This window comes from Podarcis raffonei, chromosome 18, assembly GCF_027172205.1.
Source record: "Podarcis raffonei isolate rPodRaf1 chromosome 18, rPodRaf1.pri, whole genome shotgun sequence".
NCBI lineage: Eukaryota > Metazoa > Chordata > Lepidosauria > Squamata > Lacertidae > Podarcis > Podarcis raffonei.
Genome location: NC_070619.1, coordinates 6,195,109 through 6,339,287, shown reverse-complemented (window position 1 = coordinate 6,339,287; position 144,179 = coordinate 6,195,109).

Below are 144,179 nucleotides of genomic sequence, written 5' to 3'. Positions count from 1 at the left end.
GGCGGTCTACAGCAGAAATCCTGCCTGCCAGGATACCTGATAATGGTCACTGGTTGCATTACCTGGGCAGCCTGGTCATTCTTTTGTGATGGTAAACACTTTAATTCCTGAATCCAGCCTCAATGTCAAGCCTGAGGTTGAAGTTTGAAGCAAACCCTAGGTGCTTGAACTCCAGCTGGCACCCCAAAAACGTCTGAAGACTCCCCCATCCGCCAGCTCTCGGGGTCCCCCGCCAAACCCACCAACCTACCCCAGCTGCCATAAAAATTAAGTTGCAGCGACAGCCTAAAACGTATCTTTTGTCATGTCGATTAATTTTCACATGTAAAGATGCATCTATAATTTATGTACATGCCTTCGGAATTTATTTCACGTTTTAATTAAATTTCCCCTCCTCGTGATAATATTTTGATCTCCGATCAGAAGGCATGTAATTGGAAGCTGCTACATAATCCAACAAAATTGGGAGGCAGTCGCCACAAAGTGGATTTTGCACAAGGACCCACAACTAAAGGGTTGAATGCAACTAAGCTCTAATCAGAGGAGGCACACTGGAGTAAATGGAGGCTGGTTAGGAATGTCCCCCCCCCCCATTTCAATGGGTCTACTCTGAGCAATTGCAGGAATCACAGCTCTTCGTGAACCAGGGCCCAAACAGAAACTGAGGCAGTTGTCACATGCCGGGTAAACGCCTTGTCTGTCTTGCCCAGCCCTGAAAAGTGGCAGAAAAGGTCTTTCCCAAGAGTTGGGACTAGTGAGAAAAAGGGGAAAAGAGAGAGAGAGAGATCTCTAAGTTCCAAAGACTGCCCTTTATCATTATTATTACCGTCTTTTTTGATCTATAAGACTCACTTTTTCCCTCCTAAAAAGTAAGGGGAAATGTGTGTGCGTCTTATGGAGCGAATGCAGGCTGCACAGCTATCCCAGAAGCCAGAACAGCAAGAGGGATTGCTGATTTCACTGCGCAGCGATCCCTCTTGCTGTTCTGGCTTCTGAGATTCAGAATATTTTTTTTCTTGTTTTCCTCCTCCAAAAACTAGGTGCGTCTTGTGGTCTGGGGCGTCTTATAGAGCGAAAAATACGGTATTATATACAGTTGTACCTTGGATCCTGAACACCTTGCGAGTCATACTTTTTGGCTCCCGAATGCCGCAAACCCAGAAGCGAGTGTTCCGGTTTGCGAACGTTCTTTGGAACCCAAATGTCTGACGCGGCTTCTGATTGGCTGCAGGAGCTTCCTGCAGCCAATCGGAAGCCGTGCCTTAGTGTCCGAACGTTTTGGAAGTTAAATCATAGAATCATAGAGTTGGAAGAGACCACAAGGGCCATCGAGTCCAACCCCCTGCCAAGCAGGAAACACCATCAGAGCACTCCTGACATATGGTTGTCAAGCCTCTGCTTAAAGACCTCCAAAGAAGGAGACTCCACCACACTCCTTGGCAGCAAATTCCACTGTCGAACAGCTCTTACTGTCAGGAAGTTCTTCCTAATGTTTAGGTGGAATCTTCTTTCTTGTAGTTTGGATCCATTGCTCCGTGTCCGCTTCTCTGGAGCAGCATGAACTTCTGGAATGGATTACGTTCAACTTCCAAGGTGCGACTGTATATTCATAGCAGTGATGAGAGGAAGATTGACCACAGGGAGGAACACAGAGAGAAGAAAAACCCTGGTGTATCTGCAGCAGCACAACCGGACGCCTCCATTTGCCCCAGCTGCAACAAAACATGTCTCTCCCATGTCGCCCTGCAACCGTCCAACAGTTTGACTTCACCCCCGAAGGCGCATTCCACCATTGTCTCCCAAGACAGATGGATGGCAATTTCAATGGGCCTACTGTTCTGTTTCCCCACTGGCCGCAAGAAAATGCAACACGCCTATTGAAGCAGTCGTAGCCGTGGCGAATGCAGCTCGGCTTTCTCACCTGGAGGGGTCTTGCAATTTAGGGTACAAAGGGATTTTATGGTCTTACATGTGTACTGCTTCTTACGAACAGGTCCGTCTGCTCTAAGCAACATTTCCTGCAGGACTGCCCCTCAGGGCTACACATTACGTGCAGAAGAGATGCATAATTGGTTTTAGGCATAGCTGTTTATTGTTATATATTTATGTATGTCCAACCCTTTCCCTCAAGGTGGCTTACAAATGAAATTAAGAACTGCTCAAGCATATAAATATCAACCATTAAAAACAAGTACGCATTGATAGAATTAAAAATATATACGTATCTAAACGCTATTAAAACCATACAGATGATTGCATTAAAAGCGGCACGGCAACTGCCCTTTTATTAAAAGCTGTCTGTTCCCAATAGCTTGTTGGAAAGCCTTCATTTGCCAGTGGAAAGACAAGGAGGGAGTCTGTTGTAAGAAAAAAACCTGCTCCTTTCCCCTTATGGGGTACCCAAGAGCCCATATAGAGTCCTTTTGTAGGTTCTCTATCGGTAGGAGAAAATAACAGAGGCCAACCAGAGAATATTGAGAAGCAAAGTAGCTAGTAAGATTGATCTTTACTAACTGTTGCAACAGGGTGCTCACAACCACACGCAGGAGGGAGGAGGGACCCCAAACAATGGCTTGCAAGCCCTTATATAGACATTTCGAAATTGCCCACCCTGGAGCCCAAGACCAGCCCCCAATACATCATACATACATCAGAGAAGGGGTGTCTACAACAGAATCCTGTCTGACACAAAACCTGTCGATGGGTTTGTTGTTGTTTAGTCGTGTCCGACTCTTCGTGACCCCCTGGACCAGAGCACGCCAGGCACTCCTGTCTTCCACTGCCTCCCGCAGTTTGGTCAAACTCGTGCTGGTAGCTTCGAGAACACTGTCCAACCATCTCGTCCTCTGTCGTCCCCTTCTCCTTGTGCCGTTAATGGGTTTACCTGGACAGCCTGGCTGTTCTTTTGTGATGATAACTACTTAATTCCTGAGTCCAGGTCACAGGCTCACCCTATTCATATCTTAAATGTGCCCTTAAGGCAGGATTTGTGAGCGAAGAGACAATGGGGAGGTTTTTCCTCATTTCCTCCCCCCTTGCAGAGAAACTTTTGAGGTCAGTTTGGGAGAGACAAAATAGTTTCAGGACTTTTTTCTGTTTCAGTCATGCGGTTTAGATATTCGTGTATGTGTTTGCTTGGTACATTTATTTTATATCTTAGACCTTATAATTCTCATAACTGTTAAGTTGTGGGCGAACATATCAGACGACACAGCGATTCTTCCAAAGCAGCTCTTTATATGTAAGCTGGAACTGAACTGAACTGAGGAGCTCAGTCAGCCTGCTTATATAGAGCTCCATTAGAACGCAACAGTAACCATTTTCTGTAACTAGCCAATCACTGAACGTCCCTTTCGATCCTTCTGTTGCATACAAACTATCCAATCACTGAACATCACTTTCAATCCTTCATTTGCATAACTATCTACAGTATCCCCCTGCTGGCCCAGGGTGAGAACTTCAGTACATAACAATAACAATCCCGTCTTTGGGGCTATAATTTCTTCTAAAAAAAATTGCCCCAGAAAATAATAACGAGGTGGCGCTGTGGTCTAAACCACTGAGCCTTGGGCTTGCTGGTCGGAAGGTCAGCGGAAGACCTTTCATTGCCTACAGACAGCCACCCGATCTTAAACAACTCATCACCCACAATAATACAACAACCAGACTTAACACGGACACTGGTACCAGAGCCTGCAATAAACCCAGATGCCAACTTTGCTGCCACATACACCCGGACAACACCATTACTGGATCAAATCTATGCTTCCAGGTGCCATAAGAAAGCTGCAGAGATAGTGCAGGACAGTGTGCACCCCGGAAATGATCTCTTTCAGCTTCTGCCTTCTGGGAGAAGGTACAGGGTTATAAAGACTAGGACTAGCTGCCTGAGAAACAGTTTCTATCCAAATGCAGTTTTGGTTTTAAACGCAGTGTAAGGTAGTCTCTATGGGAGTATATTGTATTCAATTATGGAGCATCAGAGTTTTTAGGGGGCTAACCAGGCTGGGATAGCTGGGATAGCAGACTTGTTGGTTTTTGAATGTCTGATGTAGATTTTTTTCAATTTCGTTGTTCTGTATGGGACAATGACAATAAAGATTATCGTATCGTATTGTACTAGCCCCAACAACATCAAACATACAATCTCAGGACTATTTAATTGCTCATCTTCTAACATTGAGACTTAGTTGGTCTCTAAGGTGCTACTGGAGGAATTTTTGCAGAACTTGATTTATCAGATGGATCCAGGTCTCCCCTCTCCCACATTATCGTCGGGGCCCATGTTGCTTGATAAAAGTATTAAAAAAGTTCTTTGGGGCGGGGAGAAGCTCCTGGTCAACCTTCCGTGGCTTAGTCCGGATTTTTGCGTGCGCGTTGGGAGGCAGACTGCACGGCGTCTTTTAAATTTGTCTTAAAAAGGACAAAGGTTCCTTGGAATTAGTGGATTAAAAAAAAGAAGTATATATATATCTATATATGTGTACATATATTCCTGGATGAAAAATAAAACCCTCACTTTAGCATGTAGATTATGTTCTCTTGCAGAAACCTTTTGGTGATTCTAGAACCTTTAAAAAACTGTATGATGTGTTTTTTTGGGGGGGGAGGAAGAAGAAAATCAAACTTATTTGCTATCGACATTCCCCCCCTTCCCCTGAAATCCCCGAAAGAGAAAAACGCCACAAAGCTGCTGTACCAATTTTTGTGTGTGCGTGTGTGTATGTTGAGATGATCCAATATAAATCATACGTTCATAAATCTACAAGGCAAACACATACATAAGCATATAAACCACGTGTCTGAAATAGTACAGGAGAGCCATTTTGACTCTCCCCAACTGACCTCAAATCTTTCTCTGCAGTGAGGAAGGAAATGGGAAAACCTCCCTATTGTCTCTTTACTCAAATCATGTCTTAAGGGCATATTTGTACATGAGTAGGGAGAGCCTGTGACCTGGACTCAGGAACTAAAGTATTAACCATCACAAAAGAATGGCCAGGCTATCCAGGTGGAGCAATCAGTGACCATTGTCAGGTACAGAAAGGTAGCCGTGTTGGTCTGCCATAGTCAAAACAAAAATTTTTTTTCCTTCCAGTAGCACCTTAAAGACCAACTAAGTTAGTTCTTGGTATGAGCTTTCGTGTGCATGCACACTTCTTCAGATACACTTGAAACAGAAGTTGCCAGATCCCTCTATAATACCCTCTGAGTAATACCCCTCCCCACCTTCTCACTATATAGAGGGATCTGGCAACTTCTGTTTCAGTGTATCTGAAGAAGTGTGCATGCACACGAAAGCTCATACCAAGAACTAACTTAGTTGGTCTTTAAGGTGCTACTGGAAGGAAAATTTTTTTTTGCATTGTCAGGTATTCTGACAAACAGGATTTCTGTGGTAGACCAATGTATTTCTGTTGGAGACTGCCTCCTTCTGTGATGTATGTATGATGTTTTGAGGGGTGGTCTTGACCTACAGGGTGGTCAGTTTCAAAAGTCTACATAAGGGCTTGCGCACCATTGTTTGGGGTCCCTCCTGTGTGTGGGGAGTGGGAGACCCTGTTGCACCAGTTTAATAAAGATCAGGCTTACTGGCCGCTTTGCTTCTCAATATTCTCTGGCTGGCCTCTTCTTATTTTCACCTTCCAATAGGGGACCTACTTAAGGACTCCACAGTGGTACCTCTGGATGTGAACGGGATCTGTTCCAGAGCCCCGTTCGCATCCTGAGTAGAATGCAACCTGCGACTGCGTGTCTGCATGTGCGCAGGTCATGATTCGCCGCTTCCGTGCATGCACGTGACGTCATTTTGAGCGTTTGCGCATGTGCGAGCAGCGAAACCCAGAAGTAACGTGTTCCGTTACTTTCGGGTCGCAGTGGAGCGTAACCTAAAAATGCTCAAACTGAAGCATATTTAACCCAAGGTGTGACTGCATACTATGTATACTGTATCTATGGTATTCCCAGTAGTGATGTACGGAAATGAGAGCTGGACCATAAAGAAGGCTGATCGCCGAAGAATGGATGCTTTTGAATTCTGGTGCTGGAGGAGACTCTTGAGAGTCCCATGGACTGCAAGAAGATCAAACATGTCCATTCTGAAGGAAATCAGCCCTGAGTGCTCACTGGAAGGACAGATCGTGAAGCTGAGACTCCAATACTTTGGCCACCTCATGAGAAGAGAAGACTCCCTGGAAAAGACCCTGATGCTGGGAAAGATGGAGGGCACAAGGAGAAGGGGGCGACAGAGGAAGAGATGGTTGGATAGTGTTCTGGAAGCTACCAGCATGAGTTTGACCAAACTGTGGGAGGCAGGGGGAGACAGGAGTGCCTGGCGTGCTCTGGTCCAGGGGGTCATGAAGAGTCGGACACGACTAAACGACAACAACAAATGACTGTATACGGGCTCTTGGATGCCTCATAAGGGAAAAGGAGCAGTATTTTCTTATAACAAACGTGGAAAAGAAGAAAAGATAGCTGCAGAAATGTAACAGCTCTCATTTCAGGATTTGCATTGTAGGCACAGGAGGGGAGCCAGAGGCTGCCTGCCCAGGACTGCCCCCCTTTCCTAATTGAAGCTGATGCATTTGGAGAAACAGGCCCTTGGGAAAGCGGATGATAGATGGGGCCCTGCGGAACGGGGGGAAACACTCCCCTTCCTGGGCTGCCCGCAAGGCAGAGAGATTTAGAGCGCGGCACGACCGGCAAGCTGATTTGGACGCCAAGAGTGGATTTTAACAGCCGGTCTTTGCATCTAATGGCGCACGACCTTTCACCCCCCTCGCCATAGGCCGGCCGGTGGCAGCGACAGTAACTTACAATCCCTGCACCGCAGCCAAATTGGCCCGAGATTTTTCTCTCTGCTTGAAGCACGCAGCTGCTTCCTCGGAGAGGCGATTATGCTCTGGCTGGCTCCCTTATCGGTTTGGAAGAAGCAGAGATTTTTATCGGGATACTGGCTGAATCCCAAAAGGGCTATATTATACACACAAATACTTATATATATATATATATATATATATTATCATCAGAGTGGTGGGGGGTGGAGAGGACGGAAAAGAAAGCTAAAAGGATAACTCTCTCAAAAGCGTGACATTTCTTTAAAAGGGAAGAAGGTAACATCAGTTCCGGGCACTTGGAGATTTCGCAAGAAAAGTAATGGGTTAGTATGGAATCCTTTAATGGCAAGTGGGTCATGTAAAGTCTGGGCTTTGCTGGGAGAGATTATCTAAGCATCAAAAAACACTTGCCTTTTAATGTGAGGAAGGCTGTTTAGAGATATTGGGTGTTTTAGAGGGGATTTCCTTGAGAGAACACCGAATGCCAATAAAGCAATCAGTACAAATCAGACCGGGGGGAGAAAAAGAAAAGAAAGAAAGAAAGAAAGAAAGAAAGGCAGGAAGGAAGGAAGGAAGGAAGGGCGATTACCGTATTTTTCGCTCTATAAGACGCACCAGACTACAAGATGCACCTAGTTTTTGAAGGAGGAAAACAAGAAAAAAATATTCTGAATCTCAGAAGCCAGAACTGCAAGAGGGATTGCTGCGCAGTGAAAGCAGCAATCCCTCTTGCTGTTCTGGCTTCTGGGATAGCTGCGCAGCCTGCATTCGCTCCATAAGACGCACACACATTTCCCCTTACTTTTTAGGAGGGAAAAAGTGAGTCTAATAGAGCAAAAAATACGGTAGATAGATTAGCAAGCCTCCTTGACATGGAAGGGGCAGGAAGAGGTGATGGACTAGCGAATGTTTCCTTAAAAAAATGCTCCCTTCTTTTCCTTAGCAATAGAAGAGTAAAATGGGGTGCAGGAAAAAGTGAGTTCTCAAGAGGTAAACTTTCCTCCGACTCCTAGGCAGTGGGGCTGTTTGGGGGTTTTCAGCCCTGGGCTGAACAGGTTCACGAAAAGCTGTGTTTTGACCCCATCCCCATTTTACAGAAGAGCTGTGTGCCTCTCGGCTACCTCCGTTAGCAGAGATCTTGGGGAAAGAATTGCACTGATTTTTTTTCAAAGTGGTGGGCAGTGGAGAAGTTTGCAAAGGGTTTCTCTCCCCTCCTCCCCACCCCAAAGTATATTTATTTACTTTTGTGGCGGCGGCAGCTGCTGCTACAGGAGGCAACAGCAGCGACTGCGAGGGCGGCAGAGATGGAAGAAGACGTCGCTCTCCATTTGGGTCTGAGTTTGGGGCACGCAGTGCTGTTTCTCATCTGCTGCAGTTCGGCTTCTGACAACCCCCCCCCCAAAAAAAAACTACACCATTCATCCCACTGTCCACTGCGGCAGAATTTTACGCAATTCATTATGTTACCATTACATTACTCCACACTGTTTATTTCAAGGCGATGCAGAAAAGAAGAGTGGAATAATCAAATACTTATCATTTGTGGACTGAAACCAGTAACAGCGCCACCAATTCTATGTGCTGAATTGCCTTGCGGGGGTGGGGAGAGAAGAATATCATAAGGAGGTTTGGGGGGGGGCTAAGCTCTATTTTACAGGAGCACTGTGAGCCTTGTGTCGCAATTAAAGTTCTACTACAAGGTAAAGGTAAAGGGACCCCTGACCATTAGGTCCAGTCGTGACCGACTCTGGGGTTGCGGCGCTCATCTCGCTTTATTGGCCGAGGGAGCCGGCGTACAGCTTCCGGGTCATGTGGCCAGCAGGACTAAGCCGCTTCTGGCGAACCAGAGCAGCGCACGTAAACGCTGTTTACCTTCCCGCAGGAGCGGTACCTATTTATCTACTTGCACTATGACGTGCTTTCGAACTGCTAGGTGGGCAGGAGCTGGGACTGAGCAACGGGATTCGAACTGCCGACCTTCTGATCGGCAAGTCCTAGGCTCTGTGGTTTAGCCCACAGTGCCACCCACGCCCCACTCTGCTACAAGAGTAACGGTCAAATCCAATCGTTGAGCAAGTTGGACAGTTGCATTCCTTGACACTTTGGTACAACGCCACTGAGTAGCTATTTCTAAAACACACACACCAACCCTCCCACCACCACAAATGGAATTTCATTTGCAAATCCCTCCTCAGACCCCTGAGCCAAGCAGCCAGTTTTATTGTACCCAATTTCTGCCTTTTGCGGGGTTACAGGTGAGAACGGAAGCTGACACTTTCAACACTCCTGCAACGCTTTACATTTCATTTGTGACTTGGTTTGAAAGGACCCAGATGCTTTCGTGCAAGCGCTCGATTGCTTTGCATCGCACTGCATCATGGATTCAGGAGTACAGTGTTTGCGTGCAACAGGTTGCACTGCCATATGGGTTTGGTAGTACAGGTGTCAGGGCTGCCCTAGGTCCCAGCTCACAAAGGACCAACGCTGCTTCGTTGTTAAGTATAAAAGTCTTTATTGAAGTTCAGTTTCACTTCCAGAGCCGCAGCGCGCAGCCCCACGTCTAAAGTGTCAGACCACTGATGCTCCGTCTGAGTCTCCTCCCCCCTGACACCAATTTAAGATCCTAGCCTTGCTCCACCTTCTCCGCTGCTCCTTCCTCCTCTGGGTCCGCCTGCCCGCCGGGGTTCCGCCCTTTCTAGCCTCTTCTCCCGCTGATTCCCCTGAGCCTTCTCCCTCCCTCCGGCGGGCTTTAGGAGCTGGTTCCCCATCCGGGTCTCCTGCTGTTCCGCGCGCCTGCACATTTGAACTTGGCGCGCGCGCCCAGCCAGCAGCTTTCCTCCTGACCGTTTCACTGCTGCTGCCACTGCTTCCCCCTTCGGGGGGGCTAGCTGCAACTGACCTCCCTGCCGTTCCCCCACTCTCCGATGGAGGCGTGGTCAGCCCTGACTCCCTCTCTGGAGGAGACGCTGGCCCTGACACATGTGACTCCTCCCCCCCACTATGCTCTGGTGGGGAAACTGGTCCCGATCCTCCACTGCTGCTTTGGGGTTCCCCTCTGGCTCCTTGTTTCTGGTGCGTCCCCCCTGGGACCCCCCTTGCCCTGACCATCGGCGCCCCCTTCTGGGAATCTTCTGATTCGCTGGAGAAGCTCATGGAATCTCTCGGGCCACTGTCATACTCCCCTACGCTGCCCTCAGATTCTTCCCCTTCGCTCTCCCAATCCTCTCTCCCCAGTGCTCCTGCTCCTGATTCCCTGACATCCATCCCCCCCTCGAAGCCCCCCCTTCCCCCCTCCCCCTCTTCGGGTGTGGGTTCCGGGTGCTCCAGTCCTGTGGGTGTGAGTGCGGGATACCATTCTTCCCCCCTGGTGTGTAGCCGGTCCACTGGATCCGGCCCAACCGCAACGGGCTCGTCGACGTCGATTTCCTCTGCTTCCATCTCTCTGCTGATGTGCTCGAATCCAGGATCCTCCCCCAACACGTCCATGTCCTCCCCTCCCCCGGGTACCTCTGGTGAGACTGCTTGCAAAGGTCCCCGCAGCAGCTCCCTGTGCCACCCCACCTCCGGTTGAGTGTCCCACCAATAGGAGCGGTCTGTGGCAAACCCCGAGAGAGACCCCTCCGAGGAGCTAGTGTCCGGCGTCATCTCTTCAGCTGATGAAAAACCCTGGAACGTACTGGCTGACAGTGTGGGTGTGAAGAGCCAGTCGTCGAAAAACTCTGCCGGCATAGGTCTGTGTGGGAAGAGTGCATGGAACTCGTCTTTAAGATAGTGCTCCTCCACGGCATAGCACGGTACCCACCTGTTGGCACTGGCTGGGGTACCTTCCCTGGCGAGGAGGTATTCCACCCCCTCTTCCCCCCACCTCGAGTCCAAAATCTCCGTGACCTCGTTGAGTGGCGTCGCCCTCCGTGACCCCTCCCTCTTCGGAGATTCACTAAGTGTGTCTGGCGCGTTCCCTGTCGCCTGAAACCTGTGGGGTTCCCTGTAGGGTGTGAGCACTGACCTATGAAAGACTGGGTGCATTCTGGAGCCCTCCGGGAGTGTCAACCGGAAGGCCACTGGATTGATTTGTGCCGCGACCTGGTAAGGTCCCAGCTGCTTGTGCTTGAGCTTCCTCTTAGCTAGCGTCCTGGCCGGCACTGCCTGGGCTGCTAACCAGACCCAGTCCCCCACCTGGATGTCCTCCCCGACCCTCCTGTGCTTGTCTGCCTGCATTTTGTAGGCGTGTTTCGCCAGTTCCAATTGCCTTCGGAGTTGCTCGTGGACCTCCTGTAACTCTGCTGCTAAGTGCTCTGCTCCCCTTGGCTCCCCCTCCCCCTTCGTCTCTAACCCCGGGAAAGTTCTGGGATGCCGCCCATTATTGGCGAAGAACGGTGTCACTCCCGTAGACCCGTGCTTCGTGTTGTTGTAGGCAAACTCGGCCAGCGGTAGGTAGTCCACCCAGGTCGAGGGTTGTTGATTGGCGTAGCATCGCAGGTACTGCTGCATGATGGCGTTGACCCTCTCCGCTTGTCCGTTGGTCTGCGGGTGTCGTGCCGACGCTAAGTTGATCTTGACGTTCAGGATGCCCAGCAGCTTCTGCCAGAAGCTCGAGACGAATTGGCGACCCCGGTCGGACAGGATGGACCGCGGCAAGCCGTGAGCTTTGAACACGTGGTCTATGAACAGCTTGGCGGTCTGTTCCGCTGTGGCCACCTTCGCGCACGGAATAAAGTGCGCCATCTTGGTGAACATGTCTACGACCACGAGCACCGCTGTTTTGCCTCGCGAGCTGGGCAGATCTGTGACAAAGTCCAGGGCCACTCTCTCCCACGGTTCGAGCGGCGTCTGTAGGGGTTCTAGTAGACCCGCCGGCTTCCTGTGTACTGGCTTGGCCCTTTGGCAGGTGTCACACCTGGAGACGTAATCCGCGACTTCTCCCCTCACCTTGGGCCACCAAAAGTCTCTGGTTACTAATTCCGCCGTTTTGTCCTTGCCGAAGTGCCCAGCGCTGGGCGCGTCGTGTAGCTGCTGCAAGACTTTCGCGCGGAGGTCGTCTCCGGGCACGTAGAGAGCCCCTTTGCGGATGAGCAGTCCGTCTCGTATCTGGAACTCGTCGTCCTTCGCTGTGCCTTTTCGCACCTCCTCCATCTTGGATTGTGCGAACGAATCCGTCTGCAGCGCTCGACGCACCGCGTCCAGGTCCACGGCAGCTGAAGCGCACGCCCACGCTTTCGGTGCGAAAATGTGCTTGGCCGCCACCGGCGCCGCTTCCTCGAGATACTGCGGCTTCCTGGATAGTGCATCCGCCATGACGTTGTTGTCTCCCGGGATGTATTCTATCCGGAAATCGAAATCCGCAAAGAACTCCGCCCAGCGGATGTGTCTCTGGTTCAGGAACCGCGCCGTGCGCCAGTACTCCAGGTTCTTATGGTCCGTGCGGACTTGCACTGTGTGTCTGGCTCCAACGAGGAAGTGCCGCCACGCCTTGAAAGCTGCATGAATGGCCAGCAACTCCCTGTCCCAGATGGTGTAGTTCTGTTCCGCCTTGCTGAGTTTCCTGGAGTAGAATGCGCACGGCCTCCATTCCCCTTGCGGATCTTGCTGCAACAGGACGGCCCCCACCGCTCTGTCTGAGGCGTCCGTCTCAACCCTCATTGGTCTGCTGGGGTTTACATGTAGCAGCTGTTCTTCGGACGCGAAGAGACGCTTGAGTCTCCGAAAGGACTGCTCCGCCTGGTCCGTCCAGGTGAACTTCTTCTTCTTGGAGCTGAGGGTGTCCGTGATGGCCGCCGTCTCCTTCGCGAACCCTTTGATGAACTTGCGATAAAAGTTGGCGAAGCCGACGAACCTCTGGACCTCCTTCCGATTGCGCGGGCTCTTCCAGTCCAACACCGCGCGGACCTTGGCGCTGTCCATGGCGAGTCCCTTGTCGGACAGCTTGTAGCCCAGAAAATCCACCTCCGTCATGTCGAACTGGCACTTCTCTAATTTGGCGTAAAGTCTGTGCTCCCGTAGCCTCTGCAGGACCTCCTTGACGTCCCTCTCGTGAGCCTCCTGCGATTCCGAGAAGATCAGGATGTCGTCCAGGAAGCAGACGCACTTCTTGTAGAGGAGTCCCGCTAACACGTGATGCATGAAAGCTTGGAAGGTATGGGAGCCATTTTGCAGACCAAAAGGCATTACGCGATATTCATAGGTGCCTAAAGGTGTAAACATGGCTGTCTTCCACTCATCGCCCTCCCGCATGCGTATAAGGTTGTACGCCCCTCGTAGATCCAACTTGGTGAAGATCCGTCCCTTCCTCACCGTCGCGAGCAGGTCGTCGATCTTGGGCATGGGGAATGCTGCGGGCTTTGTTTTGGAATTTATGGTCCTATAATCAACTATGAGTCTCCGTTGGGGCGTGTCCTTCTTCTTCACGAAAAACATGGGACTGCCCCCCACTGCTTTAGATTCTTGGATGAACCCCCGCTGCAAGTTGTGATCTATGAACTCCCTGAGTTCCTGCAGTTCATCTTCAGACATGGAATACAGTTTCCCAGTCGGCAGCGTCGCTCCCGGCAGGAGGTCAATCTTGCAGTCGTAAGGCCTGTGGGGAGGCAGCTTATCCGCTTCCCTCTCGCAGAAGACCTCCAAAAACTCCTTGTACTTGTTGGGTACCGCTTGCACCATGCCTAGGTGTAGCTGCGGTTCATCCTCGTGCCCCTCCTCCTCCCGGCGGGTCTGGATGCAGTGTTCTGCGCAGTAGGAGGAGCAGAAGGTCAACTGCCGCTGGTACCATGCCAATGCCGGGCTGTGCCTATCCAGCCAACTCATACCCAACACTATGGCCGTGTCCGACAGGTGGGTGACGTTGAAGCTGATGACTTCGCGGTGGTTTCCAATTTGCATCACCATCGGTGGTGTTTGCTGTACCACCTCTCCTCCCAGTAGCTTCCTGCCATCGACCGTGACGACGTTTAGGGGCATCGTGGCTGGCATGAGTGCTATGCGATGTTGCTTGATAAAGTCCACTCCAATAAAGTCTGCGTTGCTCCCAGAGTCAATGGTTATTGGTACTTGCATGGTGTGCCCATTGGGCAACTGGAGCGATGCGGTGAGTTGCACCACTGGTTTGGGTGGGAGGGGGTCTGTGGGCTGTAAAATCTCTGGGGACTGCTTCACTGACTTGCCTGGTTGGGCCCCAGTGGCTCTGTTTCCAACCAGGCTTCTTCTTCCCCCTGCAGCTGTTTCGGCTGCTCACCTGTTCCCTTTACTGTTGCTGAGGCTGCAGTGTGCTTCTGGAGCCTCTGGGGACACTCTTTGGCCATGTGCTGTGCACTGTCGCAGATGTAACACTTCCTGGTCCCTCTAGGAGCCTTCCCCTTGACTGCTCCCGGTGTTTGGGCTCTGCTGGCAGTCTGAGCCCTGACACCACCAATCTCCATCGGCTCTTCTCCCCTTCCCAAAGGAGGCATGGACAGCGCCCGCCCCGCCTCTCTGGGAAAGAAAGGGGTTGTCCTGGCTGGGGTGCTTGCCTTACGTCCTTCCTCCCTGCTCCAAGGGCGTCCTTCCAGGCGCACACCAATTGCCAACGCTCTTTGGGCAACTTCTTGGGTACTTTGGGGTCGTTCCCCTCTTGCCAGCTCATCTTTCACCTCTCCACTTAGCCCCTCCCAGAACAGGTCTCTGACAGCAATAGAGTCCTTCTCCCAGCCCAGCACGTTCAGTAAGGCAAAAAAGCGCGAGTGATATTGCCTCACCGTCGCTTTCCCTTGCTGTAGTCCATGCATTTCCCTCCGAGCAATATCTACATCTACCGTAGATTTAAAGCAAGCGTCCATAGCTTTGATAAATGCATCGGAATCTTTGAGGGCGGGGTCTTTTTCGCGCCACAAATTCCGCAGCCACGCTTTTGCTTCCCCATGCAAATGAGTGATTATGAAGCCCACCTTCTCTTCCTCATCTCTAAAGTCTTTCCGAAGCAAATTGAGCGCGTAAACCACGTCAGCTCTGAAGTTAGGGTATTGCTGCAGGTTCCCATCAAAGTGGGCTACTAGGCTGCCCCCCCTCTTCCCGAGGCCAACTCCCTCCGGTTTGGGTCCTGGCAGCCCCTCTTTGCCCCAACGGTCCCACCTGGCCTGCAGATCCCGGCAGAGCGCTACTGCCTCTTCTTCTCTTTTCCTGGATGCAGCTACTTCTGCGTAAAGCGTCGTGACTGCTTCTTGCAGTTCTTTCACCTGGCTCTCTGTAGTCATCTTTGCCTATCTTCGTGAGCTCGCAAAACACCAAGTCTTGCCCCTCGCTGCACCAACTCACGCTGCGAGGTTTTTATCTGAGACGGAGCATACTGTCAGGGCTGCCCTAGGTCCCAGCTCACAAAGGACCAACGCTGCTTCGTTGTTAAGTATAAAAGTCTTTATTGAAGTTCAGTTTCACTTCCAGAGCCGCAGCGCGCAGCCCCACGTCTAAAGTGTCAGACCACTGATGCTCCGTCTGAGTCTCCTCCCCCCTGACACCAATTTAAGATCCTAGCCTTGCTCCACCTTCTCCGCTGCTCCTTCCTCCTCTGGGTCCGCCTGCCCGCCGGGGTTCCGCCCTTTCTAGCCTCTTCTCCCGCTGATTCCCCTGAGCCTTCTCCCTCCCTCCGGCGGGCTTTAGGAGCTGGTTCCCCATCCGGGTCTCCTGCTGTTCCGCGCGCCTGCACATTTGAACTTGGCGCGCGCGCCCAGCCAGCAGCTTTCCTCCTGACCGTTTCACTGCTGCTGCCACTGCTTCCCCCTTCGGGGGGGCTAGCTGCAACTGACCTCCCTTCCGTTCCCCCACTCTCCGATGGAGGCGTGGTCAGCCCTGACTCCCTCTCTGGAGGAGACGCTGGCCCTGACACATGTGACTCCTCCCCCCAACTATGCTCTGGTGGGGAAACTGGTCCCGATCCTCCACTGCTGCTTTGGGGTTCCCCTCTGGCTCCTTGTTTCTGGTGCGTCCCCCCTGGGACCCCCCTTGCCCTGACCATCGGCGCCCCCTTCTGGGAATCTTCTGATTCGCTGGAGAAGCTCATGGAATCTCTCGGGCCACTGTCATACTCCCCTACGCTGCCCTCAGATTCTTCCCCTTCGCTCTCCCAATCCTCTCTCCCCAGTGCTCCTGCTCCTGATTCCCTGACAGGTAGTACAGGGTATACGTAGGAAGGGTCCTGTTTCAGGGCAACTGGTTAGGTGGCAGCAGCAATGAGCGATATCTTACACCTGCTGGAAGGGGGCAGGAGGGAACCACGTTCCCTGGTTGTAGCATTTTCTCCCATCAAAAATGGCAATTGGGTATAATTTGAGCTTAGCTCAGTGACTTCTCACGCTCTACAAGGAATGTAGCATCAGTGTGTTGGCTCGGAAATTATCTCCCCTCATCTGAGAAGCTGGAGAGAGGGATCTCCAGTTTCTGTCCGAAGTTAAAGGTAAAGGTACCCCTGGCCATTAGGTCCAGTCGTGGCCGACTCTGGGGTTGCGGCGCTCATCTCGCTTTATTGGCCGAGGGAGCCGGCGTACAGCTTCCGGGTCATGTGGCCAGCAGGACTAAGCCGCTTCTGGCGAACCAGAGCAGCGCACAGAAATGCCGTTTACCTTCCCGCCGGAGTGGTACCTATTTATCTACTTGCACTTTGACATGCTTTCGAACTGCTAGGTTGGCAGGAGCAGGAACCGAGCAACGGGAGCTCACCCCGTCACGGGGATTTGAACCGCCGACCTTCTGATCGGCAAGCCCTAGGCTCTGTGGTTTAACCCACAGCACCACCCGTGTCCGCTTTAAACCAGGAAGACGGCAGGAACTGAACCCCAGGATCTCCCACATGCCAGTTAGAATCATGGATTTAGAAGGGACCTTTATAAGAGCATCTGGTTGAACCGCTGCTCAACGCAGGATCTACAAGGCAGGATGCTATTTTAGCCTGCCTGCCTGCCTACCAGATGCTCCTACGGCCTCTGGTTTCACCTCCAGGAAAGGAGAGCTGAACACAAGAAACGCAGAAACCTCTCTGTTGCAGGTTCTCGTTTTTCCAATCAGTTAAATTCAGTTCTCCCTATTTCCGCAGCAATTTCCTTTTTTAAAAAACAAAACAAAACCCTAATGAATATTTGTCAGCGTTTTGGTGTGAATTCCTAACACACACATAACCTATAATACTTTTTTGCAATCTCCCACTGCCTCGAATATAATGCCTTTTGGTTGGTTATTCCCATTAATATATGCTGCTTGCGGACTTTGGAAATTCAAGGCACCAAATCACATGACGGCATTGTGATGCCTGGCGATTGACAGCTGCTGTAGTCTTTCTGTCCTAAGGGCGTGAGCAAGGGACAGGGTAGTTCACGTCCTCACTGAATTACACCAGACTCAAAAGCACCTCAAAGTACAAGTAGATAAATAGGTACCACTCCGGCGGGAAGGTAAACGCCGTTTCCGTGCGCTGCTCTGGTTCGCCAGAAGCGGCTTAGTCCTGCTGGCCACATGACCCGGAAGTTGTACGCCGGCTCCCTTGGCCAACAAAGCAAGATGAGCGCCGCAACCCCAGAGTCAGTCGCGACTGGACCTAATGGTCAGGGGTCCCTTTACCTTTACCTTTGACCATCTATTGTCTACTGTGACTGGTAGTAGATGGCTGTGTTTCGGTTCATGAATTGGTTTGGAAAGGGCAAACTGTAATGCAGGGGTCAGCAAACTTTTTCAGCAGGGGGCTGGTCCACTGTCCCTCAGACCTTGTGGGGGGCCGGACTATATTTTTTGGGGGGAAGTGAACGAATTTCTATGCCCCACAAATAACCCAGAGATGCATTTTTAAATAAAAGCACCCGTTCTATTCATGTAAAAACACCAGGCAGCCCCCACAAATAACCCAGAGATGCATTTGAAATAAAAGGACACATTCTACTCATGTAAAAACACGCTTATTCCCGGACCATCCAGAGAAGGCGATTGGGTCGGATCCAGCCCCCGGGCCTTAGTTTGCCTACCCATGCTGTAACGCAACCCACAGAGCCACTGCCATTTGCTGCTGTCGTTGATTGACCATAGATGCCTATGGAAGAATAGCTCAGCTGGCTAGAGCCGGGTGGTGACAATTTCAAGGCTGCAGGTTCGATCCCCATATGAGACAGCTGCATATTCCTGCATTGTACGGGGTTGGGCTAGATGATCGTCCCTTCCAACTCTACAGTTCTATGGTTCTGTGGAAATAATCTACCAGCGAGCTATGCTCCTCGCCCTCAAAATAAAAGCAAGGATCCAGTCCTCATGAAGAAAGGGCTGGATGATGATGATTTAGGCCTTTTTTTCCCAGCTGGAACAAACTGGCACTCAGTTCCAGCACCTGAAGCAGCGTCTCCACTCCCATCGTCCAGCCTGGATACTGAGGTCCAGCTTTGAGGGCCTTCTGGCAGTTCCCTCCCTGTGAGAAGTGAGGTTACAAGGAACCAGGCAGAAGGCCTTCTCCGTAGTGGCACCCACCCTGTGGAACACCCTCCCAACAGATGTAAAGGATATAAACAACTATCTGACTTTTAGAAGACATCTGAAGGCAGCACTGTGTTGGGAAGTTTTTAATGTCTGATGTTTTATTGTGCTTTTAATATTCTGTTGGGAACCGCCCAGAGTGGCTGGGGAAACCTAGCCAGATGGGCGGGATATTATTATTATTATTATTATTATTATTATTATTATTATTATTATTCTCCTCAGGCGGACGCCATTGCCATTATAAGAGAATAAGTTCGTGGTGAGTTCCGACACCTCTTTTTCTACAAAAACAGCACTGATTACATGCTTCACCGAAAGGTCTCAGGGCGGTTCGACAAGATAAAAACACAAGATAATAGCACAAATAAATTGTCGAGACAGAAGCAACCAAACAGTAACCCCCGCAAACACAATAAAAAGGCTGCAGAATGTTAACCAGCCCAAGGCCTGGTTGAAGAAGAACGTTTTCGTCTGGCACCTAAAGAGCGACATAAAAGGTAAAGGTAAAGGGACCCCTGACCATTAGGTCCAGTCGTGGCCGACTCTGGGGTTGCGGTGCTCATCTCGCTTTACTGGCTGAGGGAGCCGGCATACAGCTTCTGCGTCATGTGGCCAGCATGACTAAGCCGCTTCTGGCGAACCAGAGCAGCGCACGGAAACGCCGTTTACCTTCCTGCCGGAGCGGGACCTATTTATCTACTTGCACTTTGACGTGCTTTCGAACTGCTAGGTTGGCAGGAGCAGGGACCGAGCAACGGGAGCTCACCCCGTTGCGGGGATTTGAACCACCGACCTTCTGATTGGCAAGTCCTAGGCTCTGTGGCTTAACCCATAGCACCACCCGCTGCTGACAGGCCGGCCTTAATGCCAAGACTATATTTGGGGGGGTGGGAGACCTTGGAGCCAGAAAGAACAGCGGCCGTAATCTCTGCGCCCTCTGCACTTGTGGCGAGAGACCGGGCGGCCCACGCGAGACGTGATTCATGCTGCCTGCGGGGAGCTCCAAGTGCAAGGCGAGGAGAAGGTGGGAGGTGGGAGAAGGGAGGAGGACTGGGTTCCTATTAACAGCAGCTGTAAGTGGATCTTGAAATTGAATCTACACGTCCCTGGCTCCCGGGGGGGTGTCAACACAGCAGGAAGCCAAGCTCGGGAGACATCGATCCAGCTGCAAAGTGGCGGAGGCAGCCGCCTTCTGCAACAACAGTGGCGGTTCATGTTCACCCTTTCTCCCCGCAGGGAGCTCGCTGCACACGGTGGGGGGGGGGCCATTTGCCGCAAGGTGGCCAGGCCGTGTGCGTGTCCATTCGGCCCAGCGTCCTGTTGCTGTGCCCGGCCACAGGCAGGGCTTGAAGGCAGCCTCCTTCCCATGCCCCGTGGCACTGTGTAATCTCAGGTAGACTGCCCTAGCTCGGGGAGGTTCGATTTTGATGAGCTAATTGACCTACAAAGCTATGGCTTTCCCCAGTAGTGATGTATGGAAGTGAGAGCTGGACCATAAAGAAGGCTGATCGCCGAAGAATGGATGCTTTTGAATTCTGGTGCTGGAGGAGACTCTTGAGAGTCCCATGGACTGCAAGAAGATCAAACCTCTCCATTCGGAAGGAAATCAGCCCTGAGGGCTCACTGGAAGGACAGATCCTGAAGCTGAGGCTCCAAGACTTTGGCCACCTCATGAGAAGAGAAGACTCCCTGGAAAAGACCCTGATGTTGGGAAAGATGGAGGGCACAAGGAGAAGGGGACGACAGAGGACGAGATGGTTGGATAGTGTTTTCGAGGTTACCAGCATGAGTTTGACCAAACTGCGGGAGGCAGAGGAAGACAGGAGGGCCTGGCGTGCTCTGGTCCAGGGGGTCACGAAGAGGCGGACACGACTAAACGACTAAATAACAACAACAACAATAGACCTACATAAGAAGGATGCTGTTGGATGGCATGAGGGTTCTAGTATTCAGAGGCCTTCAATATTAGAGAAAGCTGTTTATCATCATGATCATCGACAACAACAACATATTTATACCCCGCCCATCTGGTTGGGTTTCCCCAGCCACTCTCGGCGGCTCCAAACAGAATATTAAAAACACGATAAAACATCAAACACTAAAAACTTCCCCAAACGGGGCTGCCTTCAGATGTCTTCTAAAAGTCAGATAGTTGTTTCTTCCCTTGACATCTGGCGGGAGGGCGTTCCACAGGGCAGGCGCCACCACTGAGAAGGCCCTCTGCCTGGTTCCCTGTAACCTCACTTCATTAACCTTACTTCACGCCAGTGCAAGTAGATAAATAGGTACTGCTGCGACAGGAAGGTAAACGGCATTTCTGTGCGTTCTGTTTTCTGTCACGGTGTTCCGTTGCGCCAGAAGCGGTTTAGTCCTGCTGGCCACAGGACCCGGAAAGCTGTCTGTGGACAAACGCCAGCTCCCTCGGCCTGAAAGCAAGATGAGCGCCGCAAGCCCAGAGTCGCCTTGGACTGGACTTAACCGTCCGGGGTCCTTTAAGTTATTGGTTCAGAAAGGATGCATTAGGTAGGTTTGCCTTTAAATTCACACCAAATTGACATTCCCCCCCTTCCGCACCACCAAGGTAACCCCAAACAAGCCCCTTCAAATTGTAAGATGGTGAGGGGGTCCGATCCCCACCTGGGTGGCCTCCGCAGTGGAAGACTGTCGTACGTCTGCGACACCCAAGGAGAGTCTGGCAGCCCTCCATATCCGCAGGGCAATTTGCATATTAAATACACACCAATCTGCATATTAAGTGCCCATTTGCATAGAGGAAGTCATCTTGGATTGGCACCAAAAATAAACATACACACAGAAAAGGCAACTCTGGAATGCGTAAAGTTCTAACAAATAAATAAAGGGGTCGTATTGCGAGAGACATCAAGATGGCAAGAGACAAGGGGAGCGTTTTGCATTTTCTGCTGAGTGCCGCACAGGGTTACAAGCAGTTTCTGGGCTTTTTGGCAAACTGTCTTGGCTGCCCAGGCCAGACCTGCTCTAGCCATTAGGTCACACAGCCTCAGATATGAACACCCCACAGGATATGCCCATAATTACAGCTGATTTCTGCTGTCCAAATCCATTGAAACTGGTCTGGTCCCTCGACTCTTCTCAGTGTATTGATACCAATTGGATCAGCATTTAAGGTAAGCTTTGCAAGACCTGACTTGCCAAACTTGCCACTAGCTTTGCAAAACCCAACCTGCTCCATCATCTTCATGCATCGAATTGGGGATGGAGGATCAATGCAATTCAATACTCATTTAAGGCCAAATGTACCAAATCTTCGCTTTCTGAAACAACATGAGAACCCAAACACAGCTAGCCTTTGAAGTTAAGACTTAAAGAAAAATTGCAATGTGATACGCCTACCAGTGTTCACAAAAATTCATATATTCGGGAAAGTGCATGCAAAAATGAAGACGCTAGTGAAGATAAAAAAAATGCATTTTGTAGGAGAAATTGCTTGCAATAATAATGTGTGCATTGGTTAGAGCTGACTATAGAAGAAGTGTGTTCACCAGGGGGAAATTCACACTAAAATGCTGGTGAATTTTCACGAGGATTTTATTTATTTTTTAAAAAATCCCAGATTGCTGCAAAATGTGGAGAACTGAATCTGAGACTGGAAAAACGAGAAACAGGCAGATCACACACCAAATAGAAAACTTCGGGCTTGAAAACCGCTTTGGTTCAGCCAAGTGAAACGTGCTTCTTAAGAGATTGTTTTCTTTGCTAGTCAGCTAAACAAAGACAAAAGGGACACGGGTGGTGCTGTGGGATAAACCACAGAGCCTAGGACTTGCTGATCAGAAGGTCGGCGGTTCAAATCCCCAAGACGGGGTGAGCTCCCATTGTTCGGTCCCTGCTCCTGCCAACCTAGCAGTTCAAAAGCACGTCAAAGTGCAAGTAGATAAATAGGTACCACTCTGGCGGGAAGATAAACGGCGTTTCCATGTGCTGCTGTGGTTCACCAGAAGCAGCTTAGTCATGCTGGCCACATGACCCGGAAGCTGTACGCCGGCTCCCTCGGCCAATAAAGCGAGATGAGCGCCGCAACCCCAGAGTCAGCCATGACTGGACCTAATGGTCAGGGGTCCCTTTACCTTAACCTAAACAAAGACAGGCCTGAGAAAGAGACAAATCCAATATGTCACAACTATTTTTGAAGGCACATAGGGATTGTGTGCATAGGGAGTCCCTATTTCCCTGTCTTCTCCTGCCCATTTCCAAAATCCATAGACACTGGAGGAGTGTCACGAACGGCTTGAGGCTACAATCAGATGGCACTTTGCTCTATCTTCCTGACGTTTCCTTTCCTGTCAATTCTTGCATTCGGTGTGATCTTTCAGACAATGCAAAAGGCACTTCTGGGAATCTAGTGTTAATTGTTTCAGCAGAGGGAGCAATCAGTTAACTCAGAAAATCAGGGGAGCTTTGCGTTGAAATTTTCATGATTGCACCATTGCCCCTCGCGGGATGAAATTTGCACTGGCATCCTGGCGTACAGTTAAAACTGAGCAATGCATGGCAGCATATTCACCCCAAAGCCATGGCCCATCCGTGAAAGAGGTGGATCTCAATAGTTAACCACACAAAGATCAGCTTTATTGGGCTAATAATAATAATAATAATAAATTTATACCCCGCCCATCTGGCTGGGTTTCCCGAGCCACTCTGGGCGGCTCCCAACAGAATATTAAAAACATCAGACATTTAAAACTTCCCTAAACAGGGCTGCCTTCTGAGGTCTTCTAAAAGTCAGATAGTTGTTTATTTCCTTGACATCTGGTGGGAGGGCGTTCCACAGGGCGGGCAGGCGCCACCACCAAGAAGGCCCTCTGCCTGGTTCCCTGTAACCTCACTTCTCGCAGGGAGGGAACCGCCAGAAGGCCCTCAGAGCTGGACCTCAGTGTCTGAGCAGAATGATGGGGATGGAGACGCTCCTTCAGGTTTACTGGGCCGCTGAGAACTTGAAAGGTCAGCACCCACACTTTGAATCGTGCTCGGAAACGTACTTTGTCAATTTTGGTTTCTCTCATATATCTGAAGGGTTGTTCCATGGTAGCTTGTTCTCCTCTGTAGGACCCAAACCAACGGATTCAAGTGGCACAAAAGGAGAATCTGACTAAACATGCAGAAAAAAACTTTCTGAAAGTAAGGTAGAAAGGTAAAGGACCTTTCTGTTTGACAGTGGAATGATCACCCAAAAATGATCAAGCGTTTGGAAACCAAGCCTCATGAGGAGCGCTTGAAGGAGCTGGGTATGTTTAGACTTGAAAAGAGGAGATACGAGTGCCATCTTCAAATATCTCAAGGGCTGCCACATGGAAGATGGAGCAAGCTTGTTTTCTCCTGCTTTGGTGGGTAGGACTCGAACCCAAGTCCTCAAGTTAGAAGAAAGGAGATTACGACTCAACATCAGGAAGAACCCTGAGATGGTAAGAGCTGTTTGAGCAGTGGCGGGCTCTCCCTTCCTTGGAGATTTTTAAGCAGAGATTGGATGGCCATCTGTCATGGATGCTTGAATTCAGATTCCTGCATTGTAGGGGGTTGGGCTAGATGACCCCTGGGTCCCTTCCAACTCTACAATTCTACGATTGTGGAGCCAAGCGCAGTGGCTGGCGGCTCCTCTGCCTTGTCCCCCCCATCTTCTGTTCAAGTTGGCGGCTGTGCTTGAGAGAAGAAGAAGAGGAGGAGGAGGAGGAGGAGTTTGGATTTGATATCCCGCTTTATCACTACCCGAAGGAGTCTCAAAGAGGCTCACAATCTCCTTTCCCTTCCTCCCCCACAACAAACACTCTGTGAGGTGAGTGGGGCTGAGAGACTTCTTTTTAATTTTTTTCATTTCAAAATTATAACAAGACATATTATCCAAAAACATATCATCCTTGTCCCCCCCATTTTTCCTCCTCCCCCTCCCCCACAAAACCCACCCACCCCCCGACTTCCCTCAGTTCCAGTCTTTGGTTTCTCTAAGAATGCTGTTTTCTGCATGTTACACAGTTGTATAGATCCTCAAACTATTTAGCTGATTTTTATCAGTAAAAAGTTTGCGAATGTTTATTCAAAACCTGCCAAGGAGTCCAGTTCACTTTCTTGCGTCTTCAGATACTTTGTAAAGGGTTCCCATTCATCCTTAAAGTCACAGTTATCCTTGTCCCGTAGCTTATACAGTGGTACCTCGCAAGACGAAAAACTCGCAAGACGAAAGAGTTTTTCGTTTTTTGAGTCGCTTCGCAAGACGAATTTCCCTATGGGCTTGCTCCGCAAGACGAAAATGTCTTGCAAGTTTGTTTCCTTTTTCTTAAAACCGTTAATACCCAGGGTGCATTGCTTGAAGAGGTGCTTCGCAAGATGAAAAATTCGCAAGACGAAAAAACTCGCAGAATGAATTAATTCCGTCTTGCGAGGCACCACTGTATGTCAGTTTTGCCAGTTCTGCATAGTCCATCAATTTTTCTGGGGCTGAGAGACTTCAGAGAAGTGTGACTGGCCCAAGGTCACCCAGCAGCTGCATGTGGAGGAGCGGGGAAGCGAACCCAGTTCACCAGATTACGAGTCTATCGCTCTTAACCACTACACCACACTGGCTCTCAGAGAGAGTAAATCAGATAGAATTGGGCATAGAGGAATGTTCGGGATCACCGCCAACACCCACAGAAGGAGGAATTCAGGATATTGCACTGGGAGATTTAAGCCTGCAGCAGCCTTGCTCTTCTATTCATCTCAGCTTGAATTGCTTCAAGGTGTGGACAGTATCGCTGACCTGCCATCTCCATCACTGTATCACCTGTGCTTCAAGTGAGCATGTCTCTGGGGCAGGGGGGGTCTGTATACCTTTGGCAGGTGTAAATAATTCATCCGGCCGAGGTGGCAAGTTTCATCCAGGTTGAGCGGGGCTCTTCAAATTAGATTCCCCAAGGCAGGCCTTGTGAATTATTCAGCCGGGTGGCTCAGTCGCGCTCCCACCCCCCGCATTGTGCGCGACGTCTCTCTGGATGCAGCCAGCTCCGCGGTGGCTAATTAATTTTAATTACCGTCTTTCACTGTTTGGAAATTGGGCACGTTTGCAAAAGGGAGGAAACGGAAAGCAGGCGGAAAATGGGGAGGGGGGGGTTGAGAAAAATCCAGCTAGTTGGAAGGGAGGGGGAGGGACCTTTGCAACACGCCATTTTAAAAGGAGATTAAAATGCTCGTTAAAAGAGAACGTAATTAACGGGCCACAGGTAGGGGATGGACAGAGCTGTCTATTTCCTGTTTTTCCAATCTTAAATTCGGTCGTCCGGATTTCCGGGGTGATTGGTGGGTTTTGTTTGTTTTAAGAACTTCTTGAAACTTTTTGGCGCGAATTGTATGCAGTTTCCCGTAACATAATGCATGTTTGTATGTTCTCAGATATATGTGTTTTGTGTGTGTGTGTTTTCAGAGAACTGCCTTGCGAATTCAGAGAGGTGCGAATTTTGAACGACCGGCTGAGTATGAGCCAGTGTATTGTTTCAGAAAGCGTACACTCATCTTTAAATGCAAACTATACCAACCTTGGGACGCAGGTGGCGCTGTGAGCCTAGGACTTGCCAATCATAACGTCGGCGGTTTGAATCCCCGCGACGGGGTGAGCTCCAGTTGCTCGGTCCCAGCTCCTGCCAACCTAGCAGTTTGAAAGCACGTCAAAGTGCAAGTAGATAAATAGCGGGAAGCATTTCCATGCGCTGCTCTGGTTCGCCAGAAGCAGCTTAGTCATGCTGGCCACATGTCCCAGAAGCCGTACACTGGCCCCTGGACAGTTAAGACCAGTCAAAGGCAACTATGGGGTTGCAGCGTTCATCTTGCTTTTAGGCTGAGGGAGCCGGTGTTCGTCGACAGACAGCTTTCCAGGTCATGTAGCCAGCAGGACTAAACCGCTTCTGGTGCAACAGGACACTGTGACAGAAGCCAAAGCACATGGAAACGCCATTTACCTTCCCCCTGCAGTGGTGCCTATTTATCTACTTGCGCCGGTGTGCTTTTGAACTGCTGGGTTGGCAGGAGCTGGGACAGAGCAACAGGAGCTCCCTCCATCGCGGGGATTCAAACTGCTGACCTTCCGATCGGCAAGCCCAAGTGGCTCAGTGCTTTGGTCCGCAGTGCCACTCGCATCCCTGATAACAGCACCCTATCTACACAGAAGGAATCCTACTGAATTCAACGGGATTACATCCAGATAATCCTAAAGAGCAGTTAAAGGTAAAGGGACCCCTGACCATTAGGTCCAGTCGTGACCGACTCTGGGGTTGCGGCGCTCATCTCGCTTTATTGGCCAAGGGAGCCGGCGTACAGCTTCCGGGTCATGTGGCCAGCAGGACTAAGCCGCTTCTGGCGAACCAGAGCAGCGCATGGAAACGCCGTTTACCTTCCCGCTGGAGCTGTACCTATTTATTTACTTGCACTTTGACGTGCTTTCGAACTGCTAGGTTGGCAGGAGCAGGGACCGAGCAACGGGAGCTCACCCCGTCGCGGGGATTCGAACCCCCAACCTTCTGATCAGCAAGTCCTAGGCTCAGTGGTTTAACCCACAGCGCCACCTGTGGCAAAGAGCAGTTAGGACTGTAATATTCTTCTTCTTTCTTTTTAAGTACTCTTAGATGGCGGGAAGGGAAAGAGGAGAAATGGCAGCCAAACGAGCCTCGCTGCCAAGTGCCGTATTATTTTTGGCACTTTTTGAAAAACGTTGAAAAGCGTGCGATTCCCCCCTTTCTTTTTTGCACATTCCAAGCGCTGGGGGATGGCATTTCCGTGTCATGTTTGCCGAGCCTCTGCCACTGCCTCTTCACAGCGACCTTGGCTGAGTCACTTCCTCCAGGCCGGCTTGCCAAGTTTCCGCCCGCGCAGGAATCTCGGGCAGGGAGGTGTATTAGCGAGTCATTTCCTCGGGCTGCCGGTTCCACTTGGCGGAGGGTTGATTACCGACGGCTCTCCCCCCGCCTCCCCCCCGCTTTCAGCCTGGATTCCTCCTGACCCACAAACCTGACCCGCCGCTGAAATAGCTGGCAGGTGTTCCCAGGTGTGAAAGAGCTGTGTGCATTTAAGGCAGAGGCGGCGGGAATCTTACAGGAAGGAACTCCTCTGATTGTTGTTACCAGAAGCAAAACAGCACAGGAGTTGCCAAACAGTATTTCCAAGAGAGGAGAAGGGAGGCTGGTAGGGACTGAGCTGGGCTGTGTTTCACTTCCTTTCAAAAGCCCACAGGTGAAATTGGGCTGCCCTTTGTTGGCAAAAGATGCTGTTAGTGTGGTGCAGTGGTTAAGAGCAGTGGACTCGTAATCTGGTGAACCGGGTTCGCTTCCCTGCTCCTCCACATGCGGCTGCTGGGTGACCTTGGGCTAGTCACACTTCTCTGACGTCTCTCAGCCCCACTCACCTCACAGTGTGTTTGTTGTGGGGGAGGAAGGGAAAGGAGAATGTTAGCCGCTTTGAGACTCCTTTGGGTAGTGATAAAGCGGGATATCAAATCCAACTCCAAACTCTTTGGTCCCATCTGTTTGCTTTTCTGCCCTCGCAAAGTGTTAACGTTTGTGTTTACTAATCTGGGATCCAGTATGGCATTGTAGCAGTGGCGTAGCGTGGGGGTGCAGGGGGGGCCGGCCGCACTGGGCGCAACATCTGGGGGGGCGCTCGCACTCGCAGCTCTCTGCCCCTACTAAAATCCACGGGTTAGGGGGCGCAAATTACTTGCCTTGCCCCGGGTGCTGACAACCCACGCTACGCCACTGCATTGTAGCACCATGTGACCGATCCGATTTGCCTCTGTGGTGCTGCCAGGAAGCCAAGTCAGAGCGAGGGCAAAGATTCCTACCTTCGCTCTGAATGGGAGGATATTTTCACCTTGGTTTTGCGCCCTCCATTGTCCAAGAGCACGTACCTGTGTGTCTGTTTCACCACACACCTTGAGCTCTCCTGCATTACTGCATTAGTTTCACCACACACCTTTACAGGGGTCAGCAAACCTTTTCAGCAGGGGGGCGGTCCACTGTCCCTCAGACCTTGTGGGGGGCCGGACTATATTTTGAAAGGGAAAAAAATGAACGAATTCCTATGCCCCACAAATAACCCAGAGATGCATTTTAAATAAAAGGACACATTCTACTCATGTAAAAACATGCTGATTCCCAGACCATCCGCGGGCCGGATTGAGAAGGCGATTGGGTCGGATCCGGGCCTTCATTTGCCTACCTATGCCTTACGCATTAGTGCAATGAATATTCATGCCTTGATTGTTTTGTGCAACCGGCGAGGATGAGAAGAAGAAGAAAATGTCTCGGGAAGCCGGATTTTGAAGCCAGTACCAGATTTTATTTTACTCTTTTTTTTTGGTACCTTTTTTGTGTTCCTCTTACAGAAAAGAGACATTGCAGATAGCGTGGGAGAAAGCTGGTGCTGCTATCTTCCAATTCATATTGGTGCACCCTTAACCCTCAGCCTACAAGAAAAGCATTCTCGAAGCACACGGACGTCAACTGGAAATTTTAGAGTGGGGACCTCAGTAGAGCCTGTTTGTGCATCTCGCACCTGCCTTGCATTTAACCTTGGCATCAATAGATGGTCTGAGGCACTCTGCTCTGAATCTCTCTGTCTCTTATTAATGGCAACAATAAATACGTTCCCAGAGCCTGCCGCCAAATATTTGACAGGTTATTTTCAAATCAACACGCGATTCCTGACTGCCGCGGCTCCTGGCTTTGTGCAAGCTCCCCTCGCCCCCATCCTCTTCCTCTCTCTGCCATCCAAAGTGCATGTTAGATGCGCAGCAGCTGTATATCTCTGCTTAACAAAAACAGCAGCCTCCACACCAGGGGTTTCCAGCGGGAATAGAGGGGCTTGCTAAACCCTTTCCCCATTCAGCCATGCTTCTGTTCAAAACCATTACCCCCACCCCAGCTTTTCTTGACCTTGAAGAAGAAGAAGAGGAGTTTGGATTTGATATCCCGCTTTATCACTACCCGAAGGAGTCTCAAAGCGGCTAACATTCTCCTTTCCCTTCCTCCCCCACAACAAACACTCTGTGAGGTGAGTGGGGCTGAGAGATTTCAGAGTCTATCACTCTTAACCTCTACACCACACTGGCTCCCTTGGCGGGTGGGGGGCGGGAATCTCTCCACTACACTACATACCGCCTCTCCCGGTCTGCCCCACGGAGAGCCTCAAGGTCCATAAATAGCAACACCCTAGTGGTCCCGGGCCCTAAGGAAGTCATATTAGCCTCAACCAGAGCCAGGGCCTTCTCAACACTGGCTCCGGGCCGGTGGAACGCTCTGCCTCATGAGACCAGGGCCCTGCAGGATCTGATTTGTTTCCGCAGGGCCTGTAAGACAGAGTTGTTCTGCGTGGCCTTTGGCTTGGAGCCAGTTTGATTCCCTCCCTCCCTCTCTTTCTTTTTCCTTTTTCCTTTCTCCTCCTGTGATGCGGCTGCATTTTAATATTTTAATGTTGTATTTTAATCTTGTTTTTATGTTGTATTCATTCAACTTGTTTTTATTATTGCTTGTTAGCCGCCCTGAGCCCGGCCTAGGCTGGGGAGGGTGGGGTATAAATAAAAATTATTATTATTACAACATGAGATAAAAATGCATGCTTCCTCTTATCACATTCTACTGAGCCAGGGGTCGGCAATGTGCGGCCCATGGGCCTGATCCGGCTCACAAACACCGTTTTACCGCCCGTGAACCACCCCCAAACCAAACTGCTTGCTCAGCAAGTCCCCCACACGCTGCGCTAAAATAGCACGGCACAGGGACCTTGCCGAGCGGCGCCAGAAATCGCGTCTGTGCATGTGCAGATACCGGAAATCACTTCTGCGCATGCCCAGATGTCAAAAACCACTTCTGCGCAGGTGCAATGTCTGGGCATGCACAGACGCAATTTCCGGCGTCGTGCTGTGCTGGTCCGGGTCCATGGATGATCTCTGCAGTAGTGATCTGCCCATAGCCGGTGAGCCTTGCCGACCCCTGTACGGTGGTACCTCAGGTTACAGACACTTCAGGTTACAGACTTCGCTAACCCAGAAATAGTACCTTAGGTTAAGAACTTTGCTCCAGAATGAGAACAGAAATCACGCAGCGGTGGCACGGCGGCAGCGGGAGGCCCCATTAGCTAAAGTGGTGCTTCAGGTTAAGAACAGTTTCAGATTAAGAACGGACCTCCAGAACGAATTACGTTATTAACCCGAAGTACCACTGTACTGGGACGCGGGTGGTGCTGTGGGTTAAACCACTGAGCCTAGGGCTTGCTGATCAGAAGGTCGGCGGTTCGAATCCCCGCGACGGGGTGAACTCTCGTTGCTCCCAGCTCCTGCCAACCTAGCAGTTCGAAAGCACGTCAAAATGCAAGTAGATAAATAGGCGGAAAGGTAAATGGCATTTCTGTGCGCTGCTCTGGTTCGCCAGAAGCGGCTTAGTCCTGCTGGCCACATGACCCGGAAGCTGTTACGGCGGCTCGCTCGGCCAATAAAGCGACATGAGCGCCGCAACTCCAGAGTCAGTCACGACTGGACCTAATGGGCAGGGGTCCCTTTACCTTTACTTTACCACTGTACTGAGCCATCCACAACCTGAAACCATTTGGCTGCAATGCATACGCCCGAACACCAGGGGTGCCAGTGATTCCCCCACAAAATTGGAAACGGTAGCCAAAATTGCTTCCGTTTGCAGTTTGTCTGTGGTCAGGAACGGAAACCAGTCAAGCTCAATACGACTGGCATCCATTCACATTGCTGCTGCTGTTTTTAAGTCCGCAAATGACATGTAATGAATGACAGGAGGTCTTAAGAAGAAGAAAGAATACATTTTGATGTTTCCTTCGCATTGCAACAAATGCAAACAGTTACCCAAGTTACTTACATTCAACGGCAGACAAGCAACAGAACTGCGGCAGAAGGGAAACAGCGCTGTTTGCGATGTCAGGAGGTAAATCGCTGGTTCCTTACGTCCCTGTCTGCCACTGAGGAATGGATCCCAACGTTTCACCTGGAAAGCTCTGCTCTGAAATTCCAAATCTAGATCACGCCAAAGAGGCAACTCTTGACGTTTTCAAAACTCCCTAGGAACGAGAAGCTGTTTTCTTTCTAAAACATATACAACCCCTGTTCCAGTTCAGGCCTCCTCAAAGCTACACCCTCCTGGAGCGATCTCTGCGGTATGAGGAGGAGATTTGGATGGGGCTGCCAAGGGCCCACACATGGGGGCGGGAGCGCCAGACCCAGAGATCCTTTAAGACTCAGCTGTGTGATCCAGCGAGAGATTTAAAGGCCACCCGAGGACTGAGGGAAGAGTCCAGAGGACTGCAGGGAGAGAACACTTTCATTGCCAGGAAAGAAAAACTGGCCAGAAGGGGGGAAATGTGGAACAATTTATTCCAGGTCCACGTGGGAGTATTCTTGCGCTGCAAAGGAACCTGAAGCTTCCAGCATTTGTCAGAAATTAGTGTCAAGATTTTGCCCTCATCTGCTTGAGGAGAGGGAGGGCTTCGAATTACAAGCCGGGCCGGGACGCGTTGTAAATCCTTCCTCTAAAAAGACACACGCCGACACAGCAAAGTCTGCGACTTTAGATTGAACAAGGCAATGAACTGGGGCAGAAGCGGTTTGGGGTGCTTGGCTTTTTTTGGGGGAGAACATCTCAAAAATGGATAGGTGGGGGAGCTTCCGTGTCAGGCTCACCCCATGGTCCAAGATGGACCATCTAGGGGTGGGTAAGGGCTCCATTGTTTTAGCCTTTTTGCCAATCTGACGTTCACTTCTGCACCTCAGTTTGTGATTATTATTTTCAATTTAAGAAACAGAGAGCCAGTGCAATGGCTGGAATATTGGACTAGGACACGGGAGACCAGAGTTCAAATCCCCACTTGGCCATAAAGATCACCAGGAGGGGAAGGACCTTGGGCCAGTCACTGTCCCTCAGCAAGGGTACGAGGGTCCTAAGCCCCATAGGGCTTTAAAGGTCAAAATCAGCACCTTAAACCTGACCCTGTACTCCACCGGGAGCCAGTGCAGCTGGTAACGCACTGGATGAATGTGATCCCACGGTAAGGAGCCTCGCCGCGGCATTCTGCACCCGCTGGAGTTTCTAGGTCAGCTTCAAGGGAAGCCCCGCATAGAGAGAGTTACAATAATCAAGCCTGGAGGTGACTGTTGTGTGGACAGTCGCACTTCTTCACACACACTGCTTCCAGTTCAACCACAGAACTCCCTGCCACAGAATGGCTTCGAAAGAGCATCAGACAAATTAACAAAGGACCAGGTTACCAGCGTTACCAGTCATGCTCTGCCTCAAACTGCTGGAGGCTGTGAAACAGCTCCTGAAGGTCCCTTACCTTTCCCGCCCCGACCTGGCCACAGTGATCCATGCGATGGTCACCTCCAGCCTTGACTACTGTAATTCGCTCTACGCGGGGCTGCCCTTGAAGCTGTCCCAGAAACTCCAGCGGGTGCAGAATGCTGCAGCGAGGCTCCTCACGGGGTCCCTGCCAAGGAAGCATATTCACCCAGTGCTTTACCAGTTGCACTGGCTCCCGGTGGAGTATCGGGTCAGGTTTAAGGTGCTGGTCTTGACCTTTAAAGCCCTTTGTGGCTTAGGGCCCTTGTACTTACAGGACCGCCTCTCCTGGTCTGTCCCCCGCAGAGGACCTTACGGTCCATGAATAATCATAGTTTAGAGGTCCCAGGCACTAAGGAAGTTAGATTATCCTCCACCAGGGCCTTCTCAGTGATGGCTCCAACCTGGTGGAATGCTCTGTCCCAGGAGACCAGGGCCCTGCAGGATTTAACTTCCTTCCGCAGGGCCTGTAAGACAGAACTATTCTGCCCGGCTTTCAATTTGAACCAGGCCTGATCTTTTATTCCCCTTCCTTCCTTCCCTTCCACTCCCCTTTTTATGAAGATTACCCGCTCTGGGATCCCACAGCTAATTCTCCCCTGGTCTCCTCGCTGGCCCAAATAGGACTAATTTAGCCAGCTAGCCCCGGTGATCATCTAATGTTTATTGCATAGATTCCCCCCCCCCCGAAAGTGATTTTTGATTTTATTGTTATTTACGCTTTATACCGTATTTCATGCTGGTTTTTTGTAGCATCAATTAAGTGTTTTAAATTTGTTGTTAGCCGCCCTGAGCCCGGTTTCCTGAACCGGGAAGGGTGGGATATAAATAAAAATGATTATTATTTATTATGAAGCCCACCTGCTGGGCATCACAAGTGTGTGGGGGGGTTGAGTGTTCTCGCACTCAGGTCCTGCTGGCACAGGCATCCGATTGGCTGCTGCAGGAACAGGATTGCTAGGCGAGATGAACCACTGGCCCGATCCACCAGGCTCATCTTACATTCTTGGCTCCTGACGCGAAACCATTGTTGCAATGATTGAATCCACCTCGGCAGGAACCCGCGAGTCTCGCCGTTTCAGCAGGCGAGTCGCACCCTCCGCGAATTGATAATAAATATCTCCCTGCCAGAGGAAATTCCAGGCCAGCATTCCAGCAGGGGCGGACCGCTTTGCTGCTCAGTTTCTCAGTGCTTGCCTCCCTTTCTTCCCCCCCGGGAGAGTCCAGCGGAGGAGGAATCTCCTCCTACATCCTGGATAGCTCACAGCAGTTCCCACGAAGGGTCGCCGATCTCCCGGAAAGGTCTCTGCGAGCCCTGAAATCCTTGGCTCACCCCAGTCTCCCAGCGCAGCTACAAGCCGCCTCGCAAGGTCAAGGAGTGAGAAGCAGCCTGTTTTCTTGGCTGCAACAATAGTTACCCTGTAAACAAGAGGCTAAGAGCGCAAGGTTCCTTTCGCTCTCTCCCATGATGGAGAATGTGCAAAGCAATGCATGACTCATACCTCAGGCTCGCTGTGCCTCTGGCAAGTTGCCTTCTCACCTCCCTGCTCTGGGATTCAGCTAGATGTGCCAAACTGAGCGAGGGAAAAAAGAAAAGAAAGACGTCGACGAGACATGGAAGCTACCTTTGCAGAAACGGCCATTGTTTCGCTCAAACAAGCCAGCAGAGCTGCTCCAAATGGCCTTGGGCTGCTGAAGAGGCCGGCTGCATGAATGTTCGCGCTACATAAAATCTGCACCAGAAATTCGGCAGCAAAAGAGATATGAACTGTAATAGCGGAATATTAGCCTTGGGCTTCACCAATAGCACAAACTCATATATGATATCACAGGACAGTGGATCTTATAGCATAGTAGTAGCTGCTACCTTAAGGGACGCGGGTGGCACTGTGGGTTAAACCACTGAGCCTAGGGCTTGCCGATCAGAAGGTCGGCGGTTCGAATCCCCGCAACAGGGTGAGCTCCCGTTGCTCGGTCCCTGCTCCTGCCAACCTAGCAGTTCGAAAGCACGTCAAAATGCAAGTAGATAAATAGGTACCGCTCTGGCGGAAAGGTAAATGGCATTTCTGTGCGCTGCTCTGGTTCGCCAGAAGCGGCTTAGTACTGCTGGCCACATGACCCGGAAGCTGTACGCCGGCTCCCTCGGCCAGTAAAGCGAGATGAGCGCCGCAACCCCAGAGTCGGTCACGACTGGACCTAATGGTCAGGCGTCCCTTTACCTTTACCTTTAGCTGCTACCTTTGGTGTGATCCACTGGGTCTTCTACTTTTTTCATTGAACTTTACGAGCTATTTCTGTTGAAATCTACTATTTAATACAACGAATAGTACAGTGGTACCTCGGGTTACAGACGCTTCGGGTTACAGACGCTTCAGGTTGCAGACGCTTCAGGTTACAGACGCTTCATGCTACAGACTCCACTAGCCCAGAAATAGTACCTCGGGTTAAGAACTTTGCTTCAGGATGAGAACAGAAATCGCGCACCGGCAGCGGGAGGCCCCATTAACTAAAGTGGTACCTGAAAGGACAGATCGTGAAGCTGAGGCTCCAATACTTGGGCCACCTCATGAGAAGAGAAGACTCCCTGGAAAAGACCCTGATGTTGGGAACGATGGAGGGCACAAGGAGAAGGGGACGACAGAGGACGAGATGGTGGGACAGTGTTATCGAAGATACCAGCATGAGTTTGACCGAACTGCGGGAGGCAGTGGAAGACAGGAGGGCCTGGCGTGCTCTGGTCCAGGGGGTCACGAAGAGTCGGACATGACTAAACGACTAAACAGCATCTCAAATCCGTTTGTTTTCTTGTCTAAGGAGTTCCAGCTGCCTAGGAAAAACACACACAGAGAGACCACGAACAACAACCTACATGCAAATCCGAAAAAGAAGCCCGAAGATGAAAAGCGAAGGTGCCAAGTAACCAAGGAGACCGCTTTAAGCTTCCAGGTCTCAGTGAGGCCTCGCCCGGCAGCTGAAGCGCAAAGCAAAGCCAAACCCCCCCTCAAGTGTCTTTTGCCCCTTGGCGATTAATTCTGGCAGCATAAATTCAGTTTATTCGGCGGAGGCTGTTTCCTCCGTCAGGCTGCCTCACAGATACACAGGCACACTTGGCTACTTGCCCCTATCGGGAAAACTGTAGCCAATTCTTGCAAAGCAAGACACACACACACAAATATATATATCTGCATCTAACAGCACTTTGCACAAGCTTCCTCCAGATCCTTTTTTTAGGATTTGGCTCATAGCTAAAATAATATATATGTTACAGCGCTTGACAAAAAAAACAAAAAAAAACAGAGACTCTATTTATGTGGCAAAACAGTCCCAGTTTCCGCCTTCATCAGCTGCTCTGGGGAAAATGCAAGGATTCGGCTGTCGAGGTGGCGATGATGGAGCGTTCAGGAAAGACTGCTCAGAAGGACTCTGTTTGCTGGAGGGAAAGGCCACCTTTAAAGCACTCTTAGGGTGCTTTACATTCTTGGGCTCCATGATCACTGCAGATGGTGACAGCAGCCACGAAATTAAAAGACGCCTGCTTCTTGGGAGAAAAGCAATGACAAACCTAGACAGCATCTTAAAAAGCAGAGACATCACCTTGCCAACAAAGGTCTGTATAGTTAAAGCTATGGTTTTCCCAGTAGTGATGTATGGAAGTGAGAGCTGGACCATAAAGAAGGCTGATCGCCGAAGAATGGATGCTTTTGACTTATGGTGCTGGAGGAGACTCTTGAGAGTCCCATGGACTGCAAGAAGATCCAACCTCTCCATTCTGAAGGAAATCAGCCCTGAGTGCTCACTGGAAGGACAGATCCTGAAGCTGAGGCTCCAAGACTTTGGCCACCTCATGAGAAGAGAAGACTCCCTGGAAAAGACCCTGATGTTGGGAAAGATGGAGGGCACAAGGAGAAGGGGACGACAGAGGACGAGATGGTGGGACAGTGTTCTCGAAGCTACCAGCATGAGTCTGACCAAACTGCGGGAGGCAGTGGAAGACAGGAGTGCCTGGCGTGCTCTGGTCCAGGGGGTCACGAAGAGGCAGACACGACTAAACGACTAAACAACAACAACAAAAGGGTGCTTTCATCAGCTGCGGAGGGTACCGGTTTGTTAAAGGCACCGGGAATTATAGTTCAGGTCGGCACCCTTGGCAAACTACAGTTCCCAAGGTTCGTTGGAGGAAGCCATGGCATGAATATGACCCTCCGTGATGTTGATATGAGCCTCCAAGTTGAGGTTGCATGATGAATAATTTCCCCCTCTTTGCTAATGTTGGCATCTCTGCTGCAGTTATTGCTACGCCTGCTATTTAGAATATACTGGACCCCGTTACGTTTGTTTATAAAAGGGCTATCTAAGGTATCTAACAGGTGGGGGTGTAATAGGGATATTGCTTCTCTAAAAGAGATTTTTTTTTCATTGTGTTATATTGAAAGATTTTGGGCAGAAGGGAACTGAAACCATCCACGGAATTGTATGGAACAACCTTACATTTACAGAGCAAAATATCCTCTTGAATTATATACCCAGCAAGTGGAACCTTGCAAAAGGTCAATGTGAGTGGACTTTCCATGCCCTGACCACGGCAAAAAGACTGATCCTGATGAATTGGAAAAATAATGTGGCTCTCTTCTATGATCGGATTGAAGACTTACACAAACCCGCGACATACGAACAACGTGCATATAAACACAGAGTTGCCACGGCCAAATTCTCCACCCCCATCGCTCTGCCCAGACCTTGAGCTCCAGCTCCGAGGGCCTTCTGGGGGTTCCCTCACTACAAGAAGTGAGGTTACAGGGAACCAGGCAGAGGGCCTTCTCGGTGGTGGCACCCGCCCTGTGGAACGCCCTCCCATCAAGATGTCAAGGAAATAAACAACTATCTGACTTTTAGAAGACATCTGAAGGCAGCCCTGTTTAGGGAAGCTTTAACTAATTATTGTATTTTAATATTTTGTTGGAAGCCGCCCAGAGTGGCTGGGGAAACCCAGCCAGATGCGCGGGGAATGTATGAATGTAAAGGTAAAGGGACCCCTGACCATTAGGTCCAGTCGTGGCCGACTCTGGGGTTGCGTCGCTGATCTCGCTTTATTGGCCGAGGGAGCCGGCATACAGTTTCTGGGTCATGTGGCCAGCATGACTAAGCCGCTTCTGGCGAACCAGAGCAGCGCACGGAAACGCCATTTACCTTCCCGCCGGAGCGGTACCTATTTATCTACTTGAACTTTGACATGCTTTCGAACTGCAAGGTTGGCAGGAGCAGGGACCGAGCAACGGGAGCTCACCCCGTCGCGGGGATTCAAACCGCCGACCTTCTGATCGGCAAGCCCTAGGCTCTGTGGTTTAACCCACAGCGCCACCCGCATCCCTGTATGTATAAATTTATTATTATTATTTATTATTATTATTATTATTAATATCGGTAGGATGCTGGAGTAGATGAGCCATTGGCCTTATCCTGCAGGCTCTCCTTATGGAATAACAAACACCTTCCACCTGGCACAGAAGAACCCATTGCAAGATTTTGCGCAGCGGTCATCCACTGTTGCAGTCTACTAGCAACAGTGTTTTGCACCAGCTGCAGCTTCTGGAGCAGGTACCAGAGCGGATTCCATATTTTATGCATCTGATTTAACTCCTTGTTGGGATTCAATGCACACACACCCGCAGCCTCCAAGGGCGACTGGTTGCAAGGGAGAAGAATGGAGACCCCCGGAGGGAGGAAATTGGGACACTGACAAGGAAAGGCAGCTCAGGGCAGCTGCTGAGGCTCCAGAGAACTCTCAATTATAGCTCACATCAAGGCCAGGCGCAGAGGAGCTGCCTCATCCATCACTTAAAGGAGGCAGCGCTTGAAATATTAAAATGCCAGGAGGTTTGTGTTTCTCTCACCGTGGCCTCTTTGCCAGGGGGTGGGTGGGTGTCAAGACTGAGAGAGCCACGAAACGGACTGGGGCACACAAAAGGATTGCTGTGGAAGCAACCACTCCTCTTGCCCCCGTGCCACCCACACCGCAGGAAACCACGCATTTGGTTTTTGTACAACACAAGGCTGCTTTATACAGAGAGGGCAGCTTATGAGCGGATCTGGGTACTCGCTTGACTGCGCACAACTGCACATCGCAGCAACGGGAGGGTTTGACTCCAACCCAAAAAACCTCACCCAAACCAAATCTGGTTTCTAGACCTCACAGGTGGCGCTCTGGTCTAAACCACTGAGCCTCTTGGGCTTGCCGACCAGAAGGTTGGTGGTTCGCATCCCCGCGACAGGGTGAGCTCCTGTTGCTCCATCCCAGCTCCTGCCAACCTAGCAGTTCGAAAGCATACCAGTGCAAGTAGATAAATAGGTACCGCTCCGGCGGGAAGGTAAACGGTGTTTCCATGCAATCTGGGACTCATCACAGTCCTCTGTGTGCCAGAAGCAGTTTAGTCCTGCTGGCCACATGACTCAGAAAGCTGTCTGCGGACAAAGGCCGGAGTTCGTAAACCAAATCCTTCTTAAATCGGACTGTTCTTAAACCAAAGTACAGTGGTACCACGGGTTACAGACTCTTCAGGTTACAGACTCCACTAACCCAGAAATACAGTGGTACCTCAGGTTACGTACTTAATTCATTCCGAAGGTCCGTTCTTAACCTGAAACTGTTCTTAACCTGAAGCACCACTTTAGCTAATGGGGCCTCCCGCTGCCGCCGCGCCGCCAGAGCACAATTTCTGTTCTCATCCTGAAGCAAAGTTCTTAACCTGAAGCACTATTTCTGGGTTAGTGGAGTCTGTAACCTGAAGCATATGTAACCCGAAGCGTATGTAACCTGAAACATATGTAACCCAAGGTACCACTGTAGTACCTCGGGTTAAGAACTTTGCTTCAGGATTTCTGTGTGTGGCGGCAGCGGCGGCGGCAGGAGACCCCATTAGCTAAAGTGCTGCTTCAGGTTAAGAACAGTTTCAGGTTAAGAAAGGACCTCCAGAACGAATTAAGTTCTTAACCCGAGGTACCACTGTACTTGGCTGGAAAAGTGCATTGCAATGTCTGGGGGAGTGTGAGGCTGAAAGGATTCCTGTGTCCTCATATTGTTGAGGAATGTGCAAATTAGATAGATTCGCCTTTAAATGCAAACAGGATCTAATTTCTTACCCGTCCCGACTTCAAAGTGCACAAGCGCTGCCTGTTTTAAATACTGGAAGCTGGCTAATAGGTTTCAACCTTCCCTCCCCACATCTCAGGAAACCCACGCCAAATAACTATGCAAATTAATTTCATTTCAGGGTCTTGCCTTACTGGGAGAATAATTTTTGAATATCCCTTAGCGCACAGTCTTTTCTAGGGTCCACGAAATTCTGCATAGCTGCATAGCTGACATTGAAATCCAGCAGCCTCTTAACCAGACTGGAGGAGCTTATTTTTAAAAACGATTTATATGCCACTTAACTACCATCAGCAGCGCACAAGAGGTGCGTCACAGTAAAGGTAAAGGGAGCCCTGACCATTAGGTCCAGTCGTGGCCGACTCTGGGGTTGCGGCACTCATCTCGCTTTACTGGCCGAGGGAGCCGGCATACAGCTTCTGGGTCATGTGGCCAGCATGACTAAGCCGCTTCTGGCGAACCAGAGCAGCGCACGGAAACGCCGCTTACCTTCCCGCTGGAGCGGTACCTATTTATCTACTTGCACTTTGACGTGCTTTCGAACTGCTAGGTTGGCAGGAGCAGGGACTGAGCAACGGGAGCTCACCCCGTCGCGGGGATTCGAACCGCCGACCTTCTGATCGGGAAGTCCTAGGCTCTGTGGTTTAACCCACAGCGCCACCCACGTCCCTTAGGTAAAGGATGGTTAAAACAATGAAACCAGGTAAAGGTAAAGGATGGTTAAAACAATAAAACCAGATTTCAATTAAAATATCTGCTGGAATATTAAGATACCTGCTCCAGGTGTTAACTGAGGCTAGGATTTCAATAGCCCAGCCACAACAACAAAACCTTTAAAAATCTACATTTGTGGTCTGAGAACTTGTGGATTTTGGCTATTGTGTGTGTGTGTGGGGGGGGGAAATAAACACGTAAGTTGTGCGTCTATCAGTGCCGGATTGACATATAAGCTAAACAAACTATAGCTTAGGGCCCCTCTCTCTTACAGCCCCAAAAAAATTTAAAGGAAAAAAACCCTGGATGTACATTTCCAAAATATAAGATAAAAAACAAATAAAATAAAACCTACATACAGCAACAGTGTTTTGTGCTTTGTAGGCTAAGTAATGTAAGTAATGGGCCCTGCCTGCTAGTCTGCTCCCTAAAATATCACTGGTTTGCTCATTTCTATATATATAGGTGTCCCCATGCAGAACGTAGACACCTATATATATAGAAATGAGCAAACCAGTGATATTTTAGGGAGCAGACTAGCAGGTGGGGCTTGCCGATCAGAAGGTTGGTGGTTCGAATGCCCGCGACGGGGTGAGCTCCTGTTGCTCGGTCCCTGCTCCTGCCAACCTAGCAGTTCGAAAGCACGTCAAAGTGCAAGTAGATAAATAGGTACCACTCCGGCGGGAAGGTAAACGGCATTTCTGTGCGCTGCTCTGGTTCGCCAGAAGTGGCTTAGTCATGCTGGCCACACGACCCGGAAGCTGTCTACGGACAAACACTGCTCCCTTGGCCTATAGAGCAAGATGAGCGCCGCAACCCCAGAGTCGGCCACGACTGGACCTAATGGTCAGGGGTCCCTTTACCTTTTACCTTTACATTCTGCATGGACTTTCAACATCTTTCAACAATTACTTTGATATAATACATAATTTGTTATGTGCAAATGGCTTTAGATCCCTATTAGGTCCATAAATTACCATATAGCATATATTCAACACACAAAAAACAGCGACAATTTGTTATTGACAAAGGACAGCTGGACATATAAAGGGCCCCATTACCTTCAATATCTTAGGGCCTCATCAAACCTAAATCTGACCCTGGTCTCTAGGGGGAAAGAGGATCTAGAAGGCTTGTATGTCATTGGGTGAAATTTTATTTCGTATGCTTCGGACTTTAGATGCCCAACATTCTCAAGCCATGCCAGGTCAGGAAATAAGAATGTCACAATTTATTTATTCTATAAAAGTACATATACCGCTCGCTTATGTAGTTTTTTTTTTAAATGACCTCAAAACGGTTTACGAGAAAGAGAAAACAATAAAATGATCGCAACCATGATTCGAAACAAGCTAAAACCAGAATAGAACAGACTGAAACAAAACAAAACTTAGACAAACTTTGTAAGCAACTGGGTTGCAAGCTCCAGGAAGCAGAAAACAACCCCTGCTTACTCACCTATGGTGAGTTGATAACCGTCTCCAGGTGAACAGGAAGCAACGTGTTTGCAAATTTGGAGGAGTTTCCCCCCCTTTCTTTTCCGTTCCTTTACTCTCAGACCGCTAAACGCTATACGCTAGTGGGCTGCGAATGGGCAGCCTTTACGTGGCATGATCACTTATTTGACTTCAGCGCCTCACTTCCAGGTAGGCAGAGCTCCCAAAATCCCTTCCAAAGGATCCTACATATTTGGCAGCGGACCCGGCTTCTGATTTAATTAAACAGGCCGTAAGCTGTGTCAAAACGCTCAGAAGGACATTCGCCGCAGGCTTTCTTTCCTCGTAGCTGTAAAAAGGAGACCGGGACGTATCGCAAAGCATACCCCTCGAGGCACAAGCCCTAAGCTGATTAAAAACCAGCCACACGTGAAATAATAATAATAAAAAACTTAATGAACTCCCCAGCTAAGTGATTATTTTTTAAAAGGAAAAAGGAGACCATCGGAGTCAAGGACATTCCTTATCACCCTTGATATACCTGCTCACCTTCGGTGCATTTTTACGGCAGCTAAATGGTGGGAACCCACACTTGATGGCAACAACCAGGGCTTGGGTCTCTGCCAATGACTCACTCGTTGGCCTTTGTCAAGCTCCTCATCTCTCATTTTACCCTGACAGGGCTAAGGTATGGAAAGCTTCAGAGAACCTGATCGCCTCTAAACACAACAGCATCTTGAGCAACATCACCTTGCCAACAAAGGTCCGTATAGTCAAAGCTATGGTTTTCCCAGTAGTGATGTATGGAAGTGAGAGCTGGACCATAAAGAAGGCTGATCGCCAAAGAATGGATGCTTTTGAATTCTGGTGCTGGAGAGCTCTTGAGAGCCCCATGGACTGCAAGAAGATCAAACCTCTCCATCCTGAAGGAAATCAGCCCTGAGTGCTCACTGGAAGGACAGATCCTGAAGCTGAGACTCCAATACTTTGGCCACCTCATGAGAAGAGAAGACTCCCTGGAAAAGACCCTGATGTTGGGAAAGATGGAGGGCACAAGGAGAAGGGGACGCCAGAGGATGAGATGGTGGGACAGTGTTACAGAAGCGACCAGCATGAGTTTGACCAAACTGCGGGAGGCAGTGGAAGACAGGAGTGCCTGGTGTGCTCTGGTCCATGAGGTCACAAAGAGTCGGACACGACTAAACGACTAAACAACAACATCTTGAGCAAACCGCATATTCAAAACCGTCTCCATTTTGCTGAAATATCATTAAGACAAGTTCAAAGGCTTCGAGACGATTGGCTCTCATCTCCTGCCCTGAGTTTTTTGCTCTTCCATATTGAGTTGCAACCCAACCGAGTAGACCCATTCAGTTCCACTGCCACAACTTTTAGGGTGACAGTCTTGCTTCCTTGTAAGCTCTTGCGGGGGAAAGAGATCTCTCTTACTTTAAGGCTGCCATATTTTGAAGAGCAAAAAAGAGAGCGCTATGACGACTCTCATTTTAAATACCCCTACTATACCGTGGTACCTTGGTTCTCAAACACCTTGGTACTCAAATGCCTTGGTTCTCAAATGCCAAAAAAACAAAGAAGTATGTGTTCCGGATTTCAAATGTTTTTCGGAAGCCGAACGTCCAATTGTTGGCTATTGTTTCTGGGGCGCCTGCACCAATCAGAAGCTGTGCCTTAGTTTTTGAACATTTTAGAAGTCAAATGGACTTCTGGAACTGATTAAGTTTGGCGCTTTTGTTTTTGCTATTCATTTTGCGTTTTTGTTTTTGAGGCTTTTTCAGTTCATTTGTATTTGGGACTGTGTGGAACCCAGTTCAGCTACTGATGGATTGATTGTGTGACTGCGGAAATGGATAAAAGCCCCCCATCCAAACAATGACTATCATCAGGGCAGATAAGAAAAAATAATAATTTTAATTTTAATTTTTAACATCTACAATACAGTCTTATTTATTTTATTGTACAGTACATTATTGCTTACATTTGATGGATCAATGGTCTTGTTGGATAGTAGAATCCATGTTAAAACTGCTGTTTCAGGGGTTGTTTTTAAAAGTCTGGAACGGATGAAGCCGTTTTGCATTACTTTCTATGGGAAAACACACCTTGGTTTTGGAATGCTTTGGTTTTGGAACGGACTTCCGGAACGGATTAAGTTTGAGAACCAATGTACCACTGTATGCAGGCAATAGAAGCTGTGATGTATTGCTGAGGGGGGCAGGAGAACAGAAGAGGAACGCAAGTCTTCAGCCCCCAGTTATGTCTAGGTCTCACCCAGAAAGTATAGCCAGAGACATTTTGGCAAATTTAAGAAATCCACCCAGAAAGAAATTCTACCCCTGAAAAAGAGGACATGTCCTGGAAAAAGAGGACACATGGCAACCACATGTAACATCAACCCAAAACAGTTTGTGTCCCACAGTTCTGGTTAATCTGACCTGGATCCCAACAGCAGAGAGGACAGTCAGGTGGAAGTTCTTTAAACCAGGAGCTCAGCAGAAGACGAGTGCCCAGAAAAAGAAACACAGGCGATTAAAAATCCCTCACTGAGTGCCAGCTCATCCTGGAGCGCTGATGACAGCCGTAAGGTACTTCCTAGCACCTCAAATTGGCCGCCTTTTGCAAATCCACATCCGGTGCCCTCCCACAGAGCATCTTGGAGCAGCAACAGCAGCACGCGCCTGCGATCTTCTCAGATTAAGAGGAACAGGGCCAGGCGTTATCCTGGAAAAGGGCCAGGGCATGAATCAGAGCAAAGTATGTGCACCAGACAAGTTCTGTGCCAGCTCTGTTGCCAGACCTGCTATATGAGCCTCTTCATGGGACGTGGAACAAAAGGGCAGAGACAAATGCATAGAAAGTCATTTTGGACTCACAGCTTTCTATGGAGGCACAGGTCAAATCCGTGTCCAGGGCAGCTGTTTACCAGCTCCATCTGGTACGCAGGATGAGACCCTATCTGTCTATGGACTGCCTCGCCAGAGTGGTGCATGCTCTGGTTATCTCCCGCTTGGACTACTGCAATATGCTCTACGTGGGGCTACCTTTGAAGGTGACCCGGAAACTACAACTAATCCAGAACGCGGCAGCTAGACTGGTGATTGGGAGCGGTCGCCGAGACCACATAACACCGGTCTTGAAAGACCCACATTGGCTCCCAGTACGTTTCCGAGCACAATTCAAAGTGTTGGTGCTGACCTTCAAAGCCCTAAACGGCCTCGGTCCAGTATATCTGAAGGAGCGTCTCCTCCCCCATCGTTCTGCGAGAGGCCACGTTACAGGGAACCAGGCAGAGGGCTTCTCGGTAGTGGCGCCCTCCCTGTGGAACGCCCTCCCACCAGATGTCAAAGAGAACAATTACCAGACTTTTAGAAGACATCTGAAGGCAGCCCTGTTTAGCGAAGCTTTTAATGTTTGATGTATTACATTATTTTAATATTTTTTGGGAAGCCACCCAGAGTGGCTGGAGAAGCCCAGCCAGATGGGCGGGGTATAAATAATAAATTATTTTTATTAAAGTGTTGTCTTATTCTGCCTTGGTTGCTCCAGACCTGGAGTCCTGAGTCCAGTTCTGGGCACCACGATTTAAGAAGGATGTCGACAAGCTGGAACGTGAGCAAAGTGCCACAACAGTTGCGAGAATATTACTAGTGAAGAATTGGAAGAAACAAGATTTACCAACTATCGAAAAATGGCAGATGAAGATGATGGACTATATGGAACTTGCCGAACTGACCGGGAGACTCCGAGACCAGAGAGAAGAGACATTGGAAGAAGATTGGAAAAAGTTCAAAGAATATGGGGGGGGGGATGGGGGGGATTTCAATATTTAAATCTTAGAAAAGCTTTGGAAGTTTGGAAAAGCTTTTAGCCCTGGGCCCTGCCCACCTGGCCCTCGGAATCCTGCATAGAATGGATTACGTCCCTCCAGCTCAGAAAAGGTCCCCCGGCTCTGGCCAAACGGATCAGGATTGAGATGTTTATACTCCAGCGGCAGCCGGTTTCGCAACCATAATGCGCACATTTGCAGGGATGATTTATCCCCGACAAATAAAAGGCAGCGTAAACATTTTATCAGCTCGTTATGGCAATAATAACAGCAAAGAACCCCAAAATGCCCATTAACACAATGCGGGACGCACAAGTCAGAGTTCCTGGCTGTAGAGCTGGAGATTGAAGTGAATGTAAATGAAAAGTGGACTGAACACACTTAATATTCGCACTTTTCTCTCAATATAGACCCAAAGGTGGTATCTATAGTATTCCCAGGCCACCTAGACAGCATCTTAAAAAGCAGAGACATCACCTTGCCAACAAAGGTCTGTATAATTAAAGCTATAGTTTTCCCAGTAGTGATGTATGGAAGTGAGAGCTGGACCATAAAGAAGGCTGATCGCCAAGGAATGGATGCTTTTGAATTCTGGTGCTGGAGGAGACTCTTGAGAGTCCCATGGACTGCAAGAAGATCAGACCTCTCCATTCTGAAGGAAATCAGCCCTGAGTGCTCACTGGAAGGACAGATCCTGAAGCTGAGGCTCCTAGACTTTGGCCACCTCATGAGAAGAGAAGACTCCCTGGAAAAGACCCTGCTGTTGGGAAAGATGGAGGGCGCAAGGAGAAGGGGACGACAGAGGATGAGATGGTGGGACAGTGTTCTCGAAGCTACCAGCATGAGTTTGACCAAACTGCGGGAGGCAGTGGAAGACAGGAGTGCCTGGCGTGCTCTGGTCCAGGGGGTCACGAAGAGGCGGACACGACTAAACAACAAAGACCCTTTGCACAGCAGACTCCGCAAACAGATGCTGAGCAAGGTATTGGACCTATGACCCACAGCTCCAAGAGAATGCCAAATCAGGTTCCTCCTAGCGGATAGGGACAAGGGTGTACTGCCCCAGTGGCTTTCTTTTTAATCTCCATCTTACCTGAAAGAGTTTTTAATGAATCATCTCACTGGGGAACAGACAGGGTGAAGCAGAGCAATCGAGCACCTTGTGGTCCTCCATCAGCCTCACTCCTGTCCCTTTTAAATTTATCCTCGTGTTCTGAAATGTTTTAACTTGCAATGCTAATAATAATAATAATAATAATAATAATAATAATAATAATAATTTATTATTTATACCCCGGCCATCTGGCTATGTTTCCCCAGCCACTCTGGGCAGCTTCCAACCGAATATTAAAATACAATAACCTATTAAACATTAAAAGCTTCTCTAAACAGGGCTGCCTTCAGATGTCTTCTAAAAGTCTGGTAGCTGTTGTTCTCTTTGACATCTAGTGGGAGGGCGTTCCACAGGGCGGGCGCCACCACCGAGAAGGCCCTCTGCCTGGTGAGGGAACCGCCAGAAGGCCATCGGCACTGGACCTCAGTAAGGCCAGTTTGTAAAAAAGAATGGGGAAAATTTGTAATATATTTAGGAGACCATTGTAAACAGATGGAAACACTAACAGGATTTTAATCTCACTTCTAAGGTAACGAAGACAATGGAGGATTAAGATGGATTTTTTTAAAAAAATGTGGATAACAGATTGATACGCAGTTGTAAATGTTGACATTAGGACCCATGCAGGGGATAGCAGGAAGTCGTGAGATTGAGTAACTTTAAAGGTAAAGGGTAAAGGGTCCAGTCGTGTCTGACTCTGGGGTTACTGCGCTCATCTCGCTTTATTAGCCAAGGGAGCAGGCGTACAGCTTCCGGGTCATGTGGCCAGCATGACTAAGCCGCTTCTGGCGAACCAGAGCAGCACACGGAAACGCCGTTTACCTTCCCGCCGGAGTGGTACCTATTTATCTACTTGCACTTTGACGTGCTTTCGAACTGCTAGGTTGGCAGGAGCAGGGACCGAGCAACGGGAGCTCACCCCGTCGCGGGGATTCGAACCACCGACCTTCTGATCGGCAAGCCCTAGGCTCTGTGGTTTAACCCACAGCGCCACCCCAGTACCTTCCACCATTACTCTAACAAAAATCAGGACGTGTATCTTTTCTTTCTTTCTTTTTTAAGTTGGTTCCTTTTTTGTGTGTAAAATAGTTTTTATTTGGTTTAATAAATATATAAAGTTATAACAAAATCAATTGCAAATTAATATAAAGAGATTACTCAATCTCACGACTTCCCGCTATCCCCTGCATGAGTCAACATTTACAACTGTGTATCAATCCGTTATCCACATATTTTTTTAAAAAATCCATCTTAATCCTCCATTGAGCTCACCCCATTGCGGGGATTCGAACCGCTGACCTTCTGATCGGCAAGTCCTAGGCTCTGTAGTTTAACCCACAGCGCCACCCGTGTCCCAGGGGTCCCTTTACCTTTATGTTGGAGGGTAAGCTATCCACTCCTAACCCAAATATGGTCCATGTATCAAAACATGTGAGGGTGCTTCAGTTTGGAGGAAGGCACTCTGTACATGCTTGAATGTACTCAGAGTCGATTCCCATGCTCTGCTGACAATCTGTAGCATCGGGAACATGGGCCAGGTACCCACACAACGGACTCATCGTCTCCAGAGACCCCCGTCTCCTTCGCAGCCATGCGCCACATCAAAAGCGCAAGATCTCTGACGCCGCACGCACTTCAAAGCCTCCGGACTTGGCTTTCGCACCGCAAGCTGTCAGATCACGTTGCATTAATGAGCTGGGGAAGTTCACAACCAGCATCGCAGAGAAACCACAAACCCCGTCCAATTTCTTCCTCTTTTTTTTTTTACAGTAACTGTGAACACACCACAGAGGCGCCAGAGCTTGCGCACAAAAGGGGAAGCAAAGAGGGTGGCTCTGAGACAATCGACTGTAAGGGCTGAGTCCGAGCCAGAATCGGAGCCCGTTCCGAATGTACCTGTGCCAAAGAGCGACTCTGGGCATGCCCAAAGCGCTCGTCTGTCGTGCTGGCAAGCAGCTACAGGCAAGCTCTCGCTCCCCTTATGTCTGGGATTCGCAGGCACGCATCCAATAAGATGAATTATAGAGAGACAACCTATTTTAAAATTTTATTTAGAACTTTTTACAGGTAGGAGAAAGGGAGGAAGAGGCTTGAAAAAGACTTCACGCTATGATAAACTGGGCAAAGGACTTAGGGCACAATATACAAATGGCAGATTGGGAGAGGTCAGCAAACCTTTTCAGCAGGGGGCCGGTCCACTGTCCCTCAGACCTTGTGGGGGGCTGGTCGATATTTTGTTGGGGGGTGGGAATGTACAAACTCCTAGCTTAGATAGGCTAGTTTTAGCCTTTTAGTTTAAGTAATCCAGGATGCTATGGTATTCCCTGTAGTGATGTATGGAAGTGAGAGCTGGACCATAAAGAAGGCTGATCGCCGAAGAATGGATGCTTTTGAATACTGGTGCTGGAGGAGACTCTTGAGAGTCCCATGGACTGCAAGAAGATCAAACCGATCCATTCTTAGGGAAATCAGCCCTGAGTGCTCACTGGAAAGACAGATCCTGAAGCTGACGCTCCAGTACTTGGATAGTGTTCTCGAAGCTACCAGCATGAGTTTGACCAAACTGCGGGAGGCAGTGGAAGACAGGAGTGCCTGGCGTGCTCTGGTCCAGGGGGTCACAAAGAGGCAGCCATGACTAAACGACTGTACAACAACACTTTGGCCTTGCTTCAGATTTTGGTGGTCACCTGTTTTGGAAGAGAGGCCGGGTAGGATTTTTTTCCCATTTGGCAAATTGGCAGTGGCCATCACCTGCCCCTCCATGAATAAGGGTATTCCAGTCAAGGAATTTGGGGGCCCTGAGTACCAGGAGTATAAATGTTAGTTATATTAATCTTGTTGTTTCTTATGCTGTGGTTGTTTGTTTGATTCTTCTATTTGTTTGCTTGATTGTATTGTTGCTTAGTTGTTTGTTCGTCTGTTTTCTCATATATGTATTTATTTTAAATCAATAAAGATCTATTTTTAAAAAAGGAATCAGGGGGTCCTGGATCTCATCCAAAGTCCGGTTGAGGGGCTAGGGCCATGCCAGGACCACAGGAACCCTGGGCTGAGCTTCGATTGATCTTCATTGATGTTGCTCCCTCGTTTGGTGTTTACCCTTTCAGACTACCAGCCAGAGAGGCAGGAGTCAGTTATAGTCTGTTGCCAATGTCTAAGCCAATACCACTCACCTTGGTGTAATCAATAAAGTTGTGGCCTAAATTTTGCCCTGAACGTCCGACGGGGTTTCCGTGGGTTCCGATTGGCTGCAGGAGCTTCCTGCAGCCAATCAGAAGCCATGCTTTGGCTTCCGAAGTTGGACGGTGTTATGTACTGAGTTGAATAGGATCCAAACTGCAGCAGTCTGATTGGTCCTAGAACAATAGGATCCAAAAGGCAGCAGTCTGATTGGTCCTAGAACAATAGGATTCAGAATGCAGTAGTCTGATTGGTCCTAGAACAATGCAGCAGTATGATTGGTTGGCAGGAACCACCCAATCATGCTCCAGATAAAAGTGAATCCACAACCTGATTGGCTTACAGTAGAATTCCGGAATTAGCCAATCATGTGCAGCCCATTGTGTAAATAATGTATATATAGCAGATACTTTGAGGGGACATTCATTCATTCCTCCTCACCACTATGAGCTGAATAAAGAGCATGAAATCACTTTGCGACTCTGAGTATATTTCAAACGGACTTCCGGAACAGATTCTGTTCAACTTCCGAGATATGACCGTATATAGTTTTAATTCTATCAATGTTTAATTGTATTTTTTAATGATTGTTCCCCTACCCTACGTTTTCAGCGGTTCTTCTTATTATCTCTAAGCTGCCTTGCGTCCCTGTCTGGGAGAAAGGGGTATAAATAAATATATAATAAACAAATAAATATGGTTAAGGCAATGACACATCTCTTCAGCACATAATGCATTGCCCTGAGGTCATGGCCACCAAAGTGACGTCCTGCAGAAAATGGCCTTGTCTCTTCTCCCTCAGAGCAAAACAACCAGTTAATATGAACCAGTTTTTAATTCTATCAATGTCTATTTAAAAATAAATAAATGATTTTCCCCCTGTGCTTTTAGTAGTTTTTATTTTTATCCATAAGCTGCCCCGAGTCCCTTCAGGGGAAAAGGCGGGGTATAAATTGGCATATACTAAGTAAAGGTAAAGGGACCCTGACCATTAGGTCCCGTCATGACCGACTCTGGGGTTGTGGCGCTCATCTCGCTTTATTGGCCGAGGGAGCCGGCGTACAGCTTCCGGGTCATGTGGCCAGCAGAACTAAGCCAATTCTGGCGAACCAGAGCAGCGCACGGAAACGCCGTTTACCTTCCCGCCGGAGCAGTACCTATTTATCTACTTGCACTTGGACGTGCTTTCAAACTGCTAGGTTGGCAGGAGCAGGGACCGAGCAACGGGAGCTCACCTGGTCACGGGGATTCGAACTGCTGACCTAAATTGGCATAAACTGGGTCAGGTTTAATGTGCTGGTTTCGACCTTTAAAGCCCTACGCGGCCTAGGACCTACGTACCTACAAGAACGCCTCTCCTGGTATGCCCCGCGGAGGACGTTAAGGTCCACAAATGACAACACCTTGGAGGTCCCAAGTCGCAAGGTGGTTAGATTCGTCTCAACTAGGGCCAGGGCCTTTTCAGTACTGGCCCCGACCTGGTGGAACGCTCTGTCCCAAGAGACTAGGGCCCTGTGGGTCTTGACATCTTTCTGCAGGGCCTGCAAGACAGAGCTGTGCCGCCTGGCTTTTGGTTTGGACTCTGTCTGACCCTTATGTTTCCCTCCCTTTACAGTTTTGATCCATGGGCTACTTTTAAAACAAGGCTGCATTTTAAATTGCATTTTAACCTGTATTAAAATAATAATAATAATAATTTCCCTATTGTGTTTTTATTGTAATTTTACTGGTGTTAGCCGCCCTGAGCCCAGCTCTGGCTGGGGAGGGCGGGGTATAAATAATTTATTATTATTATTATTATTATTATTATTATTATTATTATTATTATTATTATTCAAATGCTCATGAACTTTAAAACTGATGTGCAAATGGGGGAGAACTGTACTCAGTTTTTTGTTTCTTTGTTTTTAAAGGGGGGGGCGCAAAGGTGCTGCCACTCACCATGAAGTTGTTATAGTAAGTGCCACTCTTTTAACAATTTTTTTTGGGGGGAGGTGTCGGTATTGCACACCTTTTGTTGTTGTTGTTTAGTCGTTTAGTCGTGTCCGACTCTTCGTGACTAAGCCGCTTCTGGCGAACCAGAGCAGCGCACGGAAACACCGTTTACCTTCCCGCTGGAGCGGTACCTATTTATCTACTTGTACTTCGACGTGCTTTCGAACTGCTAGGTTGGCAGGAGCAGAGACCAAGCAACGGGAGCTCACCCCGTCGTGGGGATTCGAACCGCCGACCTTCTGATCAGGAAGTCCTAGGCTCTGTGGTTTAACCCACAGCGCCACCCACGTCCCTTAGGTAAAGGATGGTTAAAACAATAAAACCAGGTAAAGGACACCTCCTGCACTTTGGTCAGACTCATGCTGGTAGCTTCGAGAACACTGTCCCACCATCTCGTCCTCTGTCGCCCCCTTCTCCTTGTGCCCTCCATCTTTCCCAACATCAGGGTCTTTTCCAGGGAGTCTTCTCTTCTCATGAGGTGGCCAAAGTCTTGGAGCCTCAGCTTCAGGATCTGTCCTTCCAGTGAGCACTCAGGGCTGATTTCCTTCAGAATGGAGAGGTTTGATCTTCTTGCAGTCCATGGGACTCTCAAGAGTCTCCTCCAGCACCAGAATTCAAAAGCATCAATTCTTCGGTGATCAGCCTTCTTTATGGTCCAGCTCTCACTTCCATACATCACTACTGGGAAAACCATAGCTTTTACTATACGGACCTTTGTTGGCAAGGTGATATCTCTGCTTTTTAAGATGCTGTCTAGGTTTGTCATTGCTTTTCTCCCAAAAATTTGCACACCCTTAAAATATTTGCACACCCTTAAGCACCCCCAGAAAAAAAGCACAGTCTTTGCTCAAAATTGGGGGGGACGACAAGAAACCAGAGAAACAAACACTGTCAGGTATGCACATCTGAAGGATATAAACCCCACCAGTGCCTCTCTGGGAAGAGGAGGGGGGCGACACCAGAGGTTGAAAAATTGCAACCCACACTCCTTGGGAGACGGAGACTTTGATCATCGGCTGCCAGTGGCAGGGATGGGGGAAGAGGAAACGAGGCAATCTCCATGGCAACCGGAGGATTCTGAGGTTGAGAGGATGGAGGATGTGGGGACGGTCCTCTCTGGGCAGGCTGACAAAGAAGGGGAGAGAGATGGTTTTGCCTACACACACACACACACACACACACACACACAGGCCCGCAAGTCTCCCCAATCGCCTCCTTAACCGTTTTTAATTTACTGCCGCTTTATCTCGACATCCCGAAGAGGAGGAATGATGAATGGGGCTGATAAAGGGTGGGGGTAGGGAGCTATTTTCCCACGGGGAAGGGAGAAGAAAAAACAGCTCTGCAATGGTTGCTATCGTCTCCTGCAAAAGGGGCTCCCCCAAGCATTCAGTTCCCCCTATCCTATACCCGCCCCCGCAAATAATAATAATAATCTTAAGGACCATTGGGAGACCAATAAACATTCCCAACCTTCCTCATCATCTTTCCTCAAGAGCATGGGTAGGCAACCGAAGGCCTGGGGGCCGGATCCGGCCCAATCGCCTTCTAAATCCGGCCCGCAGACGGTCCAGGAATCAGCATGTTTTTAGGAATCACAAGGAAAGAAATAAGAAGAAAAGACTATAAGTTATTCCAGTATGCAGTTGCGGCAGCAAGAATTTTACTAGCCCAGAAGTGGAAACAGGAAGAAACACCGACAATCCAAGATTGGAGAATGAAATTAACAGACTATGCGGAACTGGATAAATTGACTGGGAAAATAAGATATACCAAAAACCAAAAGTTCATCGAAAATTGGGGAAAGTTTGTAGATTATCTGAAAAATATATGTGATTTACAAACAACGCTAGTGGGGTTTCAAGAAGCACTGTGAAAGGTTAAGATGTATTGTTTGGGAAAATGTATATTGAAAGGGGAGAAAGTCAAAAGGCAATGCAACAAAGGAAATGCGTTTTCTTTAGGGGTAAATATGGATGATTACCAGAAAAATCGAAGGAAGTCTCAAAAGTATAACTTGTTAAAATTTGGTTAAAAATGTACAATTTTGGTTGAAAATTAATAAAAAGTATATACCAAAAAAAAGGAATCAGCATGTTTTTACATGAGTAGAATGTGTGCGTTTATTTGTGGGGCACAGGAATTTGTTCATTTCCCCCCAAAAAATATAGTCCGGCCCCCCCACAAGGTCGGAGGGACAATGGACCGGCCCCCTGGTGAAAAAGTTTGCTGACCCCTGCTCAAGAGCATCCCCCCGCCCACTTGGTGCCCGCAAGATGTTGCAAGACTACAAGTCCCATGATCCTTGACGACCATGCTGCCAGGGGTGGATGAGAGCTGGTGAGTAGCAACATCAATAGACGCCAGAGAATGCCAACAAACACAGAAAACAAAGCAGAAAGGGGATAGGATCAGTGTTTGAAGAATCATAGAATCATAGAGTTGGAAGAGACCACAAGGGCCATCGAGTCCAACCCCCTGCCAAGCAGGAAACACCATCAGAGCACTCCTGACATATGGTTGTCAAGCCTCTGCTTAAAGACCTCCAAAGTAGGAGACTCCACCACACTCCTTGGCAGCAAATTCCACTGTCAAACAGCTCTTACTGTCAGGAAGTTCTTCCTAATGTTTAGGTGGAATCTTCTTTCCTGCAGTTTGGATCCATTGCTCCGTGTCCGCTTCTCTGGAGCAGCAGAAAACAACCTTTCTCCCTCCTCTATGTGACATCCTTTTATATATTTGAACATGGCTATCATATCACCCCTTAACCTCATCTTCTCCAGGCTAAACATGCCCAGCTCCCTTAGCCGTTCCTCATAAGGCATCGTTTCCAGGCCTTTGACCATTTTGGTTGCCCTCCTCTGAACACGTTCCAGTTTGTCAGTGTCCTTCTTGAACTGTGGCGCCCAGAACTGGACACAGTACTCCAGGTGAGGTCTGACCAGAGCAGAATACAGTGGCACTATTACTTCCCTTGATCTAGATGCTATACTCCTATTGATGCAGCCCAGAATTTCATTGGCTTTTTTAGCTGCCGCGTCACACTGTTGGCTCATGTCAAGTTTGTGGTCAACCAAGACATCTGAAGGTAGCCCTGTTTAGGGAAGTTTTTAATGACTGCTGTTTTAATGTATTTTTAATCTTTTGTTGGAGGCCACCCAAAGTGGCTGGGGAAACCCAGCCAGATGGGCGGGATAAAAATAAATTATTATTATTATTATTATTATTATTATTATTATTATTATTATTATTTAGTTCACATCATAGAATCGTAGAGGGACCCAAAGGTCATTTAGTCCAACCCAGGAATCACAGCTAAAGAATCCCTGCCAGGTGACCATCAGACCTCTGCTTTAAAAGCTCCAATGAAAGAGTCTCTATCTGATTAACGACTTTCTAAACATTGTGGGTGGCGCTGTGGGTTAAACCACAGAACCTAGGGTCAGTGGTTCGAATCCCCGCGACTGGGTGAGCTCCCGTTGCTCAGTCCCTGCTCCTGCCAACCTAGCAGTTTGAAACACAACTTCAGGCAATACCAATGAGACGGAAACATGGAAGGTGCCTAAAGAAGCCAGGGTGGCTATCTAAAGAACTTTTAACTGAGTTAAGATTTAAAAAGGGTGTGTACAAAAAAGGGAAAAGGGGGGAAACCACCAAAGAGGAATTCAAACAAATAGCCAGCACGTGTAGACACAAAGTCAGAAAAGCTAAAGCACAGAATGAACTCAGGCTTGCTAGAGAGGTTAAAAGCAACAAAAAAGGCTTTTATGGGTATGTTCGTAGCAAAAGGAAGAACAAAGAAACAGTGGGGTCACTCAGAGGAGAAGATGGTGAAATGCAAACAGGGGACACAGAAAGGGCTGAACTCCTCAATGCCTTCTTTGCCTCAGTCTTCTCCGATAAAGAAAACAATGCCCGACCTGAAGAATTTGGAGCAAAGGATTCAGCAGAGGAAACACAGCCCAGAATAACTAAGGAGATAGTACAAGAATACTTGGCTAGTCTAGATGTATTCAAGTCTCCAGGGCCAGATGAACTGCATCCAAGAGTATTAAGAGAACTGGCAGATGTGATTTCAGAACCACTGGCAGTCATCTTTGAGAATTCCTGGAGAACAGGCGAAGTCCCGGCAGACTGGAGGAGGGCAAATGTTGTCCCTATTTTCAAAAAGGGGAAAAGAGAGGACCCAAATAATTACCGCCCAGTCAGTCTGACATCAATACCAGGGAAGATTCTGGAGCAGATCATTAAGCAAACAGTCTGTCAGCACCTAGAAAGGAATGCTGTGATCACCAATAGTCAGCATGGATTTCTGAAAAATAAGTCATGTCAGACTAACCTGATCTCGTTTTTTGACAGAATTACAAGCCTGGTAGATGAAGGGAACGCAGTGGATGTAGCCTACCTTGATTTCAGCAAGGCATTTGACAAGGTGCCCCATGATATTCTTGTAAAGAAGCTGGTAAAATGCGGTCTTGACTATGCTACCACTCAGTGGATTTGTAACTGGCTGACTGACCGAACCCAAAGGGTGCTCATCAATGGTTCCTCTTCATCCTGGAGAAGAGTGACTAGTGGGGTGCCACAGGGTTCTGTCTTGGGCCCGGTCTTATTCAACATCTTTATCAACGACTTGGATGATGGACTCAAGGGCATCCTGATCAAATTTGCAGATGACACCAAACTGGGAGGGGTGGCTAACACCCCAGAGGACAGGATCACACTTCAAAATGACCTTGACAGATTAGAGAACTGGGCCAAAACAAACAAGATGAATTTTAACATGGAGAAATGTAAAGTATTGCACTTGGGCAAAAAAAATGAGAGGCACAAATACAAGATGGGTGACACCTGGCTTGAGAGCAGTACATGTGAAAAGGATCTAGGAGTCTTGGTTGACCACAAACTAGACATGAGCCAACAGTGTGACGCGGCAGCTAAAAAAGCCAATGCAATTCTGGGCTGCATCAATAGGAGTATAGCATCTAGATCAAGGGAAGTAATAGTGCCACTGTATTCTGCTCTGGTCAGACCTCACCTGGAGTACTGTGTCCAGTTCTGGGCACCACAGTTCAAGAAGGACACTGACAAACTGGAACATGTCCAGAGGAGGGCAACCAAAATGGTCAAAGGCCTGGAAACGATGCCTTATGAGGAACGGCTAAGGGAGCTGGGCATGTTTAGCCTGGAGAAGAGGAGGTTAAGGGGTGATATGATAGCCATGTTCAAATATATAAAAGGATGTCACATAGAGGAGGGAGAAAGGTTGTTTTCTGCTGCTCCAGAGAAGCGGACACGGAGCAATGGATCCAAACTACAAGAAAGAAGATTCCACCTAAACATTAGGAAGAACTTCCTGACAGTAAGAGCTGTTTGACAGTGGAATTTGCTGCCAAGGAGTGTGGTGGAGTCTCCTACTTTGGAGGTCTTTAAGCAGAGGCTTGACAACCATATGTCAGGAGTGCTCTGATGGTGTTTCCTGCTTGGCAGGGGGTTGGACTCGATGGCCCTTGTGGTCTCTTCCAACTCTATGATTCTATGATTCTATGAAAGCAAGTGCAAGTAGCTAAATAGGTACCACTGCAGCAGGAAGGTAAACGGCGTTTCCGTGCACTGCTCCAGTTTTGCCAGAAGCGGCTTAGTCATGCTGACCACATGACCTGGAAGCTGTACGCCAGATCCCTTGGCCTGTTAAACGAGATGAGCACCGCAACCCCAGAGTCGTCTGCGACTGGACCCAACGATCAGGGGTCCCTTTACCTTTACCTTAAACATTGCTTATATGTTTCCCTTACAATTGAAATCAATGCAAGATATGTTAAATGCAGTTAGCAAGATAAATGATAATAATAAAAAGTAAAGGACTTCTGGACGGTTAAGTCCAGTCAAAGGCGACTGTGGGGTTGTGGTGCTCATCTCCCTTTAAGGCTGAGGAAGCCAGCGTTTGTCCACAGACAGCTTCTGGGTCATGTGGCCAGCAGGACTAAGCCACTTCTGGTGCAACAGGACATCGTGACAGAAACCAGAGCGCACCGAAACACAGTTTACCTTCCCGCCACAGTGGTACCTATTTATCTACTTGCGCTGGCATGCTTTTGAACTGCTAAGTTGGCAGGAGCTGGGACAGAGCAACAGGAGCGCACCCCGTCGCGGGGATTCGAACCGCCGACCTTTCGATCAGCAAGCCCAAGGGGCTCAGTGGTTTAGACCACAGTGCCACCAGCGTTCCTCTGAAGATGAATAATGACGCAACAGAAACAACTGCAGTGGAAAGGAAGCAGCTCTGGTGTTGATGACGGCAGATCAGGACAGAAATGGCTGCTTTTATTCATCCCATGTCATCAGTTGTCCCCAGAGCTGCTTGCAATGGGATACTTCCAGTCTTTCCCCCCACTGATGTGAAAACACCACTTTAATTTCCACCCACAAATTTTTGTGCCCCAACCAAGTTTTGCACGCTTGTTGGGGCTGTTCTTCTGAGCTTGTGGAGGGGAGCTTTTCCCCCTCCACAAATACACACCTCAGCCCTTCTGACAATGAGCACAGTTCAGCACTGTGCCATCAATGTGATCCAATGTGATCCCTCCAGATCTCTCCATTCAGCTACATTGAGGTTTTATTTTTTCCTCTGCCTGTTTGGTTCTAAGTGACTTTGGGTTGCCCTGGGCAAGATAAAATGACTGACAAATTTAGTAAATAATACTAATAATATTGGCGCTGTGAGTTAAACCACAGAGCCTAGGACTTGCCAATCAGAAGGTCGGCGGTTCGAATCCCCGCGACAGGGTAAGCTCCCGTTGCTCGGTCCCTGCTCCTGCCAACCTAGCAATTTGAAAGCAGCTCAAAGTGCAAGTAGATAAATAGGTACCGCTCTGGCGGGAGGGTAAATGGCATTTCCATGCGCTGCTCTGGTTCGCCAGAAGCGGCTTAGTCATGCTGGCCACATGACCCGGAAGCTGTACGCCGGCTCCCTCGGCCAATAAAGCGAGATGAGCGCCGCAACCCCAGAGTCGGTCACGACTGGACCTAATGGTCAGGGGTCCCTTTACCTTTACCTAAGTGACTTTGGCCAAAACAAAAAAATTTTTTCCTTCCAGTAGCACCTTAAAGACCAACTAAGTTAGTTCTTGGTATGAGCTTTCGTGTGCATGCACACTTCTTCAGATACACTTCAAGAAAGAAGTGTGCATGCACACGAAAGCTCATACCAAGAACTAACTTAGTTGGTCTTTAAGGTGCTACTGGAAGGAAAAAAATTTTTTGTTTTGACTATGGCAGACCAACACGGCTACCTTTCTGTAAGTGACTTTGGGTTGCCCTGGGCAAGATAAAATGACTGACAAATTTAGTAAATAATACTATTACTAATAATAGATTAATCTCTACATACCAGCTCTGGGTTCAGTGACAGTGTAGACCACTGTCCTATCTCTCTCTCTCTCTCTCTCTCTCTCTCTCTCTCTCTCTCTCTCTCTCTCTCTCTCAACCTCCAGATATGATCCCACAGACAATCCAGCGAATTGGCCTCCACTCAAATCTGAACACATTTTCTAGACTTCTCTTCATGCGCACTTTACGCGACTAGAAATCTAATCATTCCATTGTTTGTTTTTCTATCTTTGTTCAATTAATATAAACACATTTAGCAAACTTATGCGTGCAGATGTTTATACTTTAGGGGGTTTTGTTTATGAATTCCGAGTTACCTCCAATTATTGGATAACTAATCCTGCCTTCTTCACGCCATGTAACTGAATTATTTTGTGGCTGGTGATTTATAGAACTGTGGTGTTACCCTCCAGCTGTGGGCTTCTTTTCTGGAAAGAGATGTGGGGCGTTATCATCCACACACACCCTTTGCCCCAGAACCGGGACTCACGAAAACTTAAAACCATCACAGAAAAAATGCAAAAAGCTAAATAGTATAAAATATAATAGTTACATTATTAACCGCAAACACTAGAGGCTGTATCCAATCTTAGTCTACTCAAGAGTCAACTCACTGAAATGTCTGAGCATGCCTAACTTGGGCCCATTCATTTCAATGGTCCTACCTGAGTAGAGGGACGTGGGTGACGCTGTGGGTTAAACCACAGAGCCTAGGGCTTGCCGATGAGAAGGTCGGCGGTTCAAATCCCCGTGACTGGGTGAGCTCCCGTTGCTCGGTCCCTGCTCCTGCCAACCTAGCAGTTCAAAAGCACGTCAAAGTGCAAGTAGATAAATAGGTACCGCTCCAGCGGGAAGGTAAACGGTGTTTCCGTGCGCTGCTCTGGTTCGCCAGAAGCGGCTTAGTCATGCTGGCCACATGACCCGGAAGCCGTACGCCGGCTCCCTCGACCAGTAAAGCCAGATGAGCGCCCCAACCCCAGAGTTGTCTGCGACTGGACCTAATGGTCAGTGGTGTAGTGGTTAAGAGCGGTGGACTCGTAATCTGGTGAACTGGGTTCGCGTCTCCACTCCTCCACCTGCAGCTGCTGGGTGACCTTGGGCCAGTCACACTTCTCTGAAGTCTCTCAGCTCCACTCACCTCACAGAGTGTTTGTTGTGAGGGAGGAAGGGAAAGGAGAATGTTAGCCGCTTTGAGACTCCTGAAGGGGAGTGATAAAGCAGGACATCAAATCCAAACTCTTCTTCTTCTTCTACCTTTACCTGAGTAGAACTTAGACACAACCCTAGACTTCAGTAGCAGTAATGCTGTCTGGATAGGATAGGGGGGCAAAATTCAGGGCCCCACACAGTGGAATGATTGGCAGGGGTCCCCAGATGCTGCTGGCTGCATACTACCACCTAACGGGCCCCAATCTCTTGAGGTCAGAGGGACCTAAGACGACATCATTTCCCAGTTTGCCCAGGAGCCGCCCGAGCCATTTTGCTGCCCGAGGCAAAGGACACGACAGTGCATTTGCCATTCTGTGCACAAAATATGACTGGGCTCGTAGGTGAATCTTACTTCAGTGCTGGTGATACTGCAGAGCCCCCACTGTACCCTAGGGCAGCAAGCAAGCTTACATGCTACAGGGCAGATCAGGTGGCACGCATATCCTAGCCACTTCCCGCCCCTCAGAATTTGCTGCCCGAGGCAGCTGCCTTATTATGCCTCATGAAAGGGCCGGTCCCGATTCCGCCTTGCATTCCTCGTACGCAGAACTGTTTCTGTTCCACTGCAGTTCGGCTTCTGCCAACAACTACAATATTCGTCTCACTGTCTGCTTTGGCAAAAAACCACATAACTTAAATCATTTACACCGTTAATTACACAAATGGCATAATTAAGCTGTCGTTACATTATTCCATCTCATAATTTTAATGCAAAGGAAATAATGCAAATGAGGTGAGGCGTTTTGTTTTTTCCCTTCTTCCCAGAAATGCAATCAATTATGTATTGTTTGGGGACTTCAAGCAACAACAATGAATATCTATCATATTTACTGAATTGGTTTGCGTTCCAGACTTGGGCTCAATAAATGAACACCAGCAATTCCTGTTACTCTTTTCTTCAGAGTTCTTTTACAGTACCTAAAACTACCTAAATAGCATCATATCTGGACCAGACGGAAAGGAAACCAAGCAGAGAGGCCCATTCTCAGAAAGAAGACAACCTGGGGAGCCAGTCAAGGATGCACTTCCAGAAACAATGCAATTATTGCAACCAACTGAATTCTGGTGCTGGAGGAGACTCTTGAGAGTCCCATGGACTGCCAGAAGATCAAACCTCTCCATGCTGAAGGAAATCAGCCCTGAGTGCTCACTGGAAGGACAGATTGTGAAGCTGAGGCTCCAGTACTTTGGCCACCTCATGAGAAGACTCCCTGGAGAAGACCCTGATGTTGGGAAAGATGGAGGGCACAAGGAGAAGGGGGCGACAGAGGACGAGATGGTTGGATAGTGTTTTCGAGGTTACCAGCATGAGTTTGACCAAACTGCGGGAGGCAGTGGAAGACAGGAGTGCCTGGCGTTCTCTGGTCCAGGGGGTCACAAAGAGTCGGACATGACTAAACGACTAAACAACAAAGTGCACAGAAACCGAGCCAAGGGTGATGCATGAGAGGGATCCTGCCCTGCTGGGAGCCAAAGGGGCACCCCATAACCCAATTCTGCCCCTCCTTCCCTCTCAGGCCACAGGTCACCTGCATCTGTGAGCTCTGTGGGTGGGTGGAATTATAACCAAAGCTTATATATACACGCACATATAAAGGTAAAGATACTCCTGACCGTTAGGTCCAGTCGCAGATGACTCTTGGGTTGCGGCGCTCATTTCGCTCTATAGGCTAAGGGAGCCAGCATACAGCTTCCAGGTCATGTGGCCAGCAAGACTAAGTCACTTCTGGTGAACCAGAGCAGCTCACGGAAATGCCATTTACCTTCCCGCTGGAGTGGTACCTATTTATCTACCTGCACTTTGACGTACTTTCGAACTGCTAGATTGGCAGGCGCAGGGACCGAGCAACGGGAGCTCACCCCGTCGCGGGGATTCGAACCGCTGACCTTCTGATCGGCAAGCCCTAGGCTCTGTGGTTTAGACTGCAGCACCACCCACATCCTTCAAATACACATTGTTGTCGTTTAGTCGTGTCCGACTCTTCGTGACCTCATGGACCAGAGCATGCCAGGCACTCATATGCCTGTTGTCTTTGTCCATGGAGTTTTCTTGGCAGGGATACTGGAGTGGCTTGCCAGTTCCTGCTTCAGGTGGATCACGTTTGGTCAAAACTCTGACTGGTATATATATTTTGCCGACAGCCTGGCAGTTGCCAAGGCAGTTCATGACAATAGCAGATTAGAAATAAAAGCAGTACTGTATATATAAAAAAAGATCAACTCCCATCACAATAAACGCCAAAAATCAAACCAGTAGTTTCTCCAGCCACTCTGGGTGGCTCCAAACAGAATATTAAAAATACGATAAAACATCCAACATTAAAAACTTCCCTAAACAGGGCTGCCTTCAGGTGTATTCTAAAAGTCAGATAGTTGTTTATTTCCTTGACATCTGGTGGGAAGGCATTCCACAGGGCGAGCGCCACCACCGAGAAGACCCTCTGCCTGGTTCCCTGTAACCTCACGTCTCGCAGGGAGGGAACTGCCAGAAGGCCCTCGGAGCTGGACCTAGTGAACGATGTGGGTGGAGACGCTCCTTCAGGTATACTGGACTGAGGGCATTTAGGGCTTTAAAGGTCAACACCAACACTTTGAATTGTGCTCGGAAACGTCCTGGGAGCCAATGTAGGTCTTTCAGGACCGGTGTTATATGGTCTCGGCAGCCGCTCCCAGTCACCAGTCTAGCTGCCGCATTCTGGATTAGTTGTAGTTTCTGGGTCACCTTCAAAGGTAGCCCCACGTAAAGCGCATTGCAGTAGTCCAAGTGGGAGATAACCAGAGCATGCACCACTCTGGCGAGACAGTCCGCAGGCAGGTAGGGTCTCAGCCTGTGTACCAGATGGAGCTGGTAGAAACCTGCCCTGGACACAGAATGGACCTGCGCCTCCATGGACAGCTGTGAGTCCAAAATGACTCCTAGGCTGCACACCTGGTCCTCCAGGGGCACAGTTATCCCATTCAGGACCAGGGATTCCTCCATACCCGCTTGCTCCCTGTCCTCCAAAAAAGTACTACTGTCTTGTCAGAATTCAACCTCAATCTGGGGTTGAAACAACAGCAAGGCGGACTCTAGGCAAACACTCTTAGAGGGCAAGTCCCATGAATGGGGTGCCACTGCTGAAAAGGCCCTCTCCCCAGTCACCACCCTTCTCTCCCCCCCCCCAGATATTACTAGAGCTTAGAGAGTTCATTTTAAAAAGGAGCGAATGTCAGTTCACATTCATCTCTTTGCTAAATGATCTAGTTCACTGGGTCTTCAACTGGTGGGTGAGTGCCGCCAGTGAGTTGAAATCTGATCCAAGATGGATCACAGCAGCAGCACGACCACCAAGAAAAATATAGGGAGAAAGGTTAAGAAATGGTTCCCCCGATCAACCTTTGGGTTGAAAGTGGGTCTTGGCTCTGAAAAAGTTGAAGATATACGTCCCATTCCTGTTCAAGTTCATCTGAATTATCCTCAGCCAATTTTTCCTTGGCATTCGGAACGTTCCAAGCTGCTAAGCTGATAAAAATACACTTCAGAAGACGAAGAAAACATCAAAACGCACACAGCGGAACGCGAGCGGCTTAATTTATTTCCCCCAACCATTATGATCTTTAAGGTTCAAGGCCCAAGGAGTCTAGCAGGTCAGAAACAACACGTAAGAAAATGAAGATGAATGAGGAATCGTTTGACAATCTGCCCTAAAACCAACTTAATAAACATTTGGTTCGTGTGGCAACCATGGGGAATACTTTCAAGTGTGGTTCAGAGATTTTAGGAGTAACTCAGCAAACGTCATGGAACTGAACTAGTTCATTGGGCAAAGTCTCAGCTGCCCGTTTCAGTTTCTGGTTTTTTTGAAACTTGAGTTCCATTCTCCCCATTTGCACATCGGTTCCTGAATTTATTTTTTAAAAGGCGCTCGTGAAAATTCACCAGGCTTTTAATTATTAATTATTATTATTAGTAGTATTATTTATACCCCGCCCTCCCCAGCCAAGGCCGGGCTCAGGGTGGCTAACAAGCAAGAATAAAACAAGTTGAATGAATACATTAAACTCGCTGCTGCATTCTGCACCCGCTGGAGTTTCTGGGTCAGCTTCAAGGGCAGCCCCGTGTAGAGCGAATTACAGTAGTCAAGCCTGGAGGTGACCGTCGCATGGATCACTGTGGCCAGGTCGGGGTGGGAAAGTTCAGGGACCAACTGCTTGATGCGGTGAAGGTGGAAAAAGGTCACCTTGGCTGTTGCTGTAACTTGCGGCTCCATGGAAAGGGAGGCGTCAAGGATTACACCCAAACTCTTAATGGAAGGCAATGGCACTAATTGGGCCCTCGCAAGAGAAGGGAGTTTTAGCGCACATTTCTCATGCATATATTTTTGTGCACCATTTTGCATAACCTACCACGTTTTTGCATATTGACTTCCTCCAAATATAGCATGGGGTTTTTTATGTTATTTGTATGCACACTTTACCTACCGGACTGGTTTTTTTCATCATAGAATCATAAAATCATAGAGTTGGAAGAGACCACAAGGGCCATCGAGTCCAACCCTCTGCCAAGCAGGAAACACTATCAGAGCACTCCTGACATATGGTTGTCAAGCCTCTGCTTAAAGACCTCCAAAGAAGGAGACTCCACCACACTCCTTGGCAGCAAATTCCACTGTCGAACAGCTCTTACTGTCAGGAAGTTCTTCCTCATGTTTAGGTGGAATCTTCTTTCTTGCAGTTTGGATCCATTGCTCCGTGTCCGCTTCTCTGGAGCAACAGAAAACAACCTTTCTCCCTCCTCTATGTGACATCCTTTTATATATTTGAACATGGCTATCATATCACCCCTTAACCTCCTCTTCTCCAGGCTAAACATGCCCAGCTCCCTTAGCCGTTCCTCATAAGGCATCGTTTCCAGGCCTTTGACCATTTTGGTTGCCCTCCTCTGGACACGTTCCAGTTTGTCAGTGTCCTTCTTGAACTGTGGCGCCCAGAACTGGACACAGTACTCCAGGTGAGGTCTGACCAGAGCAGAATACAGTGGCACTATTACTTCCCTTGATCTAGATGCTATACTCCTATTGATGCAGCCCAGAATTGCATTGGCTTTTTTAGCTGCCGCTAAAATCATCAGGTGCATCAGAACCATTATGGAAAAGTGACAGGAAGCCGCCCACAGCGCTGAAGGGACCCCTCCATTTGGAGAGAGAAGGGAAGGATAACATGTTTGTTGCCTCCCCTGCTTTCAAGAAGCGGTGCTTTTTCCAGGGAGAAAAAAAGCCCATGGAAGTTTGCCACAGCTGTATATCATTTTTTGAAAAAGGCATTTGTGCCCTGCACCGAACTGCATCTCCCATACCCATATGGGTGGTTATTTTAAAGCTAATCTTCCAGTGATTTGGCACTCCAAAATGTGCAAGTCACATCCCTTGATTGTCTACAGCTGCGGCCTGGCCCACACATGTAAGCGAAGGGAAATGATGTGGCAGAGCGGACGGGCAGATGAAATTCTAACCTGGTCGAAAATGCCTTTGGAGCAGGATGTTAGCTCCAGTGGGGGGAGAAGGCTGGGATGCAGGCTTTCTTCTCTGCACTGTGAAAATGTGTCAAGCAGGACGGTGCACGAGAACGGACTCCCTGAAAAGGGTCAGTTGACCACATGGATGTTGAGCTAAAAACTGGGAAGAGGGTTCCTGAAACTAGGGACATAGCAGAGTTAGAGGTGCACAGAGACTCAGAATGTGCTGGGCCAGGAGCGGCAGATTCACTGCTCCTAATTTAAAAAGGTAAAGGGACCCCTGACCATTAGGTCCAGTCGTGGATGACTCTGGGGTTGCGGCACTCATCTCGCTTTATTGGCCGAGGGAGGCAGAGTACAGCTTCCGGGTCATGTGGCCAGCAGGACTAAGCCGCTTCTGGCGAACCAGAGCAGCGCACGGAAACACCGTTTACCTTCCCGCTGGAGTGGTACCTATTTATCTACTTGCACCAAGGAATATCAGCCCAAGCATCCTCTGCAGATGCCTCCTGGATGATTCTGTGATATCACACATTCATTGCCAGCAGTGTTTTCTGCACTTGCAATTGCCTGTGATGACAACTTTCTGTTTCAGTTTGAGAATGGCAACCAAAACATTTCGCAAAGAGAAAGTGTGAAACAGGTTAGGCTCCTCTTTAAGAGGAGTTTGTATTTGATATCCCGCTTTATCACTACCCGAAGGAGTCTCAAAGCGGCTAACATTCTCCTTTCCCTTCCTCCCCCACAACAAACAGCCTGGAGAAGAGGAGGTTAAGGGGTGATATGATAGCCATGTTCAAATATATAAAAGGATGTCACATAGAGGAGGGAGAAAGGTTGTTTTCTGCTGCTCCAGAGAAGCGGACATGGAGCAATGGATCCAAACTACAAGAAAGAAGATTCCACCTAAACATTAGGAAGAACTTCCTGACAGTAAGAGCTGTTCGACAGTGGAATTTGCTGCCAAGGAGTGTGGTGGAGTCTCCTTCTTTGGAGGTCTTTAAGCAGAGGCTTGACAACCATATGTCAGGAGTGCTCTGATGGTGTTTCCTGCTTGGCAGGGGGTTGGACTCGATGGCCCTTGTGGTCTCTTCCAACTCTATGATTCTATGATTCTATGAAACACTCTGTGAGGTGAGTGGGGCTGAGAGACTTCAGAGAAGTGTGACTGGCCCAAGGTCACCCAGCAGCTGCATGTGGAGGAGTGGAATCGAGAACCCGGTTCACCAGACTACGAGTCTTAACCACTACACCACACTGGCTCTCTTTAAATAGGCATGGAATCATGACTCCGAAGACATTTTGCTTTCTCTCGGAGTGTCGGCGCTGCAACAGAGTCCACACTCCCTCCCACCTTGAACCTGAGGAACGAATGTGCTCTCCCTGATACCATCGCATGGCTGCCAGCTTCCCCTCTCTCGAAAAGGATGCCAGACTCGCTAAAGGCTTTGGGTTTGTTCATTTTGCTTCATTTATCCAAATTTATCTGATGCAGGCTTTCGGTGCATGGAGGGCCGCCGTGTGCAGAGCAAATAAAAATATTTTGCTGAAGCGAAAAATGAGGAAGCACATAGGGGGTGGGCGGGGGGGGGGAGAAAGATATTAGCGTTATTCTATAAGCATACGGAGGGCTATTCCAATGGCAGAGCCGAATCTCTTGCCGCAGCTCACCTCAGGGGTCAGGAAACCTACCAGCCGTGAAACGGGACTGGAGGGGGTGCAATAAAAAGGTTGCCAAGTTTAATAGCTGGGCAGTGAAAATACGCCGAGAGAGTTACAGCCTTGACCCTCAACTCAACTACCACCCTAATTGCTACCAGCCTGGCAAGCTGGCAGGAAAAGGAGATGCCCATGTCTTGGGAAAGCTGACATCAGCTGGAAATGCACACAGGAACTTATTTCTGTGCCCATTTTGCCCATATTCATTCAGGGATGTGGGTGGTGCTGTGGTCTAAACCACTGAGCCTCTTGGGCCTGCTGATCAGAAGGTCAGAGGTTTGAATCCCCGCGGCGGGGTGAGCTCCCGTTGCTCCGCCCCAGCTCCTGCCAACCTAGCAGTTCGAAAGCACGCCAGTGCAAGTAGATAAATAGGTACCACTGCGGCGGGAAAGTAAACGGCGTTTCCGGGTGCACTGGCTTCCGTCACGGTGTCCCGTTGCGCCAGAAGTGGTTTAGTCCTGCTGGCCACATGTGTCCAGAGGAGGGCAACCAAAATGGTCAAAGGCCTGGAAACGATGCCTTATGAGGAACGGCTAAGGGAGCTGGGCATGTTTAGCCTGGAGAAGAGGAGGTTAAGGGGTGATATGATAGCCATGTTCAAATATATAAAAGGATGTCACATAGAGGAGGGAGAAAGGTTGTTTTCTGCTGCTCCAGAGAAGCGGACACGGAGCAATGGATCCAAACTGCAGGAAAGAAGATTCCACCTAAACATTAGGAAGAACTTCCTGACAGTAAGAGCTGTTCGACAGTGGAATTTGCTGCCAAGGAGTGTGGTGGAGTCTCCTTCTTTGGAGGTCTTTAAGCAGAGGCTTGACAACCATATGTCAGGAGTGCTCTGATGGTGTTTCCTGCTTGGCAGGGGGTTGGACTCGATGGCCCTTGTGGTCTCTTCCAACTCTATGATTCTATGATTCTATGATTCTATGACCTGGAAAGCTGTCTGTGGACAAACGCCGGCTCCGTTGGCCTGAAAGCGAGATGAGCGCCACAACCCCATAGTCGCCTTGGACTGGACTTAACCATCCAGGGGTCCTTTGCCTTACCTTTTACCCAGAACTGGACATAATGGGTTGTGTCCAAGGTAAGCCATGCTCAGAGCAGACACGTTGAGTTTAAAGGACATGACTTACTTGAGCCTGTTAATTTCAATGGTCCCACTTTGAGTAGAAGCTGGGACTTTAGATGCAGCCTGGCCAGCCCTGTTAGGGCCACATAGCCAGCTTATTGAGGACAATATCACCTCCTTAAGGGGTCCTTTACCTTTACTTTTTTAACCTACATATTCATTCATAAGAACAAAAGACGACTAGGGACTAAGGAGAGGAGAACTGGTGGAGACTGCCTCTCCAGCCTGACTGTTTAGAATTACAACAGGGGTTGGAGGGAGGTCCCAGAATGAGTAAAGGTAAAGGGACCCCCGACCATTAGGTCCAGTCATGGACGACTCTGGGGTTGCTGCGCTCATCTCGCTTTGTTGGCCGAGGGAGCCGGCGTACAGCTTCCGGGTCATTTAGCCAGCATGACTAAGCCGCTTCTGGCGAGCCAGAGCAGCGCACGGAAATGCCGTTTACCTTCCCGCCAGAGTGGCACCTATTTATCTACTTGCACTTTGACGTGCTTCCGAACTGCTAAGTTGGCAGGAGCAGGGGCCGAGCAACAGGAGCTCACCCTGTCACAGGGATTCGAACCGCCGTCCTTCTGATCGGCAAGTCCTAGGCTCTGTGGTTTAACCCACAGCGCCACCCGCGTCCCTCCAGTAGACCCACTTAAATTAATGGGCCCAGATTGGCCCTATCTATTAACATCAATGGGGATACTCTGAGTAGGACTAGCATTGGATCTGAGCCCAGGTCTGTTTGCATTGCTATTTGCAAGGATTAACCTTACCAAGCGTCCTTCTGTGCCAGAAGCCCTGCTGGAAATCCGTCTACTCTTAGATTTTATTTATCTAAAAGCATTTATAAGCCAATTAATATTTCAAAAATCTCCACGCAGTGCACAGCCTAAAAACAACAACCACCTCCAAACAATTGCGTCGTTAGAACAAAACCACAAGCTAAAAAACAAGCAGCAAGAATACTTTCAAGTGCATAAAACAAATTCAGACTTAAATCACGTAAAAAGGGGTCCAGTCTTATGGGCCCGAGGGGAAGAAAGGATGTCTTTGCAAGACATCTGAAATCATGGCTTTGCACTTGGCAGGTGGAAGGGCATTCCATAGAACAGGAGCAATATTCTCCATATTCTGCAGGGTGTCATGCCACAAGTAGAATTTCCCCAGGTAGAATAATAGAGACAGAATTATAGCTGGAAGTTTAGGTTCATCTAGTCCACCCCTTGCAATGCAGGAATCTTTCAGCCAACGCAGGACTTGAACCCACGACCTTGAGATGAACAGTCTCAAGCTCTACTGACTAAAGATCTATGTCAGGGACCAGCAAACTTTTTCAGCAGGGGGCCAGTCCACTGTCCCTCAAACCTTGCGGAGGGGCAGACTTTTTTTGGGGGGGGGTGATGCAAGAACCCCACGAGCCCCAGTGGCTGCTTATCTGTGTTTTGCGAACGGCAGAGACTGGCCACCACCTCACATCATGGGACTGACTGGGATGGGCCCAGGATCTCTAACAATGCCTGTTGCTTGCCTTGATACTGTCACGGTCTGGTTTACGGGCGGTCAAAGTCCTGGCAGAGGACGTCGGGACCGGGGGTAAGACAGTGGGGTGGGAGTAGGAACGAGAGTCCGGAAGCCAGGAGTCACGAAGTCAGGGGTCCGAGGATCAAGAAGCAAGGAGTCACGAAGTCAGGGGTCTGAGGGTCAGGAGGGAAGGAGTCACGAAGTCAGGGGTCCGAGGATCAAGAAGCAAGGAGTCACGAAATCAGGGGTCTGAGGATCAAGAAGCAAGGAGTCACGAAGTCAGGGGTCCGAGGGTCAAGAAGCAAGGAGTCACGAAGTCAGGGGTCCGAGGGTCAAGAAGCAAGGAGTCACGAAGTCAGGGGTCCGAGGGTCAAGAAGCAAGGAGTCACGAAATCAGGGGTCTGAGGATCAAGAAGCAAGGAGTCACGAAGTCAGGGGTCCGAGGGTCAAGAAGCAAGGAGTCACAAAGTCAGGGGTCTGAGGATCAAGAAGCAAGGAGTCACGAAGTCAGGGGTCCGAGGGTCAAGAAGCAAGGAGTCACGAAGTCAGGGGTTCGAGGATCAAGAAGCAAGGAGTCACGAAGTCAGGGGTCCGAGGGTCAGGAGGCAAGGAGTCACGAAGTCAGGGGTCCGAGGGTCAAGAAGCGAGGAGTCAAGAAGCCAAACGCATCAAATCAGGGAACTTGTTGCTGTGTCAAAGAGCCGAAGGGAAATGCTGACCTTATATCCCTTCCTGGCTCTTGCCACCAGGTGCTATGAGTTACCAATCAGCCTCACCTGTGCATCCGTGCCTTGCCTCTTCAGAACAAACTTAGGAAGGCCCCAGTCCTGCAAAGTCCTACAGGTCACAGGGCCTGGCTCCTGCACCTGACACCCTTCCTCCTATAGGCAGGTCAGGGAGAAGCCAGGAGGAGGGAGGAGGCGCCGGCGCCGCCGTGTGAAGGAGAGGGAGGGAGATGCAAAGAATGTGCTCGCTGGCGATCCACGCGGCGATTCCCGGACCATCCGTGGGCCGGATCCAGAAGGCAATTGGGCCTGATCCGGCCCTCAGGCCTTAGTTTGCCGACCCATGATCTATGTGATCTTACAGGTCAACACAGGGGCAGGCAGTCTTCCAAGTAACCTGGTCCCAAGTTTTTCAGCGCTTTTCAAAGGCAGCCGTAGGCAGAACTCGTTACAGTGAATTACTACCTCTAGCCTTTATTGTGATAAGTTAAAACAGTAAAATCACAAAATCCTATAAAGTCATCCAAATACATAAATAATCCAAACACACGCACAATATACCGTATTTTTCGCCCTATAGGACGCACCGGCCCATAGGACGCACCTAGATTTTTTTTTGGGGGGGGAAATAAAGGAAAAAAATATTATTCCCCCCACCCACCCAGGTGCGGGGCTGGGGCGGGGGAAGCCCGAGCTTCCCCCGACCCCAGCCCCCAGAACAGGAGCCAGAGCGATGCCGAAGCTGAGTGCATCTTCGGCATTGCTCTGGGAGCTTGCGCAACCTTCGGGAGCTCAGCGCGAAGCTCTGGGGGGGTTGCGCGGAGCCCGGGAGCGCAGGCAGCTCTGCGCAACCTTTGGGAGCCCAGCACAGCTTCACGCTGGGCTCCCTAAGGCTGCGCCGAGCTTTCTGAAGCCTGGAGAGGGAGAGGGGTCGGTGCGCACCAACCCCTATTGCTCACCAGGCTTCAGCAAAAGCCTGTATTCGCCCCATAGGACGCACACACATTTCCCCTTCATTTTTGGAGGGGAAAAAGTGCGTCCTATAGGGCGAAAAATACGGTATAAAAGTCCAGATAGCCACCAATGAATAAATCAGGCAATTTTAGATTTAGCTTTAAAGATCTCAGCTAAGTACCCTGAAATCTTGGTAGTTTTGGGAGCAGGAGGCAACAAAGACAGGTGTTTATATTGTTGGAAATGACAGCAATGTGTAAGAATTATCAAGCAGAACAGTATTTACCACAAGTAAACTAGTCCCAAGCTGTTAAGGGCTGAATATACTAACAGTAGCACCTTGAACTTGTTCCGGTAGCAAATATGCAACCCGTGTTAAAGATGTAAGTTTAATCTGCATAAAAAGCAACGTTTGCATGCACTGTATTTTAAATGCTATGCAGAGAGGATTGTGTTAGGCAGCAGGTTCTTCTGTAGCAAAAGTGGGAAGGAAAGACTGGATGTTTCTATTTGAGTGTTCGGGTTAATTGATTACTCATCGCCATAAACCCAAGCAGAGATCTCTCACCGCAGGAAAATGAAACTTGAGAAGTCAGCGCCTAAGTCAGGAGATGGAGCCAGAAGCTTCAGGAGATGTTCAGCTCCAGGATGATGAACAAGCAAGTTACATAGGACCAGAGAGTTTATTGAAATGAATTAGGGACTAAAAATAAGACTGGGCCGGATTGCTTGCAGTTTATGAGCAATGTGTTGCTTTGTATCTTTGTTAACGTTTTGTTTGTAACTATTTTAAGGCTGTTTCCAGCGTTGAAGCTCAGTTTTGCGGTGAACAGCAAATTCATTTCTACCCGATACTGGTTCCAGAACAGGGACTCTGTTTGCAGCAAGTCTCTCAAACTACCTGGACCTTGAGATCATCTTCTGAGGTCCTCCTTTGTGTGCCTCCTCCTTGAGAGGTCCGGAGGGTGGCAACATGAAAATGGAAGAGGAGCCACCACCTGCGACACGGACGTGCGATGCCACACGCCTGCAGGTAAGAAAAAAGGTAAAGGACCCCTGGACGGTTGAGTCCAGTCAAAGGTGACTCTGGGTTTGCTGTGCTCATCTCACTTTCAGGCCAAGAGAGCTGGTGTTTGTCCGCATGCAGCTTTCCGGGTCATGTGGCCAGCAGGACTAAACTGCTTCTGGCGCAACGGGACACCGTGACGAAAACCAGAGCACAAGGAAATGCTAATTACCTTCCCGCCACAGTGGTACCTATTTATCTTCTTGCGCTGGTGTGCTTTCGAACTGCAGGAACTGGGACAGAGCGACGGGAGCTCACTCCGTCGCAGGGATTCGAACCACCGACCTTCTGATCGGCAAGTCCAAGAGGCTCAGGGGTTTAGACCACAGCACCGCCCACATCCCACATCACTATGTGCAGGCGTGTGTGTTTGACGTTGCACGTCTGTGTTGCAGCAGCGGGCACCCACAACCCTGAGGGCAAGATGGCACTGCTGTGAATCCTCATAGCAAAGGTCACGACCCAAACCCTCTCTTTCAGACCCTACAAGGGTCCCTCTTTTCCAGGGACAGTCCCAGATTCACAGAAGCCGTCCCAGTTTCTGAACTGATCCCAGGATGTCCTGCTTTTCCTTAAAGGTAAAGGGACCCCTGACCATTAGGTCCAGTCATGGCCGACTCTGGGGTTGCGGCGCTCATCTCGCTTTACTGGCCGAGGGAGCCGGCGTACAGCTTCCGGGTCATGTGGCCAGCAGGACTAAGCCGCTTCTGGCGAACCAGAGCAGCGCACGGAAGCGCCGTTTACCTTCCCGCCAGAGTGGTGCCTATTTATCTACTTGCATTTTGATGTGCTTTCGAACTGCTAGGTTGGCAGGAACAGGGACCGAGCAACGGGAGCTCACCCCGTCATGGGGATTCGAACCGCCGACCTTCTGATCGGCAAGCCCTAGGCTCTGTGGTTTAACCCACAGCACCACCCACTTTTCCTTAGGATATCCCTATTTCCATTGCAGAAATGTTGGAGTTATGCAATCCATGAACCAAGGAACCAAGTAACTCTATAACCTTTAGAAGACATCTGAAGACAGCCCTCTATAGAGAAGTTTTTAAATATTTAATGTTTTATTATGTTCCTGTAGATGTTGGAAGCCTCCAGGGAGGCTGGGGCAACCTAGTCAGAAGGGCTGGGTATTATTATTATTATTATTATTATTATTATTATTATTATTATTATTATTATTATTAAGGACCAGTCTGTTTAGTTGGCCTTGGTGAAGTTTTGACATGTTCATCCCCAAAAAGTTTTTTTATTTGAGTTTCTACTGAAGTGAGGCTGCATTTTAATGTTGTATTTTAATCTTGTTTTTAAGTTCTATTTTAATCGATTATTTTTATACCTGGTGTTAGCTGCCCTGAGCCCGGTCTTGGCTTGGGAGGGCGGGGTATAAATAAAAATTATTATTATTATTATTATTATTATTATTATTATTATTATTCACTATAAGTCACTATTTTCATCAGAGAAATCTTGGCTCCCCACTTTCGCTGGAGAGAGGCTCCCATCCATCCCTTGGTGGCGATATTCATTTCCTCTCCTCCGCAAGTGCATGTCCTCGACCGAATCGAAACGTTAGTTCTTTGGGCTCTTGATATAGTCGGAAAATGCAATTATCTGATAATATGCTTTCATGGCTCCAAATATACTCGCACAATGGCAGTTCGAGAGAGAGGAAGCAGGGCCTGCATCGCCGTGTTTATTATATACAAAGGCGAGAGCAGAAACAGGGCTCCGTCTCCGACCAAACCCTAGTCCAAACTGGATCAGGCTGCTGGGAGGACTAACATTCTCCATTCTTTGACTCAGGGCCGGCCCACCTATTAGGCTCACCTATTAGGCTTCCCCCTGAAGCGGTACCTATTTATCTACTTGCGCTGGTGTGCTTTCGAACTGCTAAGTTGGCAGGAGCTGGGACACAGCTGCTCAAGCTGCAGAGAAGAGCCACTTCCACCATACCAGTCCTGAACAGAAGTTCCCTCTGTTGTTGCCACTCTTTTCTGGGCTGCTATTTTATACCCCCCACTTCCTTCAATGTGCCATGCAGGGTGTCACTACGTAGGGCGTCGCTGCGTATGATGCATGCGCCGTACGTAGTGACGCCGCACATAGCAGTTTGCCACTGGCGCCGCTCAAGCACTGTGCGGAGAGGCGATCAAGTACAACATTCCTTGTAATGCTAGAGAAGACATGCAAGGGAATGTTTGGTCCAGCCAGTCGAAACTTCCTGTTCCTCCTGCTGGAGCATCCTTCCTTTTGCATGTGATAGAAGGTGGGTGTGACCTTACCTGTCCAGGTAATAACAGGACGATTCAAGCAGTGCCCCCCTCTCTTTTTGACTTCCTTCATCGTTTGACCAGCTTTTAGCTAGGACTGCTCTGCTAGCTCTCAGCTAGCAGAAGCACTGGGATTATTCCCCCATATGGGCTAGATCCACATATACGTACAGTGGTACCTCAGGTTAAGAACTTAATTCATTCCGGAGGTCTGATCTTAACCTGAAACTGTTCTTAACCTGAAGCACCACTTCAGCTAATGGAGCCTCCTGCTGCCGCTGTGCCGCCAAAGCACGATTTCTGTTCTCATCCTGAAGCAAAGTTCTTAACCCGAGGTACTATTTCTGGGTTAGCAGAGTCTGTAACCTGAAGCGTATGTAACCTGAAGCATATGTAACTTGAGGTACTACTGTATCTGCAACTAAGTCTGCCTTCAGGAATCCAACTGTGAACTGATGTGAGTAAACTTATTTTACTGACTTTGAATAAGATTATGGCGTCTTTATTCTTTTTAAGAGGGATTCAAGGGAACGTCCCAGGAACGTACAATTCAATCTGAGACAGATTGAATTGTATAATAGTGAGAGGCTCACACGAGCCTGCAACCAGCTATCTGCTGTGCGTGAAAAGGGGAATGTAAACTCTGCTAAGTAAAGGAACTTGCTGGCGCAAGTTGGGAAGGATATTAATAAAAAATATGTCCTCTCCTGCCACCATGAACATTCCCAAAACATCAGCCTAAGAGCTACCTCGTCCAGACCACATTTTACATCAAGTTGGATTGGGATACACTCATCCAGATTTTGTATTTTATGTGCTTAAGTCCACACTTCCACTTGTTTCGTTCCTGGAAAGCACATCCCTGAGTGGTTTGTTGTTGTTGTTTTGCTTGAAACACACTTTCTAGGCATGGATCCGAGCAGTTTCCTCCACGGCTCACTCCTTTCCTAGGGAAAACTCACTCTTTAGTTCTAATTCAGAGCAAACATCGATCTGGAGAAAACCTGAATTGCTGTTTGCTCCTGTTGAGCACAAAAGAGCAGTTTTCCCCAATGGGGAAGAACAGGCTGGGAGGAAATGTAGATAAGCCCCAGGACCGGCAGCTTGAAGAACACCAGCCACCCAGTTTTCATGCACATCACAGATGCTTGAGGAAAGATATGGGTGCGGCCCTTACAAAAACACAAAGCCCCATCCCACCCCAGTTTTAGCCATCACAAATGTTAATTGGGGGGAAGTATGATTGATTCTCCCCCACACTGAAAAATATACCGTATTTTTCGCTCTATAAGACACACAGACCACAAGACGCACCTAGTTTTCAGAGAAGGAAAACAAGAAAAAAAATATTCTGAATCTCAGAAGCCAGAACAGCAAGAGGGATCGCTGCGCAGTGAAAGCAGCAATCCCTCTTGCTGTTCTGGCTTCTGGGATAGCTGCGCAGCCTGCATTCGCTCCATAAGACGCACACACATTTCCCCTTACTTTTTAGGAGGGAAAAAGTGAGTCTAATAGAGCAAAAATATGGTAAATACTGGACATCGAGATATAAAACGAAGGAATGCAAAGCTGGGGACCAGACTGTTCACATTCAGAGATTGGAGGGACAGGGGAAGCAATTTTGTGCTGTTAAAGTCTAAAGGTGAACCTACCTAATTCGCACTTCCAGAAAATTGAAAACTGAAATGCAAACGTCCCTGGATACCTGCACTTCTCTGAATTTTACAGCGCAGTTCTCTGACCAAGGAATAGGTGAAAAACACATATAACCGGGTAAAGCGTGCGTCAAAATGCACACATTAATGGGGAGAGAAATATACAGAAATGCATTCTGTCATGGAAAATATAAATGTTAGGGAAATATGCTTTGCAAAGAAAAGAAAAAGAGTGCATTAGACAAAAGTGCATGCAAACATGGCCATATTTGGAGAAATCCGTGGTGCTGATGAATTTTCACGAGGGCTCTTTCTCCGCAAAATTGCAAATGAAGGCTGTGCACCAGATTTGGCCAAATAATCTCTTCTCTTCTTCCAGCCTCTTGCAAATGGATGTGAATGAGTGCAGAACTGAACTTAAGTTTGAGACAATGAGAATCTGAAGTTGCGGATTCGACCCTCTCCATCAGAGAGAAGGGGAAGAGAGAGAATTCAAGAGGGAGCATAAAACCAGCAGCTTCCTCCTTCTAGCGTGCCCTGTGGTTCAAGCTGCATTGCTCTCCGAGTTAAGCCGCTCTTCCTAATTTTGGCTGTGAGGGGTGTGCAGAGCAGGTTGCCAACTCTCAAGCTTTTAGCCTGCTCCTACTCCTCTGGCCTGCAGGAAAGGAGTCAGAATCAAAGGGGGGGTCTGTTTTCCGCTTACTGTGGGAACTTCTGCAATCTATCGGGCTGCACACCAAGTCATAGAATCATAGAAGTGTCAAGTTGAAAGGGTATCCCAAGTGTCATCTAGACCAACCCCTTGCAGGTAAAAGGTAAAGGACCCCCGGACGGTTAAGTCCAGTCAAAGGCAACTGTGGGGTTGTGGAGCTCATCTCGCTTTCAGGCCGAGGGAGCCGGCGTTTGGAACACTGTGACGGAAACCAGAGCGCATGGAAACACCGTTTACCTTCCTGCCACAACAGTATCTGTTTATCAAGAAAGAGGCACAAATACAAGATGGGTGACACCTGGCTTGAGAGCAGTACATGTGAAAAGGATCTAGGAGTCTTGGTTGACCACAAACTTGACATGAGCCAACAGTGTGATGCGGCAGCTAAAAAAGCCAATGCAATTCTGGGCTGCATCAATAGGAGTATAGCATCTAGATCAAGGGAAGTAATAGTGCCACTGTATTCTGCTCTGGTCAGACCTCACCTGGAGTACTGTGTCCAGTTCTGGGCACCACAGTTCAAGAAGGACACTGACAAACTGGAACGTGTCCAGAGGAGGGCAACCAAAATGGTCAAAGGCCTGGAAACGATGCCTTATGAGGAACGGCTAAGGGAGCTGGGCATGTTTAGCCTGGAGAAGAGGAGGCTAAGGGGTGATATGATAGCCATGTTCAAATATATAAAAGGATATAATATAGAGGAGGGAGAAAGGTTGTTTTCTGCTGCTCCAGAGAAGCGGACACGGAGCAATGGATCCAAACTGCAGGAAAGAAGATTCCACCTAAACATTAGGAAGAACTTCCTGACAGTAAGAGCTGTTTGACAGTGGAATTTGCTGCCAAGGAGTGTGGTGGAGTCTCCTTCTTTGGAGGTCTTTAAGCAGAGGCTTGACAACCATATGTCAGGAGTGCTCTGATGGTGTTTCCTGCTTGGCAGGGGGTTGGACTCGATGGCCCTTGTGGTCTCTTCCAACTCTATGATTCTATGATTCTATCTACTTGCCCTGGTGTGCTTTCGAACTGCTAGGTTGTCAGGAGCTGGGACAGAGCGACGGGAGCTCACGGCCACTTGAGGTCAATGCCTCACCATGCCTCACGGGCAGGCCAGCCCTGCCCTGAAGAAAGTGGAAAGCTCTGTAGGGCTGCCACTCATGGCTTTCCTGTAATGGCCGAGAAGCAGAGGTAGATGGAGTTGTGGAACACACTCTCCATGTGCCCCTGTTTCCCAGGGACAGTCCTGGATTTACAGAAGCCGTCCTGGTTTCTGATTTGATCCTGGAATGTCCCCCTTTTCCTTAAAGGTAAAGGTACCCCTGGCATTTAAGTCCAGTCGCAGACGACTCTGAGGTTTCAGCGCTCATCTTTCTTTACAGGCTGAGGGAGCCGGCGTTTGTCCGCAGACAGTTTTTCTGGGTCATGTGGCCAGCTGGACTAAGCCACTTCTGGTGAACCAGAGCAGCGCACGGAAACGCCGTTTACCTTCCCGCCGGAGTGGTACCTATTTATCTACTTGCACTTTGAGGTGCTTTCGAACTGCTAGGTTGGCAGGAGCAGGGACCGAGCAACGGGAGCTCACCCCGTCATTGTGGGGATTTGAACCGCCAGCCTTCTGATCGGCAAACCCAAGAGGCTCAGGGGTTTAGACCACAGCGCCACCCGCATCCCAAGCCCTTGCAGTGCAAGCATCACAGCTAAAGAATTCCCAACCGGTGGCCAGCCAAACTTTGCTTTAAAACTTCCAGTGAAGGAAATCATTTGACACAAATGTGCCCTGCCGCTTGCTCACCTTACAGCCTCAGGATCCAAGCAAACTTGGGGGCAGGGCTCCCTAGTTAAAAAGACAGCAGGTGTAAGTTGCGAGAGTTGCCATCTTAGTGCCTTCTTTTGTTTTAGTTTTCATGCCGAGACGTGTGCGCTAGCTCAGAGTTTTAAGCTCAAGAACAATGTGGTGTGTGTGTGTGTGTACACACACACACGCCCACTCATGTGCCCTTGTGTACACGCACATCAACGTGCGTGCACAACACAAAGGATTGCGCCCAACTTTTTTCAAACTCAGGGCTGATATTAATCATCATCATCACCATCGTTAATTTATATCCTGCCTTTTCCCCAGATCAAAAGGCGGCATACAGGTGAAAATGGAAAAGCACCAATGTTACAACCTTTAGAAGACATCTGGAGACAAGGCTGTATAGGGAAGCTATTAAATGTTTACTATTTTATTATGTTTTTATATATGTTAGAAGCCACCTAGATTGGCTGGGGCAACCCAGTCAGATGGGTGGAGAATAAATAAAATTATTATTATTATTATTATTATTATTATTATTATTATTATTATTGAATAGGGCATCCCTGTTTTCATCGGAGACATATTAGAGGGAATGGTGCACTTTCCATTGTACCACCTGTGGTAAATGTGTGGGGGCAGCCCAGATTCCATCTATATCCTGACTTTCCTCCCCCAAGGAGGCCATAGTTCAGGCACAGGCAAACTCAGCCCTCCAGATGTTTTGGGACTACAACTCCCATCATCCCTGACCACTGTTAGCTAAGGATGATGGGAGATGTAGTCCCAAAACATCTGGAGGGCTGAGTTTGCCTATGCCTGCCATAGTTCTTTCCGCTTTTCCATTTTTTTAGCCTCCCAGCAACCCTAGGAGTTTGCTATTTGGCTGGTGAGCTTTGTGGCGCATTTGTTTCTGGGTCTCTTTAGTCCTAGAGCAGGCTTCCTCAACCTTGGCCCTCCAGATGTTTTGAGACTACAATTCCCATCATCCCTGACCATTGGCCCTGCTAGCTAGGGATCATGGGAGTTGTAGGCCAAAAACATCTGGAGGGCCAAGGTTGTCCTATAGTGACATTATAGACACTCCAACCACCCTGGTGTTTGCTGGGCATCTTGATTTTCAGCTCAGCATCTTTGACACGGCACAGCTCCTTTACCAGGGATACTCTAAAAGGTAAAGGTAAAGGGACTCCTGACCATTAGGTCCAGTCATGACCGACTCTGGGGTTGCGGTGCTCATCTCGCTTTATTGGCCAGGGGAGCCGGCATACAGCTTCTGGGTCATGTGGCCAGCAGGACTAAGCCGCTTCTGGTGAACCAGAGCAGTGCACCGAAACACCATTTACCTTCCCGCCGGAGCGGTACCTATTTATCTACTTTCACTGGCGTGCTTTCGAACTGCTAGGTTGGCAGGAGCAGGGAGCGAGCAACGGGAGCTCACCCCGTCGCGGGGATTCGAACCGCCGACCTTCGGATCGGCAAGTCCTAGGCTCTGTGGTTTAACCCATAGCGCCACCTGCATCCCTTAAGGCAGGGGTGTCAAACTCAAATTCATCGGGGGCCGCATCAGCAGTTTGGTCACCCTCAAAGGGCCGGTTGTATCTGTAGGACTATGTGTCCACTCTTTATTATCATAAATTATTGTCACTGCATTCAATTATTACTGTTTTTTGTAATAATGTAAGTAATAACTAGCTCTGAAAGCAGAAACATAGTCAGAATAATGGCAAGTAGATATTCAAATGTACACGGCTGGCTATTGCGGATTCCCACAGGTTCCTCTCCTTCTCCCTGGGAGCTAAACTCCAGAAACAATAAGTGAACTAGGCAAGAATTTGCTTCCTCTTCTTGCCCTCCCCCCACCCCCAAACCAGTCGCCTCAAGATCTCTCCTCTTCACTCTGCCTAACAGTAGGTTCGGCCCCAAACGCATCCTCGCCAGGCCCCTTTTCGCTCTTGTTTTTGTTGCAAGGCTTCTGCACCTCGGGGCTTCCGAGGGAAGAAGCAGACACACAGCCTGCCCTTCTTCCTGCCTGCTGCGGAACAGCTCGGCCTCTCGGACCAAAGCAGGAACACGGAAGCCGCCTAAGCCGTGAGCAGCACCGGACCAAAGCAGGAACACGGAAGCCGCCTAAGCCGCGAGCAGCACCTGCTGCAACCCCTGGCAGGCGCTCCGAAGCCAATGCGCCGGCTGCTGCTGCTGCTGCCCGCCGTTTCCTTGGAGGGAGATGGAGCGCGCGCCCAGCGACCCCTCTCCTCCTCTTCCTCCTTGCCGCCTGCCAGCTGGGCTGGCGGCTGGGAGGGAGCGGGGGAGGGGCCATGGCGGGTGTGGGGAGGGGGCAGGGCTGCCTGCTGCCACATGCCCCAGTCCCGGGAGGGAGAGGGAAAAAGAAGGTGCTGCTCCGGTGGAGGGATACAGCGTGCCGTATAAAAAGCGCGCCGCGCAGCCTCACACCTACAGCATTTTTGGCGAAGCCTAACCGGAGCCCGGCTTCTTCTCACCCTGCCGCTCCCGTGCATTTGCTAGCTTCGGCGGCTGCGCCGGGGACTCGGTCAGGCCCGCGTCCCGGAGCTCGGCTGGCGAGCTTGTGTGGCTGATCTTCGCGTTGGAGGGGGGTGGGCGGGCTGCAGCTGGATCGCCGACCCTCTTTGGGCGCAGCTGGCCCGGATCGGTGGTCTCTCTCGCCTGCCTTCCCCCACCCAATTCACGGCTGCCTGCGCTGCGGGGTCTGCTCGGATGTCCTAAGAGGGGGGTGGGGTGGCGAGGGAGCCCTGACTTGTGCTTTCGCTCCCGACCCTTGATCCTTCTTGCCCAACCCAAATCTTCACCCTCCAACTCAGCCACCCACGCGCACTCTTCCCAGCTCCGGGGTTCTCGCTTCCTCTCCGCAGCAAAAGGAAGGGAGGGGAATAAAAACCCGGGGCTGCGGCCGGTTCCTGTCTTTCAGAGAAGCCGCTTGCCTGGAACTAGAATATAAGTAGATATTCAAATGTACATGGGCCACATGATGAGGTCTGGCGGGCCGGATTCGGCCCGCGGGCCTTGTGTTTGACACCCGTGCCTTAAGGGATACTCTGCTCTTCAGTAATTCAAATCTGGGGCGTTCCGTAAGACCATTAAGTCAGAGTCTAAAATCTAAGGGCAGAAGAAAAGCCCATTTAGATTGTGCCAAAGGCCCATCTAGACCAGCATTCTGTTCTTGTTGTTGTTTAGTCGTTTAGTCGTGTCCGACTCTTCGTGACCCCCTGGACTAGAGCACGCCAGGCACTCCTGTCTTCCACTGCCTCCCGCAGTTTGGTCAAACTCATGCTGGTAACCTCGAAAACACTATCCAACCATCTCGTCCTCTGTCGCCCCCTTCTCCTTGTGCCCTCCATCTTTCCCAACATCAGGGTCTTCTCCAGGGAGTCTTCTCTTCTCATGAGGTGGCCAAAGTACTGGAGCCTCAGCTTCACAATCTGTCCTTCCAGTGAGCACTCAGGGCTGATTTCCTTCAGAATGGAGAGGTTTGATCTTCTTGCAGTCCATGGGACTCTCTGTTCTTACAGGGGCCTAACAGATGTGCCAACAGCAGCTCTCGCCTCCTCTGGTTTCCAGAGACCGGTATATAGAAACACGACTGCCTTCAACACTGGAGGCAGAACATAGCCATTTCCTCCATGAATATTTCTCAGCATCTTCAAGACTGTATGAAGAGCCCTTCTGGGTCAGGTCAATGGCCCGTCTAGTTCAACCAGGACGCAGGTGGCGCTGTGGTCTAAACCACTAAGCCTCTTGGCCTTGCCGATCAGAAGGTTGGTGGTTCGAATCCCCGTGACGGGGTGAGCTCCCGTTGCTCTGTCCCAGCTCCTGCCAACCTAGCAGTTCAAAAGCACACCAGCGCAAGTAGATAAATAGGTACCTCTGCAGCGGGAAGGTAAATGGCATTTCCATGCGCTCTGGTTTCTGTCACGGTGTCCCATTGCTAGTCCTGCTGGCCACATAACACGGAAAGCTGTCTGCGGACAAACGGCGGCTCCCTCAGCCTGAAAGTGAGATGAGCGCCGCAACCCCATAGTCGCCTTTGACTGAACTCAACTATCCAGGGGTCCTTTAAGTAAAGGTAAAGAGACCCCTGACCATTTGGTCCAGTCGTGGCCGACTCTGGGGTTGCGGCACTCATCTTGCTTTATTGGCCAAGGGAGCTGGCGTACAGCTTCCAGGTCATGTGGCCAACATGACTAAGCTTTCGAACTGCTAGGTTGGCAGGAGCAGGGACCGAGCAATGGGAGCTCACGCCGTCGCGGGGATTCGAACCAACAACCTTCTGATCGGCAAGTCCTAGGCTCTGTGGTTTAACCCACAGCGCCACCTGCTTCCCTAGTGGTCCATTACCTTTTACCTTTACCAAGCTCAACTAGATGTCTGATAACACACCCTTCAACATTCCTCAGATGAAAACAGGGGCGTTTCTCACTCCCCGCTCCAACTGACCCTCCTCGATTACCCATTGTTTGTGTGTTTGCAGAACGTTTCCTATCAGAAGATGCCACCACCATGGCACTAATGGGACACAGCACACAAGCCCTCCACCGCCCCGAGAAAACCCCTTAATGCCAATTTTATTTTGTTCTCTGGTGGTGGCAGCCTCTTTTCCTCCTTGCCTGCTCTCCAACGGCTGCTAGGAGCTGCCCAAGGGAGAAGACCAGCTATGGAGAAGACATAGAGAGGCAACAAGATGCTGCCTTGCAGCCACCACTGTTCAGGACAAACATCCCCTTCCTCTTCCCCAAGCTCGGCAGGAGGGAAATATAGTGGTACCTCGGGTTACATACGCTTCAGGTTACATACGCTTCAGGTTACAGACTCCGCTAACCCAGAAATAGTACCTTGGGTTAAGAACTTTGCTTCAGGATGAGAACAGAAATCATGTGGCAGCAGCGGGAGGCCCCATTAGCTAACGTGGTGCTTCAGGTTAAGAACAGGTTAAGAACAGGTTAAGAACAGACCTCCAGAACGAATTAAGTTCTTAACCCGAGGTACCACTGTAGGGACATTCTGTGATCGAATCAGAAACGTATATGCCTTTCGTAATTCCGGGACTATCCCTAGAAAATCAGGGTGCTTGTAATAAAAAGTCCTCAAGTAGGACCAAACAGGAGATGTGCAAGGCATGTGATCTAACCACTGAGCTATAGCCCCCTTCCATACCTAAACACAGGATGCCTGTGCTGGCGAGGTCCAGTCCTCCACGGGCGAAGCGGGGTCCACAGCGAGAAGCCGGGCAAGGACAGAAACTCTGGGGGAACAGGACTGGATACTGGCCGAAACAGCTCTTTGACGAGCTCCCGCAACCTGGGACCGGGCTGACTGGCCTTTATCTTCTCTGAGGCCAGGGGCGGCCCCGGCCCCCAGGAGACCCGCCTCTCCTGGCCTTAAGGCGAGCACTCCTCCTGGGAGAAACCAGTTCCCTTCGCCTCTCTGCCCTGAGCCTCTGCAGTTCAGGAGAGGCTGAAGGGTTACTGGGCCCAGGGGGAGACTCACCTGTAGGCACTGAGTCCTCAACCACCTCCGGAGCCAGAGTGGATTCACCTGGTGCCTGCTCCTGAGGATCCGGCACAGGTGCAGGCGCTTCAGAATCAAGGCCCTGCCCCAGTTCAGCCGGCCCTGGAGGCGGGGACTCCTGTGCAGGCTGGGGTTCCTCCAGTTCAGCCTCTGAATCGGATTCCCAGGCCATCACAATGCCGCATTGTAGCAATTCAGCCCATTAGTCCCTCTAGCTCAATATGGCTGGCTTGTTCCACAGTTCCCAGTTCTTTCTCCAAGGAGGTCAAGGTAGTTTAATAATAATAATAATAATAATAATAATAATAATAATAATAATAATAATAATAATTTGTTTATACCCCGCCCATCTGGCTGGGTTTCCCCAGCCACACTGGGCGGCTCCCAACTGAATATTAAAAACAATACAGCATCAGACATTTAAAACTTCCCTAAACAGTTTTCTTTCAATAAAATACAGTAGTTGTTTATTGCTTTGACATCTGCTGGGAGGGCGTTCCACAGGGTGGGTGCCACCACCGAGAAGGCCCTCTGCCTGGTTCCCTGTAACCTCACTTCTTGCAGTGGAGGAACCGCCAGAAGGCTAGACCTCAGTATCCAGGCTGGATGGTTACGGGGTCCTCCAGGTCCTCGTTTAATCCACACAACAACCCTGTGAGGTAGCTAAGCCTACAAACCCAAGGACATCCAGGGAGCTTCATGCCCAAGTCGGGATTTGAACTCAGGTCTCCCAGGTCCCAGTCTGACACTCTGACACAACACCACACTGTCTGCAGCCCCACTGACTTGTAGGACTTCTCCAGGGCTTCAGGCAAGTGAGCTTATCAGCCTGACCAGGAAATGCCCGGTTTCCTGTTGCCTCTTTTCCAACTAAATATACTCAACACTTTCATTCTTTCCTTAAAGTCTCCAGGCCATTCAGCATCTTTGACACTCTCGGGACACGTTCTTAAACGTGCAGTGTATAGTATGGTTAAAGGAAAATAAAGCTGTGGGTTAAACCACAGAGCCTAGGACTTGCCGATCAGAAGGTCGGCGGTTCGAATCCCCACGACGGGGTGAGCTCCCGTTGCTCGGTCCCTGCTCCTGCCAACCTAGCAGTTCAAAAGCACGTCAAAGTGCAAGTAGATAAATAGGTACCACTCCGGCGGGAAGGTAAACGGCGTTTCCGTGCGCTGCTCTGGTTCGCCAGAAGCGGCTTAGTCCTGCTGGCCACATGACCCGGAAGCTGTACGCCGGCTCCCTCAGCCAATAAAGCGAGATGAGCGCAGCAACCCCAAAGTCAGTCACGACTGGACCTAATGGTCAGGGGTCCCTTTACCTTTTATTCCCCCTTTGCATTCTGAACGCTATGCCTCTGCTGACATAGCCTAGAATCGCCTTCATCTTTTTGCCTGCAGCATCACGCTGCTGTCTTGTATTTGTTCTAAAACGCGAGATCCTTTTCTGCAGGGATCGCTGCAAAGTTGGGTGTCTGCCATCCTATGTATGCCCAGCTGATTCTTCCTACTTTTGTGCAGGAATTCACCTCCCTCTTTGCCCAATTTTCATTCAGTTGCTTTTGACTCAGTTCCCCATCCTGTCAAGGTTATCTTGAGTCCACACTCCGGGCAGGAAATAGTTTTTGAAAGTGAAAACAAAGCACAAACTCAAGCCTACACGTCAAAGACTGGGGTTCTAACCCGACTGCTGCTTCCTGGCTGTGGCTGTTTCCTATGAACAAGGATTTTTCCATCTCCACCAAGCTAAGCAGTTGGCTCCTTACCTCTCTCGCCCTGACCTAGCCACTGTGATCCACGCGACGGTCACCTCCAGACTGGATTATTGTAACTCTCTCTACATGGGGCTGCCCTTGAGACTGACCCAGAAACTCCAGCGGGTGCAGAATCTGCGGCGAGACTCCTTATGGGGTCCTTGCTGCGAGATCACATTCACCCGGTGCTATACCAGCTGCACTGGCTCCCGGTGGAGTACAGGATCAGGTTTAAGGTGCTGGTTTTAACCTTTAAAGCCCTATGCGGCCTAGGACCCTCGTACCTACGGGACCGCCTCTCCTGGTATGCCCCACAAAAACATCCTGAAGGTCCCATTCCACAGAGAGGTTAGGCTGGCCTCAACTAGAGCCAGGGCTTTTTCGGCTGTGGCCCCAATCTGGTGGAACGCTCTGTCCCAAGAGACTAGGGCCCTGCAGGACTTGACATCTTTCCGCAGGGCCTGCAAGACAGAGCGGTTCCACCAGGCCTTTGGCCAGGGCACAACCTGACTCCCTCCTTTGGCAATCTTCACAGAACTCTCGGCCAATGGTTGCCATCAATTTGATTTGAATTAATTTAATAATGAAATGATTTTAGAATGTTGTACTATTTTATTACGTTATTAATATGTTGTACTATTTTATGTACGGGACGCGGGTGGCGCTGTGGGTAAAAGCCTCAGCGCCTAGGGCTTGCCGATCAAAAGGTCGGCAGTTCGAATCCCCGCGGCGGGGTGCGCTCCGGCTGCTCGGTCCCAGCGCCTGCCAACCTAGCAGTTTGAAAGCACCCCTGGGTGCAAGTGGATAAATAGGGACCGCTTACTAGTGGGAAGGTAAACGACATTTCCATGTGCAGCTCTGGCTCGCCAGAGCAGCGATGTCACGCTGGCCACGTGACCCGGAAGTGTCTCCGGACAGCGCTGGCCCCCGGCCTCTTGAGTGAGATGGGCGCACAACCCCAGAGTCTGTCAAGACTGGCCCGTATGGGCAGGGGTACCTTTACCTTACCTTACTATTTTATTGTGGTTAGCTGCCCTGAGTCCGGCTTCGGCTGGGGAGGGCGGGATATAAATAAAAATTATTATTATTATTATTATTATTATTATTGACAACAATGTGGAGAGGTCTCTAAGAAAATATAAACGGTACAGTTTACCCGACAGCCGCAAGAATCTGCCTCCTCATTCTGCTGCATCTCTATAAACCAGATCTAAGCTCATAAAAGCGAGGTATGTTAAATGCAGCCTTCCTGAGTGCCTGCCCATATCTGAAGAATGTCCTTATCTCTTGAAACTCGAGTAACCAGAAATTCCAAAAAAGGTTGGAAGAAAAAGAAAGCCTGTTAGCAGCCAGAATAAGCCGGCGGAAGAGAAGCTTTATATATTTTAGAAGATATTTCTTGATTTCATGTTTATTATTTTTTTTAAAAAAAGGAAGACTATGGTTATTCAGTCCAGAGAGGATTTGGGGTTCAGCTCCCCACACCCCGTGCTCAGAGCCAGGCTGTTAATGAAAAGACGGAACAAATAACGGTCTTTGCAGTCCCAATTTCTGCAACGGAGACTCACAGAGAAATGGATGGAGCTATCTCAGCCCAAGGTCGAAAGGTGAACTGGTGGCAGAGAGCCCAGGACTCATAACTAAGCAAAAGGGTCTCCGGCAATTTCTGCAATAAGTGCCTTAATGATTAAAGATAACCTTTGTTTTTTTCCCAAGCTGACACAGCTGTGACTTGGCGATATCTGGTTTTCATAACTCTCCCCGTCTCCCAGGCAAGAGTTGGCAGAAATCAGGTTCCCAGGAAAGGAAAGGGGTGCGGCGGCAGGATCTGTGGGCTCTGGGCAGGTGCCAAGGCTTGATGGACGCAGGAGGGGCGTGAAACACACGCAGAGGGGCCCCCCAGGCAACCAGAAGGGCCCAATCGAAAGCTTCACTGGTGGTGTCCCTGGATCAATGTTAATGAGGATGAGTTTGCTACCAAACGAGGGAGGAGCTGCAGATGGCATGAACTCTTCCCTGGCAAAGGGGGGGGTGAGAAGCACTCTGCACATGCTCAGAGGCACCTACCACCCCCACTACCCACATTTCAGAGACTTCCACCAACCCAACTCCATCTACCTGCCCCAGATCCAAAATATTCAGGCTCATGGTAGGGCAGAGATGAAGCAACAATGAAAGGCCGTGTTTTATGGGTGCGGGCGAAAGATCGGTTCGGTGATAGCAAACAGAGATTTACACACGTTGAAGAGAATTACCCAGTGGCAAAAACCCAACTGAGAAAGAGGCAGAAGACTCTTGTCCATATTCAAATGGACTCTTTATTTATTCCGCGTTCACCCGCCCCCCGGGCATGCACAAAGTGTTTCCCTGCACCACCCGAGCACCTATGAACATGAAAGAATCAGGGATTAACAGGAGCCAAGCAACGGTCCTTAGCATCTCGCCGCCGGAGGAGGAGTGAAGTGAACAGCTAGCAGGTGGGGCAGCCTCTGAGCATACACAGAGTGGCATCCCTGCACCAGAGGAAGCCCAAAAAGATACCTTTTGGGGACGGGCAACACAGAGAGAGAAGAGATTCTAGCCAAGGATGGGGAAGCTCATTGACTCTCCCCCAAGTACAAGAGCCATCAGTTTACACCAGCAGGTCACACAGTGAGGACTAGTTGCATGCCATGTGTGTTGGGCAGGCCCAAGACATTTTGGCATCCAAAGCAGAGCACAAAATGATGCCCCACTCCCCGCCAGGAAGAAGGGGTGAGTGAAGATCTACGTCAGGAACAAGGGAGGGAGGATAAAGACATCTGCTGCCAGAGGCCCTTGGCAGCACCCCGTCTTGTAATCCCCAAGTAAGGGACCCCTGACCATTAGGTCCAGTCATGGCCGACTCTGGGGTTGCGGCGCTCATCTCGCTTTATTGGCCGAGGGAGCCGGTGTACAGCTTCCGGGTCATGTGGCCAGCAGGACTAAGCCGCTTCTGGCGAACCAGAGCAGCGCACCGAAACGCCGTTTACCTTCCCGCCAGAGCGGTACCTACTTATCTGCTTGCACTGGCGTGCTTTTGAACTGCTAGGTTGGCAGGAGCAGGGACTGAGCAACGGGAGCTCACCCCGTCATCGCGGGGATTCGAAGCGCCGACCTTCTGATCGGCAAGCCCTAGGCTCTGTGCTTTAACCCACAGCGCCACCCACGTCCCCAAGTACAGGGTGTTTCATCCCACCCTAGCTTTTCTCCCATAGACGTGAGTGCCGGCAAGGGTGCCCCTGAACATGCGCAGAGCGCATCCTCTCTGTTTCACCGCCGAGTGGCTACAGCCAGAAGGTACATATAGGGGGCGGGGCTCCAAGTCCAGGGCTAGACCCTTCCTAGACCTCAGCTGCCACAGAGGGCAGGGAAACCTCAGACGGGTCCATCGCACAAACGTTTCCACCTGACCTGTAAAGGGAGCCAGGCCACAAAGGTGCGGTGTGTGTGAGAGAGAGAGAGACAGGTGACTACTAGCAGTTTCCCCCCTCCCGCACCATACAAATTGACTTCTTTATAAATCCCCCCCCAAAAAAATCCCATTTGTTGATAAATTGGCCTGCTAAAAATTCCACCAAAGACTTCTTATTTAAAAAAGGATAGCTTTAAATATATGCCCTTCTCTCTCGGGTTCCACATCCCTAAGCATAATATCAGTTCACAAAGCTATCTGTGTTTTCTCTCGTTCTTCCCTCCAGCTGCTAAAATTCCAAAGTACATAGGTGTGAGTGGGAGGGGGGGCAAGGGAAATATGCAATTCTGCCCCCCCTCCCAGCTGCTCCGCTGCCACCCAGTATTTCTGCATCTTCCTATCATGTCTTGGAAAGGACTGACTCCTTTTGTGCAAGCGAACCTAATCCCAGTAGGATTGTTCGGGGGGGTATTGGTGCGGGGGGGGGGAGAGGACACCCTAGCCATAATCTGTGCCTTGGAGCGGTGGGCCCCCACCCCAAAGAAACCCGCAGATTGAGACAATAGAAGATGCCCACCCCAATCGTTCTCAGCCGGTTTAGTATTCTGGATCGGATTCCGTTCCATCAGCTTCAAAGCACTCAGGGAGGGTGGATTTCAAAGTCTAGTGCCCTTAGGGGAAAAAAAGAGACCCCCCCTCAAAAGGAGCGGGGGGAGAAGCTCCCCCGGCTCCTCTACCCCCAATTGTGTAGCTGGCAGGAGGGATGCGATGATCGCACACAAACACAGGTCCCGGCCAAAAACAGCAACACACCCCTATTCATTTCCACACAGCCACCCCTTGGGTTTTGCAATTCACATTTCTGGAGAGGTTTTCCCCACCCCCCACCCCCCAGAATCTGATATAAAAAGAAAGAAATATAACAACAGCAACATTCTGCCCCCCCTCATTTTTGTGCAGACTAAGAAACCCATCACCTGCTTGTTAAAAATCTATCCCGTCTCCTAGCTAGAGAATTAGGAAGCAATTCTTAGCCACCCCCTCCAACAAGGCTGAAATACCCTATATGACCCTTTTCAAGGTGTTCAAACCCCCCCATGCCAAACACACACGCACACACACACACACACACACACACCAGGCTATTGCAAAATAGCTGGTACCAAAAAGCTCCGTGGGAAAACCAGAGAAGTGCCCAGAAATAAGGATGTAATATTATTTAAACATAACAAATAAACTGGGGGGGGGAGGAGCTGCAGAGATTTTTGTGGACTGATATATATATATATTAAAAAGAGTGTCTCCTTTAAAACACACACACACACAAAACCAACCCAAAGGAAGGAACACACAGCCTTCCAAATCTGAAATCGACCGCACAAAGAGGCGAAACTGACCGATCGTAAAACACCCCACTCTCCCTATACGATTGCACTGATGTCTCTCTCTCTCTCTTTTTTTTAAGTTTCCCCAATTTTGTTCTTTCCTTCCCTCCCTCCCACGTACCCCCATACTCAGAGCACCGACAAAGTTTCCCGACGTTTAAAATAAATAAATAGATTTTATTTGCTCGAGAGGAGGGGCATTCGAAACGAACACCGGCCGCCCCCGTTTAATAAAAAGCGGCTGCAGATTTATAAAAATGCAAACAAAACGTGCCTTTTTTTCCTTACCTTGGATTTGCTTCTCCCACCGCCTCTGGAATCGTTGTGTCTCTGTGCCTCTCTCTTTTTGCTGCAGTTCTTGCTAAAAACTCTCCAAGGCTCTCTTAAGCCTATTGAGGGGAGGGGAAGGAGGGTGGGGGGGCAAGGACTCCTCCTTTTCCTCTCCCCCCCTTTTTTTTACACCTGTCCCTGCCTCGCATTCAGTTCAACTGCCATCGTTGGCTACGAAGGGTCCGAATGACACAATATATATACAGTAGCTAGCCGGGGACAGGGAGAATGACATGGGGGTGGCGCTGGGGGAGAAAAAGACACCCCCCTCCTCAGAAACTCTACACCAGCTGGGTTACAATGCAGTTCAAAAGGGGTAGCACCTTTTGTGAATATTCGTTGGGGGGGCGTTGATCACAGGGGCAGCTGCTGGAAAAAAGAGAAGATTTCAAGAAGGGATGCTGGTGTCTCCACCACGTTCTCGCGTCTCTCAGCTGTTGGATTTGTCAGGTCTTCCTTTGGAAAATGAGAGGAGGGGGGTCAGCGGAAGGCAGGGATAGCTGCAAATAAGGTTGCAGGTGTGTGCCGTGAAGGGGGGGGCGAGGGTCTCGCTGCCAGTCCTCCAGGCTCCGCTTCTGTTCTTGGCTTCGGGGGGAAGAGAGAAAGCAAAAACGCCAGCATTGACACTGCAAGCTCTGGCTGGTACTGCAGTTATCAACACTCAACTAGCTGAGGCCGGGAGGAAAAACAGAGATGGATTCGCTCGGCGAAGGAACCGGATCCCTCGACGGCAGAAGAATGACAGGTGAAGATGATGGACTTGATGGAGCTGGCTGGTCTCACCGGGAGAATCCACGACCAGAAAGAAGAGGAATATCAAGAAGACTGGGAGAAATTTAAAGACTGTTTGAATGAATATTGTAATGTTAAAGATTTGTAACCACTTGAAAGAACTAATTAGGCCTAGGATTAAATTAGGATTAAATACAGTGGTACCTCAGGTTACATACGCTTCAGGTTACAGGTTACTCCGCTAACCCAGAAATAGTGCTTCAGGTTAAGAACTTTGCTTCAGGATGAGAACAGAAATTGTGCTCCGGTGGCACGGCGGCAGCAGGAGGCCCCATTAGCTAAAGTGGTGCTTCAGGTTAAGAACAGTTTCAGGTTAAGTACAGACCTCCGGAACGAATTAAGTACTTAACCTGAGGTACCACTGTAAATAAATAAGAAAAAGTACGATAAGAAAAGTTAGGAAATTTGATTATGACCGGAATATTGTTATATGGAACAGTGATATTGGAAACTGCTACATTTAATTACAAGGAAATTCAGTTGGAAGAGATTAGAGGAAGTCAAGTAATATGTTTATGAAGTTGGATTTTAATTAATTAACTAAGTCTTATTGTAGGTAGTGGTATATGTGAAGTGTGAAATGCTTTATTTCTTTTACTTTCTTCTTTCTTTTTTATTGTTTTTTCTATTTCTGTTATGTTCAATTTATGTTTTTGTATGAAATTTAATAAACATTATGGGGGGGGGAGGAACTGGATCCCGAAGCCTCTTCAGCAAGCAGCAGTGCCAGCCGAGGCAGGTCTACTCAGAAGTGGAGGTGGACGAGAGATTTGATTCGGTTCACGTCAGAAGGAGAATCTACCCAGTTTGTGCTCTACGAAACAACCGGCGACCTGAAAGCGGAGCTATCCATTGGGACTATCTGTCTGAATTTTGCATTGCAACGCTCCCCACCAAACCACGTGTCTCATCGCCCCCCCGCAGCAAAAAAAGAGGCATGCACCTTGGTTAAGTGTGCATGGCGAGAATGACACGCACAAAAACACATTGTATTTGGGGGGGAGTGCTTTGCAAAAATGTGCATGTCGGGGGGGGAGAAAGGCATACAAAATTCGCATGGAAACTTGTAGTTTAACAGTGAATTTTGGATTTAATGGAGATGTAAAAGATATGAAGGACACAGGTGGCACTGTGGGTTAAACTACAGAGCCTAGGACTTGCTGATCAGAAGGTCGGCGGTTCGAATTCCCACAATGGGGTGAGCTCCAGTTGCTCGGTCCCAGCTCCTGCCCACCTAGCAGTTCGAAAGCACGCCAGTGCAAGTAGATAAATAGGTACCTCTCTGGCGGGAAGGTAAACGGCGTTTCCATGCGCTGCTCTGGTTCGCCAGAAGCGGCTTAGTCATGCTGGCCACATGACCCGGAAGCTGTATGCCAGCTCCCTTGGCCAGTAAAGCGAGATGAGCGCCACAACCCCAGAGTCGGCCACGACTGGACCTAATGGTCAGGGGTCCCTTTACCTTTACCTATGTGACATCCAGTTATTCTCTCTTTCTCTCTCACACACAAACAAGCACACGCACTTCCTTCGAAGTAAGCATCATTGAACTCCATGGCGTTTTCCTTTTGAGGAACGCCCAGGATGGCCGTTTGTCTGAAGAACAAGTGGCGTTTAGCTTGGAGATCTGTGTGCGAATTCTGAACTATAGGAGTGTAGTTCTGTTGGAGGCCACAAGAGGCAGGCAGAAAGAGTCAAAGGAGGGGGGGTCTCTTTCCCTGCCTCCCCCTTTCCCTCCTTACTTCGCACCCCTTGCCAAAGAGCTCTGCGGATTGGGCCGAGGATTCCCACTGTGCTCCAGCCCCACATCAATTTGGGGAGTGGGGCTGATGTTTGGGGTTTTTAAAACCCTGGTTAAACATGGTCAGGAGGGAGAAGAAGCCCTGATCCCATCTCCTTGTCTGAGATCAGGAGGTTTCAGTCATGCAAGTGGGGTGCTGAGACGGCCCCCCTTCCAGCCTTCCCACCCTGCGCCCCACCGCCGGCTGCCCCCAATTGCTCCCAGTGGACTGACCCAAACTAGAGAGATCTGGATGCTTCCTTGACCTGACTCTGCCCAGTCCTAGAACAGCACACCCACCCAATCTCGTTTTTTGACAGAATTACAAGCCTGGTAGATGAAGGGAACGCAGTGGATGTAGCCTACCTTGATTTCAGCAAGGCATTTGACAAGGTGCCCCATGATATTCTTGTAAAGAAGCTGGTAAAATGCGGTCTTGACTTTGCTACCACTCAGTGGATTTGTAACTGGCTGACTGACCGGACCCAAAGGGTGCTCATCAATGGTTCCTCTTCATCCTGGAGAAGAGTGACTAGTGGGGTGCCACAGGGATCTGTCTTGGGCCCGGTCTTATTCAACATCTTTATCAACGACTTGGATGATGGACTCAAGGGCATCCTGATCAAATTTGCAGATGACACCAAACTGGGAGGGGTGGCTAACACCCCAGAGGACAGGATCACACTTCAAAACAACCTTGACAGATTGGAGAACTGGGCCAAAACAAACAAGATGAATTTTAACAGGGAGAAATGTAAAGTATTGCACTTGGGCAAAAAAAATGAAAGGCACAAATACAAGATGGGTGACACCTGGCTTGAGAGGACTACATGTGAAAAGGATCTAGGAGTCTTGGTTGACCACAAACTTGACATGAGCCAACAGTGTGACGCGGCAGCTAAAAAAGCCAATGCAATTCTGGGCTGCATCAATAGGAGTATAGCATCTAGATCAAGGGAAGTAATAGTGCCACTGTATTCTGCTCTGGTCAGACCTCACCTGGAGTACTGTGTCCAGTTCTGGGCACCACAGTTCAAGAAGGACACTGACAAACTGGAACGTGTCCAGAGGAGGGCAACCAAAATGGTCAAAGGCCTGGAAACGATGCCTTATGAGGAACGGCTAAGGGAGCTGGGCATGTTTAGCCTGGAGAAGAGGAGGTTAAGGGGTGATATGATAGCCATGTTCAAATATATAAAAGGATATCACATAGAGGAGGGAGAAAGGTTGTTTTCTGCTGCTCCAGAGAAGCGGACACGGAGCAATGGATCCAAAGTACAAGAAAGAAGATTCCACCTAAACATTAGGAAGAACTTCCTGACAGTAAGAGCTGTTTGACAGTGGAATTTGCTGCCAAGGAGTGTGGTGGAGTCTCCTACTTTGGAGGTCTTTAAGCAGAGGCTTGACAACCATATGTCAGGAGTGCTCTGATGGTGTTTCCTGCTTGGCAGGGGGTTGGACTCGATGGCCCTTGTGGTCTCTTCCAACTCTATGATTCTATGATTCTATGATTCAAGCAGCCTGATTTGGTTCAGAGTTCAGGCTTGCTTGGGGCAGAGGAGCAGCAAGGTCACTGATTCCTACTGCAGAAAGCCAGAGAGCTGTTATGTTCAAATAGCAAGAATAGGTTGGGCATTCGCCTGCAATCGCTAGATATGCTTTTGGAGGAGTCGTAAGCTCGCCTTTGTTTTCCTAGCAATCTACGGGCCTGATCCAGCCCACCGCAGACCCTCCAAGTGTCCCTATTTTCCAGTGACAGTCCCGGATTTACAGAAGCCGCCCCGGTTTCTAATTTCATCTCTGAATGTCCTGCTTTTCATTGGGATGTCCCTATTTTCATTGGAGGGTATGGAGGGATCTGACCCCTCAGCCATCTGAAGGCAGCCCTGTATAGGGAAGGTTTTTTAAAATATAATGTTTTAATGTTTTATTATGTTTTTTATATATATTGGAAACCCTCCAGAGTGGCTGGGGCAAGCCAGTCAGATGGGTGGGGTATAATAATAATAATAATAATAATAATAATAATAATAATAATAATGGAATAGGACATCCTAATATTCATTGAAGAAAGATTGGAGGGTATGTCACTATGCCCTGGCTCCATTTCCCATTATGGTAAGGTAAAGGACCCCTGGACAGTTGAGTCCAGTCAAAGGTGGCTATGGGGTTGTGGCGCTCATCTCGCTTTCAGGCCGAGGGAGCTGGCATTTGTCCACAGACAGCTTTCTGGGTTGTGTGGCCAGCAGGACTAAACCACTTCTGGCGCAACGAGACCCCGTGATGGAAACCAGAGCGCACGGAAACGCTGTTTACCTTCCCGCCGTAGTGGTACCTATTTATCTACTTGCGTCGGTGTGCTTTCAAACTGCTAGGTTGGCAGGAGCTAGAACAGAGCAACGGGAGCTCACCCTGTCGCAGGGATTCAAACCACCAACCTTCTGATCAGCAAGCCCAAGAGGCTCAGTGGTTTAGACCACAGCACCACCCACGTCACGGTGTCCCGTTGTACCAGAAGCAGTTTAGTCCTGCTGGCCACATGACCTGGAAAGCTGTCTGTGGACAAACGCCGGCTCCCTCGGCCCGAAAGCGAGATGAGTGCTGCAACCCTATAGTTGCCTTTGACTGGACTTAACCATCCAAGTGTCCTTTACCTTACCAGTATGGTGGGAAAGGACATAGAACCATAGCAGAGCTGGAAGGGACCCCAGATATCATCCAGCTCAACCCCCTGCAATGCAGGAATTAATACTATCTGGTTTTCATTCTATCACAGCAGGACGATGAGGTTTAACATTGCCTCCCCATTGCCTGCCGTCACCAGATCAATCAACTAATGAGAAGCAGGAGGGTGAAGAATTGATCCTGATTGCAGTACCATTGTAGGCAAACAGCTTTCAGTACCTCCATCCAGCCCAGAACCACCATCGGGATTCAGATCTGGGTGTGTGTGGATATGGTCTTTCCTCTAGGTATGCGTTTCCTGTTGTGTATGTCATGTGTCCTTGTGTATTGTGTTGTGCATGAGAGGTGTGCCTGGGGCGCCCTCTGGTGTGAGCATGGAGCGGTGTGTGCACGCTCTGTTGTGCGTTTGTTTTTATTTACCCAACAAGATTTATACACTGCTTGGTGGCAAGAGGGACCTCCACATGGTTTGCAGAAATTACGAGGGTTAAAATGACCTGCGGGAGTCAAAGTTATAAACGGGTATTAAAAAATATATATGTCAAAATATAATAATAATAAAGAGTTAAGCTATGAATAGATTAAGACACGTGCCTGGATAAGCTCGCCTGAAAAAGAATATTTTTAGCGCCAGGCTAGGGTCAAGGGACGTGGGTGGGGCTGTGGGTTAAACCACAGAGCCTAGGACTTGCTGATCAGAAGGTCGGTGGTTCGAATCCCCGCAATGACGGGGTGAGCTCCCGTTACTCGTCCCTTCTCCTGCCAACCTAGCAGTTTGAAAGAACATCAAAGTGCAAGTAGATAAATAGGTACCACTCCAGCGGGAAGGTAAACGGCGTTTCCGTGCGCTGCTCTGGTTCGCCAGAAGCGGCTTAGTCCTGCTGGCCACATGACCCGGAAGCTGTACGCCGGCTCCCTTGGCCAGTAAAGCGAGATGAGCGCCGCAACCCCAGAGTCATCAGCGACTGGACCTAATGGTCAGGGGTCCCTTTACCTTTACCTTAGGGTCAAGAGGCAGGGAGTTCCGAAGGGCAAGTGCTGCCACAGGGAAATACCATGCAAATGAAGAAGGAACATTATTTGGCACCTGTGACAGTGCCAATTGTGAAGTAGCCCCCCCTTGTGCACCCCTATTATTATTTTTATATATAATTTATTAGTAGTTTTTTAACATATCATTTTCAACAGTAATTAAACATACGTTTACATCTTATATATATATATTTTTTACTTCCATCAATCCCTTCTGAAAATTTTCCAATCTAATCACTTGGGAGTTGTTGTTGTTTAGTCGTTTAGTCATGTCCGCCTCTTCGTGACCCCCTGGACCAGAGCACGCCAGGCACTCCTGTCTTCCACTGCCTCCCTGATTTGGCATTCTCTTGGAGCTGTGGGTCATAGGTCCAATACCTTGCTCAGCATCTGTTTGCGGAGTCTGCTGTGCAAAGGGTCTTTGTTGTTTAGTCGTGTCCGCCTCTTCGTGACCCCCTGGACCAGAGCACGCCAGGCACTCCTGTCTTCCACTGCCTCCCGCAGTTTGGTCAAACTCATGCTGGTAGCTTCGAGAACACTGTCCCACCATCTCATCCTCTGTCGTCCCCTTCTCCTTGCGCCCTCCATCTTTCCCAACAGCAGGGTCTTTTCCAGGGAGTCTTCTCTTCTCATGAGGTGGCCAAAGTCTTGGAGCCTCAGCTTCAGGATCTGTCCTTCCAGTCAGCACTCAGGGCTGATTTCCTTCAGAATGGAGAGGTTTGATCTTCTTGCAGTCCATGGGACTCTCAAGAGTCTCCTCCAGCACCAGAATTCAAAAGCATCCATTCTTCGGCGATCAGCCTTCTTTATGGTCTAGCTCTCACTTCCATACATCACTACCAGGAAAACCATAGCTTTAACTAGTCGGACCTTTGTTGGCAAGGTGATGTCTCTGCTTTTTAAGATGCTGTCTAGGTTTGTCATGGCACCACTACCTTGCTCAAAATTCCTCCCCATCCCAACATTGCCTGTCATGGAAGCAGAGCCCGTATAATGACTCATCGTGCTCAGGGATCTGTGCCAAGCAAAGAACCAGCAGTCTCAAAACTTTAAAAGCCACGCTGCAGAAAATTAATGTTTTACATTATCTGTTTCAAAAATGACCTTTCATTTTTTGGGGGGGGGGACTCCTCTCCCACAACTACCTTGAGTCTTGCCTAACTCTACAAACACTTGCAGCAGAAGTCCTTTTTTAAGGGGGGGGGCAGATTGGGAAATATCTTCCCGGGGTGTGTGTGTGATTTTCTATCTGCCCAAACAAAAGCAGGACCATTCTTTGATTGACCCTAGATCTATTTTCCCTTGGCTTGCTTTTCCACACCTGTGAAATTCCTCTACCTTAATTTTCAAATAATAATAATTTTTTATTTATACCCCGCCCTTCCCGGTTCAGAAAACCGGGCTCAGGGTGGCTAACAACAGATTTAAACCAATTGTAAAAGCAGCATAAAACACAGTATGAAAACATGAATAACAAGAAAATCCAAAGTTCAGAAATCAATTTAGGGGAAACCCATCTAATTAACATTAGATAATCCCCAGGGCTAGCTGGCTGGATTAGTCCTGCTTGGGCCAGCGAGGAGGCCAGGGGAGAATGAGCTGTGGGATCCCAGAGCGGGTAATCTTCATAAAAAGGGGAGGGGGAAGGAAGAGAAGGGAAATAAAAGATCAGGCTGAATTCAGATTAAAAGCCAGGTGGAATACCTCAGTCTTACAGGCCTGACGGAAGGAGGTTAAATCCTGCAGGGCCCTGGTCTCATGAGACAGAGCATTCCACCAGGTTGGAGCCATCACTGAGAAGGCCCTGGCCCTGGTGGAGGATAATCTGACTTCCTTAGGGCCTGGGACCCCTAAACTATGGTTATTCATGGACCTTAAGGTCCTCTGCAGGGCAGATCAGGAAAGGCGGTCCCGTAAATACAAGGGCCCTAAGCCACAAAGGGCTTTAAAGGTCAAGACTAGCACCTTAAATCTGACCCTGTACTCCACCGGGAGCCAGTGCAACTGGTAAAGCACTGGGTGAATGTGCTCCCATGGCAGAGACCCCGTGAGGAGCCTCGCTGCAGCATTCTACACCTGCTGGAGTTTGTGGGACAGTTTCAAGGGCAGCCCCACGTAGAGCGAATTACAGAGTGATTTTCTACAAGGGAAAATCACCACAGGGAGGGTGTTTACCTCTTCCCCCAGCCCCAACCTTTGGCAGTGTGAAGTCCTCCCATTTCCTGGGGATGAGGGATGCTGGTGAAATTTGATTCGATTTGCAACCCCACTTAATTCTCCACTCCCCAAACAGTATACCAAACACAGCCATCCTTTGAAATTTGTGCTTCTATGAATGTTGAGATACAGTTCTCCAAAGAATGCTTATAAACGTGCACATTTTAGGGGGAAATAAATACACTGGTTAAAACGACAAACAAAAATCATTATATCAGGGGAAATTGCTTGCAAAAAAATAAATAAATGTGTGCATTAGCCAAAAGAACATACACAAATGTGTTTGCAGGGAGAAATTCACACTGAAGTGCCGATAAATTTTCATGAGGGTTAAAAAAGAGAAAGAAAAATTCTACAGAAATGGGGAGAAATGAATTTAAGATTCCTAAGTTGACAGTTCCATTCAGCAAGTGGCAAGATCTGAATTTTGCAATGCCCTGAATAATTTCCACTGCCAACAAATCTTCACGATGGAGGCAAACCTCAGATCTTGCTACAGGCAGAAGCAATGGAAGTTAAAATGAAGGATGATGGTGTGTTGGAGAAAAATAAGAATAAAGAAAGTTACAGGAAAGTCTTCACAGTTCAACCACTCAGGGAAAACCTGCAGTTTTCATACTTTATTAGGGAAACAATGTTCATTCTGGGGCTCGGGGCGGGGGGAGATTTTAAATAAATATATTTAATTTTTTACCGCACCCTTTCCTACCACACAGGGAAGCGGGTGGCGCTGTGGGTTAAACCACAAAGCCTCTTGGGCTTGCAGATCAGAAGGTCGGTGGTTCGAATCCCCGCGGCGGGGTGCGCTCCCGTGGCTCGGTCCCAGCGCCTGCCAACCTAGCAGTTCAAAAGCACCCCCGGGTGCAAGTAGATAAATAGGGACCGCTTACTAGCGGGAAGGTAAACGGCGTTTCCGTGTGCGGCTCTGCCTCACCAGGGTAGCTTGTCACACTGGCCACGTGACCCGGAAGTGTCTGCGGACAGCGCTGGCTCCCGGCCTATAGAGTGAGATGAGCGCACAACCCTAGAGTCTGTCAAGACTGGCCCGTACGGGCAGGGGTACCTTTACCTTTTACCTTCCTACCACACAAGGTCTGTGAAGGGGTGTGCCCTGAAAGCTTGAAGGTGGCAAAGATGTATAGAAGTGCTGCAAATATTTTGTGGAAATGTAAGGAGAAGGAAGGTACGTGGACATACAAGATAACAAAAGCATTCTGGGAAATGATTTATAATGAGGTGAAAAAAAGTGTTTAAAATAACGTTTGTGGGGGGAAATACAAGCTTTTTTACTCAGAGTTTTAGATGCAGAGACACAAGAGGAACAGAAAATACTATTTATGTGTACAACGACAGCAGAGCGGATACTTTTGGCCCAGAAATGGAAAGAAGATAAAGTCCCAACCAGAGAAGAATGGTTGATGAAGATGCTGGAAATGGTGAAAACAACCAGGAAACTCAGAAACCAGGAAGATAGAAACTTTAATAAGGAATGGGGAAAAATTACAATCTACTTAAGAGAACACTGTAAACAACTAAAAACTTTGGCAGGATTCGAGTAACGCTTGTAATGTATTAAAAGTTAAGGTAAAAATGAACTGTTTTAAGGAAAATAGAGAAAATGTATGATGCAGCAGAAAAAGGTTGGTAATGGAAGGGAAGTCTAAGGATTCACGGAATCCTAAATATTGGTGATTATGATTAATGTTTGAATTCAAATGTAGACTGTAAAGGTAAAGGTAAAGGGACCCCTGACCATTAGGTCCAGTCGTGGCCAACTCTGGGATTGCGGAGCTCATCTCGCTTTAGTGGCCGAGGGAGCAGGCATACAGCTTCCGGGTTGTGGCCAGAAGGACTGAGCCGCTTCTGGAAACCAGAGCAGCGCACGGAAACGCCGTTTACCTTCCCGCCGGTTCATCTATTTGCACTTTGATGTGCTTTCGAACTGCTAGGTTGGCAGGAGCAGGGACCGAGCAACGGGAGCTCACCCCGTCACGGGGATTCGAACCGCCGACCTTCTTATCGGCAAGTCCTAGGCTCTGTGGTTTAACCCACAGTGCCACCCATGTCCCCTTTAATGTAGAGTGTTGTTGTTGTTTAGTCGTTTAGTCGTGTCTGCCTCTTCGTGACCACCTGGACCAGAGCACGCCAGGCACTCCTGTCTTCCACTGCCTCCCGCAGTTTGGTCAAACTCATGCTGGTAGCTTCGAGAACACTGTCCCACCATCTCGTCCTCTATTGTCCCCTTCTCCTTGGGCCCTCCATCTTTCCCAACATCAGGGTCTTTTCCAGGGAGTCTTCTCTTCTCATGAGGTGGCCAAAGTACTGGAGCCTCAGCTTCAGGATCTGTCCTTCCAGTGAGCACTCAGGGCTGATTTCCTTAATGTAGAGTGTAGAATTGAATAAAAATGATTTTTAAAAAGTGAAAGCTTGAAGGTGAACCAATGCTCTGATTCCGTATAAGGCAGGTTCCTCTGTTCCATCATGGAATCATCTTTAGGATTCCCCTGCCCATTAGGTAGGAAGGATGGAAATAAAATAATTTAAATAAGAGGGCAGGGAAAGGAGAGGAGGTGGTCTCAGCAACCCTCTGGGTTGCAGCAGTGTTTGGAAGGCTTCCACCGGCAGCTCGGAAATCTGTTGGCCCTCGTCTCCTGCAGATTGATCGTCCTGTTTACAATTCAAGATGGCATCAGTGGGAACTGGCAGCCGTTATGCGGCCATTGTTATTTACTAGTGCAACATAAAGAGATATGGGAGTGGGAATTATGTTCCGAGGTGATAACAAGCCGCGTGCATCAGCTGCCTTGGAGAAATGTGCTCCTCAACCTCCCACCACCTGCCTCCTTTGCAGCACCTGATTTCTCAGGTAAAAGCCCTCGGGGGCTAGCAACAGATCACCTATCAGTTAATGCTACTCTTGGCTGCATCCGCAGAAGGTTAATGTCCAGGGAAAGAATAGAACCACTCTGTTCTGCCTTGGTCAGACCACACCTGGAATAGTTCAGTTCTGGGCACCACAATTTAAGAAGGATGTTGACAAGCTGGAAGGTGTACAGAGGAGAGTGACGGAGGTGATCAAGGGTCTGGAAACGAAGCCTGATGAGGAACGGTCGAAGGAGCTGGATTTGTTTAGCCTGGATAAGAGGAGACTAAGAAGAGATAGGATGTTGTTGTTGTTGTTGTTTAGTCGTTTAGTCGTGTCCGACTCTTCGTGACCCCATGGACCAGAGCACGCCAGGCACTCCTGTCTTCCACTGCCTCCCGCAGTTTGGTCAAACTCATGCTGGTAGCTTCGAGAACACTGTCCAACCATCTCATCTATTGTCCCCTTCTCCTTGTGCCCTCCATCTTTCCCAGCATCAGTGTCTTCTCCAGGGAGTCTTCTCTTCTCATGAGGTGGCCAAAGTACTGGAGCCTCAGCTTCACGATAGCCATCTTCAAATATCTTAAGGGCTGTTCTTTTGCCTTGGTCAAACCACACCTGGAATCCTGTGTCCAGTTCTGGGCACCACAATTTAAGAAGGATGTTGACAAGCTGGAAGGTGACCAAGAACAGGCCCTCTTGGTGGTGGCTCCCTGCTTGTGGAATGTTCTCCCCAGGAAAATGTGTCAGGCACCATCTTTGTCTGCCTTTAGGCACCAGGCAAAAAATATTCTCCTTCACCCAGAGTTATGTTTTTTCATCGGGAAGTTAGTGAGATATAAAGTGGCCTTTGTACTGTGCTCATCTGTTAAGTGTAGGATTTGTTCCCCTAAAATAAATTGGAGGACGTGTGTTTTAGACACTACGTTTTGCTGATTTTCATGTCCTTGTTATCTTATTTTTACTGTGTGAGGCCATTGAATGCAAATCATCATCTCCTCCTGGACTCCAATTTCTTGAACGTTTTCATCCCCTCTGAAAACTCCGAACGGATTCTCCCCCCCCCCTTGCAAACAAGCGGCATATAGATTTTATAAAATAAATACATATTCTGTTGTTGGAGAAGTGCATTGCAAAATTCCAAGAAGATTTCAAATGAGAGTTGTTTCCTGGACATTAAAACCAGGGCTTTTTCCCTGCAGAAATGCAGAGGAAATAGCACTGATTAAAACAGGTTTGTGTATTTATTTGGAAAGTGTCAATTGTAGTGAGTTTGGTTTAAAACTCAACGTCCACAATCCCCATCTCAAATCACAACGCCGTTGGAAAAGTGAGTGGAATATCGCTGCTATTCCAAACTCAAACTGGAGGCAGTTGGAGGATGGATGGCGGCTAACAGATTGAGGTTGAATCCTGACAAGACAGAAGTACTGTTTTTGGGGGACAGGGGGGTGTGGAGGACTCCCTGGTCCTGAATGGGGTAACTGTGCCCCTGAAGGACCAGGTGCGCAGCCTGGGAGTCATTTTGGACTCACAGCTGTCCATGGAGGCGCAGGTCAATTCTGTGTCAAGGGCAGCTGTCTACCAGCTCCACCTGGTACGCAGGATGAGACCCTACCTGCCCGCATACTGTCTTGCCAGAGTGACGCATGCTCTGGTTATCTCCCGCTTGGGCTACTGCAACGCACTCTATGTGGGGCTACCTTTGAAGGTGACCCGGAAACTGCAATTAATCCAGAATGTGGCAGCTAGACTAGTGACTGGGAGCGGCCGCCGAGACCACATAACACCGGTCTTGAAAGACCTACATTGGCTCCCAGTACGTTTCTGAGCACAATTCTAAGTGTTGGTGCTGACCTTGAAAGCCCTAAACGGCCTTGGCCCCGTATACCTGAAGGAGCGTCTCCACCCCCATCGTTCAGCCCGGACACTGAGATCCAGCGCCGAGGGCCTTCTGGCGGTTCCCTCATTGCGAGAAGTAAGGTTACAGGGAACCAGGCAGAGGGCCTTCTCGGTAGTGGCGCCCGCCCTGTGGAACGCCCTCCCAGCAGATGTCAAGGCAATAAACAACTATTTTACTTTTAAAAGACAACTGAAGGCAGCTCTCTTTAGGGAAGTTTTTAATGTCTGATGCTGTACTGTTTTTAATATTCAGTTGGAAGCCACCCAGAGTGGCTGGGGAAACCCAGCCAGATGGGCGGGGTATAAATAATAAATTATTATTATTATTATTATTATTATTATTATTATTATTATTATTATTATTATATCTCATGCCACAACACAATGCCTGTTTTCCTGAGAGTAAGCCCTATTGAACACAGCAGGACCTACTTCAGAGGAGACATGTATTCCGGATCACGCTGTTCCTTTCTCTTCCGGCTCTACGTTTTCCAGGCGATTCTTTTTTTAAAAAGGGGGGGGGAATATCCCACCTTTTAAATGGCTTTTGGTTTTGACGCAAAGCCACCTTTCCTTTTGATTCCTTCAAAGGAAAATAGGCTGCGCTACAAAAGAGCCCGTGCTGTGGTTGTGGGAAACAAAGGGAAAGGAGATGGAAGCCAACCACTTGGAACTAGAAAACAGGTCTGTGCGCGGAGAGCCGTTTCCTCCGGCAGATTCACTCCACCGAGTCGCATGCAAGCAGAGTCCATCAGGGGAGGCAAAAATCAGCCCCTCCCTGACGCTGCTTTCCTTGTGACTTATCTAAGTTGGTTCCAGGCTGACTGCAACTTAGGAGCTCAAACTAAGGGGCTGGTGGGTCGAGGAATCACCACGCATAGGGCTGGATTTAGGTATCATCATCATCATCATCATCATCATCATCATCATCATCATAGTTTATTTATACCCCGCCCATCTGGCTGGGCTTCCCCAGCCACTCTGGGTGGCTTCCAACAAAATATAGTGGTACCTCAGGTTAAGTACTTAATTCGTTCCGGAGGTCCGTACTTAACCTGAAACTGTTCTTAACCTGAAGCACCACTTTAGCTAATGGGGCCTCCTGCTGCCGCCGCGCCGCCGGAGCCCGATTTCTGTTCTCATCCTGAAGCAAAGTTCTTAACCTGAAGCACTATTTCTGGGATAGCGGAGTCTGTAACCTTAAGCGTATGTAACCTGAAGCATATGTAACCTGAGGTACCACTGTACTAAAATACATTAATGCATCAAACATTAAAAGCTTCCTGAAACAGGGCTGCCTTCAGATGTCTTCTAAAAGTCTGGTAGTTGTTGTTCTCTTTGACACCTGGTGGGAGGGCATTCCACAGGGCGGGTGCCACCACCGAGAAGACCCTCTTCGTGGTTTCCTGTAACTTCTCGCAGTGAGGGAACCACCAGAAGGCCCTCAACGCTGGACATCAGTGTCTGGGTAGAACGATGGGGGTGGAGACGCTCCTTCAGATATACTGGACCAAGGCCGTTTAGGGCTTTAAAGGTCAGCACCAAATCTTTGAATTGTGCTCAGAAACGTACTAAGCCAGGGCTCAGCAAACATTTTCAGCAGGGGGCTGGTCTACTGTCCCTCGGACCTTGTGGGGGGCCGGACTATACTTTGGGGAAAAAATGAATGAATTCCTATTCCCCCAAATAACTCAGAGATGCATTTTAAACAAAAGTACACATTCTATTCATGTAAATGCACCAGGCAGGACCCACAAATAACCCAGAGATACATTTTAAATTAAAGGACACATTCTACTCATGTTAAAAAATGCTGATTCCCGAACCATCCACAGGCCGGATTTAGAAGGTGATTGGGCCGGATCTGGACCCCGGGTCTTAGCTTGCCAACCCATGCCCGAAGCTACTTAAGGTAACGGGGTCCTTTATATGTCCAGCTGTCCTTTGTCAACAACAAATTGCCAGTGATTTTGGTGCTGAATATATGCTATATGGTAACTTATGGACCTAATAGGTATCTAAAGCCATTTGCACATCACAAAATATGTATTTTATCAAAGTCATTGTTGAGCTGAAATACAGTTAAGAAGAAGTATATTAATAGTGCAACACAATTAAGAAGAAGTATATTAATAGTGCAATACAATTAAGAAGAAGTATATTTTGGGGGGAGGCCCAAGAGAGTGGGGCCCTAAGCTATAACTTGTTTAGCTTATATCAGGCATAGGCAAACTCCGGCCCTCCAGATCTTTGGGACTGCAATTCCCATCATCCTTAGCCAACAGGACCAGTGGTGGGGGATGATGGGAATTGTAGTCCTAAACATCTGGAGGGCTGGAGTTTGCCTATGCCTGGCTTATACGTAAATCTGGCACTGATCCACGCATCAGAATCAGAAGAATCTTTATCAGCCACTAGCAATAGCAATAAAACAGAATAAAATGTCCTGAAGACTGAGGTAACAACTTAACTACAGAAAAAACAATTTTTTTTAGGGGGGGGTTACATCAGTAATCAAATAGTAGATCTTATTCTAATTGCCCCCTCTAAAAACCTTGCAGTTCTTGCTGTCACCTGATCATCTTTATTATTATTATTATTATTATTATTATTATTATTATTATTGGGTTGCGGCGCTCATCTCGCTTTCAGGCTGAGGGAGCCAGCATTTGTTTGCAGACATCTTTTCGGGTTATGTAGCCAGCAGGACTAAACACTTTACCTTCCCGTCGCAGTGGTACCTATTTATCTACTTGCTCTGGCGTGCTTTCGAAGTGCTAGATTGGCAGAAGCAGGGACCGAGCAACGGGCGCTCACCCCGTCATGGGGATTTGAACCGCCCACCTTCCAATCGGCAAGCCCAAGAGGCTCAGTGGTTTAGACCACAGCGCCACCCACATCCTACCATAACCTCCAACACTTTGCCTAGGAAAACAAGGATGTCCTAAGGAAAAGAGGGACATTCTGGGATCAGATCAGAAACCGGGGCGGCTTCTGTAAACTGGGGGCTGTCCCTGGAAAATAGGGGCACCTGGAGGGTCTGCCATACGCAGGAAGCCCATCCACAGAATGAAAGAGGTGCTGTACAAATCTAGCCCCCCTGTGCTGGGCCCGGGGGTTTACCCGAGCAACGCAGTCCAGGTCCAGTCCCGAATCCAAGGAGTCCGTGAGGAGTCAGTCCGACAGAGCCAAGGCAGGACACGAGGCAGGAAACCAGGCAAGGTCAGGCACAGGGTCTCAGTCAGGTTCTAGCAAACAGCAATATTGCCCCCGCAACCTGGGGTGGGGTCCAACAGCCTTTTATCTCTGTCGGGGTAATGGCCAGTCCTGATCCCCCGGCAACTCACCTCCCTGTCTAGCCCGAAGGCGAGCACTCCTCCCGCGAGTACTCAGGTCTCTCCTTCTCTCAGACCTCAGTCTCTGCAGCTCGGGAGACGTCAGTGGGTTACTAGACTCAGGGGCCACCTCAGCCTCCCCTGACCCAACCAGTAGTGGAGCAGCTGTAAGTGATGGCCCAGCTGGAGGCAACGAGGTCATCCCCGCATCTGGAGCCAGGGCAGGCTCAGGCCCCTGACTCGGCCCAGCTGGGGTTTGTTGCAGGGGAACCTGTGCAGACTGGGACTCTTCAGGATCAGGCCCAAACTTGGTCCAGATGATGCCTGAGGCAAAGGATCCGGTGCGGACTGAGTCTCCTCTGGTTCTGAGTCCGAGCCCGAGTCCCAGGCCATCACATCCCCATCCACTGGCATGACACTGGTCTCCCCCACAAGCCCTCCCCATCCTCTCTCCCGTCCTCCCCACTTTGTTGCCGTCATTCTGTCCACCCCCAGGCTCTCTTCATTTCTCTGCCACCTCTCACTAGCTATCACCACGGAATCCTTCTGATGGCTGGGCCCATTGTTTTCCGCCCGGCTCTTGAGACATCAGCCGCTTGGTCCCATTTTGTTGCCACCAGGCTCTCCGGTCGCAATTGTCACTTAAGTGGTTCATGCAATTAAAGCTTTGGCTTGGGGGTGGGGGGCCTGAAGAGGCATTCGTGGCCCACTTCCTTCGAGCTGCACCCCCTCACCCACTGAAGCATCGGTCCTGGCAGTTTCTCACGAGAGGGGAAATGTGTAAGATGAGGAGGTTCTGACGAAACAGCCACAAGGTGGGCTGCGATTGTGGGTGCACTGCCTTGTGCCCAGTTAGGGTTGGTTCATGGGGGCAGAGATCACTGCAGACGGTGACAGCAGTCACGGAATTAAAATACGCCTGCTTCTTGGGAGAAAGGCGATGGCAAACCTAGACAACATCTTAAAAAGCAGAGACATCACCTTGCCAACAAAGGTCTGTATAGTAAAAGCCATGGTTTCCCCAGAGGTGATGTATGGAAGTGACAGCTGGACCATAAAGAAGGCTGATCGCTGAAGAATGGATGCTTTTGAATTCTGGTGCTGGAGGAGACTCTTGAGAGTCCCATGGACTGCAAGAAGATCAAACCTCTCCATTCTGAAGGAAATCAGCCCTGAGTGCTCACTGGAAGGACAGATCCTGAAGCTGAGGCACCAAGACTTTGGCCACCTCATGAGAAGAGAAGACTCCCTGGAAAAGACCCTGATGTTGGGAAAGATGGAGGGCACAAGGAGAAGGGGACGACAGAGGATGAGATGGTGGGACAGTGTTCTTGAAGCTACCAGCATGAGTTTGACCAAACTGCGGGAGGCAGTGGAAGACAGGAGTGCCTGGCGTGCTCTGGTCCAGGGGGTCATGAAGAGGCGGACACGACTAAACGACTAAACAACAACAACAAACAACAACAGTGCCCCCACCCCAGACGAGGAAGAAGAAGGGAGCAAATATCTGCTTCAGGAATAAAGGCAGGAAGGAATCGAGTCAACCTTACCTGGCATTTGAAGTGGGAATTGAAGGTCAGCACTGGGGGGGAGCGGCCTGCTCTGAATCTCAGCTGATGAGGGCAGCCATTTTCTCCTTGGGGGTGCTATCAAAATAGACTTTGTCCCTCCCTCCCACCACCCCTATAATTTTTATTAACTTCTCTGTTTCGCATTTTAGAATATTCGTTTAAACAACCTTAAAATATCAGTGACTTCCCTTCTTCTCCTTCCATGGTTCATTTTGCACAACATAAAAGGTAAAGTCAAAGGGACCCCTGACCATTAGGTCCAGTCGTGACCGACTCTGGGGTTGCGGCGCTCATCTCGCTTTATTGGCCGAGGTACAGCTTCTGGGTCATGTGGCCAGCATGACCAAGCAGCTTCTGGCAAACCAGAGCAGCGCACGGAAACGCCGTTTACCTTCCCGCCGGAGCGGTAACTACTTATCTACTTGCACTTGGACGTGCTTTCGAACTGCTATGTGGGAAGGAGCTGGGGCAGAGCAACAGGAGCTCACCCCGTCGTAGCGATTCAAACCGCCGACCTTCTGATCGGTAAGTCCTAGGCTCTGTAGTTTAACCCACAGCGACACCCGCGTCCCTATTTGCACAACATAAGTCCCTGCATATTTCATATAAACTTAACCATTCAGTATTCCATTATTACAGCCACCAAAACCTATTTACACCGTTGAATTCATCTTAACACTGCCCAGGTTTTCAAATATACACACTTCCACCACCCCCATATATTCAACAAACATCTTCCAGTCTTCTTTAAACCTATGTTCTTCTTGTTCTCTTATTCTATATGTTAGGTCTGCAAGCTGCACATATTCCATCAGTTTAAGTTCAAAAGCCATGCTGGCCACATGACCCAGAAAAACTGCCTGTGGACAAACGTCGGCTCCCTTGGCCATTAAAGCAAGATGAGTGCCGCAACCCTAGAGTTGTTCGTGACTGGACTTAACTGTCAGGGGTCCTTTACCTTTTTAATAAGGCAAAACCCGACCGCCCTCTGCCATTGGCTGTGCAGCTGTGATGTCATGGAATGTTCACCAGGAGAATGGAAAAAATGTGTCTCCGCCCCCCTGCTCTCTGGTTACACATTTGTCTGAGCCACAGCAGTCTCCATGGCATCCGAGAGTAAAAGAAACCTTGCTGCTGTATCTGAGCAAATCCTCAAGGGAGGAAAGGGTTTTGAGAGAACAGCTCTGAGGCTGATCCAATTAAAGGCAGCCTGATAGCAGACAGCAGGTCTCTCTCTCTCTCTCTCTCCCTCTCTCTCTCTCTCCCCCCCCCCTTAAAGGCAGCCAAGAATCCAAAGGGGCTCAAGACATGAAACTTCATCTCCAAGCCCTTATTTCATCACAAGGAGGGGAAGGAATGGCAAGGTTGTACCCTCCCTCTGTTCTAATTCCAGGTCCGGAAGCTGACTGGACAGGTGGCTAAAAGGTAAAGGGACCGCTGACCATTAGGTCCAGTCATGACCAACTCTGGGGTTGCGACGCTCATCTCGCTTTATTGGCCGAGGGAGCCGGCGTACAGCTTCTGGTTCATGTGGCCAGCAGGACTAAGCCGCTTCTGGCGAACCAGAGCAGCGCACGGAAACGCCGTTTACCTTCCCACCAGAGCAGTACCTATTTATCTACTTGCACTTTGACGTGCTTTCGAACTGCTAGGTGGGCAGGAGCAGGGACCGAGAAACAGGAGCTCACCCCATCGCAGGGATTTGAACCGCCAACCTTCTGATCAGCAAGCCCTAGGCTCTGTGGTTTAACCCACAGCGCCACCCACGACAGGTGGCTATTTATTCCATAAAACTGATGCGCTGTTTGATTGTTAAAGCAACAACCTCAAAGCAGCTACAAAAAGGTAAAACCGGAAGAACCCAAGAATAATTCACAACCATGGTTTAGAAAAACATACAAAAAGATAAAATACAAGAGCAGGTTATAATCACCTCAGCCCTCTAAGCTCAGGTAGGCTTGCATTGCCAGGAACACTTGAACCTACTGTACACATTGTTTGGCTAGAGAAGGGCACCGCAAAATTCAGAAAAGCGCAAATTTTCAAAGAGGGGTGGCATTTCAGTTCGTGTATTGTTTTGCACGGGTGGTGACTGTGGGTTAAACCACAGAGCTTAGGACTTGCCGATCAGAAGGTCGGCGGTTTGAATCCCCGCGACGGGGTGAGCTCCCGTTGTTCAGTTCCTGCTCCTGCCAACATAGCAGTTCAAAAGCACCTCAAAGTGCAAGTAGATAAATAGGTACCACTCCAGCAGGAAGGTAAACAGCTTTTCCGTGCACTGCTCTGGTTCCCCAGAAGCGGCTTAGTCCTGCTGGCCACATGACCCGGAAGCTGTACGCCGGCTCCCTCGGCCAATAAAGCGAGATGAGCGCCGCAACCCCAGAGTCGGTCACAACTGGACCTAATGGTCAGGGGTCCCTTTACCTTTACCTTTTTATGGTTTTGCAAATTGTGTTGTAGCCAACTGAGCTACTCAGAGTAGGCCGACTGTCATGACCGGGCCTAAATGCGATGTGTCAATGGGTCTACACTGAGTCTGTGTGCAGAGGAAGGCAACCAAGAGGATGATAGAATCGTAGAGTTGGGTGCATAGGGGCCAACTCCTAGGGGCCGAGGCTTGCACCACCAAGGGCCGCATTGGCCAGTCATGTCCCCCCCCCGCCCCCTGCACGGACAGGCAGGAGGCACAGAATGGCCCTGCTTGGTTCCAGTGGGGGGGGGGGGCGCTTTGGTGGCGTCAGCAGTTTGCCTGCTCCGGGTACCAGCAACCCACGCTATACCACTGCGTGCTCCTTCCCCTCATTGAATTTGCTTCACATTCTCCTTGAGTGCTTTTGCCTGGCCGGTCTATGTCCTTGAACTCTCATAGAATCATAGAGTTGGAAGAGACCACAAGGGCCATCGAGTCCAACCCGCTGCCAAGCAGGAAACACCATCAGAGCACTCCTGACATATGGTTGTCAAGCCTCTGCTTAAAGACCTCCAAAGAAGGAGACTCCGCCACACTCCTTGGCAGCAAATTCCACTGTCAAACAGCTCTTACTGTCAGGAAGTTCTTCCTAATGTTTAGGTGGAATCTTCTTTCCTGCAGTTTGGATCCATTGCTCCGTGTCCGCTTCTCTGGAGCAGCAGAAAACAACCTTTCTCCCTCCTCTATGTGACATCCTTTTATATATTTGAACATGGCTATCATATCACCCCTTAACCTCCTTTTCTCCAGGCTAAACATGCCCAGCTCCCTTAGCCATTCCTCATAAGGCATCGTTTCCAGGCCTTTGACCATTTTCATAGAATCATAGAATCATAGAATCATAGAATCATAGAGTTGGAAGAGACCACAAGGGCCATCGAGTCCAACCCCCTGCCAAGCAGGAAACACCATCAGAGCACTCCTGACATATGGTTGTCAAGCCTCTGCTTAAAGACCTCCAAAGAAGGAGACTCCACCACACTCCTTGGCAGCAAATTCCACTGTCGAACAGCTCTTACTGTCAGGAAATTCTTCCTAATGTTTAGGTGGAATCTTCTTTCTTGTAGTTTGGATCCATTGCTCCGTGTCCGCTTCTCTGGAGCAGCAGAAAACAACCTTTCTCCCTCCTCTATGTGACATCCTTTTATATATTTGAACATGGCTATCATATCACCCCTTAACCTCCTCTTCTCCAGGCCAAACATGCCCAGCTCCCTTAGCCGTTCCTCATAAGGCATCGTTTCCAGGCCTTTGACCATTTTGGTTGCCCTCCTCTGGACACGTTCCAGTTTGTCAATGTCCTTCTTGAACTGTGGTGCCCAGAACTGGACACAGTACTCCAGGTGAGGTCTGACCAGAGCAGAATACAGTGGCACTATTACTTCCCTTGATCTAGATGCTATACTCCTATTGATGCAGCCCAGAATTGCATTGGCTTTTTTAGCTGCCACGTCACACTGTTGGCTCATGTCAAGTTTGTGGTCAACCAAGACTCCTAGATCCTTTTCACATGTACTGCTCTCAAGCCAGGTGTCACCCATCTTGTATTTGTGCCTCTCATTTTTTTTGCCCAAGTGCAATACTTTACATTTTTCCCTGTTAAAATTCATCTTGTTTGTTTTGGCCCAGTTCTCCAATCTGTCAAGGTCGTTTTGAAGTGTGATCCTGTCCTCTGGGGTGTTAGCCACCCCTCCCAGTTTGGTGTCATCTGCAAATTTGATCAGGATGCCCTTGAGTCCATCATCCAAGTTGTTGATAAAGATGTTGAATAAGACCGGGCCCAAGACAGAACCCTGTGGCACCCCACTAGTCACTCTTCTCCAGGATGAAGAGGAACCATTGATGAGCACCCTTTGGGTCCGGTCAGTCAGCCAGTTACAAATCCACTGAGTGGTAGCAAAGTCAAGACCGCATTTTACCAGCTTCTTTACAAGAATATCATGGGGCACCTTGTCAAATGCCTTGCTGAAATCAAGGTAGGCTACATCCACTGCGTTCCCTTCATCTACCAGGCTTGTAATTCTGTCAAAAAATGAGATCAGGTTACTCTGACAAAGCCTCTTCCTGCATGGAGGTCATGTGACAGGACATTTGCATTAAGGATATGCATTAAGGATTTTTGTTACTGATGCAATTGAGGAGCTCAGCTGGCACCCTGCATGTTTCCAAGGCTCTTCTGTATTTTAATCTGCCTTTATAAAGCTGTGGGTTTTTATGGCTGTGTTGTTTTATTGTATTGTATAACTCAGCCTGGGATCATAGACGAAGGGCGAGCGCCGAACGATCTTATAAAAGAAAGAAATGATTTGCCGAAAACATTTTACGCCGCACCCGTCTGGTGGGAGAAGCACCACTCTGGTGGTTTGTGGGGCGGGGGGGGGCAGAGGGGGTGAAAGGGAGCCTAGCCCAATCCGAAGGGATAATTTCGTAGCGATGGTTGTAAAACAATCAAGAGAAGCAGCAGTTTGAAGCAAGCATTAGAACTTCAGCTGCCACATTCGACAGAAGGCTGCCGGAATATAAAACACTCATCCGTAACTGGAGAAAGACAGCCATGTTTCATGGGGCTGACATCGAGAAGCAGACACACACCCCCGCTCTTGCCCCACGGAAAGGTGTTTCCACAGTAAGTGGGGCACAGAGACAGCTGGGAGGGACAACGGATCTAGGCCACGAGGGGCGCAACCCACACCACCTCCTGCATCATCATCATCATCATCATCATCATTTATTATTTGTACCCCACCCATCTGACTGGGTTTCCCCAGCCACTCTGGGCAGCTTCCAACAGAGATTAAAAATACATTTAAAATGTCACACATTAAAAACTTCCCTGAACAACGGTCTTGAAAGACCTACATTGGCTCCCATTATGTTTCCGAGCACAATTCAAAGTTTTGGTGTTGACCTTTAAAGCCCTAAACGGCCTCGGCCCAGTAGACCTGAAGGAGCATCTCCACCCCCATCGTTCAGCCCGGACACGGAGATCCAGCACCAGGGGCCTTCTGGAAGTTCCCTCATTGCGAAAAGCAAAACTACAGGGAACCAGGCAGAGGCCTTCTCGGTAGTGGCGCCCGCCATGTGGAACACCCTCCCATCAGATGTCAAGGAAATAAACAACTATCTGACTTTTAGAAGACGTCTGAAGGCAGCCCTGTTCAGGGAAGTTTTTAATGTTTGGTGTTTTATTGCTTTTTTTCTGTTGGAAGCTGCCCAGAGTGGCTGGGGAGGTCTGGCCAGATGGGTGGGGTATAAGCAATAAATTATTATTATTACTATCATCATCATCATCATCATCATCATCATCAGGAAATCAGCCCTGAGTGCTCACTGGAAGGACAGATCCTAAAGCTGAGGCTCCAAGACTTTGGCCACTTCATGAGAAGAAAAGACTCCCTGGAAAAGGCCCTGATATTGGGAAAGATGGAGGGAGCAAGGAGAAGGGGATGACAGAAGATGAGATGGTGGGACAGTGTTCTTGAAGCTACTAACATGAGTTTGACCAAACTGCGGGAGGCAGTGGAAGACAGGAGTGCCTGGCATGCTCTGGTCCATGGGGTCACGAAGAGCCGGACACGACTAAACGACTAAACAACAACATATTATTATTATACAGTCATACCTCGAATTGAATGTGCTTCAGGGTGAGCGCTTTTGAGTTGCGCTCTGCGGCAACCCGGAAGTAACAGAGCGTGTTACTTCCGGGTTTCACCGCTTGCGCATGCACAGACGCTCAAAATGACGTCACGCGCACGCGCCATCGCGTCTTACGTTCAATTCAGGATGTGAACAGGGCTCCGGAACGGATCCCGTTCGCATCCCGAGGTACCACTGTACTAGGTCCGGCACTACCAAAAAGCCTGTTTCTTGTAATAAAGTGTTAACTTCACTGACTCCCTGTGATTTATTGCAGACCCGCTCCTCCCACAGAGCCAGCTGCTTCTGTCCTCCCTGCTGAGTTGCAGAGGGAGCAACGCTGAGAAGGAGGAGGAGAAAAAGGACGGGCATCATTGCCACTCCTGGGCTGGTGGGAAGGAAGAAGGCAGGCAGGTGGGGGCAGGCTGAGGGCACTGCCCCTTCTGCCCATCTCTAGGGGCTTTGACTTGTCTCCGGAAGCAGATGGGTGACGGATGCAGCTGGCGTTTTAGGGTGGGTGCCATTCCTGCGGTGGTGCACCCACCGAGGACATTCCTGCGGATTGTGCCGAGGCTTTATGCCTCGCTAATTGGCAGTTTGGCGGCTCTCCTCTCGGCCCTGTCTCCTTCCTTCTGAAGCCCCAGCTTGGCAGAGCAGAGTCACATCCCTAATGAAACAGCAGCAACAGGAGAGGGAGGGAGGAAGACTGCTTTGATCTCCATGGTGAAGCTGAGAGGGATGGCTTGGCGGGGGGTGACGGGGGAGGGAAGAAGAGACTGCTGCTAAGATTAGACACTTCTGAGGCAGCTGGCAGTGTGTGTGGCAGGCTGGGGGGCAGAGCGAGAGATTGCAGGAGGGTGTGCAGAGCTAGGAAGAAGACCCATTGCCCCGGCACAGCCCTCCTGTGCCAACTGCACGCAGAGGTTCTGTTGGACGGTCTCCTCTTGATAATGAGCCTTGCTTCAAAATTGTGAGGCGCCGGCCCTGCTGTGATCAGACCTGCCCCCCAATTCTCCCGGGAGGGCCCCGGACTTCTGCTGCAAAGGCCTATTCTCAAAGCACCGCCGGCAACCTGTCACATGCCCTGCCAAGGTGGGTCTTGATGGAGGGAGAGTCGGAGGGCCAGAGGGACACAGTGCAGTGGCTGCACCTCACTCCCATCCTACCTGCCTGGATTTCATGCTTCTTCTGGGGTGGGTGATATTGAACCGCTGGAAGGAACTCCAACCTCTGCAATTGTGCTGGGCCCGGGGGTTAACCCGTGCAACGCGGTTCAGGTCCGGTTCCGAATCAAAGGATTCTGCGAGGAGACAGTCCGACAGGGCCAAGGCAGGAAACCAGGCAGGTTCTAGCAAACAGCAGTGTTGCTCCCACAACCTGGGGTGGGGTTCGACAGCCTTTTATCTTTGTTGGGGTAACAGCCAGTCCTGACCCCCTAGTGACTCACCTCCGTGTCTCGCCCGAAGGTGAGCACTCCTCCTTTGAGTACTCAGGTCTCTCCTTCTCTCAGACCTCAGTCTCTGCAGCTCGGGAGACGTCGGTGGGTTACTAGACTCAGAGGCCGCCTCAACCTCTCCTGTCCCAACCGGTAGTGGAGCAGCTGTAAGTGATGGCCCAGCTGAAGGCAACGAGGTCATCCCCGCATCTGGAGCCAGGGCAGGCTCAGGCCACTGACTCGGCCCAGCTGGTGCTTGTTGCAGGGGAACCTGTGCAGACTGGGGCTCAGAATCAGGCCCCAGACTTGGTTCAGATGCTGCCTGAGGCAAAGGATCCGGTGCAGACTGGGACTCCTCTGGTTCTGAGTCCCAGGCCATCACACCACTGCAGGAATCACAGCTGAAGTATCTCTGGCAGACGTCTGGCGAGAAGGAGATGCACTAGTTCAGGCATAGGCAAACTCAGCCCTCCAGATGTTTTGGGACTACAACTCCCATCATCCCTGACCACTGGTCCTGTTAGCTAGGAATGATGGGAGTTGTAGTCCCGAAACATCTGGAGGGCCGAGTTTGCCTATGCCTGCAATAGTTCCATGACCCCGGAGGCAGGTTCCTCTTCTTCAGAGTGTACATGGGGACAGCCCCCAAAGATGAGCTGTGATACCAGTGCCCCCTTCCTACAGACTTCTTCTTCTTCTTCTTCTTCTTCTTCTTCTTCTTCTTATTATTATTATTATTATTATTATTTGTCATTTATACCCTGCCCATCTGGCTGGGTTTCCCCAGCCACTCTGGGCGGCTCCCTACAGAATATTAAAAACACGATAAAACGTCAAACATAAAAAACTTCCCTAAACAGAGCTGCCTTTAGATGTCTTCTATAAGTCAGATACAATCAATCCATGGTTGTCAAATGTTCCAGAAGACTGTTCGACTTCCAAAACATTCAACAACCGAAAACTGAAAGCAGAAGCCTTAATACAACAGGGAAACTCAAAACGGAAGCCACGTAGCATGTTCGACTTCTGAAAATCATTCGAAAGAGCATTTACTGCCGGTTTTTCAGCATTCGGGAGCCGAAACGTACGACAACGGAGGCATTCAGGAACCAAGGTTTGACTGTCGTTGTTTATCTCCTTGACATCTAGTGGGAGGGCGTTCCACAGGGCGGGCGCCACCACCGAGAAGGCCCTCTGTCTGGTTCCCTGTAACCTCACTTCTCGCAGGGAGGGAACTGCCAGAAGGCCCTCGGAACTGGACCTCAGTGTCCAGGATGGACGATGGGGTTGGAGACGCTCCTTCAGGTATACACATACACCTGAGGCTGAAGTATGCTGTCCTCTGAGTCAGAAGACTCCATAGCAGAGGTCCCAGCCTCTCTGCTCTGTCTCAGGAGCTGACAATGGAGTGGGCAGGGAAGGTGAGGTTCTCAACTTGTCAACCCACACCAGAATTCTGTCCTGAAATCAGGACTCCTCTCACATCGCCCAAGAAGCAGAGAGGTTTCTCCCCTTCTCTGTTTCTTCCGCCTTCCTTCTTCCTTTCATTCCTCGCCTTCAGAATTCTGGCTTCAGGAAGGGAACGTCCACAGTCAATTCTGGAACTTGCAGCGTAAGAGAGGGCTGCACCTTTCCAGTAATTTAATTCCACTCGCTTCTCTGTTCCCTTATCAACGTAGCCAATGCACACATGCAGCCTGATAAAACGCGACCGCTGGCCCTTCAAAGCAATCTTGAAGGGGTTGTGATGTGAGAGCACTTACAGCGAAGAAAGACAAAGCCTGCAGTGACTTGATCCTAGACACCATTAGTGCCAAAGGCCATACATTAGTGCTGCAAGCCTCACTGGGTTGAATCAGTACATTCGCCAGTGAAAGCTTAATTTTCAGGCCAGTTTTAATCAGTAGAGCTGTGACGTACACTTTCTGAAGCTTTTCTGGGCTGGTGGCGCGTGTGATTGTACTCCCAGACCCTAGAAATGACGAGATGAGACAATGGATATACAGTGGTACCTTGGGTTACACACGCTTCAGGTTACATATGCTTCAGGTTACAGACTCTGCTAACCCAGAAATAGTGCTTCAGGTTAAGAACTTTGCTTCAGGATGAGAACAGGAATCGTGCTTCGGTGGTGCGGCAGCAGCAGGAGGCCCCATTAGCTAAAGTGGTGCTTCAGGTTAAGAACAGTTTCAGGTTAAGTACGGACCTCCGGAACGAATTAAGTACTTAACCCGAGGTACCACTGTACTGTAAATCTACGTTTATCCAGTGAGATGAATGGACCTAACTTAGCCATTAGCGACATTAATGGAGCGAAATTATGTGCACTAATTTCTATGGGCCTAAACAGATATTTATTCACTTATTTATGCAGATGTTTACACTTTAGAGATTTGATTTCATGGTTATGAATTCTGAATTGCATTCATTAATTGGATTGCTACGCTCCTCCCTGGTATTGAATTGATATTTCTGTTGATTGTTGTATTTATTTTGCTGTCACCCAGCTGTTGAGGCCTTCCTTTTTTAGAAGGAAATGTACGGTGCAAAATATTAGGGGCTATAGCCAATGCTATTCATACTCTGAGTAGACCCATGGGAATCATTGGACATGACTTACTTAGGTCTTTTGATATCAAGGGATCGACTTTAAGTAGAATTTAGTTGGATGCAATCCAGGAGCTTGAGTTTTCAAATAAGTAACACATTGTTGTTGTTGTTTAGTCATTTAGTTGTGTCCGACTCTTCGTGACCCCATGGACCAGAGCACGCCAGGCACCTCTGTCCTCCACTACCTCCCCCAGTTTGGTCAAACTCATGCTGGTAACCTCGAAAACACTATCCAACCACCTCGTCCTCTGTCGTCCCCTTCTCCTTGTGCCCTCCATCTTTCCCAGCATCAGTGTCTTCTCCAGGGAGTCTTCTCTTCTCATGAGGTGGCCAAAGTATTGGAGCCTCAGCTTCAGGATCTGTCCTTCCAGTGAGCACTCAGGGCTGATTTCCTTCAGAATGGAGAGGTTTGATCTTCTTGCAGTCCATGGGACTCTCAAGAGTCTCCTCCAGCACCAGAATTCAAAAGCATCCATTCTTCGGCCTTCTTTATGGTCCAGCTTTCACTTCCATACATCACTACTGGGAAAACCATAGCTTTTACTATATGGACCTTTGTTGGCAAGGTGATGTCTCTGCTTTTTAAGATGCTGTCTAGGCAAGGGATCGACTTTAAGTAGAATTTAGTTGGATGCAATCCAGGAGCTTGAGTTTTCAAATAAGTAACACATTGTTGTTGTTGTTTAGTCGTTTAGTCGTGTCCGACTCTTCGTGACCCCCTGGACCAGAGCACGCCAGGCCCTCCTGTCGTCCACTCCCTCCCGCAGCTTGGTCAAACTCATGCTGGTAGCTTCGAGAACACTGTCCCACCATCTCGTCCTCTGTCGTCCCCTTCTCCTTGTGCCCTCCATCTTCCCCAACATCAGTGTCTTCTCCAGGGAGTCTTCTCTTCTCATGAGGTGGCCAAAATATTGGAGCTTCAGCTTCAGGATCTGTCCTTCCAGTGAGCACTCAGGGCTGATTTCCTTCAGAATGGATGCGTTTGATCTTCTTGCAGTCCATGGGACTCTCAAGAGTCTTCTCCAGCACCATAATTCAAAAGCATCAATTCTTAGGTGATCAGCCTTCTTTATGGTCCAGCTCTCACTTGGTAACACATACCAAGCATTAAAGGATCTGCAGGAGGCTAAGATGCTAACTCCTAACTTTCTATACACCTGCAGGGTCCTATTAATCTTATTGTAGACTACTATCTCATTTTTCGGGACACAGGTGGCGCTGTGCGTTAAACCACAGAGCCTAGGGCTTGCTGATCAGAAGGTCGGTGGTTCGAATCCCCGCAACGGGGTGAGCTCCCGTTGCTCAGTCCCTGCTCCTGCCAACCTAGCAGTTCGAAAGCATGTCAAAGTGCAAGTAGATAAATAGGTACCGCTCCAGCGCGAAGGTAAACGGCGTTTCTGTGCACTGTTCTGGTTCGCCCGAAGCGGCTTAGTCCTGCTGGCCACATGACCCGGAAGCTGTACGCCAGCTCCCTCGGCCAATAAAGCGAGATGAGCACCGCAACCCCAGAGTCGGTCACGACTGGACCTAATGGTCAGGGGTCCCTTTACCTTTACCTTTATCTCATTTTTCAGATCTTTGGGAGAAGCCCCCTTACCTCAGGTCCCTGGAGTAGTTTTTCCATACACCCTGCCCATTCTATAGGTCACTTTTCCTACCTGGGAGTTATCTTTCCAGATATTGATGCCAAAATCCAGCATCGCCTGAGCTCTGCGAGTGCAACTTTCTCCTGATTGGAGTGTTTGAGGACCGGGACATTCACTTTCTCCTGATTGGAGTGTTTGAGGACCGGGACATTGTTTGCAAAGCTATTGTACTACCAATCTTACTGTATGCTTGTGAAACATGGACCACCTATAAGCGCCATCTCCAACTCCTCGAAAGATTCCATCAATGGTGCCTCCAAACTTTTTAAAAACATCACTTGGGAAGACAGGCAAACTAATGCCAGTATACTGGAAGAAGCAAAGATCACCCGTGTCATACCAATAATTCTTCAGCATCAACTTTGTTGGACTGGTCATGTTGTGCGGATGCCTGATGATCGTCTTCCAAAGCAACTACTCTATTCCGAACTTAAAAATGGGAAGCGTAATGCTGGTGGTCAACAAAAGAAGTTCAAAGACTCTCTCAAGGCAAATCTAAAAAAAATGTAGAATAAACACTGACAAGTGGGAAACACTGGCCTGCAAGTGCTCCAGTTGGAGAACAGCCTTTACCAAAGGTGTCGTTGGCTTTGAAGACACTCGAACTCAGGACAAAAGGGAGAAACGTGCTAAGAGGAAGGCACGCTTGGCAAACCCTCACCATGATCAACAGACTCATGTTTAAACTGTGTTTATGGAAGACAATTTTACTTGGCTACGAGTGGAAGAAGAAGAAGAAGAAGAAGAAGAAGAAGAAGAAGAAGAAGAAGAAGAAGAAGAAGATAGGGTGCCCATGCTCCCCTGAACCTCCAGACTCTGAGTCCCTCAGTAGGAGAAGATAAGCTCACTCCCAAACCCATCTGACCAGCACCAGATCTTGCTCCCGGACCCCTGAACCCCAAAGGTGTGCCTTTGCCTATGGGCTCCATGGGATCGACTACCAACTCCTCTGAGGATCAAAAAAGCTCTGCAGAACTTCATTGGATCCAGCTCTCTACAGCCCCAAGACCTGCGACCTAGAAGGACCCAATGGTGAGACCAAAGGACATTGACCCTTTAAGTCACCAGCTACAGCACATAGAAGCTAGAGCTTCATGCTGGACCTTCCAGGGTGTGCTGGGTCTGGGGGTAACCCATGAAACGCGATCCAGGACCGGTCCAAAATCCAAAGGTTCCGCTGGGAGTCAGTCCGACAGGGCCAAGGCAGGACACGAGGCAGGAAACCAGGCAAGGACAGGTACAGGATCTCAGGCAGGATCTAGCATACAGCAATGTTGCTCCCGCAACCTGGGGCAGGGTCCGACAGCCTTTTATCTTTGTCGGGGTAGTGGCTGGTCCTGATCCCCCGGCAACTCACCTCCCTGTTTCGCCCGAAGGCGAGCACTCCTCCTGCAAGTACTCAGGTCTCTCCTTCTCTCAGACCTTAGTCTCTGCAGCTCGGGAGATGTCGGTGGGTTACTAGACCCAGAGGCCGCCTCAGCCTCCCCTGACCAAACCGGTAGTGGAGCAGCTGTAAGCGATGGCCCAGCTGGAGGCAACAAGGTAATCCCCGCATCTGGAGCCAGGGCAGGCTCCGGCCCCTGACTTAGCCCAGCTGGTGTTTGTTGCAGGTGAACCTGTGCAGACTGGGACTCTTCAGGATCAGGCCCAGACTTGGTTCAGATGATGCCTGAAGCAAAGGATCCGGTGCAGACTGAGTCTCTCCTCTGGTTCCGAGTCCGAACCTGAGTCCCAGGCCATCACACCGGGCAAGCAATAAAGATCTGGCAGGTGCCAGAAGCCAGTGCTGATGCAACAAGTTTCCTTCTCTCTCTGATGCAGGATTGCTGTCCGTGGTCCTGAAGCCCTCGCTCTTGAACTCTGGCCCAGCACCCTTGCTGCTGCCCAGGGCCCTGTCCTCGTTCCAGCAGCCCCAAGTCTCCTTTCAGTACATGCAAGTCCCGCTAGCCAAACGCTCGTTATGCCCCCCAAAAAATCACTTATCCAAACACAAGGAATTAGTACCCAAACATCACCATAAAGGTAAAGGTAAAGGTAAAGGTACCCCTGCCCGTACGGGCCAGTCGTGTCCGACTCTAGGGTTGCGTGCTCATCTCGCTCAAGAGGCCGGGAGCCAGCGCTGTCCGGAGACACTTCCGGGTCACATGGCCAGCGTGACGAAGCTGCTCTGGCGAGCCAGCACCAGTGCAGCACACGGAAATGCCGTTTACCTTCCCGCTATACAGCGGTCCCTATTTATCTACTTGCACTTAAGAGTGCTTTCGAACTGCTAGGTGGGCAGGAGCTGGGACCGGAAGATGGGAGCTCACCCCGCCACGGGGATTCGAACCGCCGACCTTACGATCAGCAAGTCCTAGGCACTGAGGTTTTACCCACAGCGCCACCCGCATCCCTTAAACATCACCATAGTCACTGCAGATTCAGATATCCAAACAGCCACACCTGAGTGTAGTGTTGTAAAGAAACTGGCTTTGGCTGGTCCACGGCAGCCATTTCAAAAAGTATCACAGGTGGTTGATGTTGGGGGAGACGTGCTCTTAGGTACTTGGGTGCCAAGCCAAACTCCCAAGTTCTACACAAGCTTCAAAGCCCACAAATCACACCTTATGTCCGAAAAGATGAATGGAAACAGGCAGCCTCTAAGTCGCTCCGAAATCAATATACTCAAATCACTGCCGACGAAACAAGGAAATATTGGTGGCCCTTTTAAACAAATCAATATGTACAATGTCCTTCACAGCCCATATGCACACATAACCAATGTCAACATGTGTATTGACTATTCCTAACTTTATTTGCTGCAATTTGTTTAAATCCCACTTTACGTATTAAACATGGGGGGGGGGATATACCAGGACTTCCCATTCAAGGCCCATTTGCCAGATACTGCGAATCATTAATGCATCAGTGATGTCTTTTGTCAAGTAGTTGGAAAGGACCCCAAGGGTCATCTAGTCCGACCCCTGCAGTGCAGGAATCTCAACTGAAATGTGCTGGTCCCGTGGGTTAACCGTGCGGCGAGGTCCGAGTCTAGTCCAAGGTTGAAGGTGCGGTATGGAGGCTGTCCGTCAAAGCTGAAGCGGGGTCCAAGGCAGGGAGTTGGGTGAGCTCAGGAACTCTGGCAGAAGAGCAGCACAGGGTGCAGGCAGGAACTAGCAACCAACGACGTTGCTCCCGCAACCTGGGACTGGGCTGGCTGGCTTTTATCTACCCCGAGGCACAGGGCGGCCCTGGTCCATAGGTGACTCACCTCTCCTGGCCTGGAGGCGAGCCCTCCTCCTGCAGGAACTTAATTCCTTCCGCCTCTCTGCCCTGAGCCTCTGCAGCTCAGGAGAGGCTGGAGGGTTGCCGGACCCAGAGGCAACCTCAGCTTCCTCTGACGGGGCTGAGAGTGGAGCACCTGCAGGCAATGGGTCCTCCATCACCTCAGGAGCCAGAGCAGACTCAGCTGGTGCCTGCACCTGAGGATCCAGCACAGGTGAGGACCCTTCAGGCTCAAGCCCCAGCCCCGGCTCAGCTGGTTCTGAAGGCGGGGACTCCTGTGCAGGCTGGGATTCCTCAGGTTCAGCCTCTGAGTCTGATTCCCAGGCTATCACATGAAGCATCCATGACAGATGGCCCTCCAACCTCTGCTTAAAAACCTCCAAGGAAGACGAGGCCACCACTTTCCGAGGGTGTCCGTTCCTTTGTCAAACAGCTCGGAAACTTCTTCCTGAGGTTAGTCGGGATCTTCTTTCTTGTAACTTGAAGCCATTGGTTTGAGTCCTACCCTCCAGAGCAGGAAAAAACAAGTACGACCCCTCCTCCATGTGACAGCCCATAAGATATTTGAAGATGCTGATCATATCTACTCTACAATTCTCTTAATCCAGCTCCTTCAACCGTTCCTCGTCAGGCTTGGTTTCCAGACCCTTGATCATCTCGGTCGCCCCCCTGCCCATGTTCCAGCTTGTCAACATCCTTCTTAAATTGTGGTGCCCAGAATTGGACACAGTATTCCAGGTGGGGTCTGACCAAGGCGGAACAGAGCGGAACTATTACTTCTCTTGATCTGGACACTAGACTTCTGTGAATGCAGCTTAGAAGAGCATTAGGCTTTTTTGCTGCTGCATCACACTGTTGACTGCGGTCAGCAGTGGTTCACCAAGACCCCTAGATCCTTTCCCCATGTACTGCTAGCAAGCCAAGTGTCCCCCACCTTATATTTGTGCAGCTGGTTATTCCTACCTAGGTGTAGAACGTTACAAGTGTCCCACACCTTTGCACTAACATTCTGGAGAACGTTCACAAGGACCTTGAAAGAAAGAATTCACACACAGATGTGGGAATCCGAACTGATGAATGGGGGTGGAGGTAGGACAAGAAGCTGACAGAAACAAATGGTCAGATTCTCCCATCCTTATTTAGGACTAATTAAGACTTATGGTGCTGGAGGAGACTCTTGAGAGTCCCATGGACTGCAAGAAGATCAAACCTCTCCATTCTGAAGGAAATCAGCCCTGAGTGCTCACTGGAAGGACAGATCCTGAAGCTGAGGCTCCAGTACTTTGGCCACCTCATGAGAAGAGAAGACTCCCTGGAAAAGACCCTGATGTTGGGAAAGATGGAGGGCACAAGGAGAAGGGGACGACAGAGGACGAGATGGTGGGACAGTGTTCTCGAAGCTACCAGCATGAGTTTGACCAAACTGCGGGAGGCAGTGGAAGACAGGAGTGCCTGGCGTGCTCTGGTCCAAGGGGTCACGAAGAGTCGGACACGACTAAACGACTAAACAAAACAAGACTTACTTGAAAGACTTAATGGCCAAAATGGAACCATAACTGGTTGTTCTTATTTATTGCCTTATTTGAATTATTTCTCATTGTCCTTGTTCATTCTATGGAGCACATTACAAATATATTTTCTAATTCGGGGTCTTTTTAGCTGATGGCGTTTGATATAACAAAGCAAACCCCTCGTTTGTTCGATGTCTACTTAGGGCAAGAAAGCCAGACACGAGGTGCTGGGCTGCAGGCATTGCACACTTCTTAAAATTCACTGTGTCTATAAAACACCTGCGGCTAATTACTGGAGAGGCGTCTAATGTTCCAGCTCCTTTACACCACTTATGGTGGACTTATTCAGTGCGGCTGTGGTATTTGGGGACTTCATCTTCCGTGAAATAGAGAAAAATGCTAATCAACCTGTAGACCAGGTCCCTGCAATGGAGCTTTCTAGACTCATTACCACACCTTCTTCACAAGGACTTCATAATCTCTTTCGTTAGTGCACCGTGCCCAACGCTCGTTAAGCTTGCCAAATGACCATGGGGGAGGGGGAAGCATCTTTAACAAAATCTGGCTGCTGCGTCGAAATAAAGAGTTGAACACAAAACTTCCCCCTAAAAAATTGGCTATTTCTCCATTCGCTTGCGTGGTTAAACTCTGCTTTTGTTCCCTTATTAATTTGCTAAAATGGCATTTGTTTCATCGTTTGCCCATTGCAGTCGCCTTGCTTTCATTATTTCCATTCCTCTGCATCTTTTGTAGCAGCAGACATCCTTCCTTCCTTCCTTCCTTCCTTCCTTCCTTCCTTCCTTCCTTCCTTCCTTCCTTCCTTCCTTCCTTTCTTTCTTTCTTTCTTTCTTTCTTTCTTTCTTTCTTGTTTTTCAGAAGGAACATAAGACCAATTTCCCCTAACCTCTGCTCCTCAAACACAGATTCCTATGGGCAAAGATTACTCCAAAGTTCCTTCCTTCTTTCCTTCCTTCCTTCCTTCCTTCCTTCCTTCCTTCCTTCCTTTCTTTCTTGTGATTTTTCAGAAGGCACAAAAGACCAAATCCCCCCTAACCTCTGCTCCTCAAACATAGATTCCTATGGGAAAAGATTATTCCAAAGTTTCAACTGTTAGTCTGGGTGGTGCCACTGTAGTTTATGTTCTGTGAAGGTAAGCTAAAAGGTAAAGGAACCCTGGACAGTTGAGTGCAGTCAAAGGTGACTATGGGGTTGTGGCACTCATCTTGCATTCAGGATGAGGGAGCCAGCTTTTGTCCGCAGACAGCTTTCCAGGTCATGTGGCCAGCAGGACTAAACCGCTTCCGGTGCAACAGGACACCGCGATGGAAACCAGAGTGCACGGAAACGCCGTTTACCTTCCCGCCACAGTGGTACCTATTTATCTACTTGCAGTGGTGTGCTTTCGAACTGCTAGGTTGGCAGGAGCAGGGACCGAGCAACGGGAGCTCGCTCCGTTGTGCGGATTCGAACTGCCAACCTTCTGATTCTGATTCTGACCTTTACACCCAATGTCTGAGCCAAAAATCCACCTACAGTGGTACCTCAGGTTACATACGCTTCAGGTTACAAACTCTGCTAACCCAAAACTATTACCTCGGGTTAAGAACTTTGCTTCAGGATGAGAACAGAAATCATGCTCCAGTGGCGTGGCAGCAGCAGGAGGCCCCATTAGCTAAAGTGGTGCTTCAGGTTAAGAACAGTTTCAGGTTAAGAAAAGACCTCCAGAACGAATTAAGTACTTAACCCGAGGTACCACTGTATCTGTAATCCATAAAGTTGTGGCCATTTCTAATCCAGAGCATTGTCTGCTTGAGTTTATTAATCACACCCTACATTTAGCCACTGCCCGGGGGTCGGAACTGTGACTGGGCCAGCAACAAGCAAACTGTTACGAAAAAGGAGCAATGCAGCAGCGAGCTCCAGGTGGCTGGAAAGCCAAACAGGATGTTGATGTTTGGGACTGTTCCATGGGAACAAAGGAACAGTCTATTCACACCACTGAGCACCGGATGTTAGCTCGGAGTGTCATCTGACCTGTACTGGAAGTACATGGGAGGAGTTTTTTCTCTCTCTGCTGTTGGTGTTGAGAGAGTGCAGACACGTTTCTCTGTACTGCTGAAAGGACAGAAATAAAGGCATGTAAATACATTTCTGTCTGTCTCCTTCCCCTCCCTGGGAATGGAGAGGGGGGAGGAGTGGTGTGTTCTTCTCACGTTAGAGGAGGATCGCCGATTGAGATCTCGCCTGATCTTGCCGGGAGTCGCAGACGGGGAGGTCAACAAGGAACTCAAGCCGGATGCCTGGAGAGTGGCAAATTCCTCTGACTAAGACTTGATTCCGACACAAACAACTTAATGGTGAGTTCCTCCACCATTTTTCCAGGGGGAAAAACCTCCACTGGTTCAAGGTCCACCTACACAGGCAAGCTCAAGGCATAGCAAGGTTCCCCAGAGATGTTCCAGCGTCTTCTTCCAAGCCCTGAAGGCTTCTTGAAGGAGATTTCTAAGCCCAAGGAACAGCTGTTGCACAGATGAGCTAACCAAGGAGCTGGGTCTAACTTGTGAAGCAGCGGCTCCTCAAAAATGCTGCGTGATGACAGACTTTCCTCTGTCCTTGGCTTCATGGGACGGCCACAAGATCTAGCGTTCATGAGAGGGGTAGGAAAACTTTTCTCTATCCCCATTCCACAGCACAATTTCATAAGCTTCCGTCATGTCGCTCGCCTTTGCTCTAAACTAAGAAGTCCTTTAAAAAAAAATGTTTTTATTAACAATTTCAACATAACAACATATCAAAACATTGTTGCTGTTGTTTAGTCGTGTCCGCCTCTTCGTGACCCCCTGGACCAGAGCACGCCAGGCACTCCTGTCTTCCACTGCTTCCCGCAGTTTGGTCAAACTCAGGCTGGTCACTTATGTAACACTGTCCCACCATCTCGTCCTCTGTTGTCCCCTTCTCCTTGTGCCCTCCATCTTTCCCAACATCAGGGTCTTTTCCAGGGAGTCTTCTCTTCTCATGAGGTGGCCAAAGTCTTGGTGCCTCAGCTTCAGGATCTGTCCTTCCAGTCAGCACTCAGGGCTGATTTTCTTCAGAATGGAGAGCTTTGATCTTCTTGCAGTCCATGGGACTCTCAAGAGTCTCCTCCAGCACCAGTATTCAAAAGCATCCATTCTTTGGTGATCAGCCTTCTTTATGGTCCAGCTCTCACTTCCATACATCACTACTGGGAAAACCATAGCTTTAATTATACAGACCTTTGTTGACAAGGTGATGTCTCTGCTTTTTAAGATGCTGTCTAGGTGGCCTGGGAATACTATAGATACCGCCTTGGGGTCTATATTGAGAGAAAAGTGGGAATATTAAGTGTATTCAGTTCACTTTTCATTTACATTCACTTCAGTCTCCAGCTCTACAGCCAGGAACTCTGATTTGAGCGTCCGGCATTGTGTTCATGGGCATTTTGGGGTTCTTTGCTGTTATTATTGCCATAACGAGCTGATAAAATGTTTACGCTGCCATTTATTTGCTGGGGATAAATCATCCCTGCAAATGTACACATTAGGGTTGTGAAACAGGCTGCGGCTGGAGTATAAACATCTTGATCCTGATCCATTTGGCCAGAGCCGGGGGACCTTTTCTGAGCCGGAGGGACGTATTCCATTCTATGCAGGATTCCGAGGGCCAGGTGGCCAGGGCCCAGGGCTAAAAACTTTTCCAAACTTCCAAAGCTTTTCTAAGATTTAAATATTGACACCCCCCCCCCATATTCTTTGAACTTTTTCCAATCTTCTTCCAATGTCTCTTCTCTCTGGTCTAGGAGTCTCCCGGTCAGTTCGGCAAGTTCCATATCACATTCATTCTTTTCTCCCCCTTCCCCCCCTGCCTCCCTCAAACCCTCCCACCCACCCCACAGAGACTTCCCTCAGCTCCTCTCTCTGATTTCTCAGCACATATTATTCTCTGCATGTTATAAAATTATACGCATCCTTACACGAATCCTGTCTACCATGTTATCAATCAATAAATGTGTCTGTGTTTATTCAAAACCTGCCAAGGAGTCCAATTCATTTTGTTGTCTTTTTAAGTAATTTGTGAAAAGTTCCCATTCTTCTTTGAAGCCACAGTTGTCCTTATCTTGCAGTTTGCATGTCAGTTTAGCCAATTCTGCATAGTTCATCAATTTCTCTTGCCACTGCTCTTTTGTCGGGGTTCCCTCATCCTTCCATCCTTGTGCTATCAAGACTCTTGCCGCTGTTGTTGCATCCATAAATAAATTCTTTATTTTCCTTGGCAGGTCTTGTCCTACAATCCCTAACAAAAATGCTTCTGGTTTTTTAACAAATGTTGTTTTAAACGTTTTCTTCAATTCGTTATATATCATTGCCCAAATTTTTTTAACTTATCTACATTCCCACGACCAATGGAAGGCAGAGGAACACTTCTGTGATGTAGATCATGCAACCGTATAGACAGAGAATTCTCTAGCCTATCAAACTAGTCGCTGAAAACAGCCGTGACATCTCAAAAGTAGGTCAGGGGGCTGAACATCAGCCCCCTCCTGCCTCCTGTGTGCCCTGAAATCCAAACTTCAACATGTGGTCTCTCTCAAAAGACATAGTTCTCTCAGAGACTGCACATTTTGAAATTTATCTTTTCCCACACTTTTGAACTGAGAACTGTTTGAGCTTTGTTCATTTTTCTTTCTTTTCTCTCCCCCCCCCCACATAATATTCTTTATTGGTTTTCATTTGCACACTCCACATACACATATTGTGTTACATTTACACCTGCTCTCCAGAGCCGACTTACCTCCTTCCGTCTTCTAGCCTTTGATATCACATCTAACTTTTTCTCATTGTCTTCATCCGTTTTGTATATTGTTGTTCTTCTTTCGTATTTGTCCATAGAGTGTCTATAGTCAAATAAATTCTCCTGTACAGTGGTACATCAGGTTAAGTACTTAATTCATTCCACAGGTCTGTTCTTAACCTGAAACTGTTCTTAACCTGAAGCACCACTTTAGCTAATGGGGCCTCCCGCTCCCGCCGCGCCGCCGGAGCCCGATTTCTGTTCTCATCCTGAAGCAAAGTTCTTAACCTGAAGCACTATTTCTGGGTTAGCGGAGTCTGTAACCTGAAGCGTATGTAACCTGAAGCGTATGTAACCCGAGGTACCACTGTATTTCCAATTCTTATTGTCTGTCTATATTCATTTACAACTACCATTGGTCACATTAGGAATTCGTGCATTATTTTTTTCAAAATAGAGACCTTCTCCCCACAAGGTCTGAGGGACGGTGGACCGGCCCACTGCTGAAAAAGTTTGCTGACCCCTGTTCTAGCACATGGGTAGGCAAACTAAGGCCCAGGGGCCGGATCCAGCCCAACCGCCTTCTAAATCCGGCTTGCGGACAGTCCGGGAATCAGCGTGTTTTTACATGAGTAGAATGTGGGCTTTTATTTAAAATGCATCTCTGGGTTATTTGTGGGGCATAGGAATTCATTCATTTTTTTTCCAAAATATAGTCCGGCCCCCCACAAGGTCTGAGGGACAGTGGACTGCTGATAAAGTTAGCTGACCCCTGCTCCAGGCCTTCGTTCCCCTGTGGCAGCAGGAGACAAACCGCCCCCCCTCACTCCGCCCCCTTGTAACTGCCTCTCTCCCTACATAACAAACACCGGTACCGCCAGCAAAAGAAAGATGGGAATTTTATTGCCACCAATTAGGATAATGTGCCGTTTCCTTCGCATGATCTGCTTAGCAAAGATGGATCGCCCAGCGGAGGGGGGCGGGGGGGAGACGTTTGCAAGCTTCCGCGGAGGAAGGAATTGCTTTGGATTGGGAAAGCAGTAGAAGGGAGAGATGGGGGGGTGTGACAGCCAACAAACCTCTCCGCTATTTTTCTTTTAAACGCCTGACTTTGTAAAAGAAAGGAAAGCGTGCTGATGATATGTTCTCTGTTGCTGCAGACGGCGGGACTAGAACGGATGCATAAGAGTTTCGGGGAATAAGCGCCGATTCACGCCATGCATTTAGAGCACATGCAACGTGCATGTCCACAAATGAATCCTGCGGCTGTAGTTGTCCCCCTCACAGAGCTACAATTCCCAGCGCCCTTAACGAACTACAATTCCCATAATTCGGGGAGTGGGGTTGTCACACGCTTTTAATGTGCATTTGTCAATGCATGGCACAGATCTGTCCATATTAGAATTGGAGGCATAGCTGTCAACTTACAGATTTGAAAATAAGGGACCAGAAGCCTCGAAAATAAGGAATCAACAGCCAAAATAAGGGGTTTTCAGAGCACAGGTATGTTCAGCTTCTGAGCCCCTCTGAGCCAAAGGCAGAAAGCCCAGCCAGCAGCCAAACGAAGCCTCAAGCGGTGGTTCCCACAGCGCAGCAACCCGGCAAAGGGGATGCAGCAAGGAAAACCACCGTCACCTCTCCGCTGGGAAGCGCTGAGCAAAGGCAATTTGATTGGCACAAGGCATGCAAGCTCCACCCCCCAGTTGTTCTTAGACTCCTTATTGGGTGAGCAACGCAGCAAAGCAACACAGTTGGAGCCTCCCTCCTCCCTGGTCGGCAGGGAGGGAGGGAGAGGAGCTGCTTCCTTTGAAACCCGGGAAATTTAAGGGACATCATCAATAAGGGACAGCAGCGGGACATGGCGCTGGGATAAGGGAGTTTCCCGCCAAATAAGGGACAGTTGACAGCTATGCTTGGAGGCTGGAGTTCATCTAGTTCAGGCATGGAGAATCTTTGGCCTTCCAGATATGTTGCTGAACTACAACTCCCATGGCCAATGCAGGGCCAAGATCCAGTTCAACTCCTTTGCTGAGTGCAGGGTCAACATTCTCTCACACCCCCCCTTTTAAAAGTTTTTATTTATACTTTTCAAGTTTATACGTTTCGCTAGTTTTACAATCAACATTTCAAAGTTTGACTTCCTTCCCCCTCTTTCTGTGGTTCCTTACAATTATTTTTTAATATCTTCTGCATATCCAAATTCATTTAAATTGCTCATTTAATTATCTACTTTAAATAGCTACTCTTAGGAAACTGCAGGCTATTAACAAAAACCCTGCCAATGTTTTTATCTCTTTGCAATTTATCTGTAAATATTCAATAAAGCATTTCCATTCTTTTATAAAAAGTTTGTTATCTTGATTTCTTATGCTTCCGGTAAGTTTCGCCATTTCTGCATATTCCATGAGTTTTTATATCCCTTCTTCCTTTGCTGGGACTTCTTCTTTTTTCCATTTTTTGGTCAAGAAACATGATGGAACGCTCTGTCACAAGAGACTAGGGCCCTGTGGGATTTGACATCTTTCTGCAGGGCCTGCAAGATGGAGTTGTTCCGACAGGCCTTTGGTTGGAGCCTAGTCTGACCCCGCTCTTTGTTTTGTTATAAGACCCTTCCAGAATGGAATGAGAAGTAAGAAACAAGATTTTGGCTCCATTGTTAAATATGGAGGTCTGGCTGGAAGAAATATGGACCTTATTGGAACAGAGCCTCTTCGAGATTCAGAATTTAAAATAAAGGACTATCAAAAAAACCGGCAGAGAGAAATTGAGAGAGAGTTAAGTGCCTCGGATGTGAGATCGCCAGGCTGATTTTGGATGGACTGATGGACTTTGGTTGGGGATCAAACCGGGAAAGGGGGTGGTGGGGCTTCGGGAATCCAAAGGGTGTATAAATATATTCTGTTTTAATTAAGTTGGTTTTTGCCACTAACACAAAAATGGGGAATTTGGGGAGAGATTTAGGGCCGACCTTAGCTAAAGATTGTCAAGTTTAAGTGTTGGTGCTTAAAGACTGAGATTTTTAAGTTTAAATAGGTTAATTAAATTGATGGAGGAATTTAGGAAAAGTAGGTTAAGAATAAGTTTTGAAATATAAAGATTGAGGTTTAGAAGTTAAAATTTGATTAAGTAAATTGAATTAGAGGAAATAAGGTAAAGTGGGAGGGATAAAAATTGCTGAGCTAAAAATTGGAATTGGAATACAAGAAGGGCAGGTGTGGGGAAGTCAAGGAAATTGGGTATGGAATGTAATTAAGGTAAACTTTTTTAACTGTTGTTTTTTCTTCTTCTTTTCTTTTTTCTTTCTTCTTTTTTTTTCTTTTCTGTTTTTCTTTTATACTCTTTTTTGAAAATTTCAATAAACATAATTAAAAAAAAAAACAGAATGGATTACGTTCGAAAACCAAGTTTCCACTGTATTTTATATATTATATAGTTTAATTCTACCAATGTTTAATAGTTTTTTTAAAAAAAATTATTGTTTTCCCCTCTATATATTTTTTTTCTATTCTCATTTTTATCTGTAAGCGTCCTTGAGTCCCGTCAGGGGGTAAACAATTTATTAGTAGTAGTGGTATACTGCTGGTTTTATTTTTAAAATAAAATTTTGCTGCTGATAATCGTATTATTTCATTCTTTTCACGGACTGCTTCGAGGTTTCTCTTTTATCACAATCAAGCGGTGTCTATAGATAAATAAATAAATAACCCTGCCTGGTGAAACCTGTCTGTGGAGAATGTCCAAAGCAGCTTTTTGCTAACAATGTCTCACCGACCCAAGTTACGCAACTGCAAACCCCACACTCTGGATCTAAGACTTTCGCTCCACGCAGAGCTGTTTCCGTTATGCTGCAGTTCACCTTTCGACCAAAATGATATAGAACATCACCCTGTCCACTATAGCAGAATGTCATGCAATTAATCACATTATCATTACATCCGTGGTTTCCAGATTAGATTTATTCCCCCACCCCCTGTGCATCACTTGCAGATTTCTGAGGCGGACCCCCTTCATGATTTCCTATGCACCGTGCTAGATACTGCATGATTTTCAATTGCAATTTTTGTGTGTGGCTGCTTTTCTTTCTTACATTGAAGGCTGATCGCCGAAGAATGGATGCTTTTGAATTCTGGTGCTGGAGGAGACTCTTGAGAGTCCCATGGACTGCAAGAAGATCAAACCTCTCCATTCTGAAGGAAATCAGCCCTGAGTGCTCACTGGAAGGACAGATCCTGAAGCTGAGGCTCCAAGACTTTGGCCACCTCACGAGAAGAGAAGACTCCCTGGAAAAAACCCTGATGTTGGGAAAGATGGAGGGCGCAAGGAGAAGGGGACGACAGAGGACGAGATGGTGGGACAGTGTTCTCAAAGCTACCAGCATGAGTTTGACCAAACTGCGGGAGGGAGTGGAAGACAGGAGGGCCTGGCGTGCTCTGGTCCAGGGGGTCACGAAGAGTAGGACACGACTAAAAAACTAAATGACAACATATTATTATACTAGGCCTGGCACTACCAAGCATCCTGTTTCTTGTAATAATGTGTTAACTTTGCTTACTGTGATTTATTGCAGACCCGCTCCTCCACTTCCGCATAGCTCATCAGTTTTTCTTGCCACAGTTCTTTCATTGGGATTGCCTCATTCTTCCATCATTGTGCTAATAAAGACTCTTCCCATCGAAGCTGCCAACATGAGTTTGACCAAACTGCGGGAAGCAGTGGAAGACAGGAGTGCCTGGCGTGCTCTGGTCCAGGGGGTCACGAAGAGTCGGAGGCGACTAAACGACTAAACAACAACAACAGTGTGGCTGCTTTTCTTTCTTACATTGTGCCACGCCGTGCAAAGGGAAATGCAATACAACTGGGAGGGAGAGGAAATATAATCAATTCACGTTCCGTTTGTGGACTGAAATCAACAACCGTGAATACTGGGGCAGCGAATGCTGGCCATATTTGCTGGATCGATTTGCACTCCTGACACGGAACGAATAAGCGAGCATCAGCACCTTCTGGTCCCGTTTCCGTCAGAATTCTCTGACAGCCTCGCCCCGCTCCTTGTGCAAGCAACGCAACGGCCCTGAGCTTGCTTCTGAAAGGCTCCTGTTGGAACACCTGCTTCTGCCTTCAAATTTTTCAAGATCTTTCCTCCAGGCCTGCTTGAAGGTCACCGAGTGCCACCCAGCGAAGTCCGGCGCTGCAACTGCGGCCCGGCGGTAGCTCTAACAACCCCACTAATGAAAACTAATTGCTCATCATATCTGCTCATTGTTTACCAGGGAATGATTTAAGTGCGTTTCAGGCTAGACTGAGCATCTTAAAGCATGTTTTGGTGCTGGCTGCCCCACTCCCGACATGCGTCCTCTGTGCCGTAATGATATTGTTCGCTGTCATGCTGGCATTGCAGAGAGGGAGAGAGGGGGGGGGGAGCAGGAACAGGGGAGAAGGATGTTAACTTAATAGGGCTCATCCATAAAAGATGCACAGTCTATGCGATTTGCCAGGGAGATTGCAAAGGAGCAAATGAGATCTCTGCAAAGCTACTGTCGCTGCTGTCCCCTTTAGGAAAGAAAACAAACAACATCCAAGACAGCTCATTATGTGTAAGGTGAAGTGCTGTGGTGATGCAAAGCCACTTCCACATTTGCCTGAGCTACCCTTCAGGGTTAGGTGGAGGGTCCTGGAACAACTGACCACCTGCCTTTCATTTTTGCCTCTCCCCACCCTCATTACAAATACCGTATTTTTCACTCCATAAGACACACTTTTTTCCTCCTAAAAAGTAAGGGGAAATTTCTGTGCGTCTTAGGGAGCGAATGCATGGTCCCTGGAGCCAAATTGCCCAGGGGCAAAAAGCAGATCATATTTTTTTTTAAAGAAAGAGGGAAGGGGGTGTTGAAACAAACCCGCTGAGCAGCTGATCAGCAAGCAATCGGAGAGGGAGATAAGGGACTCTAGAGATAAAGGAGGCTGCCTGGGAGTTGGGAGGTAAAGGCACATGCATCCTCAGGATTTTTGCACTGGGCTACCCCAAACTCACCGTCAAATCACATGTCATGTCTGTGGCCACAGCATGAACCACAAAAATCATACATCCACTGTTTCATTCAGAATATTTTTTTTCCTTGTTTTCCTCCTCTAAAAATTAGGTGCATCTTATGGTGGGGTGCGTCTTATGGAGCGAAAAATACATGCACAACCAGGGGTGTCTTACCCATAGACATTAGTGGTGTAGGGCACCAGGGTGCCAGATTTTGGAGGGCGCCACAGGCTGAGTGACCAGGAAGGAGAGTCAGAACGTGCTCCCTTCCCCGCTCTGGGTCAGCCAGCTCCTCTCCTCTCAGCCACCCATCGGAGCACGTTGCGTCCGGCTCAGGGAAGCCCCTGTTAGAATTCCTGCTCCATGACTGCAGTCATGGGATTGTTGTCTTTCACATGACGTTGTATGTGTTGACTCCACAGAGTGGGAAGTGACGGAGACAGGATGTTTGTGTTACTGTGTTCTGTGAGGTGGGACTATTGCCCTTTGTTCTTTTTCTCTTTGCTGTCTGATGCTAGAGAGAGAGGGAGCCATGTTGCAGCTCCCAAGACTATTGCAATGCGTTCTATGTGAGGCTACCTTTAAAGGTGACCCAGAAACTACAACTAATCCAGAATGCGGCAGCTAGACTGGTGACTGGGAGCAGCTGCCAAGACCATATAACACCGGTCCTGAAAGACCTACATTGGCTCCCAGTACGTTTCTGAGCACAACTCAAAGTGTTGGTGCTGATCTTTAAAGCCCTAAACAGCCTTGGTGCTGTATACCTGAAGGAGCGTCTCCACCTCCATCATTCAGCCCAGATACTGAGGTCCAGCGCCTTCTGGTGGTTCCCTCACTGCGAGAAGCCAAGTTACAGGGAACCAGGCAGAGGGCCTTCTCGGTGGTGGCGCCCACCCTGTGGAACGCCCTTCCACCAGATGTCAAGGAAATAAACAACTATCTGACTTTTAGAAGACATCTGAAGTTCAGGGAAGTTTTTAATGTTTGATGCTTTGCTGTGCTTTTATTATGTTGGAAGCTGCCCAGAGTGGCTGGGGGGGGGGACCTAGTCAGATGGGTAGGGTATAAGTAATAAATTATTATTATTATTATTATTATTATTATTATTATTATTACTATGATGACGACGACTATAACTACTACACAAAATTTACTTGCTCTGTTCATTTGCCATCGCCTACATTGATCACCTCCCCTTGGATTGATCTTGGTTAATCCGGCAGATGTTCAGCACTAACTAGCTAAAGATCACACAACATTTTATTTAACATGCACAGAAAGAGTAAAATGGCGAGCCTTCCTTCAGATCCGTTCTCAATTATCCGATGGTATTTCAGATGACATTTCTAAATTCCCACTTTACTGAATGCTGGTTGCAGACAGATCTAGACTGGCAATTATTTCAGAATTACGGACTACGTGGTTGGTTAACAATTGAAATTAACAACTCAGAACTTGTACACTCCCTTAATGAACCATGAAAAGTTAATAGCCCATTTATGGTGTTTCTGATTTGGAGATATTGAAAAAGAGGTTCGACCCATTTCCTTTTTAACCTGAGTGAAGTTTTGGCTCATCCCTTCTTCATTATAATCTTTGGGTCATATCCAACCAATTCTGCTCAGAATCGGCCTGTTGAAATCCATGCCCATTAATTTCAGTGGGTCTAAAGGTAAAGGGACCCCTGACCATTAGGTTCAGTCGTGGCCGACTCTGGGGTTGCGACGCTCATCTCGCTTTACTGGTTGAGGGAGCCAGCCTACAGCTTCTGGGTCATAGAATCATAGAATCATAGAGTTGGAATAGACCACAAGGGCCATCGAGTCCAACCCCCTGCGAAGCAGGGTCATGTGGCCAGCATGACTGAGCCGCTTCTGGCGAACCAGAGCAGCGCACGGAAACGCCGTTTACCTTCCTGCCGGAGTGGTACCTATTTATCTACTTGCACTCTGACGTGCTTTCGAACTGGTAGGTTGGCAGGAGCTGGGACCGAGCAACAGGAGCTCACACCGTCGTGGGGATTCGAACCATCGACCTTCTGATCGGCAAGTCCCAGGCTCTGTGGTTTAACCCACAGCGCCACCTGCGTCCCTTTTCAATGGGTCTACTCTACGTGAAATGTAGAAACCTGCCAAAGATCAAATAAAGCCATTGGTCCATTTAGCACAGTATCATCTTCACGGACTGGTAGCATCTCAACCTCCCAGTGTTGGAGATTTGTTTGTACATAATTTTTATCAAATTTTCTAATTTACATTTCAAAATATTCATTTAAACAATCTTAAATCAGTGACTTCCCTTCTTCTATTTCCGAGGTTCATTTTACATACCATACATCCCTTCATATTTTACATGAACTAAACCATTCCGTATTCCATTGTTCCATCCATCAAAACTCATTTACACTGTTTAATTTATCTTAATGCTACCAGTGTTTTTAAATAAACACAATTTTCATTCATATATTCAGTTAACATTTTCCAGTCTTCTTTAAACGTACATTCTTCTTGTTTTCTTATTCTATATGTTAAATCTGCAAGATGCGCATATCCCATCAGTTTAAGTCAGGGGGTCAGCAATCTTTTTCAGCAGGGGGCCGGTCCACTGTCCCTCGGACCTTGTGGGGGGGCCAGACTATATTTTTTTGGGGGGGATGAACGAATTCTTATGCCCCACAAATAACCCAGAGATGCATTTTAAACAAAAGGACACATTCTACTCATGTAAAAACATGCTGATTCTTTGACCGTCTGCCGGCTGGATTGAGAAGGCGATTGGGGCAGATCCGGCCCCTGGGCCTTAAGTTGCCTACCCCTGGTTTAAGTTGCCATTCTTCTTTAGCTGGGACCTCGCTCATTTTCCATTTGGGGGCTAACAAAACATGGGCCGCAGGAGTAGCATACATAAATAATCTTTTTTGACACCTGGGAAGTTCCCTGTGGATATTCCCCAACAGAAAGGACTCTGTTGTTTTTGGAAAGTTAAACTTTTTTTTAAAATTCATTATATATCATTTCCAGTGTTGGGGTTAATCCCCAGGACCCCTGAGCCACAGCCCAATGGGTCTACTCCAAGAATGACTACAATTGGATGCAAACCCTAAATTCAGTCATTCCATAGAAATATGCCTTTTGAGAGAGCAGAGATTTTAAAAACATGAACAAGTTGAGGGACTTGGATATCTTCAGCCTACAGAAGAGCAGACTGACAGGTGATGTGATAGCCATCCTCAAATATCTGAAGGGCTGTCACTTGGAAGATGGAGAAAGCTTCTTTTCTGCTGCTTTAGAGGGCAGGACCCAAACCAGTGGATTCAAATGACCAAGAAAGGAGATTCTGACTGAAGATTTAGGAAGAACTTTCTGGTGGTAAAAGCTGAAATGGACTCCCTTGGAAGATGGTGGACTCTCCTTCCTTGAAGGTTTCTTCTTCTCCTCCTCCTCCTCCTCCTTCTTCTTCTTCTTCTTCTTCTTCTTCTTCTTCTTCTTCTCCTTCTCCTTCTCCTTCTCCTCCTCCTCCCCTCCTCCTCCTCCTTCTCCTTCTCCTCCTTCTCCTCCTCCTCCTCCTCCTCCTCCTCCTCCTCCTCCTCCTCCTTCTTCTTCTTCTTCTTCTTCTTCTTCTTCTTCTTCTTCTTCTTCTTCTTCCTCCTCCTCCTCCTCCTCCTCTGTGATCCCTCGTAGCCGAGTAAGATTGCCTTCCATAATGTCTTTCACCATGAGTCTGTAAGTGACTGTGGAGGCCAATTCTGGATCCACACGTCCTTCCACAGTGGGGACATAGGATTCTGGGCGGGAGTTGATCATGGTGTGAATTTGCCAAGTGCGCCTTCCTCTTAGCACGTTTCTCCCTTTTGTCCTGAGTTCGAGCGTCTTCAAAGCCCATGACACCTTTGGTAAAGGCTGTTCTCCAGCTGGAGCGCTCGCAGGCCAGTGTTTCCCAGTTGTTGGTGTTTATACTACATTTTTTTAGATTTGCCTTGAGAGAGTCTTTCAACCTCTTTTGCTGACCACCAGCATTACGCTTTCCATTTTAAAGTTTAGAATAGAGTAGTTGCTTTGGAAGACGATCATCAGGCATCCGCACAACATGACCAGTCCAACGAGGTTGATGTTGAAGAATCATTTCTTTGACACGGGTGATCTTTGCTTCTTCAAGTACACTGACATCTGTTTGCCTATCTTCCCAAGTGATGTGTAAAATTTTTCAGAGACACTGTTGATGGAATCTTCCGAGGAGCTGGAGATGGTCCATGTTTCACAAGCATTTGGAGGTTGGGTGGCCATCTGTCAGGGATTCTTGAGCTGTGATTGCTGCATTGCAGGGGGTTGGACTAGATGACCCTCAGCACTCCCTTCGGACTCTGAAATTCTATTATCCTATTAATTTAAATGTGTCTTTAAATGTGATTTAATCAGTGTATTAAGGTGGAAACAAAACAGAATGCACTGACTAAGGAACACGTGCAAAAATGGCATGGACCTGAAACAGATGGTTTCATCCAGCCCTATCTCGGGCAAGATTCGCACCTGCAGAACTCTGTTGAAAATTCAGAAATAGAACGGCAGAACAATAAGCGTTTGCCTCCCCCAACACACATGGGGAACAAGACCAGCTAATTCAGGACTCCAGAATCTAGGGAGAATTCTCGAAGCTTCTTAAAAATCCATTTAAAAACTCCGAGCCTGGGTTGTATCCAATCAAAGCCCTGCTTAGAGTAGGCCTGTCGAAATCAATGGGCAAAAGTTAGCCATGTTCATTATTTCCAATGGGTCTACACTGAGTAGGGCTGACATGGGATACGCATGCAATCCTCTCCACGGGCCACTGGGTCCTGAAGGCTGCATAAGGGATAGCTCCACTGGTAGAGCGTGAGACCCTAATCTCAGGGTTGTGGATTTGAACCCAGCTCTGGGATACATTTGAAAATAAATCTCTTGCATAATATTTCCTCTTGTGGAACAATGAGAGGGGTTTCATTTTCTGTAGGGTTCTTCTTCTTTTTTTGGAGTGGGGCACGGTTGCAAAGGGACGCGGGTGGTGCTATGGTTTAACCACAGCGCCTAGGACTTGCTGATCAGAAGGTCAGCGGTTCGAATCTCCACAACGGGGTGAGCTCCCATTGCTCGGTCCCTGCTCCTGCCAACATAGCAGTTCGAAAGCACGTCAAAGTGCAAATAGATAAATAGGTACCACTCTGGCGGGAAGGTAAACGGTGTTTCCGTGCGCTGCTCTGGTTCGCCAGAAGCGGCTTAGTCCTGCTGGCCACATGACCCGGAAGCTGTCTGCGGACAAACGCCGGCTCCCTCGGCCAGTAAAGCAAGATGAGCGCCACAACCCCAGAGTTGGCCACGACTGGACCTAATGGTCAGGGGTCCCTTTACCTTTACCTTCCGGTTGCAAAAAATATCTTGGAGCGAATGCAGAGTAGGGCAACCAAAGTGATCAAGGGTCTGGAAACCAAACCATATGAGGAATGGTTGAAGGAGATGCATATGTTTAGCCTGGAAAAGCGGAGACAAAGAGGAGATATGATAGCCATCTTCAAATATATGAAGGGTTGTCACATGGAAAATGGAGCAAGCTTCCCCCCCCCCCCGCTCTGGAAGGTAGGACTCAAACCATCATCATCAAACCTTTATTGCATTAGCATACAGCCATAGCAGGATAAGACAAAAATGCTAGAGAGAAGCAACCTAACAAAATTCAAAACGATATTACTGGCATTGTGACATTTAAATTACCCTAAAACAATAATGTAAAAATTTAGTTGCCAGCGCCGGGAATCTAAAATGCAGATGTATATAAAACATATAATGGCCCCAAAATAGGCTCGGCACATTAGGTTAAAAAGGTAATACAAAGAATTAAAACAGGTCCAGGTCTGGGACACACTACCCAGTCAGTGTAGCCCTAAGTTTCAAAGCCTGCACTATAAAGATTGCCACCCCACGTGAAATTTGGGGATTTGCGTCCACAAGAAGGAATTTCAAACAGTCTTCCTTAGATGTGATGGTGGGCGGGATCAAGAGGAGGAGCTTAGTTCTTATTAGCTCATAAATAGGGCAGTAGAAAAAGAATTGTATGAAGTCCTCTACTTCATTCATTGTGCATGGACATAGACGCTGAGTAATGGGGGTCTTAAAGTAAATCCCCTGCAAGAAGGCCGTGGGTATAGAATGGAAACTCAAACCAGTGGCTTCAAATTACAAGACAGGAGCTTCAAACTAAACATCAGGAAGAACTTTCTGACGCTAAGAGCTTTTTGACAGTGGAACGGTCTCCCTTGGGAGATGGTGGACTCTCCTTCCTTGGAGGTTTTTAAGCAGAGTTTTAAGCAGAGGTTGGACGGCCATCTGTCATGTACCTACACTGGCTCCCAGTATGTTTCCGAGCACAATTCAAAGTGTTGGTGCTGACCTTTAAAGCCCTA